This window comes from Sinohyriopsis cumingii, chromosome 1, assembly GCF_028554795.1.
Source record: "Sinohyriopsis cumingii isolate HCF-2022 chromosome 1, ASM2855479v2, whole genome shotgun sequence".
NCBI lineage: Eukaryota > Metazoa > Mollusca > Bivalvia > Unionida > Unionidae > Sinohyriopsis > Sinohyriopsis cumingii.
The window spans coordinates 143748887-143873432 of NC_142961.1; the positions used below are offsets into that span (position 1 = coordinate 143748887).

Here is a 124546-nt window from a genome sequence, read left to right on the forward strand (position 1 = left end):
TAATCATAATGCTTGGGTACTAACTTAATCATAATAATTGAGTACAACCTTAATCATAACACTTAAGGAGTACTACCTTAGTCATAATACTTGAGTACTACCATAATCATAATGCTTGGGTACTAACTTAATCATAACACTTAAGGAGAACTACCTTAATAATAATATTGAAGGAGAACTACCTTAATCATAATACTTAAGGAGAACTACCTTAATCATAATACTTAAGGAGAACTACCTTAATCATAATACTTAAGGAGAACTACCTTAATCATAATAGTTAAGGAGAACTACCCTAATCATAATACTTAAGTAGAACTACCTTAATAATAATACTCAAGGAGAACTACCTTAATAATGATACTTAAGGAGTACTACCTTAATCATAATTCTTGAGTACTACCTTAATCATAATACTTGAGTACTACCTTAATCATAATAGTTAAGGAGAAATACCTTAATCACAATACTTTAGTACTACCGTAGTCATAATGCTTGGGTACTAACTTAATCATAATAGTTGAGTACTAACTTAATCATAATACTTACGGAGAACTACCTTAATAATAATACTTAAGGAGAACTACCTTAATCATAATACTTAAGGAGATCTACCTTAATCTTAATAATTAAGGAGAACTACTTTTAATCATAATACTTAAGGAGAACTACCTTAATCATAATAGTTAAGGAGAACTACCCTAATCATAATACTTAAGTAGAACTACCTTAATAATAATACTCAAGGAGAACTACCTTAATAATGATACTTAAGGAGTACTACCTTAATCATAATACTTGATTACAACCTTAATCATAATACTTAAGGAGAAATACCTTAATCATAATGCTTGAGTACTACCGTAATCATACTACTTGGGTACTAACTTAATCATAATAGTTGAGTACTAACTTAATCATAACACTTAAGGAGAACTTCCTTAATAATAATACTTAAGGAGACCTACCTTAATCATAATACTTAAGGAGAACTACCTTAATCATAATACTTAAGGAGAACTACTTTTAATCATAATACTTAAGGAGAACTACTTTTAATCATAATACTTAAGGAGAACTACCTTAATCATAATACTTAAGGAGAACTACCCTAATCATAATACTTAAGTAGAACTACCTTAATAATAATACTTAAGGAGTATTACCTTAATCATACCACTTAAGGAGTACTACCTTAATCATAATACTTAAGGAGATATACCACCTTGCAGATTATACTTACTTAATCATAATACTTAAGGAGAACTACCTTAATCATAATACTTGAGTACTACCTTAATCATAATAGTTGAGTACTACCTTAATCATAACACTTAAGGAGAACTACCTTAATCATAATACTTAAGGAGAACTACCTTAATCATAATACTTAAGGAGAACTACCTTTGATCATGATACTTGAGTACTACCTTAATAATAACACTTAAGGAGAACTACCTTAATCATAATAACTTTAGGAGAACTACCCTAATCATAATACTTCAGTAGAACTAATCATAATAGTTGAGTACTACCTTTATCATAACACTTAAGGAGAACTACCTTAATAATAATACTTAAGGAGAACTACCCTAATCATAACACTTAAGGAGAACTACCTTAATCATAATCCTTAAGGAGAACTACCCTAATCATAATACTTAAGTAGAACTAATCATAATAGTTGAGTACTACCTTAATCATAACACTTAAGGAGAATTACCTTAATAATAATACTTAAGGAGAACTACCTTAATCGTAATACTTGAGAACTACCTTAATCATAATACTTAAGGAGAACTACCTTTAATCATAATACTTGAGTACTACCTTAATCCTACCACTTAAGGAGTACTACCTTAATCATAATACTTAAGTAGAACTACTTTAATAATAATATTTGAGTACTACCTTAATCATAATACTTAAGGAGAACTACCACCTTGTAGATAATACTTACTTAATCATAATACTTAATGAGAACTACCTTAATCATAATACTTAATGATAACTACCACCGTGCAGATCCAAGCCCTCCCAGGCTAAAACTTATCAACTAAACGCTAAAAGTTATCTGCTCACCTTGATACAGGGATTGGCACCAAATCCAAATGGCTGGTAGCGCATTTTGTAGAGAGGTCTGACAATCCACAAACAAGAATTTAGGAAGTTTATGACCTTAAAGATAGTTGGAGGAGTGTTCTCATTAAAAGGAAGTATACTCCATCATTACATTTCCAACTATTCATTCTTTCTTTGACAACAAAGTTTCTGGCTTTTCATTATCATTATCATCACTTTGCTATCCTCACACACTTGGACATCCTTGGTATGTACCTGCACTGGTCACTAGTGTGTCCCCTCACATAGTCTGAGTCTCCTTTGACCATTCTGACCCAATTTTTGGCATCTGGACATAAATGGGGTGGGAAGGTCAGAGGAAGCTCAAGACTACCCATCATGCTAAGGAAATAGGTCTGAGTAGTTTGTGATATAAAAAACTGGTATAACATTTCTGTATAATTCCAGTGGTTTGTGGTATAACATTTCTGTATAATTCCAGTGGTTTGTGGTATAACATTTCTGTATAATTCCAGTGGTTTGTGGTATAACATTTCTGTATAATTCCAATGGTTTGTGGTATAACATTTCTGTATAATTCCAATGGTTTGTGGTATAACATTTCTGTACAATTCCAGTGGTTTGTGGTATAACATTTCTGTATAATTCCAATGGTTTGTGGTATAACATTTCTGTATAATTCCAATGGTTTGTGGTATAACATTTCTGTATAATTCCAATGGTTTGTGGTATAACATTTCTGTACAATTCCAGTGGTTTGTGGTATAACATTTCTGTATAATTCCAGTGGTTTGTGGTATAACATTTCTGCATAATTCCACAATGTTCAAATAGGCAACTCTATTAATCATCTTAGTATACACTTTGTATTACATGTGATGCTGTACTGAGTTTACCTGTATATGCTATCATTTGGCCTTACAGTCTTATAATTGATAATATAGCATCCACTTTGTAAGTATCTATAATGTCACTAAAGTACATATTTATGTCTATGCATTGCAAGTAGTTAGAACTCTTTTATATTACTGTATAGTTTCCACCCTGGTGGGATACATATAGATAGGTTTTCTGTACATTGTTTTGTCATAGTGTCCACTTCTTTACTATAAATGACACTTTGGTGATTTTGATTTTCCTTGCATAGGCAGTCAATTGGCCTTTTCTAAAGGTAATGGTTATTTTTTTTAGAAAGTTGTTGGGCTGCTTCATCGATACAACACCCCATATTCCATCATGATGCCAGTGCATTGGACCCTTAAGGCTCGGTCTTCCCACAATGCATCAGTTTGCTTCATAGCTAGTTGTGCCACAGTATCTGCTTAATATGGGTGCATACTAGGGTAAGCAGTCCTAAAGGTCCATTACACCTTAAAAGCCAAGGTTCACAAAAATCAATGTGGATAAAAGCACCGAGAAAGGAATCATTCCACTCCCATTTTTCTCCATGCCATGATATATTATAGATTCACTCAAGGTAAATACCAAACCCAATCTAGCTTTCAAATATGAGGACTGCTTACAATGATCTAATATGTGTTCAGTCCCCACATCTGTACACAGACCGTCACTTGGGAAATACATCCAGTTGGTGGAGACATACTGTATAGTACCATGACAGTTCCATGCCACTCCGGCCAGTTTTATGCGCCCAGTTCCTATTATGGACATGTGGCACGCAATAGCTTCAATTCTTACAAACAACTGCCTCTCAGCCCAAGAATTATTTACCATTGGGTACTCGATCAACAGTGGACATCACTGTCATGGGTCACCAACAGTTGCCTTGACGGTGACTGAAACTTTGCTCTTTGGAATGAACAATGCATATGAGATCCCATCTTAGGAATGGGAGAACTCACTTGGCTTATATCAGGTGCACGCATCTATGCTGATGCATGGTTGTCTTGATAGTGACTGAAACTTTGCTCTTTGCAACAAACAATACATATAAGGTCCCATCTTAGGAATGGAAGAACCTCACTTGACTTAATACACGTCACATCTATGGTAATAGTTTTTATGGACATGAACACAAAAGGCTGGGATGCACATTTTTCCACCATCTTAGGAAGCTTGTGAACTGTGGCTTACTCAAGATTGCCTATTGTAGATCAACATCTCAGAGATGAAAGCCATATGGAAATCATTCTACTGGTAGCAGGAGAACCTACACAGAAAGGGCATTTTTATTCCACCTGACAATGGTGAATTATCTCAGAAGGCAAGGGTGAACAAAGTCCTCAGACTTTGTGTTCTTCTTTGGGAATATCTAAGCTAGTGTCTTTAATGATAAATCCATGAACAAGTTTGTCTAGACTGGTTACATGTAGCGACTCACTGCCCCAAAACCACTACAAGCAGAATGGTAGCTTCAACACTCAGTTTTCACTCACATATGTGCCTGCTGGGATGAACCATAAGTGTATCTATTGGCAACAAGGGCACTGGAAAACTCTCAACCATTGCCTCACAGGTCCCAGATCTGAAGGCCTGGGCATTCAACATTCTTTCCATAGATTGGAACAGTTTAGACACATGTGAACCCTCCAACACACCTGTTTCAGATGTGATACAGAAAGCATTAACTGGAGTGTCACCTCATCCCATTTGCTCCCCTCATGTGGGAAAATTCTTGGATCAATGACACCATCAATATTGTTGGCTAAATTCCCTGGAAGGAGATATATCCTCATCTGCTCAAGCAACCACAGCAACAGGCATACCATCCCAATACCGAGTTGCTGAATCGGCATGTTGGGATCCTATTAAACAATCCCTCACAATAATAGTGGAGAACATTACTTGAGCAATACAGATCTCCACTTGAAGTGTGGATGGGAAAGGGGAATGTTTGCACAATGATGTGAGCACAAACATGTTGCACAGATGATTGCATTAGTATCTCAGTAGCTAACTTCATACCTTGGCTCTTTGACAAGGAACAGCACTGATCACAAAAGGTACTGACATAGTCATCATGGAAGATGGGATATCAAACAAGACCTATCTGATATGAAGTCTAATTTTGACTAAATATGTCCGAAGGTGTTGGCTTTGGGCCCAAAGTGATTGTATCATAGGTACTATCCTTGCTGTAAAAGACACCGTTTGAAACACTCTTGAGGGCTTCAGTGGTTTGCTTCTCATAAAGCTTGCTTCCTGCCTGCACTATAAACAGCAGGCAGAATTAGCAAGACATATGCTTTATCATTATTTGACCTGAACTACTTGCAGCTAGGGCAAGATGGGGCAGTACAACTTGTGATGGCCCCTACTTTTATTGCTAAGAACAGGTTCCCATTCATATTTAGTGAAATACGATACCTGTCTACACTGGATACTTCTTCCATGCATAGAGACCTGTAGATGATAGTGAGTCCCTTAGTAAAAGTGGATGGTCATTAATAAGTAATATAAATAGTAATGGACCAAGACATGTGGTACTCCATATCTAATTGTTCCAGGTTCATACAGAACATTATTTATATAAACATGTTGTGTTCTCTCACTTAAGTATAAAGTATGCCATCTCACTGTGCTTTCATCACATTGGTAAATTTTCAGTTTCTTCAAAAGGATTTTTTTCTTGATCCACCATGTCAAAGGCTTTCCTGAAATCTACAAATAAATATCCTATTATTCTACCTTGATGAAATGCTTAAAGCCATTTGTCGGTTAGTGAGATCACATGAATGTTTCTGTCTAAAGTGTGATTGATTAGGGTGTAACAGCAAGTGCTTGGTTAAATATGACATAAATGAGTCACGGATGCTTCTCAGTTAATTTTGACAAGTTTGGTAGTATTGAGATTAGCCGGTAGTTATCAGCATCCTTAGAACCAGATTTGTGAATAAGAATTACTTTTGCAGTTTTCCATATTTTGGGGACAGATGAGGTTGCAATACTTAAATTGGTTATGAATGGTATGCTATCTACAATAGCAGAGGCAGAAGATTTAATGAGTCGTGGACCAATCTGATCTAGTCATGTAGGTTTCTTGGTATCAAGTTCACTGAGACATTTTTTAACAAAGTTTTTTTTATACTTGTGGGATAGAGAAACATACCTCCTTAGAGATTTTGCTGCTGCAGAGCTTTTTCAGTTCATTAAAATTGATTTCTATCACTGGTTCTTTTAACTCTGTGGTAATGTTGGCGAAAAAATCATTGGAAACATTTGTAATGTCAGTGTCATTAGTGGCTATGGTGCCATTTACCAGAAGTGAGTGCATTTTATTTGCCTGATCTTTGCGTGTTCCTCCAATGGGGTCATTGAAGACTTTCCAAATGAAGTTTTATGTTGCTCTTTTTATTTTCAAGCAATGATTGATAATAAGGTTTTTTTTAGCTTTTTTAATCATACTTGTTATTTTATTTCTTCATACTTTATATTGTGCATGATTTCCCATAGCCTTGAATTGGCCTCATGTTTTCATAGCATCTAGGATTTCAGTAGTAAGCCAATTAGGCTGGATTTCATTATTTAGTTGTTGTATTTAGTCGATGTACTTTCAGTCGTGCATGCTTAGAGACTACATCCACAAATCAGTCCACACCATCAGAGCTTCATCTATGTCATCCACATTTTGGATTATATTCCATGGAACTTTATATAAGTCACCAAGAAATTGTTCTTCATTAAAGTTTTTAATGATCTGTAAGTGATAGTTTTGTGTGTATTTTTCTTATTTCTCTTGCATTTTTCTCTTGTAAAAAAGAGTCGGATAGTGGTCACTAAAACCAGCATCCGGTACATGAACACAAGCCACATTGTCTGGTAGGCTGGTATAAATGTGATCAATAAGAGTGCTTGATACCTGTTACCCTTGTGGGCTCATTTACCAGCTGGACTCGGCCTACTGATTCAATAAATTCCATCCAGTTGTTCCTTACTTGAGTATTGAGAAGGTCCTTATTTATATCAGTGAGTATATGTTTCTCCAGTGCAAGAACATTTTCCATTTGTTTTAAAGAGCTATCATTCCAAATTGCTTTGGAGGATGATGGCGTATAAATGAAACCAACTAGGAATGATTTTGCATTATTTTGAGAAATTTCCACCCAATACTCTCAATTTCATGTCACTCCAAGTCATGTCGCCTTTCTGCATTACATCTTCCCTAATGTATACAAGACCGGCTCATGGTTATTCCATACCCATGCCATTTTGTACCCAGTGGGAATTGGTCATTTTGTACCCAAGGTGCTGGTTGTTTCATACCCAAGGTGCTAGTCGTTTCGTACCCAAGGTGGTGGTCGTTTAGCAACCCATTAATTTACAAGTTCAAATATACAGTATTATCATGTTTACCGCTCCCTCTCTAGTCCTAATCCTTTTCCTAACTTAAAAATTGCATGAGCAAAGCATATCCGGGCAAAAAAATTAACCAAACACAAATAATTACAGTAATTGTGTTGTTTTCACTGTATAATAGCGTCTGTGTACTAAAAGGAACAAAAATTCACATTACCAGTAAAAAGAAAATGAAAATGTTGGCCAGGTTTAAATAACGGAACAAGTCCATTCTTTTTTCTATCATTCAAATTAACAAACATTGTCATATTTCTTGGTATTATTTAGTAATGACTAACGTGACTGAAAAAATTATAAATGTTTATCCTCTCAAAGCAACTAGAAATTCTGCGATTTTTTAATAATGGGGCTGAATGCAGATAAACAGTATTGCTTGATTAAGTTTCTCTTCTCAATTTTTGTTTCCTGCTTTTAAAGGTGTTGAACATGGTATACTATACGGGCTGCCAAGCCATTTTTTGGTAGAATGCCGGCCACATTAGCATACTTGTGCAAAGTTTTGGACGCTTTCACCGATCACAAGAAACTAACAAGTTAGTAGCATAATTGAAATTCTCTGTTCTCAACTAAATATAAATATTCATGGCAAGTGAAAATTTGTTTTCATTGTTTGGCATAATCTGTTTTATTTTGTTATCCTCGTATAATGCACATAAATAATCAGAGAGATTGAGAGAGAGAGGATGATTTAAATTGGCACCGCATTTTACATATATTTCTGTTTGAAAACTGATTTAATTATTTAAATAATCGAAGATATGTATGCATGCTTTGATTCTGCCAGTACTGAAATGTTTATAATACAGCACCCCATGTAATACGGCATATATTTTTTTCCAGGATAGAACAGTAAAAAGTACAATCCAATGAATGACTGAAGGAGACGTCTCAGTAAGATGAAAGATTAGCTCAAAGAACAAAAGAATAACATTATTCCGAATTGTACATTCCAGAGTTTTATTACATACATGAAGAAAACATAATTACTATATGCATTTCTGCTGTATAATAATGCAATTAATTTGCCTTGTCAGTCAGTTGTCAGGCTGTATATGCTGCTGCAATGTTTCAGGAATATTTTGAGTAGATAACGCCGTTCTGGTAGTCTTCACACCCCGAGAATATTCTCGCCTGCATTTTTTTAATGTTCTTTTCTGATATCTTCTCAGCTTTTTTCTGATACCAGTTGAATCTGTGTAACAACTGAAGTGGCTTCTTTGTATAAGAGGCTAACTAGCACATAGAAAGAAAGATTGGCTTTGCCGGCTTTTGTGTTGATCCTATGATGCCAACGCTCTACATCGTTGTTGGTTTGAACAGATCTTCCGAACAAAGACCATGTTTCAACCAGGAATGTGGTGTTTGTAATCCAGGTTGGTTCCACAGTCAACCCAACTGTATAACAGGAGAATCTTCGTGGACTATTCCTTAAGACGGGCAAAGACAAATATCTTTTTCTGATATTAGTGGTTACATTTGTACTTTAGGTATGAAACGACTATAGCATTGGGTACAAAACGACCATTGCTTTGGGAATGAAATGACTCATTTGGGTATGAAACGACTTGGGCACGGAATGACCAGGTACCTACAAGACTTCCCCTGCTGTCTCTCTGTCCCCGCATAATGGTTTATTGTAGCCTTGACAGTAAAATAGATTATCATTGTGGTTTGCTTTAAATTTGGTTTCAGTGAGTCCTAAAACACATATTTTTTTCCTTGGAAGACAACATTAACTTAATCTGGTCTATTTTTCCAACTATACTTTGTACATTTAAGTGACCTATGTTAAAACCTTTTGTATTTAGTTTCATTTCAATTATACGTCATCATGCAATGGGGTACTCACCGAGATTGTCTCCATTAAATTTTATCATTCTGACAGCCGATTTCCGTGTTTAAATGTTCACATATATAAGCATCTTCAAAGTCACATACAGACCCTGAAAATCCGTTAACTTTTACATTTACCATAGTGTCTACTGAATAATGACAAGAGTCTCAATAGGTACATTTAAATTTAAATGAAGCATTGGCATTCTCCTCTTTGCCAGCTTCCTAGTATAATATATTGATTGACAATGTCTTTATTTTTGTTCAGATGTATGACATCTGAAACACTCAATCTGTTTGCCATGATGGCATACCTGTGTCACATGTCCAGTTTCTCCATAGTAGAGACAATACTCTTCATTATAGTGCATACATGTTAATATTTCTCAGTAGTTGAGAGGTTCCTTTTCTACTTAAATGAATGTTGTCTCTGTGGTAGAGGCTTAGGTTGACATCCTGGTTCTGAAGAAAGATGCCTATTTTGGAATGTACTGTAGGTTGAAGTCTTCACATAGGTCATTTATCAGATTATTGATTTCTTTCACCCTGGTTTCCACACAAGGAGGTTGTTCTGATACCAAAATTTATTATGATTTTAGTGACCTTCCATTGCTGGCATCATTTCCACCTAATAAAATAATAATTTGGTTGTATTTGGTGAGGTCAGTATTCATTCTGTCCATGATGCTGTTGATTTTTGCACCTCTTAGAGTCCTATCTTTTCTGGCTTGTGATTTCATGTGTTAGACTCTGTATTTTGTATTTCCAACACATCTCTTGGAGGAATGGGTACTGAAATTGGTGTCTCAGTTGTGTGAGTCAATTGAGCTGATGCTGACACATTTGACTGAGCAATGGAAAATGCAGTTGTTGATGCAGGCAACAGACTTGTCTTAGCTGAGGACCATGGGTGTACACTTAATGCCGTTGAAGGTGTGATGTGACTGAGAGAGGGGATACTGTTGTTTGCAATGCAGGATTACTTTGTGTATAAGTTGTTACTTGCATGGTCATTTTACATTTTCTTTTGGCTGGTATTGGGATTGTCTGTGTCTGAGCATCTGACAGTGTTGCTATTTGGCTGTCTGTCAGAATTGCTGTTTCACATGAGGTTACTTTCTCATTAATCCTTCCCTGTGCTGACTTAATAGCATGTAACTTTAATTCTTCAATTTGGGCCTCCAAGTTCCTGATTGTTTTTTGATGTACACACATGGAGAAACCGTTATGGTTTAAGCCATCACTGTAATGGTCTTTATTGAGGGAGCGTGTAATTGCCTGACACTGGAGAAGTGTTGATTTTATTGCCTGACTCATCTAGGTCAAAGTCTTTAGAAGTGGTTTCATGTTTGGTACTACATCTAGTTACTGGTGTAGATGTTAGCATTTATTAAACTGCCTTTAGCATGGGTATTCTCATCCTGTCTACATTTACAGATAATATGATCTAACCATGTGAAACTGTTCAGCCCCTTTATGTGTAGGACCCATGTTGTTTTATACAATGTAGCTGTCACAGTGTTTTTCTCTGTGTTCTGTAGATAGTACTATTCTGAACACTTGAACTGCATGAAGTCATGCAAGGTTCTGAATCCAATATATGTTTTACAAACTCAAACTTGTGTGGATCTGTATGCACAGTGACACTGTATTTATTATGTTTGACCCTCAGAAATTCTGGATAAATGTCAGCCGTATTAGATAACTCCAAATCATCATCTGTACCATTGTTTTCATCTTCACTCTGAATGTGACTTTCTGCATGGGATTATCTGTGTGGCTCTGATGTTCAGGTATATCAGACATACTAAAGCCAGAGAATGATGCAGAAAAGGTTGAGCTGAGTGTGTTGAGTAAGGAACTTACAATGCTGGTATTTAAATCTTTCCATTATTCTGATATTTTCAGCTTGTTCATAACAGTCATAGAAAGTATACTATGAAATCATTATATATGACTAACATGTATCCATAGACTTTTGAAAAAGAAACTTGCATAATGTGTTTGAGCTGGTATCATATGAAGTTCAGATACGGTAGATGTAGTTCAATTTCAAATTAATTCACTTCAGTAGCCATCTTAGATAACCTAAAATCCTGTTTTTAAAAAAATTTCCAAATTCACTTGAATAAATGAGAGTGTGCACATTAAATTTCACTTACACTAACTTAATATAGTCATAAATCAACAGTGTTAATTATGGCAATAGGTATTAGCATATTAACACCAGTTTTTACACTAAATTCATTGAATTATGAGTGGAGCTGTGTTAGAATCACCCATACATGGCAACCATCACTCTAAACTACCACTGCAGACGTCATAGCAATGACTAAACTGCTACATTAAAAATCCCTAAAACATTCAAAATCACCAGACATGTACATGAAACCCACGAAGGTTAAGAAGCTTCAACTTCTTCACTTGGGAATGATAAATCCATACAAGCATGCATTACTGTTGGGCTGGAGTCTGTGAATGACATCAGCATCAATAACTCGTGACAACATCACTGTAAACTGATACAGCAAAAGATGAGTATAAATTGTTGTGAAATTTTTTTAATGATCATTTCAATGAACATCAAAATCTGCATCAAGGATGCAATACATCTAGACAACTAATCACTTATAAATGAATGATAATTATTCCACTTACTGGAAGTAAATTAGGAAGTGATGTAAATAATTTTCAACAAGGCAGCACATATGAAAATAAAAAAAATTCAAATCTATGACCTTGACAACATTTATAAATATAGTGTGTCAAAAATATTGAACTTGACAAAAGTTACAACATTTGGTAAACTTCAAATTTAAAAAAAAATCTTGCACTCGTGATGAACTTGCAGGTTTTAACTGAATAAACCTTTTTTCTTTATGAACTGTCAAACAAATTTAAATGCAGTTTCATATAAATTTTATTCAGTTTATACAATGACATAATAAATGTCAAATATCAGCAAATCTAATGCATTACAACTAGAATATTGTACAATTACAAAAGCTGTACATGTTTCATTTGTTTTCTTCTTTTTCTTTGATCAATCCTTTCAAAATATCTTTTAAATGACATTTCAATACCACAGTACACACATATAAAGGAATATCATATGAATGTTTACCAAGGTAATGTCACACAAAATATAGGACAATAACCGAAAAAACAATCCTCTGAAACCAGTGATAACTGGGCTCATAACCTGGCATGGAAATATGATTTCTGGACCAGAAATAAAGCAAGCATTTTACAGAATGCTATGTCTCACCTGCATATTTCAAATACTCAGGCAAAGATGGTGATGTGTGAAAAGAAGGCAACTGTGACCATCTGCCTGTAATGAGTAGTACCCTCCCCAATGAATATATCCCTCAATTTTCATGACTCTGAGTAGCAGTACCCTCCCCAATGAATACATCCCCAATTTTCATGACAGGAGAAGTACCCTCCACATTGAATATTCCATGACTGTACAGGCAAGAATGTCTGAGACACTGAGCCAAATTCTAGCCTACACTTTGCAGACAGGACAAGAACAGCTATAGTAAAAAGCACATTATTACGATAAACAAGATACAATTCATTATAAACAAGGTCTCAAGTGTTACATGTAAAAATTCCTAATCGAAAAGAATAATCTGCACATAACGAGTTTTAGCAGAAATATAGGAAATAAACTGCATTTCGTTAACGTTCATACCTTAAAAATAAGTCAAATCTTTGCACTTGGAAACTGAACTTGTAAATATTCCTTTCAAGAAGCTATATTCAACTTACTGTAGTATTTATTCTGACACTGCCAATCATTTGCAAGCGCAAGGCTATAACAGATTAGATGATACTATTAACTGTCATCTTTTGGTACACATGTAGTCCAAATCTGAAATGTTGGCAATATGAAGATAATGTATTTCCCATTTTTATTCATCTGGGATAATCCTGCTCAAGGCAAGCACTATCTGAAGTTTTGTGATTCGGGGCAAGAGTTCTGTGTTTTGATTGTGTTTGTTAGGCCAAGTTGACTCCGGCCGATTGCATATATCCCTGCAGGTATGTCTGAGCTTCCTGTTGCATGCCAGCATTAATCAAGGGCAGCAACTGCAAAAAAAAGATCATAACAAATTTTAATTGATCAAAAGTAAGAACTGTGACAAAAATGGAAAAATAAAATGAAGCCATGGAAATGTGTAAAAATAAAACCACATCACTGGCAACCTTGACCTTTAAACTAGAACCTGGGTCTACACTAGGGTTTCTGACATTTTTCATTGCTCTTGCCCGATATTTTCCCACCAGATTATTATGGCTGCTGGATACTGATGAAATTTATTACATGCACATTAAAGGAAGGTATTGATAATTACAGATAGATTCCATTACCTGATTAAAGGAAGGTATTGATAATTACAGATAGATTCCATTACCTGATTAAAGGAAGGTATTGATAATTACAGACAGATTCCATTACCTGATTAAAGGAAGGTATTGATAATTACAGATAGATTCCATTACCCAATTAATGAATGCACTGTTCCTTTAGTTTTTGTTTTAATCTTTTAGTTTTCACAATTTTCATCTGTAACACTTTATTTTCAAAATTACACATTCTTTCTGCAAATCTGCAGTATAACCCAAGAACATGATTCTATGTTATTTATCAAAAATTATATAAAACTTATTTTAAGCAACCACCTCTGAGATTTAAAATTTTAGGTCAGAAAATTCTTAAGTACTTTAACTGTTATGGGAAAATCACTGACCCATGGAAGAGGTTTACTGATAGCAAGATTTTCAAGATGACAGTATTGGTTTCTACAATGGATGTAAGATCAGTGTCATTTTCATTTACCAAAGAAATGGGGCAGTGGGGATAGTGAGATTTCAAAGATGACAGCCATGGAGGCCATACTGGACTAAATATCAAAGAAGCGGGGCAGTAGAGATAGTGAGATTTCTAAGATGACAGCCATGGTGGCCATATTTGACCACAGGTCAGTATAATTTTCATATAGTATCAAATAATCACCAAAAGAAGTCTTCTGGTTAAAGCCCATGTCAATAATACTTTCCATTTAGTTGGAGGGGCAATAAGATGTTTAAGATGACCACTGTTGTAGCCATATCGACTGTCCAAGCAAACCAATTTCATTTAGGACCAACAAGGCCTTGGGATGAATGTGTGTGGAAAGTTCATTGGCAATCATCCAAGTAGTTGAGGAGGAGTGTTAACAAACCGACGAGTTGGTCTATATAAAGGAGACTGAAATCTTTTAATCATACAAGAGTTGCTGTATTGGGAGGCAATGAAAGCTGAAAATATAGAAGGAAATCCAAAAACTGTCCATATACAAGGGGTACTATGTATTCAAGGTACTACTTTTAACTACATGTACTACAAACCTTGCCAGGGTGTTGTGAGGCCAGTTTCTCTAGGTGTATACAAGAGGTACTACCATTATACATCAATGAAGGCTTGTGACCTTTAACTACGTGTACTACAAACCTTGCCAGGGTGTTGTGAGGCCAGTTTCTCTAGGTGTATACAAGAGGTACTATTATTATACAACAATGAAAGCTTGTGACCTTTAACTACATGTTCTAGAAATCTTGCCAGGGTGTTGTGAGGCCAGTTTCTCTAGGTGTATACAAGAGGTACTACCATTATACATCAATGAAGGCTTGTGACCTTTAACTACATGTTCTAGAAATCTTGCCAGGGTGTTGTGAGGCCAGTTTCTCTAGGTGTATACAAGAGGTACTACCATTATACATCAATGAAGGCTTGTGACCTTTAACTACATGTTCTAGAAATCTTGCCAGGGTGTTGTGAGGCCAGTTTCTCTAGGTGTATACAAGAGGTACTATCATTATACATCAATGAAAGCTTGTGACCTTTAACTACATGTTCTAGATATCTTGCCAGGGTGTTGTGAGGCCAGTTTCTCTAGGTGTATACAAGAGGTACTATCATTATACATCAATGAAGGCTTGTGACCTTTAACTACATGTTCTAGAAATCTTGCCAGGGTGTTGTGAGGCCAGTTTCTCTAGGTGTATACAAGAGGTACTATCATTATACATCAATGAAAGCTTGTGACCTTTAACTACATGTTCTAGAAATCTTGCCAGGGTGTTGTGAGGCCAGTTTCTCTAGGTGTATACAAGAGGTACTACCATTATACATCAATGAAGGCTTGTGACCTTTAACTACATGTTCTAGAAATCTTGCCAGGGTGTTGTGAGGCCAGTTTCTCTAGGTGTATACAAGAGGTACTAGCATTATACATCAATGAAAGCTTGTGACCTTTAACTACATGTTCTAGAAATCTTGCCAGGGTGTTGTGAGGCCAGTTTCTCTAGGTGTATACAAGAGGTACTATCATTATACATCAATGAAGGCTTGTGACCTTTAACTACATGTTCTAGAAATCTTGCCAGGGTGTTGTGAGGCCAGTTTCTCTAGGTGTATACAAGAGGTACTACCATTATACATCAATGAAGGCTTGTGACTTTTAACTACATGAACTACAAACCTTGCCAGGGTGTTGCGAGGCCAGTTTCTCTAGGTGTATACAAGAGGTACTACCATTATACATCAATGAAGGCTTGTGACTTTTAACTACATGTACTACAAACCTTGCCAGGGTGTTGTGAGGCCAGTTTCTCTAGGTGTATACAAGAGGTACTATCATTATACATCAATGAAGGCTTGTGACCTTTAACTATGTGTACTACAAACCTTGCCAGGGTGTTGTGAGGCCAGTTTCTCTAGGTGTATACAAGAGGTACTAGCATTATACATCAATGAAGGCTTGTGACCTTTAACTACATGTTCTAGAAACCTTGCCAGGGTGTTGTGAGGCCAGTTTCTCTAGGTGTATACAAGAGGTACTACCATTATACATCAATGAAGGCTTGTGACTTTTAACTACATGAACTACAAACCTTGCCAGGGTGTTGTGAGGCTAGTTTCTCTAGGTGTATACAAGAGGTACTACCATTATACATCAATGAAGGCGTGTGACTTTTAACTACATGAACTACAAACCTTGCCAGGGTGTTGCGAGGCCAGTTTCTCTAGGTGTATACAAGAGGTACTACCATTATACATCAATGAAGGCTTGTGACCTTTAACTACGTGTACTACAAACCTTGCCAGGGTGTTGCGAGGCCAGTTTCTCTAGGTGTATACAAGAGGTACTAGCATTATACATCAATGAAGGCTTGTGACCTTTAACTACGTGTACTACAAACCTTGCCAGGGTGTTGTGAGGCCAGTTTCTCTAGGTGCTTAACCAGTCTCATCTTAAGCTGGGGAACACTGTCTCCAACTGGGTCATGCTCCTTCTTGCCAGCAAATGCCAGCTGAGAATAAGCTGTCTGGTAACCTGGAAGGCAGATACCGGGGTTTTTATACAAGTACTCATTTCACAACAATCTGATGAAATTAAATAACCTGGAAGGCAGATACCGAGGTTTTTATACAAGTACTCATTTCACAACAATTTGATGAAATTAAATAACCTGGAAGGCAGATACCGGGGTTTTTATACAAGTACTCATTTCACAACAATTTGATGAAATTAAATCATTTCAATGTTTTGTGAGCCCTGGCAAGAAACACATTACAGTTTCATTAATTCTTATGCCAATGGCATCATCAAAGAAAAAACAATACCAACATGACTGGCACATTATATGACTGCTCCTTGTTTAATGGTCATCTTTGTAGACATAGCTGAGTATGAATGGCAGATTACTGACCAATAAATATCTATGATCTTGGCCTTTGGACAAATGTATGCAGTGCTGAGCTAAACTTTATGTGCAGAAACCATTATTTTTGTATCATTAATATTATCATGATCTTGACTTTTGATTTTATAATGCCATAATCTATAGGTTACTATACAACATTAAAACCATTCACAAAATTTGGTCATGGAACCGGCTCAAGTATAAATGTTATTCAGCAGAACCCATTTTTCAATGAGCCGCAGTTAATATAAACTTTGTTCTGTTGGCCCCCAATATTAATGTACCACTTCCATACCTTAAAAACAAGCCCTACACTTGCACTGTACAAGGCACAGGGTCTAATACTATTGTTATTGTGCAAAACAAAACTACTTTCAGTGACAGTGACTTTTGGACCCAAAAAAATTGATCAATTGTTTTCTTATGCAATGCAAGAGTTATCCACAAACTTGGGTGAAGGTATTTTGGTCAATAACTGAAATGTGTCTGCAGAAATAATTTTTCAGAGTTCCTTCAAAAATCTTATACTTTCCCCCCCGAATTAAATTCTGATTTTCTATGACTATTTCTATAATGTTTATGATGAAAAGACCAAGTGGTATTACAGTGCACCAATGTTTTAAGGCCACAAAAAAGTTCTTCATTATCAACAAGTTATGAAAGGACGAAATAAAAAGATGAGATGGTGAGGATGACATATGACGGTTCCTGATCAACGGGGGATGTTAATGGTGTGTATAAAGGGTAATTAGATACTAAAAGATAATTCAGTCAATCAGAGTGACTGACAGTATTTGTGTTGGTTACAAATACTTGAAGGATATTGGTCACATTCAAGCTACATTAAATAAATGTCAACTTCCTTCAAGAAATACAAGTCACGTTTACTGTATCTGAACAGTGTAGTAACAATTGTGTGTAGGCTGAAGATGGAAACAATCTATCAGAAAGTGCTTCCTGTTAAAGGGTTCATTGCATAAAACACATTTGAGTGGATCTTCACCCTTTAATATGTAGGAGTTGGCTATATGACTATCTGATTTATGCAATGACTATCTCATCCTTACAGATGGATCTATAAGAAGGCCTCTCACCTAAGGAGGGTTTGACCACATGTAGCTTGTTAGTGACTACACCATTCTATAATGCCTGCCATTTACTATATACGGAATTTTTAATGCCTGGTTTAAAAACGGTGTATGGTATTTTACAATCAGATGGTTGTAAAGATATGGCTATTTTGTCAGAGTGGTCTGCTCTTTCACCCTGCTAATACCGACATGACTGAGTAACCAATAGTATATTATACTGTGAGAGGTACAGACAGCTCTTTATGTTTAATAAGAATATAGGTAAATATTAGATTTTCCAGCCTGATATTGTGGGGAAGTTGGATTTGTAAACAGGAAATAATAACACTGATCAATAAGATAGGCAAGATAACTACATATTCTGCACTTTTCATCACGATTATCTCCTTTTACTGCCAGCTGATCCCCAACTTACTACCGACTGACAAAACAGGGACTTCTCAATTGTTAGATATTTCCATGACTCTTTCATTACTCCCCATGACAGTTCCTCACCCCTAATGATTTTTTATGACCAGGGGAACCCTGATGTTTCTTATTTTTGGCAAATGATCTTGCACTTCGATCTCTGGACCCCAAATTAATGGGCCTTTTTCATACCTTGCAAGCTGTCACAAAATTTGGTCAATGTACATAGCCTAGAACTAGTGTTATTATTCACAATATACGTTTCTTCTTTCAGCCAAAGTGACCTTAACCCTCAAATGTTTGATTCCAAAATCAATAGGCTTCAAATGGGGCCTTAAAGATGCCCTTAGTCTTAACAGATCTGCTACAGTATATATGTTCATGTTGAACTCGATGACTGTTATACTTATCAGATTTACTCCACTACAGATATTTATTTTAACTGTAAGGAACTGTTGTGTAATATATTTTAGGATATGAAAAAAAAAACCGCCTAAGACTAAAATATTATTCATCACATGCAAAGTGACCTACCTGGTGTCTCATCCACCTCTATGAAGTGTTCATCATCAGGGATACTGTCATCTTCTGGCAACTCAAACAGACCAATCAGTGCCTGTAGTAACTTCGGCCTAAAAGAAATTTAGAGTATGGTGGTGATCATAGAAGACAGATTAGTACCATTTTCACTTAGTACCAACTATATACCAGTGAAACCCTTTGAAAATTCAAACAGCTGTTAAGTTGGTGATGTGATAAAAAGATTTTAAAGATGGCCAACATGGCAGATATCAGATTGGCAACATTTTTAAGAACTAGACATGTTAGAGGTCATAGTGTAAAAATTCCATGTTACTACAACCATCCATTCTGGAAGAGAAGACAGATGATTATCAAGCCATGGTGAGCATTCTAGCTTCTAGATCTGAACTATTTTCATTTCTCACAAACTAGACAGCAAAAAGTCTTTTGTGAAAACCCACTTCAGTATGATCATTAATATTAAATGTCAAAGGTGCACCATCTTCATTAAACATAAGATTCATACAAAATTCTGAATGACAAATTTTTCCCAAACTTTCAAAGACCACAAACATGGATTTCCAAGACCTATTCTAACATTTTATACACAAGTTTTGTTTTATGAAAAAATGATAAATGTAAAATAATACTACCATATTGTTGGCATGTTTTCTGATGCAAACAATAATTACTTTTTCTGCTGTTCAAAAAAATTAAATTCCTTAATCTGAAGTCGAAAAACAAACTGGGGAAGATAACTTTGCAACACCCCATCCCCACTGTAACAATGTTACCATTAACTCATATGATGTGCTGCCAAAACAAGCATTTTTTTCCTAAACACTATGGGAAACTATGATTAAATAAAGACAAAGCTTTAAAACTAGTCTGATATGCACTTAAACATTGACAACTCACATGTGTAGTATTATCCATAATGCATTAAGTACTGTACATGTATCCATGAATTTAATTTTAATTTAATTATAGCCCACGTGTTAAAAAATTCATGTATCAGTCACATCCTGTTCGAAAAAACAACACATAAAAAATGGTAGATCTCATTTGATCTAGATTCAATTGTCAACAAACACGTGTCAGTAAATAATAATTCACTATGACATTTTTTGTCACCAATAACACGAGGATGTATATTTGTTGTTTACATGTTACATGTGCTTAAATTGGCCTAGATTTTGGTCTGCATGGGAAAACTATCATCATCTTGCTGTGGCTACCAAGGGGATGAGCCTATTCATATGGAAGTATTGTTAATTAAATTTGCATTTTACGCTGCCGTTGGTAGCCATTGTAAGCAAAAAATTACCTTTTTCCTGCAAAAAGAACACTATCATGGCACAATAAATGTGCTCCAATCACTTTAGAAAATGCAACAATCTATCCGATTCCATTGCTTTTATTCAAGTTTGGCATGGACTTCCTTTGATGAAGGGTGAGCTGTTTTTATTGAAAATTGCAGTGGGCTTGCTTTGATGATGAGTGCATGTGTTATTGAAGAAGCTGTGAAAGGCCAACTTTGAAGGACCAAACAAATGCCCATTTATTATTGCAATGGCAATGAAACTGTGCAGTTCATTGTAAGAAAGAAACCAGGAAACCTCAACTAAATCCCAATCAAACGACCTTGGACAATTTTATCTGTGATTATGGAAAGAAATTTAAATTTTGGGATTTACTTAAATTTTCAATGACTTTCAAACAGGAAATAACTCAACGATTTTCAACAAATTGACAACAGCACTTATAATGAACATAAATGAAAAATTCAACTAGTATCAGCAGTACACAAAGACAGCCAGAACGTGCTACATGTGACTTACCAGTTCAGAAAACAATGAAAATATGTAAAACAATCAACAAAAATTAACAAGATGTTACCCAACCTTTGCTTCAACCGTAATTCATACCGTTTCACTGCACTTTTGAAGGATGAGTAGATAAGATGTTGCAAAATTCTGAGAGGATATATGGAACAATGTTTACCATACTGAAGTGAAAGCTTAAACTAATAAATAACTGGTGGATGACAAGCCACCGAGCGAGTTGAATAGGGAGGTAACGAGAAAGAGTTTCTTCCCTTGGTCTATCTGGGAATGATATTTTTTTGCAAGGGGGCTAGATTCAAGGGGCAGTGGAGTGTTTTTCCTAATGTTTATGTTATCAAGGAACATATTAGATGGAGAAATTTGATTGTCTACATTACAAGAAAGTTTACATCAAGTTACATCTTGCTCAATGAAGACATGCAATAAACATTCTTCCTTGTCAAGAACAGCCCTTACCATAGTGCCTTGTAGTCAGTCAACATTACAGGTGCTTCAGTTAGGATTTTCAAAACCCCTGCAGCGCAGATCTTTTTTTCTGTTGTTCCTGATACTTTCTGTAGATCTTGCAGATAAAGCTTTTCCACCACCATTGCAAACATCCTAAAAGCAACATAAAAATCATATCAAATCATAATTTTATAAACTAATGTATTATGTAAAATTGCTGGAGATTTAAAGTTGTGTGGACAGTCATAATCACAACACAAACGTAACTTCCACAATTTCTGTTGCATATGGCTAACAAATAAGGGTTCCAAATACAGGAACCTACCTTGTTGTGTATGGTTAACAAATAAGGGTTCCAAATATAGGAACCTACCTTGTTGTGTATGGCTAAAAATAAGGGTTTCAAATATAGGAACCTGGAACCCCTCTCTATGTATGCACTGCATTATATCTGGTTTACTGACTGAGACAGTGCTGCAGTTGTTACACCCTTACATTAGGACATTGCATTACATGGTTGCATGTCTGGACCTAGTACATGGAAGGGCTACTTGGCACCCTTTTAAGGTTAGTCATCTCCTCTTGGTTGTCCAGTTCTGTCCTTCCCAATGACCACCTTTATGCATGTAGGTACTTAGTGTTAAGTTAAAAGAAACTGGACAACTTAATGTTGATTCTAGGATCTTTCAAAATATAGGCAAACTCCCCTTTTCCAAAGATGGGTCAGTTCTAAATTCAATGTGACAATTGTGACCATCTTCCTTAAGAAATATAGGTCACACAGAACAACCTATTTCAACTGATTGCAGCATCCTCAAAACAGACAAACAACAGGTTACTGTGTGACTCATTTTAAGAAAGCAATCTTTTGGCTTGCAGACCTGATCCATGATGACAAAAATATTTAATTATTGCAAATGTGCTCCTTTTTCATGTTCAAGTCAAACATGGGTTAATAGTGTGTGAAGGTAAGATAGAAGGGTAGAAAAGATTTAAAAAGGAAAAATGATTGAATTTTTTAAATAATTAAAACAACACTGGAAAACGAGAAAAAGAAAACAAACTCTTCTGAAGGAACTTTATACCAGCAATACAAATACAGAATAACAGTGCAATGACAAGCAAGGACAGTAATTACCTGCTCAAAATCCTTTTTTGTGGCTTTTGCCCATACAACAGATGCCAAACAAATGGCTGAAGTTATGTGCCTGTCTAATGTACTTGTCTTATAATATGTGTATCCTACAGTAAAAGTGGTTGTATTTCTGTGTTTCACACACATTTTGCACAGCATTCCCATTTCTAACCACAGCCATTTTCTGAACCAGATTTTTATTAGAAGATACGCTCAAACTTAATGCCGACACTTGCTGCACCAGGTTCTATGTTTGAATGATTTTATTCCATTGCAACAAGATGTTTTCTTTCACTGTCTTTTCATTAAAAATAATCCAGCAAAGTTCTTCTCTATATTCCGCGTGAGCTGGCTTGTTCCTCCTGTTGGAGCACACGTCAAAGTAGTCACTAGGTGGCTACCCATATATTTAACTGTGCAAATATAAAATCTTTCCCAATTTTATTTCCATCTAGGTAATGAGCTTCTAAGCACACAAAACACAAAACCAGAATCCGAATCTTTTAATATCAGGCTTAAAAATAAAGTGGAGAATGTAAGAATGGAACTTTGTTTCAGATTATGGTCTCTAAAGGTCAAGCTCTTCATAGACACAAAGTATACTGGAATAAAATCTTTTCACGCTGTCTCAATCATACCATGAATCCGACTGCAAGAAAAACATCTAGTTTCTGTACATAAAATATTAATGTATCTAAAAGCTTTTCATAGATAAAAAATATCGGAATGAATTCTCTTTCACTCGGTTCCAATCATACCCTTCATATGAACAGAATTTATGTACAAAAGATCATGATTGTTCTAGTACATGATTATTACCAGAAAGGAAGGTGGGGTGCAACACTTCACTATGTGATATGAAAACAGAAATATCCCAAGGCAAAAAGATTGCCTCTTATGACTTGCAGAAAGACACAAAAACCTCATTCTAAATCCCCAAGCTTACTGGGTGGCTGGATAGTGAGACTGGCCACTTTATTCTGTTGTAGCCAATTGTCTTTATTAAAACATTTATGCATGTATTCTGCAGACTATGATGTCCACCTTCATCCAAGCAAAGACTGCAGTGTTCCACATGCATCCTGATATTTAACTTGCACAAGCTTTAACATGAGATCTGAATATGATTTAAATGTTGAGGATAACAACTACATTGCAGCCAAAACTGGAAAAGCAATACCCATGCTTTACCATGCTGATACATGTGATACAAGAGACAGGCTATTAAAGGCTCAATGTATTTTCCAAGCTTACCCTAACAATTTCTGGGTATAAAGGTTTTATCTCTTTTAACATTAAGAGGATGAATTGGCAAAATGTATTAACATTATTATTATGTAATAATAGTTTACAGAATACACTTACTTGGCCTGAATTCCATCTATAATCTCAATAAGGGAGGTTGCACTGTACTGCATGCAGTACAAGCAGAAAAACACCAGCAGGCCTATAAAGAAAAGATTATCAATTGTCAATCCTTAATTGAAATGAAAAAGAAAACTGTAAATTTTAAAATAACTTGCAGCATTTTTTTAAAAAAAATCAAAGTAAGAAGAATGAATTCAATAAACCTAGAATGATGGTTGGTTAATTTTATCACAATATTATTTACAATGATATGCAAAAATGGAAATGGGAGAAAAGTGTCTTCCCCAACTTAGGCTGGGCCTGGGCATGTATCAAACCCAAGACCCTTGGATTATGTGTCAGATGCTCAACCAGCTGAAGTACCATGGCTCCCAAACCAGGAATCATAACGGTAAAAACATATACTACATTTTCATTTCCCATTCAGTAACTCAGATGAATTTTATTTCACCAAAGTCTGAAGAAAGAAAATGCATAATACATTTTTCATGAACTAAAATCAGATTATATTTCTGAAAAATCTGTAGTTATATAAGATAGTATTTGTATCTATGCCTGTATATTATAAGTGTAACATATAACTGTGTGTGTGTGCATACGCTTGTGTATAGAGGTTTAACAGCCCATCAGCTCAATACATTCTATATGGTGTCGATTTAAGGGTAAGTTCTAACAATGCAAAGATAGAGAACTGTAAAAAAAAAACAACCTGAAAGATAATCTCCTCTAAATAAATGCAATTATTTAGCATAATAATATAAAGTTAAAAGGTAAAAGATGTTAAAACTCTCTAAAAGGAAAACAAAATAAAAGATAAAGGTATATTTAAAAAAATCTCAAAATTTTATTAACTAAAGAAAAAGCATTTAAAATATTTAATGTAACAATAAATGTTTAAATTGAAATAAACTAACCTTAGTTTATTAGGTCACACAGATCTACACGATGTCTTAACAAATATAACAAAAATCGACTTACTTTTGATATATTTTGTAGTTTTTGAGCTTTGCAACCTCTGGAAAAGCAAAATGAAGATCTGCTTTACGTACTGACTCACAATCTCACTGAAAAGAAAGAAAATATGTATTGCATTATATGCACTGCGTTATTGTATATTATATGTATTATATTATATGTAGATACACCCAATTTATCTAAATATCTGTCTGAAAAAGCTATTTGCAACATAACATGCTGAAATGTAGTAAACAAATTAAACACAAGTTAAATGGATTGGGACTATGGGGCCATTTTAAATGGAAAACAAGTTTAAATGGATTGGGGACAAGGCACTATTAGAATGGATTGGGACATTGGGGCAATTTTAAATGGAAAACAAGTTTAAATGGATTGGGGACAAGGTACTATTAGAATAGATTGGGGCAATTTTAAATGGAAAACAAGTTTAAATGAACAGCCTCTATAAATGTAGTGTTGCTTCTAGAATATACAAATAGGGGCCAACTCCCCCAATGAAACTTTAAAAAAGGGCAGAACCCAAATATAAACTGACCAAATAGTTTCCCCGACTTGCTGTCAAAAAAGCAGAATAAAATCCATCATTACTCAGTGCCCATCTCTCCGATATTAAACTTTGTCACTCAATTAGTTATCACCAAGGTATTATCAATGTTACTTGCTCATATTTCAACAGTATAAGTCTGGTAATTTGTACATCTTGTCTTAAATTCTCTTTTATTCTTGATACATACATTACATGTTACAGCCTTTTTTTCAACAGGAATGGCCACTTCTCAGCCCATTTTGCTTGAAACACATGAATGTATTTCACTTTTTGGCGATTTTGCAAAGAATGACTGCCATCCTCATATCCAGATGCCTTATTAGGCAAAGAGTAACTGACATCCTCATATCCAGATGTCTGATTTGGCAAAGAATGACTGCTATCCTCATATCCAGATGCCTTATTAGGCAAAGAGTAACTGACATCCTCAGACCTATATGCCTTATTAGGCAAAGAATGACTGCCATCCTCATATGAGGATGCCTTATTAGGCAAAGAGTAACTGACATCCTCAGACCTATATGCCTTATTTGGCAAAGAATGACTGCCATCCTCATATCCAGATGCCTTATTAGGCAAAGAATAACTGCCATCCTCAGACCCAGATGTCTGATTTGGCAAAGAATGACTGCCATCCTCATATCCAGATGCCTTATTAGGCAAAGAATGACTTACATCCTCAGACCCAGATGTCTGATTTGGCAAAGAATGACTGCCATCCTCATATCCAGATGCCTTATTAGGCAAAGAATAACTGCCATCCTCAGATCTAGATGTCTGATTTGGCAAAGAATGACTGCCATCCTCATATCCAGATGCCTTATTTGGCAAAGAATAAGTGCCATCCTCATACCTATATGCCTTATTTGGCAAAGAATGACTGCCATCCTCATATCCAGATGCCTTATTTGGCAGAGTAACTGCCATCCTCATATCCAGATGCCTTATTTGGCAAAGAATAACTGCCATCCTCAGACCTAGATGCCTTATTAGGCAAAGAATAACTGCCATCCTCAGACCTAAATGCCTTATTTGGCAAAGAGTAACTGCCATCCTCAGACCTAGATGTCTGACTTGGCAAAGAATGACTGCCATCCTCATATCCAGATGCCTTATTTGGCAAAGAATAACTGCCATCCTTAGACTTATATGCCTAATTTGGACTGCCATCATCAGATCCATATGCCTGATTTGGCAATGAAGTGCCATCCTCAGTTCCAGATACCTGATCTGGCAAAAAGTAACTGACATCCTCAGACCTAGATGTCTGATTTGGCAATAAATAGTGTCATTCTCAGACCCAAATGCCTGATTTGGCAAAGAATAACTTCCATCCTCAAAGGCTGGAATTTCTGAACTTTATATGATTCTTTGTGGTGTTGTACAGAAAAAAATGCAAAATTATTGAGCATCTTTCTGCTTCGAGACTACAAAAACCATTAAACCCTACACATTATAAATCACATTTCTGATGACCCCAGGATGCCATTGACAATATGTACTGAGATGCTGCTAGGAATTTTCATAAGAGGGGAAGGTTCCCCATCCCCAGATCCTTAATCCAGAAAGGGGGGGGGGACAATGCCAAATGGGAGCTGATGGGTGACAACATTATTATAAGGTATATGCATACCTAATTTAAGACGAGCATCTAATTACTTTTTTATCACTTCTTTAGCAACAAATATACAAGTATCTGCATACCCAATTTAGTTGGTGAACTGGTAAAAATATAATTCTCTGCTTATCACTACACTTCTTCAAAACCTCTGAAAAGGGGAAATGATCTATATGATCCCCTTGTATCTGAATAGTCATCAGACTATTCACTGTTTCTGATGATAAGAATTCCGTTTTGTTAAGTAAATCTCCTCTCACAATCTGCTATTTGTAATGGGAGAACCACTGCAATTTTGGCCAATTTAAACTAATTAGGGAACTGGTCTACATGATATCTGAACAATTTTCCACAAATGACTCATGTTATCCCAAGGATATTTCTGTTGTAGGATCACATTTGTTCCAAGGCTGCAGCTTTTAAAGAACACAGGTTAACCTTGAAAACATATTAGTTACTAAGTCAATCATCTTTCTTATATTCTCGACAGAGAACACATAAAACCCTTATTTTTGTTTCTTTCTTTAACCAAAAGTAGGTAATCAACTGCATGTCTTGGAGTTTTGGTTCCTTTTCTTCTCTTTTATACAGCCTCCAGTTCCACACGTGGACAAGGTGTTCACTATTTCTGTATAAGTTTGTGCAACATGCTCAGTTTGTATTGGAACATGATAGCTTTTTTGCTCAATAATATCAATTGTAGCAGTCGATCTTACCATAAAAAAATCAGTTACCTTCCGTTTCAACTAAGTTTGTACAACATGCTCAGTTTGTATTGGAACATGATAGCTTTTTTTGCTATATAATATCAACTGTAGCAGTCAATCTTACCATAAAAAAATCCGTTATCTTCTGTTTCAACTATAAAAAAAACTCGCTGCTTGTTATGCACTATACAATTCTGTTATGGCTGATCAGTGGATCAATTTGCTACACCCCTCTACAAAACAATTAAATATGACAGTTTCTACAAAGACTGCAACAGATCTCAATCATCAAGATGTTTGCATTCAAACACTAAATCAACTTTGGCATAGTTTGACTGAGATCATCAGAAAATAGGCAAACAAGACTAAATTTTGACCAACCATTCAATTTTTATCTTTTAAAAAAAAGCTTCATAAATTAAAAAAAGGTGCACACTGGGTACAACAAATTGCAGGAAGCGCAAATAATTTGTGTGACCTTTTCCTCATTAGTTTTGAGTAGTTGCAAGACTAATGGTTTTCTAAAGTTTCTGAACGATAATATACCTTACGTACGAGTCAAATTATGTACTGGATCAAAGGAAATGTGGCAAATCTGAACTTTAGGATATGACCAGCAGTTTAACTTGTGCCAAAATTATGAAAAACATAGAAATACCACATTCCAGTGCCCTCAAAGCAACACAGGAGTACAAATATTTGTTGTAATTATGCAAAGCAAACAAATTCACTTTTCATGATCCTGCAAAAATGCATATAGTGAATGTGAAATCTTAGTTGTACATCAAATTTGTATGCCACGTTAACTGGCAGACTTTTGAAAAAGACTACGAATTCTTTATCATCAAATTAGATTAAGTTACATCAGAATTACATATGTCATGTATATTTAATTTAATTGTCTTTTAGTTTTAAATTTCTGTTCTGTTTGACCTGATTGACTTTTTAACAAAAAAATTATTTCACTAATGAAAACAACTAATAATAGCTTCATGAAACCTTGTAACTGGTTGCTGACCTTGTTTCAAAATCAAATACAGTTTTGGTAAACAACTTTTACAAAAATATTTTAAAATCATTATGTTGAATCAAGGTCATAACTGGTCTATGTGATATTTTATCATGAGCCAACCGGTAACAAACTTGTATTTTTTCCAGAAGAATGAACTTCTGACCCTCATCAGGGAATCTGTTTTGTGTATAACTGATGCTTCGATAGAAGCTAGCCAGTGGGGCTTAAAACACTTGACACGTTAAGTTGTATTATGTTGTGACCAGTTTTGGCTGAATTTTATTTTTCTTCAAATTATTGGATTTAAGTGATTGTTTTCCCTGGAAAAACAAAAGTGCTCTGATAATTCTTGGACAAAGACATTTATACTGAATTCAAAACTGAAATAATATTTTCTGTGATTCAACAAGAGACTGTTGATACATCTGTACTTTGTATGTTGGTAGAGACATCATCGCCTTCCATCTTGAATTTCAATGGGATTTGAACTGAGATTCACTTAGAACTTTTCACTGATAGAACTTGTAGGGAAATTAATTATTTGTTAAATTTTACAAAGCTTGTTGTCTTCACTCTTTTCTGTTTTATTTATTTTAAGAGCATAGACTCATAACACATATGATAAAAGAACGTATACTTACTGTGGCATGTGTTCTATGATACTGTTAAGGAGATAAAATCCTTCATGGTCATTAACTTTGGAGGCCACAAGTTTCTGAAAGATTCCTAGTAAACCACTCTGTAAATATAGGAGAATATTACATGTCAGTTTTGCTATTACTTTTTCACTACATGATAAGATTTTTATGAGGGAATCACATATATAAACAAACAAATTAAAAAAAATGAACATCTTTTACACTATGTACAGTTCAACCTCTCTTAAACAACTACTGATAGAATAGATAAATTTGAATGGGGAAAAATTAACAGTTTGAATGTAGATGAAATGAAGAGATTAGATTCTGCATGCACATGAGGTATTTGTTTATAAAAGGTAACTTACGGGATGCTGCGATGTATACCACAATACCACTAATGTGAAAGAGTAGATATATTCTGAGCTCTAAATAATCCTTAACTCATTCGGCTCCGATCCTGTCTGTAGGCGTGATCCTGTTTCTGCATTCAATGGCTGATGCCGCCTGTAGTCATGGTTTGTTTACTGAATTCAATGGCCAATCCCGTCTCCAGTTTGATGAATGTGTGTTAGATACGTCTCTGATTGGTTACAAATGGCATTTTTTTCCAAGAACTAAACAACTATTAAACCAATCAGAAATGATTTTACTTTCATTTATGGAAATTTGAATTGTTTAGAAGCCAAGGGAACAGTTTCACTACATGTGTTCTGTTCATGAAAAATTGTAAATGATGGCGGACTTAAAGTGATTTTTGATGAGAGAAAAAATTAGGAGTTTCTCAGGTTTTATCTCAAAAATATTGAGCAAGCTGAGGAAAGATATGTTTGGCAGTTGGACATTTTGTGAGATTTAGATTCGGACCTAGAAGTTTCTGAGACTGAATCATCAGAAGATGATGATGCTGACAGGGATGATGATAGAGATCTTGTGGATAAACATTGCACATAATTTTGTATATAGTGTATAAATAAGTTGTGAAAGACTTGGACGAACAGGGGAAAAAATCTATCACTGTGTAGACAAATTCATTTGGAATAATTGGTGAAATTTTGTGGATTTTAATTGGATATAAGAAGAGAAATTAAGGTAAGAGTGAATGCATGTGCACGATGTTTTCAAAATTTTTCAAACAGGTAAATACTCTGGGGCATAAGCAGCTAGACACAGCTTAGTGCTTCTGGGGCATAGCAGCAGTGATACTGATAACAGTGCTGGGGCTGAATGAGTTAAGATTAATTTCCTGCCTGGAAATGGCACATTTTTTTGTCTGACATGTTAAAGGTTGACAAATTCAAAATGATTTTGGTTCAAATTTGCTGCTCTTGCAGGAAATGACCTGTAAAGCAGAATTAATGAAGACAAGAGGCTCAAGTGGCATGATAGTACTCACACGAGTTACACAATTCAACAGTTACCCATTTCACCAAAACAGGTTTACACAATACTGTAAGAACTCAACCTGTATAGAGACCTGTATATTGACTATCTCCAAAACTTTGTATCATGTTGATTTTACCTATTACTACCATCTAATACAATTCCTTCAGTGAAAATCTCAATTAATACAGCCATCCATTCATGAAGATTAGCAATAAAAAAGATTTTGAAAGCAAATTTTAAAGTAAATTATGTCACAATACATTAGGAATATGAGCCTGCTACCTCTGGAATTCAACCCTACTAAAAGACGAAAATCTTTTCCTGTCTATTTGCAATAAAAAGGGGCAGAACTCTTAACCATTACCTCCCCATCTGCCAGGTGTTGCTAGTTTTTAACTGAGCGATCAGGAAACATGACGTGTATGATAGTTACTTTAGTGAAATGTGGGCTATAGGTTTGAACAGATTCAAACTGAGACATGCTAAAACTCAGGATTGGTTCCGTTTGGTTAACAGAGTGGGACATTGGTAGGTTGAGACCAAGCAGGGCTAAAAGATCCAAAAGACCAATATCATCCCAAAATCATGTCTGCCATGATGCCGGAATGTATCCAATATCATGAGGCAACCTTTGAAAGGGATTAGGGTCAACTGTTTCACCTTAAAGAGCCAGTGAAAACAGTTGGCCAGTTGAGGGATTGAGGCAGGCAGAGGGACGATATTGTTGGCACGGGACCAGTTTCCCTAATAGCCTTAAAAATAGAAAGGCCTTCTTGCTCGAGATATGGATGTTTAATGTATCTTTAACAAATTTTTAGTCATATCGCAATGAAGTCTACAGTGTGGCAGTTTACATTAATGTCTAGCACTAGGGCATTATGCTGAGGAGATGTAGCATCACATTCCAATCAGACACATTATCCTGACACCAGGCCGACCTGTCCTAATACTAACCTCTTAATTTATGAGCGCTTAGCGAGACAGCTGTTAGTACCATTTTTTTAAGTTTTGGTCTCTAACTGTTTAGGCCACCAGAGTGGTCTAACAGCATAGATTAGCAAATCAGTATGTGACAAACCAGCTAATACAGTAGCCCAGACTTCCTCTGACCATGTATTACAGATGCTACATATCATAAACCATGTATACTTAGTAAAAACAAGAGTCATGGAAGATTTCCATGCTCTGAGTTTGCATAAATAACATTTAAATGACATTCTGCTGAAACGACACAAGAACAGAAAGCAAAACATAAATCAGTAATTCATCAAGTTACTAACTTGCAAATATAAACATATTTCCCATTACTAACGAAGGAATAACTAAATGACAGTGTTAAATTCAAAACTTATAGACTATGCTTTAAACTTATGCATTTCAAGTATTTAATTGACCGTTTTACTGAAACTACACAAGGGAAAAACAAAGTATCAATTAGGTATTCAGCTTGTTAATAACTTGCTTAAACAAACTCTGTTACAAATGGAGCAAGCAAAAACGGTCAGTCACACTAGCTTGTAATGACCTTGCAGAAGTTAGTGATAGTGTGCTGTGATCTTAAAAGAACAAAGTCCATAATGGTGAGAAAATCACTCAAATTTGGTGGAAATTTAAAAACGAAAGTATACAACCTGCAGTAGAATGATTAATCCACATAACAGATCCAAATGGAACAGTCGATGTTTCAATTAGAACACAAAACTGGCTTGGCTTGTCAGACGATAATGTGATCAGTACATTAGCGAAGCTAAAAACTAGCATCACCAAGCAGTACCAAGGGGAGGTAATGGGCAAGAGTTATTGCCCATTGTTTATTGAAAATCAGAAAAGATAATTTTCATCTCTTAGTAGGGCTGGATTCACAAGGTAGCAGGCTGATATTCTTAACATAACATGATTGGGGAAGGTGTTCAAAGGAGAAATGGTTACATTGAACATCAGATCAGCACCATTTCATTTATGATCTTGTAGTGAAAATATGATGCCAATATAACCATCCGATAATAATGATTACAAGATTTTAAAATTGGCAGTCATGTTGGATGTCTGATGGGCACCATTTTCAATTAAATTACAACCAACTAGACCTTTGGGATGAATGTGGCAATCCTTCCAGTAGTTTAGGAGTAGCATACGCATACTTGTGCAAACATATGTGGGTGACACCATCACATAAGCTTTTCTTACCATTTCTTCTTTGTATCTGCTGAGTGTTGAAACTACCCTCAATATTCTTATACAATAAAAAAAATTAATGTTAGCCATTGTGATGCCCATTATGGATGCAAGACTGGTATAATTTTAATTTAGGACCAACCAGACATCATATGAAGTCCATTACTGAAAATCGATGTCAATGTAGCCAGCCATTCAAAAAGACTAGTTAATAAAAAAAGGTTTTAAGAGGCCATGATGGAATCATTTTCAAACAGCCAGACACAATAAGAACACACTGTTCTGATATAACATTCCATTGAGGAAAAGTAGTGATCTGATTTTCCAGATGGCTGCCAAGGTGGCCATATTGGAGGTCAAAAGTCATTTCATTTCAGACCAACAAGGTATCATGAAATGTCTTTTGGTGAAAATCCGGTGTCATTATCATTATTCATCTATAAGAAGCAGTGCTAAAAACAAACTCAGGATGACTGCCATATTTGGAAGTCAGTTCAGCATCATTTTCATTCAGTATCAACTAGACATCAGTATTTTTTTTGGTTAACAATCCTAAGATGATATCAACATCCTTCTAGAAAGAGTAGTGATAAGATTTTTAATATGGCTGCCATGGCCACCACATTCAATATCAGATTGGCACCATTTTCACTTACAATCAACAAAACATCATATTAAGTCTTCTGGTTGAAACTCCATACACGACTTTCTGTTCTGATGTGATAAAACAAGTTAAATGATGGCTAGATTGGTACTATTTTTATCTAGGAATAACCAGATGTCGTTAGAAGCATATCTGTGAAGGAGCAGCAATACCGAGATTTCACCATTGTCACTGGCAGCAATACTGATCATCATTTTCATTGAGCACCAAATACACCATGGAATGAATGTGTGTTTAAACTCTCACGGCAATCCTCCCTGTAGTTAGGAAGAGTAGCAATAACTTGAGCTAACAGATGGACGGACAATGGCTGGATCATGGACATCAGACAAAGAAGAATAGTCCATCCCATTACCTCTTCTAGCCCATACCCAGCAAAGCAAAAAAATCATACACACTTAACATAATTAGCCTATTTACCAAACATAATACAAGTCAGAAATACAGTCTCTTGAGTGATAAGAAGCTCAACCTATCATATGCAAGAGTCACAAATGTCACTCATAATAAAACATTATCTTGACGATATTTACCAAGACTAATAATAATCTTAAGAGTCATCGCATCATCATTGAAAAGCTCATCCAATCAGATTAAGACTGCCTCCTTAATATGCACGGATCCCACTCAAAACTGTACTCATTCAACATGACTTGAACCTATTTACCAAGTTTGATAAATATCAGAAATACAGCAGTCCCCCTCTTATAAGGCCACCCCTAATGCAGCAGGGAAGTGGCCTTATAATGTGGGTGGCGTTTCTAGAGGGGGATGACAAATGCGAATAGTAAATACATATGAAAAAAGTCACAAGTACATTTAATTTTAAATATTTAATATTTTAATTAAAAAATCACATGCATGATGTGAAATAAATGTAAAACAAACTTTGTCATCATTTTCAAAAGAATGCTATGAATAACCATTGATATAGTTTTAAAACTGTCTTTATAATTATGTTACAGTTCACATCATCTGTCACTTTGTTGGTAACAGTCTAAAAAAACAAACCAGTCTCGTCACATTAAAAATATCCTTGTTGTCATATCCCCTGCATATATCGTTTAGTCTTTTGTTCCAATCTTTGACAACTTCATTATTAACATCAGCTGATTCGCCGCTAATGACAGAACACTTGATATTGTGTCGCACTTGAAATCTGTGCAACCATCTGTTACTTGCGGTAAAGTCGTCATATCCCAATTCAACTGACAAACTTTTTGCTTTTACTTGTCTTTCAAATCAGGATACAAACATCTCCTGGCTCAAACAATCTTCCTTTCTCCGTCCATTTCACCTTTCCACTTCTGCAGAATTGTTTCATTATCTTTCACGATATTGTTTATCTTAGTCTTCCCGACGTTAGTTTTCTGCAAGGATCCTCGACGACCCCCACCCCGGTCAGTTGAATTACTTTCACATTCTCCTCTAAACTGAGAATTTTTATTTTCCTTGATGACATGTTGATTCTTTTGCAGTAAGTTATTCATGTCGCCAACTACAATACTGATAAAACAATTTTGTATGCATTTAAACAAATTGCCGTGTGTTTTTAAAGGAAGTGATCTTGTCATGTGATTCGTTAGTCGCAGTCTGGTACCCTATTGTTTTTATACATTTCTTGAAACTGAGAGAAGCCAAAACGGCTTCGATATGTACCATTAACATCATGCAGATTTGACCTCGCGGCCGCTAGATTCGTAATTGTGACAATTATTGTCAGTAGTAATATCCACTGATTACCAAAGTGAACAAGCCCAACATCTTACTAAGGGAAGCCATAATGGCTATTAAACCATTTTCCTGCTGACTTGGGTATTGTACATCGATACTGCCACTTCTCAGCTGTTACTACTGTTCGATAATTGTAATCTTAACAATTATCAGAGTGACTAAACCGGACATCTTATGATAACACAGCAGTAAGGCTAACTGGATTACGTGTACGTACCCTTTTGTATGGATTAAAATTTGAGTCTTTCTCGGTTTTTATGGAATAAATGGCTTCTCGTGAGGCGTAAATGATATAATATTAACCTTAGTGGTAAATGTACTTTACTCAACACTTCTTTCAGTAACGAAAACACGACATCGGGAAACAGAAATCAGACTACTTAACACACATTATGAATAAAATACTGGTTCTGGACACATATTCATATAAAATGCGGCCACTTGTGAGGGGCAAATTTTATAATTTTGCACTAATATGCTGGCCGTTGGTCGCGTTAGCCGGGTAGCCTTTCGCGAGGGGTACTATTGAACACAAACTCGTCGGTGCCAACGGATTCTGGCCGTAAGGAGCGGGTGGCCGCTGTTCAGGGGGCTGTTCAAGAGGGGGACTACTGTAATGGTAACAAGTTCAGCCAACCATGTGCAAATCATTATATAAATATTCCATTCTTTATCCAACTCATGCAAAATCATTATTACGTCAACTTATATTGTAAGTTTGATCAAAATCAGATAAAATAATATGGATTCAAGAGTGGTAACAAACTCGGTCAATCAGATACAAAATCAACTCATTATTATCCTTGGATATTGCTCTTTCCATTCAAGATCTTGATGGCATATGCCCATATCCCAAGTTTGATCAAAATCAAATGGCATAAGCCCATATCCTAAGTTTGATCAAAATCAAATGGCATAAATCCATATCCCAAGTATGATCAAAATCAAATGGCATAAGCCCATATACCAATTTTGATCAAAATCAAATGGCATAAGCCCATATCCCAATTTTGATCAAAATCAAATTGCATAAGCCCATATCCCAAGTTTGATCAAAATCAAATCAGTTAGTTATATGACCTCCAGAATAGTAACAAACAATCAAAACTGTTGATGGACAATGGACACAAGGTTAAACCATAAGCTCACCTGAACTAACAAACTGCCCACACTGTCATAAAACTTTACTCCAAATCTTGCTTGAAAATATTCTGACAATCAAAAGGCTGCATTTGTACATTTTGTAGTAAGATTTAACAATTATTAGTAAAGTTCTAAGATGGAGAGCAAAGTGACATAATAAAATGTTTATTCAGTTTATTAACACCAAGCCTAACCCAGAAGACTGTCACATCAGCAAACTGCACTATGATGTAATCTTCCCATTTATATCTTTTAGAAATTTTGTCTTGAGAAACGTGCATTTTTGTGACATAACTAGGTCCCTTCCTTGGGTTCAATATTTGTCTCAATGATGGTATATAAATATTTTGTTTACATGTACATGTCAGATCATCAATATTACAGTCTGAAATGTTCATCAAATATGTAACCAAGAACATCTTAAAATCTGTATGAATGAATGAATACAAAGCTATTTCCTCTACAATTATGCTCTTGATGTACAGATTCGGTAAGAAATTCCTACCAGTTTCTCTGGCTCTATTTGCTTGGCTCCCTTCTCAATGTATGCCTGCAGAAGACGGACAAGTGGAGGAATGTTACCTGGCCTCTCCCACAGGACTGGGGTCAACAAGTGTGGAAACAGTGCCATGTATGTCTCTGGTACAGTTTTATTGTGTAGTTCAATCAGCAGAGAGAGAATTTGGAACACATAGGGTATAAACTCTGAAAATAATTTTTTTAAATAAAAAACTTGGATATTGTGAAATGATTATTCCAAACTCAAGTCTGGATTTTAAGAAAACAGAGTAACTGGGATGTAGAAATTGCCATTTTATGGCATGACCATTACATATGATTGAACAATAACAGATAAATAACTGTTTAATATATATTAAACTCAGGAAGACTTAAAAAATCAGTTTGATAGAGACAGCAAAGAAAATACTTGCACTGCGTTACACTCATTTGCAAAGATCAAGTATCAAAGAACCAATTGTAACTTTAGCGAAAAAGATTATTTTATTTTGTATTCACTTCTGATCAAAGATTCATGTTGGTTCTGTAGTTACAGCACTAGACTACACCAATTTTGCAAGTTCGAAGTTTACAATCTATGAATTTACAAAGACAAAAATCACAACACAAACCAAAACTTCACAGTAAATACAAATATACTGTCAAATCTAGAAAATAAGTACCCATTTCAAAATGAAATTTTTCAGCAGTATTACAAGTCTTCCAGTATCCTATTCAATTCTTAATTATTCTGAAATATCAGTAGTGGCAAACTATAGGAATATAGCAAAGAAAATGTCTTGAAAGATAATCCCTTCTGTTAAAAAACGTGTTCTCTCACGACACATCATCTCTCATTATAGATTACACTAATACATAATCAAAGAATCTATGACTTAAGAACCTGATCTGTCTGTAGCAACAGTATTTCAGGACAGGCTTTTAAAGTATTACAATTATATTACAATTACTTTACAATTATATTACAATGACATTAATGCAGAGTAAATATAACCACTTTGCCTGCATTAAGCAACAGTTTATTTCTTCTTCTCTTCCCTCCAGTGAAAAGACAACTTTCTTAAATAGCACCAAGACAAAGTGTTTTGAAATTGGAGATATGTCTGATAAATACAGAGTTGCAAAGATAAAAGTATTTCCTTATTCTGTTTTACTTCCTGCAGATAATATTGATTTTGCTTCAGATGGACACACTGAATAGGACTACCTCACTTTCATTTGTTATAACACCCTTCATTATAACATGAATCCTGACGAAACTAGTTTGTGCCACATGCTTCATTCAAAATTTCAAAGAAACAAATTTAATCCAAAATTTATTAGATTCAAGCTTCAAGAAACTATTTTATTCAAAGCTGCAATCATCAAAACTTGCTGCCACAAAATGCCTTTATCTCCGATCAATTACTACTACATTTGACCAGTGTCCTGTATTCCTATATCAGCCCAAAATTATCATCTGCACATATCAAAGGCGCCAAATTGACTGGTAGAGTAATAGAGTTGTCCATTTTTATAACATGGAAATGAAATCAGGATTCCTGAGCATATGTGATTTGATGCTGCTGATGTAGCAATAAATTCTCCATAGAGTCAAGCATTTAAAACAATCCAATATATCCTGCATACATCATTCAATCACCAAACAGAAAGTGACAGTAACCTTGAGGCTGTTCACTTGCATCATGCGCCCTTATGTACCTACATGCAGACTGCCAGTATATGTGGTTGATACACTACAAAAGCTATCAGTAATGTCGGCCTGCTAGTGTGTTGCTAGTAGCAACATTGGTAGTTTGTACTTCATAGCAAGACTGGAATCAAACACAAGTAACAAGATCAACTCAGTACAGCACCTCTGTGATACAAAAATATTGCCCCAGTGCAACATGAATGGAATATAACAATAATGAAATCCTAGAGAGATTCCAAGGTCATTATAGCTTGCTGAGATGTAAATGGGATCAATGTACTGCTCAAGCACTGTTTCTCGCAGCAAAAAACAGCTGGAAAAAGTGACGTCTTATAAGTGATTATTGACCCTAAATATTTTTCACCGACCAAAGTCAGGACTGAGGAACAACCCCAGAGGTATTTATGAAAATAAGGTACCCCCAGTTTTTAATAATAATTTTAAGATGTAAACATACCTAACATATAAAAGTCAAAATTTGAGGAACAGCAGTTTCAGTCATCTTTATTTTCATACACATGATTACTTTATCAATTTACATTTGCAATTTCTAAAATGCATAGCTGCCAACCCCAGAGTGCAAAAGTACTAACTGCATATGACAAAAATACTCATTTTCAGGAACAAAAACTTATTTTGAAAACTTTAATGCAGATATATTTACAGCATCTACAACCATCAGTAATGTAGGATAGTAAATTAGTTAATTATTTAATGTCAATGATGCATGTATTGCACTCTTGCACCTTCGAAATGGGCACCCTGTTCCTTTTGGGTCCCCTATCAGAAGATGCAAAAGTGCAACACACACTCAGACACATACTGTTTATAGGAGCCTTTTTCACGCCTTGTTTTATTTTTAATCAATATCATTTCCAATGTACCATCTTTCATAGATGATTTGAATTCTGTGCCATTTTATTTACTTAACTGTTTTTCCTCTAGTAATCCTTTGATACAATACATGAGTTTTGAAATCTGTATACCTCAAGCTTTACAAGAAAGCAATGATAATAAACTGTACCTTGAATATCTAGCTACAATACATGAGTTTTGATATCTGCATACCTTGAGCTTTACATGAAAGCAATGATTATAAACTGTACCTTGAATGTCTAGCTACAATACATGAGTTTTGATATCTGTATACCTCAAGCTTTACATGAAAGCAATGATAATAAACTGTACCTTGAATATCTAACTGCAGAATCTCTGTGAAAGGTTGGAAAAGGTTGGTTTCAAATTCTGTTACTAACTCTGGGTCCTTCTTGCATGTTGTTCTTATCAAAATACAAAGAGATTCAAACAGATAATGATTGAAGTGGGGCTTGCTTGGATTCTGAAACAAAGAAATATTCTGTTAGTAAATCCATTTCTTCTGAGCATGAGAGAGAAATGAGGATGAAAGAAAATCTTATAGTAAATTATGTTTCTCTGAGAAAGCTTACTTGATCACATCAATGTTAGGAAACAAACTACCTCTCAAATCCATAAGGACAAAAGTTTTTTTCTTCCCACCAATAAACATAGACAAAGGGAAAAAACTCTTACCTGTTACCTCCCATTACAACTTAACGTTGGCTACCATCAACCAAATGTTTACCAGTTTAAGGTCAGTGATACATTAAAAAGGATGCTGAAATGTTTCTAAATTAATACTTGTTAACACAAAAAAGCTAGTTGGATATCCAAGTGCTGACAATTTTGGAATATCTTGGTCAATAAAAGGATTTTATAAATGAAAGGAATGTTCCCAATAGCAGCCTACAATATAAAGAGCTTATATGGTCATAGGGAATCATGTATTTTCCCATACAGAACCATTATTACCTACCTGATTGATTGATTGATTGATTTGACTTACGTATTACCTACCTTGCTAACAATAATCAACTTCTCTGTGAGTGACTTGAGCAGCTGAGGAATCATAGGAATAAGGTGCTCCTGCATCATAGACATGGTTCTCATAATTGCTACAAATTGAAAATACAATTTCTTAGGGACACGGTTAGACATGTTGGCATGCAGGGCAAGGCAATTACATTTTACAATTAAACAAGCCGATTTTTAATTTAAACAATTACTCAATGACATAAAGTATGCAGCAGTAATAGCTTTTGTTAATGTAATGGCTGCTGAAAGGTAAGCATAAAACAGACTTCCTGCCCATCATTAACTTCTCCTCCCCTCACCCTCCGACAATTTCCTTGTGCCAAAACGAAGAAAAATAAGTCACAATAAAAGTTAAAAGATATCTTTTGTTCAAAATATTCATCAGCATTTTTCATATTGATTCAAGTCAACTGTAAGGTGTATGGGTTGGGGTTAGTGATTTCTTTTCAAAAGCTTCTTCAAGAAAAACACACCATGTTAAATTGGATGCTACCTTCAAAAGAACCGCCAAAAAAAAGAGTCCAAAATGTGTACAATTGTCAAAAAGTTAATTTAAAATCTCAATATTACCATTGCAGTTGTGACCAGAGAAGTGATCCTACAATCTTAATATACTTTAGAGGCAATGCAGAAATGGGTACAATAAAACATGGATATATAAATACCTTTCATTACATATTCATTTTCTGCTGACCTTGGCAATTGCAGGGCTCCAAACAGGTTATTAACAAGATCATTTGCACAACCCTGTACATCCACAAAAGTAATTCTGAAAACAAATATTTCTGCAGTACTGAAACATTTAACTCTATCTGGTTTATACGAAACATTTATACACAAGTGATTTTTTTTATAAAAACAAAAACAAAAAATACACAAATATACTTGAATCAAACCGTTTTATATGTTGTTCCTTATCATAAATACTGAGTTTCTTTTGAAAGAGTAACAACCCTTTTTTAAAACAAATCAATGGCTGACAACTAATTCTGAATCATGGGTTTCACAGAATAATCTGTCAGGCAAATTGCATTAATACTGTATATGAAAACTTCAAAACAAAAATTAAGATACAAAATCGCAATGATGACAACACTGGCATCATTTCCACTAAAGATGGAAAGGCAATAAGTGCAAGTACAAGTTGAATAGGTATTAAGTTACTGTGCAAGTGATAAACATATAACTAAAATACATCTAAGTCTCAAAATTGGGTCAAAGTGACCTGCTTCTGAAATGTATCCATATACCACTTTTCATCAGTTTCAGTGAAATATGATCAACAATATTCAGGTTAAATTGGATAGCCAAAGATATAAAACTTACTCCAGCCAGAAAATTATTGCATCAACAAATTGTTAAGTATACTTTAAGTATACTCAGATACTCATGCTGTAATGAACGGATAGCCGACAATAGAAAAATCACTAACCATGACATTTTAGTCACACTAACCTACTTCTGGTATGAACAAGTTACTCTCTTTAGAATATATCCACATTCCAATTTTCATCCAAGCAGGTGAAATTGGATCCAAAATATCGGCAATGTAATTAATGAACTAACAAACACATGAATGTAAGAATTCACATATTAACAGGCAAAATGCTACTACCAACATTGTTCTTGAGGAAGAACTGGACCTATTTAAATAAGAATATAGATAAGCTGGAAATATTATACATTATTACTTAATAATAAAATGACATACGCTGGTGTGCCTTGTGATGTTTTGACCATGAAGTGTCTCTCTATGCAGTGAGCAGCATACGTGTGAACAACAAGGCTAGATGCCTGCAGATAGTGGATCAGGTGAGGAAAAGCATCTAACAATGCTTCACGTGGCAGCTGAAAAATGATAGATCAAGATGTTTTTTGTTGTTGTGAATGGAAAATTAATTAACTTTATGGAAGAATCACGATCATTTCTGTACGATGCAAAGCTGATAACAAGGAATATGGCTCAGGCTTGTTTAGCAGAAAGAGGATGGTGTTAAAAAGTAACCTACTATCACTTACTTAAAATAGAGAAAGAAATAAATCCATAATTATCAAAACAACTAAAACTAAAACTAAAAAATGGTGAGCAATTATCTATCTATCTCTATCGATCTATCTATCTATACACATATCTGCCTCTACCACTCTCCACCACAAATGCTCGGGGATGTAAAATAGGTAAAATATGCCCTTACAAGTTATAAGAGGCAACTAATGGTAGCTTTGTTGTTGTTATTGTTGTTATACGGTTTAATGCACAAGATAGGCTATACATGGTGGCCAGTATAAATGGTCGAGGAAGAACCCAGGAAAACCCTGGAAAGAACCACGAACACACAAGAAGCTACTGGCAAGCCTTCTCACATACCCACATTGGCTGAATCCAAAACTCAAACCCATGCAGACAGAGGTAAGATGGCAGTGATCCATAAAGGTGAGTGCTTTAGACCACTTGGTCACTCAGGGCCCACTAATGGTGGCAATTTTATTGCCCTGTGAAGGGTCCCATAATAATAGTCCAGTCGAAAAAGTCTTAGACATTTTGAAAGTGCTGTTTATATTTAAAAAACTATTATTTGAAGGACTTGACCCTTTTTGCCTTGATCTTAATATGTATGCCTTTTTTGGCCATCATCTTTTCTATATATGCCATTTTGCCATCTTTTTCTGTTTATACTTTATTTGCCTTCTTCTTTCTATATGCCTTTCTGGCCTTCATCTTTCTATTTACACCTTCTATGCTTTCATCTTTCTATTCATGCCTTCTATGCCATCATCTTTCTATTTACAACTTCTATGACTTCATCTTTCTATTTACACCTTCTATGCTTTCATCTTTCTATTCATGCCTTCTATACCATCATCTTTCTATTTACACCTTCTATGACTTCATCTTTCTATTTACACCTTCTATGCTTTCATCTTTCTATTCATGCCTTCTATGCCATCATCTTTCTATTTACACCTTCTTAGTTTTCATCTTTCTATTCATGCCTTCTATGCCATCATCTTTCTATTTGCACCTTCTATGCCTTCATCTTTCTATTTACAGCTTCTATGCTTTCATCTTTCTATTCATGCCTTCTATGCCATGATCTTTCTATTTACACCTTCTATGCCTTCATCTTTCTTTTTACACCTTCTATGCTTTCATCTTTCTATTCATGCCTTCTATGCCTTCATCTTTCTATTTACAATTTCTATGCCTTCATCTTTCTATTTACACCTTCTATGCCTTCATCTTTCTATTTACACCTTCTATGCTTTCATCTTTCTTTTCATGCCTTCTATGCCATCATCTTTCTATTTACAATTTCTATGCCTTCATCTTTCTATTTACACCTTCTATGCTTTCATCTTTCTATTCATGCCTTCTATGCCATCATCTTTATATCTACAACTTCTATGTCTTCATCTTTCTATTTACACCTATGCTTTCATCTTTCTATTTACACCTTCTATGCTTTCATCTTTCTATTCATGCCTTCTATGCCATCATCTTTCTATTTACACCTTCTATGCCTTCATCTTTCTATTTACAGCTTCTATGCTTTCATCTTTCTATTCATGCCTTCTATGCCATCATCTTTCTATTTACACCTTCTATACCTTCACCTTTCTATTTACACCTTCTATGCTTTCATCTTTCTATTCATGCCTTCTATGCCATCATCTTTCTATTTACAATTTCTATGCCTTCATCTTTCTATTTACACCTTCTATGCTTTCATCTTTCTATTCATGCCTTCTACGCCTTCATCTTTCTATTTACACCTTCTATGCCTTCATCTTTCTTTTTACAACTTCTATGCCTTCATCTTTCTTTTTACAACTTCTGTGCCTTTATCCTTCTTTGCCTTCACCTTTCTATTTACACCTTCTATGCTTTCATCTTTCTATTCATGCCTTCTATGCCATCATCTTTCTATTTACACCTATGCCTTCATCTATTTATGCCTTATTTGCCTTCATCTTTCTATATATGCCTTCTATGCCTTCATCTTTCTATTTATGCCTTCTACACCTTCATCTTTCAATTTAAGCCTTCTATGCCTTCATCTTTCTATATATGCCTTCTTTGTCTTCATCTTTCTATTTATGCCTTCTTTGGGTTACCATAAATGACTCATTACTATATAGCCAGGATTGTGTTATACACGGTTAAACAATACATATACATACACACATATATATTATGCATCCAATCTCTTCCCTCATTAATGTAGATGAGTGGAAAGCCAAAGAAGTTCATAGTTCTTGAAAACAGTTTGAGTACAAAAACTGGTCAATCTTTTGATGATAACCATAACTTGTACTAAGTTTCATAGAAATCCAATGAAAACTCAGACAGCAACTGCATCATAAAAATTCACTCATATATGGCATCCAGCTGCAAGAAAAAACTGGTAATAATTTTGAGAAAAATTGTGTTAGCTCAAAGATTTATCAACATGTTCATCTTTACATGTACTGTTACATCAAGCAAATTTATCCCTCCTAATTTGATATTATACAAAAACAAATTCTCTAAAAACATAATATATCAGAAAGTGCATTTCTCCCCACTTGGTGAGCATGAAGTGCAAAAAGTATTGCCAGTATGGCAAGTCTGATTTTGCACCCACTCACCCCAAATTAATTTTTGCATGTCATTTTTGGTTAACTTACCTGATTTCTGAATACCATAAGGTACTTGATTGCATCTGCTTTCAGAACAGGCATTGCATTCACTGAAATATAAAACCATGACAATTAAATTTTTTGAATGCGGTAAATCCAGCCATTGTATGACATAAAATGATTAAACATTTATGTACATTACTCTTCCAACCATGTCTTTACAAGGAACAAAATTTGCATAGGAAATTCAGCCAATCTAACGCAAGACACCTTCATTCATATGCATTGATCCCAATTACTTTCAACACTGTGCATGATCCAGAGGACACAAGCCCATATTGAGATTTGGTTCCTAAGTGGATCCAAATTATGGCCTCCAGAGTGGTAATAAGCTTGACCAATCATGTGCAAGATCACCTCATAAATATGCAGAAGTCCCATGCATTAATGAAAGTCCAATATCAAGACAGAATCATTTATTCCATATCTGATCAAAACGGGATCACAGATACAGCTTTAACAATTTCGGCCAATCACAGGATTAGTAACATATTTCTTTCAAAATTAACAAGATTTTGTCAAGGTATTTCAAAGTTCAAAATCATGTTTTTCAAAGTGCATTATTACATTAATTTTAAAGGATACATAAATGAAGCTGCATGTAAACACAAGTTAATACTTACTATTACTCCATATGAGAAACATTTCTTGCAAACTTATTTTTATAAAAAAACAAAAAATAAAACATAAAGTCAATAGTATGATCATTGATATCTTTCCCATTAATATTAAACATTCTACATATGGGCATTAGAATAATGCAGTCACTGAACAAAGCTCACTTTACTGTCTACACTACACTATTTACAAAGTCCAAAATATTTTATAACGAATTTTTCAGTTCTTGTAGCTTGTCATCAATCTGTTTTTCAAGAGCTCAAAGTTTAGTGATTCTGACCTTAACACTTTTCCTCAAACTATTTGATGTTGTGATAAAGGAAATTTTCTTATGGGTCTCTGCTTTCAACGCATAGTCAGCAGCAGCAGCTATCATTGACTGAATGTCTTTTTGTACCTTCCTTTCTTCTTCACTCATCCCCATAAACAAAAAATGTAAAGATATTTGTTTTTTATATTATCGATTATTTAAAACAGCATATGGATATTTTAAACTATGTCATATTAATATTTCTCTCAGCTAAGCTGTATTCTACATCTTCAGACTTATCGTGTTCACTGCAATTATCGTCTGTCCTATTTCCACTCATTCCAAAATTAAGACTATACAGCTTCTATTTTAAACTTGAATCTATATTCATGGACATACCAATTTCATCAAAAAATTATTTCATGCTGAAGGCTTCTTGTCTTGCCTGTATTATGCGCCATTACAAGAGCTTGTTTGTTTTGTTTTTTAGCTGCATGTGACCGAGGAGCACTCTCTCCCATTGAATGCAAATTAATATCCTTCTGGCATAATTTGCATTTTGCAAAGCTCTCTGAGAAAGATCTCATAATCCAAACTTTATATTTTTCTTCATCTAGCCACCAAAGTTGGAATTGGCAGCCATCCATGTCAAAGCGAATGATTCAAATTTAAATCACTGCTACATCCAGGCAAGTTCAAAATGTACAACTGTGCAGTGGCCAGTTGTGGAAAAATTTCCATTCCGGCACAAACATAGTGAGAGATTGTTTTTTTCTCCCCCTTTTCTTTTTATTTAATTCTGTAAAACGAAAACTATTTATTAATTCCTTTTGGTTTCACGAAAATCAAGGCTTTTCAAGGTACCAAGACAATATTTTGAATTTTCAAGGTGTTTTCAAGGCCCTGAGGGAACAAGTCATTTTTCAAGGCTTTTCAAGGTCCCCTATGGACCCTGCAAACAGATCTTTAATATATGTGGCTCTTCTTGAAAGAGCCTGATGATGCAAGCCCAAATTTCAAGTCTGATCACAACTGGATCAGAAATATGACTTTCACAATGGTAAAATGCTCAGCCAACCAGTTGTAAGTTCAACTCATTCATATGCATGGTTCTTGCTTGTTACATTCGAAATTCTCAATGATGTAAGGATATAATCCAAATCTGAGTAAAATCACATTTGAAATCTAGTCTGCGGAGTCATAACTAGGTCAGCCAATCAAATACAAGATTATATCATTAATGCAAGTGGATCTCATTTATTATCAAACCAATCCAAGTCCCCCTTTTAAATGGAATCCCTCAAAAGCACACACATACCAGTGGCTACCTATTTTATTTTGACCGGAATTTCTTGTCACGAATGAGACCGTGTTCAAAAGTACCAGTGTAGGATGGCCACCCATCTAATACATCCAGCAGCAAGCATAACAGTGCAAAAAAATATCCAATTTACCCCTTACAAGGGGAATAATATTGGGGGTTTACATAATGGAAATATCCAATTTACCCCTTACAAGGGGACTAATATTGGGGGTTTACACATGGAAACCTCGTGAACATTTTCGGATTTCTAAATTCAACACATTGACATTTGTCCCAACATGACAATAAAGTACCTGATGTTAACTGACACAAACAGGCAAGTATTATGATCATTCTCTGTGTTCCTTTGATGTCATATTTTGTCACTTTACCACAAATAATTGACATTTATCAAATTAATACCACCAATAAATATCCTTAATGAAGTTATTACCACCAATAATTGACATTTATCAAATTAATACCACCAATGAATATCCTTAATGAAGTTATTACCACCAATAATTATCAAGATGACAAAAGCACACAGCTGAAAAGCTCAGCATTGTTCAGCTCAAGTCGGCATAACTGGTCGCCATAGAAACAGCATGAAAGTCATATTTTATATATATAATTATTACTCATATCAGTGTTTTTCCCCTCTCAAAATGCCATCCCTATTACAAGGCAACTTTCCTGTTGCAGAAGGGATGGCCTTTTAAGCAACCACTGTATCGCCTCCAGAGGGTAACAAGTTCAGATGAAAAGGTCACTGCATTAGTACGAGTGGGTGTCACTCATTACTCTCATTACTAAACTCATCCGACATCTTAATGAATATTCCAAGTTTTATCAAAATTGGATCAAACAGACACACTCCATAGAGGCAAGAAGCTCAATCAATCTCTACTGCAAAATTACCTCATCAATATACATAAAAACCATGGAGATCTAGATGGTATAATTACATATTCACAGTTTGATCAAAATCAAATCAGAAATATGACCTTGAGAGTGGTAACAAACTCATCCATTCAAATTCAGGATCACCTTGCAAGTAAGCACTGGTCTTATCTACCTCAGTAGTAAGCATCGGTCTTATCTTAATGATATTAGCAAATATTCTGAGTCTGATCAAAACCTGATCCCCCCAAAAATGGCCTCCAAAGTGGTAAAATTGTTAACTAATTAGATCATTAAATTATCCCATTAATGTGAATGGATCTCACTCACTAATGAACTTGTCTAAAATTTTAACGATAAAAACCTCGATTCCATATCTGATTGAAATTGGATTAGAAATATGGACTTCACAATGCTGGATGCACAACATAAGATGAATAATGCATAATGGACACAGGGCTATACCATAAACTCACTCTGCCTTATCACTAGGTGAGATATATGCTAACCTCAAGCAAATGCCCAATTATTACATCTTTAACACTTTTTCATGTACATTCCTATGTATCTATTTCAACTCACCATCTGCACTCCGTATATCTGGAAGAATGTGACCGCTGAAAAAATCTGATATATTCACTAGCCCACTGGTCTGCGTTATACCATACTGAAAATTATTTAACATGGTGTTATACTATGTTGAAATTTATTTAACAATGAGATTATAATCAAGTACAATTTCAATAACTTAAATACCAATTAGTCAAATGCCTTGCATCACTAATCATTTAATTAGTACCAGCATAAGAAGCATTTTACAGCATCAACAACTTGAAAAAGAGTACTCGAACAAAACTTCTGATCCACTGGCACTCTGAAATATTATCGCTCTCATAAAACTGAATCATACTAAGAAAATCATTCATTTTCTTGAGCAACATTAGTACTTTTCAAAAACTGAATGATAAACCACAACAAGCAAAGTAAGAAGTGAAATAAATTTTAAAATTTTCGGATCTTTTCAAAGTTTTAAAAAGGTTTTCAATTTTTTTTAGGTTCAAGATTTGCTCCATGATAAGCATAACATTTCTTAAAAATCTGAGAAAGTATGCATTGAGTATGTTTCTAAATAAAATGAAAATAAAGTGAAAATTCAATAAATAGTTAAAACATAAATAACTACAATTACTAAGAATTTGCATGCTTTCACGACTGCTAGGGTAGCCTAACAAAAAATGAACTTTTAGGTTTTTCTAAGTTTTTGGGGTCTACTTCTAACCTTGAAAGAGATCCCCTTTTTGCTCAGCCTGTATTTTAATTAGTTTAAAAAATGTGCTTAAAACACTTTAACACTGAAACTAACCTAGGGTGTGGATGGATGTGCATACTGACATATAAACACAAAGATGCCAAAGTGATCGCAATGTTGAGTTTCCATGGTGATCTTGACCATAAACTGTCTTCTACCAAGATCAGTATCAAGTTGTACATTAAAACTGTGTGAGTAATAATCAAAACAAATTCTACCGACTTTACCCTTTGTGCTTTCAAATGGAGACCTGTATCTCTGGCAGATCCTAGGTTTGTTTTATTTTGGGGGTTTTGTAGGGGGTGTTGTTAACAATCTCATTCAAGACTGTCTACCAGAACAAAACTGAACGGCCAAGAAAATGTTAAGGAACTCAAAATGCAGTAAAAACTATCAATAACAAATGACCTTTTCTCGAATGAATTCTTCTATGACTGTGAAATCCAATAAAACAACAACAAAGAAACTTGTCACGAATTATCTTGGAGCTAATTAGTAAATTAATTACAAAATATGAACATCAATGTAACATACAGTAAGTGTAAAGAAAAATTCCTTTTCTAAGTTTTTAGTCTCACTGTTTATAATCATTATGTTTGTTTATTACAGAAAATACAATGAAGCTTGTATTCAATAGTTGGTGGAAGCAAAGAAAGATAGGGAAATTAAGTACCAATATAATAATGAAAAGACCAGATTGTGAAGATTGTGCCGACATCATAGAAGATTACATATTTAATGAAACAAAAAAGTTATTTAAAGTTAAATCAATTTCACAAATATTGCCAGCATTACTGTTCATGACAAATTACAGATAGGTATGACTTTCGGCACAAAACTTAAGCAAACAAATATTTCATATTAGTTTGTAATTGTTTAGGAACATCTGCAATAATTCTGTCTTTGAAATTAAAACAAAAATCTTGATTCTACCCAGGGGACGGGACTATTGCACACTAAAATATGAATGAATCCAGAATAATAGCTTAATAGTTACAGAATTCCCATGTACAACCTTTTGTGTTTGAGCTTTGGCTGCAAGGGAGGTAATTAGATAGATTGCGGAGTCTTTACTCTTCCACTTGCCTACTGGATCTCCTGCGTATTCCTGTAAAAAAATACAAAGTTCATGAGACATGATTAGCATCATCACTTTAAAAAAAAAAAAAATAAAGCAGTGTATCAACCATTTCAGTTTCAACTGTACAAATACTCAAAATTGCAGACAAAATGAAGATCTACTTTACACTACCAACTTTGGCATTATGTATTTATTTGTCATATATACTTGGTTATGTAAGCAAAATATCCTGTACTTCAAGTTTCATAAAAAAAAACTTAGGAATTGATATTTACTGCTGCTAGATGAAAGTCTTGTTTTTTGGTCCTCTTAACACCGACACTTAACTAATGGTGAATGAAAAGTTGGCCACCATGATACACTTTTACCTTGGTTAAAAGCACCCTCCAAGATACATACACCAATCAAGTTTCATGACTGTACAAAAAAATGTTGTCAGAGTAAATACAAAAAGTCAACATTATTTCTAGTGTTAGAAGTAGGTTTCCTTACCCTAGTTTCGAGAGAGATTAGTAGTAAGTGCCCACCAATATGAATATACTATCAACATTCACAACTTTACAAATGAGCTAAAAGCACAAAATTATTGTAATCACCATAGCTTAAAAAGGTATTACACCCATCAAATGTCATGAATGTATGCTCAATGGCATCAGAGAATATGAACTAACTGCACAAACATAATTGCTGAAGCTTAAAAATGTAGGACACCCATCCAATTTCATGACTCAATATAAAATGGTGTCTAGAGTAACTGAGCTAAATGCACAAACTTATTTGCTCAAGCTTAAAAAATGTAGGAATATAATCTTCTTACCTGTAGTAATGCCTGAACATACTGGGAGAAATTTTGTATGACAGGACCTTCAAAAGACTTACAAAGTGCCTGAACCAGATCACAGGCTGCCCTTCTTCTGGTATCAACATCTGAAATTAAATAAACCCAATCAATAATGAACCTTCAATGTAAACATTACCCTTCTCTGATCTATGTAACAATAAAACAATGAAACAGATACCCATAAAAGTAAATGAATTCACTTCATTATATGCAATCATTTTTTGGTGTTTCTTTTTTCTTCTACAACTTAAAGAACAAAGGTTGGCAAAAACAAGTATGCTACCTCCCATTAAAAGGCTTGATAACTGGTAAACTTTTTTATATCAACTAAAAGTGAAAATAGTCCAGCTATCCACTTTGTGTTTTTCTTTTTCCTTCAGGAATATTTAAGTACTCTGGTGGGCATCGGGCAAAGATGAATATGATCTCTTTCATTTACATAATTTTACACATGCAAACCAATGCCATTCTTTTCACTTCTGTGACATCGCATTTAAATATAGATACATACCAGACCCTTCGATATCTCTTCTTATATATTCCTCTGGGTTATCTTCAAATAGCTCTTCATCCGCAGCTGTCAAAACAAATATACAAATCAATCTGTTGATACAAAAATACATATCAAGATTTAACTTGAAGCATGACTTGCCATCAGCCCATTCCAAACAAACGTACCAAACCTAAGGTATAAATACAAAAAGAAAAAGAACTGATAAGTACAGATGTACTAAAACTACAGTTAAATAATCATTGAAGGCAATAATGCAATAGTCCTGAAATTTGATTTCTTCTTGCTGAATGCATGAATTGTATTCTGTTTCTTTATTCATTATACACCAACACAACCTGAGGTGACAACACAAATTCAAGCTTAAAAGGACATCAAGTTTTCAAAATCAAAGGCAGCTTATGTTCAATGGATACCATGCTCGTTAAAACTATACTGCATTTTCGTATTACATACCTGCACATAGTCATTATCAACTAAGGTCCAATGAGAATAAAAGGTATATCCATTCATCCAAGTCCATTACCTTGAATTCCTCCATCATATTTTTAACCCAAACTATAAACATTTGTCTTCCTCACAAATTATCAGCATTTTCTTTTTCTCTTCACCTCTGCAATGCTTTTTAAGCTATTTAATCTATTTGACTGGTCTCTGATTATCTACATTCTGTTTTTTCACACAGAGAAACTATATTATGTGTAGCAAACAACCTTATTGGTGCTGAACACTGTTCTTCCAACCTGTATCCACAGAGAAAACTTTTGTTCAAAACTTTTATCCCACAGATTTGGATTTTGCAGAAATCTGTTTGGTTTGATTCGGTGTGGTGCTTTATGGTACAGCAACACAAGTAGGTTATTTAGTACCAAGGTGTAATGTGCACTGCCCAAAGACACACCATGAAGCAAATATTTCTACTAAATGGATTTGACAGAAAGAAAAGATTTCTGCTGAATGGATTTGAGAGGAAGCAAAGATTTCTAAGGAATGGATTTGACAGAAAGCAAAGATTTCTAAGGAATGGATTTGACAGAAAGCAAAGATTTCTAAGGAATGGATTTGACAGAAAGCAAAGATTTCTAAGGAATGGATTTGACAGAAAGCAAAGATTTCTAAGGAATGGATTTGACAGAAAGCAAAGATTTCTAAGGAATGGATTTGACCGAAAGCAAAGATTTCTAAGGAATGGATTTGACAGAAAGCAAAAATGCTAAATGGCTTTGACCAAGTCAAGCTTTATACTGAAGGGATTTGACACCAAAATACCTAATTGTAAAATATGTTTCTTCGAGAATACTTACCCATATATAATACCTTAGGAGAACTACTAGTACCTTACAAATTCAGCCCTCCCAGATTCTAATTTTAGCCAAAGGGAGATACTTATGTTTTAGCTAAAAGTTGTCTGTCAACAATTGGGCAGAGTGGTCTCTCCTTAGGTATAAGAATTGGCAGCAAAGTCTAAGAATCTCTCACTTACTACTGGTCCAGGAGTGGAAGGCACTCTCTTTTTTTACATCCGTAACTGCTTGGTGGTTGAGAGGGTGTATATTATGATTGGGTAAGTATTCTTAAAAAAACATACTTTACCCGGAAAAAATTTGTTTCTTCTTTAAATATGTTCCCCAATCAAAACACCTTAGGAGAATAGGTAAGAGGTGGAGGGAGGTACTGACCCTGGATGATACCATTGCCAGTCCCCTAAGGTATGTGAGATAGCTCTAGATAACTCAACTGTATGAGACTCCATCTGTTGGGGCACGGTTTTGAATAGAGAAAAGTCCCATCCACCCATCCCCGCAAATCCAGGTGAAGTCGTGAAGCCACATCATAAGAAACTCTCAATCGACCTGGAAGGGTGACCTGTTGAGCTGCGGATATAGGTCTTGCCAGATCAGTTTTGGCCCTTTGGGAAGACAGATCTCAGAGATAAAAGCAAAAGAATTTGGACTCCAATCTCCATCCCACAACCTGAATGATGTTGGTTAGCCAACACTTCCAGACTAATGCTATGCTCATAAGCCAAAATGCATAACAAGTTCATGTGAGCTGGGGTTATTTCTCTATATGCCGAGTGAATAAATATCCTTCTTTCCCTCAACGAACCGGCTATGTTTTATTAAGGTACCACTTAAACCCCAAACTGGATCTTGTAGGTGGCCTTCAGCTGACGTGTCCAGACTAGACAGAAGTCTCATGACAAAAGTCTGGTTACCTATAGAAGAAAGCAAGTTCTTGGCAATGAATGAGGGTGCTGTCATAAGTAAGACTGACCCACCTTGTCAGAACTGCATGTAATTTGGGTCTGCTGAAAAGGGCATGTATTTCGCTAATTCTGCCTGCACTGAAAAATCCATGAGGAAGCAAGTCTTGTATAAAAAGTGTGCCAGAGATGCCCCTGAAATTGATTCAAAAGGTGTCTTGTTCAGCCAGGTTAATACCCAATATAGGTTCCACTTGGGTATAGGATTAATGTTTTGGCTGTGTACAATCAAAGTTGTCTGATATCCTCTCTTCCATGATGACAAAAGGTGTCTGTGACTGTGACTGTGGAGTGGTAACCTTTTATCGTACTTGGTGCTAGTTTTCTCTTCTAAAAGCCAGAGGAGGAAATTAGCTATCTGCAATTTAGATGCCTGGAGAGGCTGGTTATGTTCATTTGCACACCATTGTGGAAAAATGTGCCATTTGCCTTCGTATGCTTCAGAGTTGAGGGCCTTTTGTGCCTGAGCAATTCTCTCCATGACTGGTTGTGAGAACTGTTTAATTCTGAGGGCCTATTTAATATGATCCAGACATGCAGGTTCAGTAGCTCTGAGCAGAGTTGAAACAACTGCTTGTTTGAGTAGATGCATGAATATCTGAATTTTCCAAGGAGTTCCGATGCAAGATTAATGAGGTCATTGATCCATGACTTCTTCCATCTGAGTGATATAATGACGCCGAGGCCACATGCTGGTTCTCTTGCTTTATGTAGCACAATTGGAATCAGATGTGTTTGAGGGTAGGCATATACATCCAGGTTGTTCCCATTTAGTGATAGAGAATCAACTAACCGAGCTGGGGAGAAAATGATTGGGAGTTTGGTAATCAATCTTTTCACAAACAGTTCCACCAATGGTCGGTTTCATCCAGTACATATCTGAGTAAAGACCAAGGGAATGGAGAGAGCATTCCATCTGTATTAATTGCTTGTTCTGAGACAAAGAAACAGCCAGTACGTTTAGGCATCCTGGGATATGGCGAATGTGTATGTGAATTTGTTGTTGACAATACTATCATAGAAAGTTCATACCATTAAGCAAAGGTCTGGGAACGTGATTGCTTCTTGTCATTTGAGGAAAATTACTACTGTAGAGTTGTCGGACAGAATGAGAACCCCATTGCTATTTAAACATTCCTTCCACCAGTGAAATGCTTTCACAACAGACTTCATCTTCAGAAGATTGATATCCACATGGCATTACTCAAGAGACCAAGGATGCCTCGGTACAGACTGTAAGCTCGGGAAGGTGTACTTGCATAGTTATACCTGCCATGAGCCAAGCTGGATGCTCCAATTCCACGCATGGTGCCTCAGATGTGTGCAGATGGGGAGAGGTTGGTCCAGTGGGCAAACTTTTGGACTCCACTGGGACAGAGGAATTATTTGCAATGTGCACATAAAAAGGCGACCTAGACGAATGAGGTCCACTGCTGCATTCAGCAAGCCAAGCATTCACAGGAATTCCCCTGCAGACAGAATTTTCCACGAAAGTAAAGAAGTCAACATGGTTTGGATTTTCAAAACCCCATTCTGAAGTAGATGAACAATTATGCCAGTATTAAACTCCATGCCTAGGTAAATAAATTGTTGAGATGGTACTAGGTCAGATTTTTCCTTGTTAACAAGAAGCCCAGGTTGGTAAGCAGTGTAACAAGGGTAATCATGTCATGTTTAGATATAACAAACCTGATGTTTCTGCAGAATTTTGTCCAGGTAAATTGATGTTGCCGCTGCAGAAATGGTCCAGACATGCAACATTACTTGATTCATCATATGAGTGAAGACCCAGGTGATGATGCTAAGTCCCAAAAAAGTGCACGGAAGTGGTATACAATGTTGTAGGTGAATCACAAGAACTTCCTGGAAGCCTTGTGAATAGGGACATAAAGATATATCTTTCAAGTCCACACTAATGGTGAAGTCGCCCTCTTGGACAGCATTCCAAAATGCACCATGGTGTTTCCATTGAGAACCAAGGGGCATGAATGAATTGAGTGCGCTTAGGTCAATGATCAGAGGGAGAGTGCTGTTGCCTTGGGTACCAAGACAAGTCTGGAATAAAACCCAGAAGAAATGTTGGGACAAACGATAGGACCCTCTTCATGCTTTATCCGCTTTGGCTTGCAAGAACTGTGGGCATTGCTGGGTGGAGTTTCAATAGAACAGTTTTCAGAGGTTTGTGTTCTATATTTAGTCCATGAGCCCTTTTGTTGATTTCCCGTACTATCCCTCTATCGACAATGTCGTTGCAGGGGAGGGAAAATGATCTCCTTGGCGGCTTGCTTACAGACTTCTTCAATCTAACCATCAAAAGGACGGTTAGAATAAAGGCTATGCTTTTAGCTTGGCTTTATGGTGGTCCTTCAGGAAGTGCAGGCAGAAAGAACAGTTGCGTTCTGCCAATTATAAATTTGTAATTGTGGATACAGCATTGGCCAAAATGTGTTCAGTGGCTCTGTTCAATATTCTGGCCATTCTTGAGACCAATTCCCATGCATGCCCTGTTGTATTTGTTGTAGGAGGCGAGAAGCTATGTTGCACGTGTTGGAAGACAGCCATAGAGACAAAGTTCAAGACTGAAGCCACAGCAACAATATAGTGCAACTGACTGGGGAGTGTCATCAAAGGCCATCCAATCCATACATGTGGAGTGTGGCTTTGTCATTCCCAAAGCAGCGATATCACTGCTGACTGCTCGAGTTTCCAAATGAAATACTGATGTATGTAGAACCACCGATGAACTGATCATGAAGGCAGGTCAGAAAGTCTGAACATCTCTCCGAGACTGCAGAAGTAACTGAAGTTGGGCTCTTCCGTTTGGTCATAAAATCCAGAGATGCTGGAGCTCTGGTCCTGATTGCTTAAGGAGAAGGAGGAGGCCAGACTCTGGGGATCAAAAGCAGAAAACATCATCAAGGGAGATTTGGAAGGCTGAATCTTCCTATGACATCAGAGAGTCTAGACATGATGACATCACTTGAGAACAAACAACAACTTCTGGTTGCATGAGGTGAGGCTAAGTTCTGTTATGCATGAGACTTAGCTGGCAAAGAAATTACAAAAATTGCTGCTCACTAAACTCATAGAATGCCCTGAATTAGAAACTGTGGCTTTGAGACGATCACTGAATAAAGAATCACTTTTAGTGGAAGAGTAGAAATTGAGAAGCAACATCTGTGAGGAACTATTCTTGGCATCATGCTGAATGAGTGTCTCAATGTGGTATGCGGGTTAGACTGGTCCCTGCATGTCTGTAAAAGTCAGGTTCAATGTACTGAAAGCCAGGCTATTAGTGATTGAGCCTGTAATATTGATGTTTTTGCCCTTCATGATCCCAAGTATATGGCCTAAGTTGGTCGCAATGGAAATAGGCCATCCATATGAGGATATCATTGGGATCATTAGTTTTAGAAGGGTTATGGCATGTCTGATCATGAGCATGACAGTATCAGGCACTTTGTGGCCGAAGGGTAAGAATTGATTTACCTCCCTTGTGACATTCTCACACTGTGGAGAGGTCAGCAGACTGAAGATGTCTTCATCCTGAGCGGTGCATTTTTGCACTTTGCCCCTAGTTCTAATCTGTAAGACAAATAGAGCAAAACATATCAAACTGTTTCTGTGGGTCTGCACATGATGTTCGAATACAGCATGGACAAAAAGCTATACTAAATGATGGTTACCTGGAAAAAAGTGATAGCAGAATATCTCAATTACAATGCTACCTGTTGAGAAGGTCCACGACAGCATTTACAGGAAAATCATTGAAGCATGACGTTCTTAGCAATACAGAAATGTACACTAGTGTCTACATTAAACACAAAATATGTGCAATTAAAAGCTAACTGAGGCACCATTATAGATACATACAAAGTAGGTGCAACAATATCCACTTTGAGGCGATTACCTGCAGGGAAAAAGGCCCAAAGACCACATGTACAAGTAAAAACACTGAAGTTGGCACCTGGATGCTATGAATGCCTTGGAATTGAAACTCACCAATATGTACCAGTTCAAAAGGACTTACACATATATTAGGAGTTTATGTAAGCACTAGACTTGCATACACAAAATAATTATAGCCCGAACTGAGTGTGAAGTCTCTTAGACTCTCTGTGTAGGTAAACATGTTTACATGGTGAGTTGTAACCTTAATTCTGACTTTAGACGATTCCAGAAATGAATTTTATTTACAGTTTGATGGAAATTTCCATTAAGACGACCCTCATCCTGGTCCTCTTATTGTGAATTAGATTGGTATGACAGAGTTGTTTATATTAGAAATATTCGTTTCTATCTTAACATCTGAAGTGGAATCAGTCTTTCTGTTCTCTCCAGTTTTTAATCTGAGATGAGTTATTTAAAGTATTCACTGAAATTACAAAGTACCATTTGACTTTCAGACTAAATCACAATTGTAAATTCATTTAGCGACATTTTGGTTTATATCACTGTCATATATCAAGATTGTTAGCACATCACACTATTCCAGGCTATTAGTACTGCAGTACATTCAAAATTGGAATTCATTCTGAACACCACTGGAATTAATTCAGAACACTCTAAAATTTGGATTTGTGAAAGACCAGTTAGGACTATTTGGGATTTAGTTCACAGTAAGTTCTTTTTAAATTTTCACTTTGTATTCAACAGAAATAAATTATTTGTTGAATTTTACTCATCCTGCAGGTTTTCGCTCTTTTCTGTTCTAAAGCTTAAGACCACAGATTTATAACAATAGATTAATATGAGTAAAATGAATTGTGCTTCAGATATGAATACATGCCTAATTAACTGCTGCTTTTAGCAACAAAGAAGACTAAACCAACTCCACAATCCTGCTGTAGTTGTTAAATTTTACAATAAAACTTATTGGCTGAAAAATCCTTATATTTTCACATGTGAAAAATACAGCCTTATATTTTCACATGAAAATATAAAAATTCCCATCATGCCATGCAATGCTTGATTGTGTGTGGCTACAAAATTTGTACCTGCTCAAACAATAAAAAAAGATTACTTTGTGAGCTAGAACAAGCATATAAAAACTACATTATATTACAGACATGGAAATTAATCATTGACGAAGAAATCTGACTAGATGCCGTTTGCAGCTTTCTGAAGTTATTTCCCCTTACTTTGACAACAATGATAAACTCACTTTGATGCATTGCTGAACTGGACGTGCATTATTTTCAGATAGGATCAAATAGTTTACAAAATGACAAAAACGTATTTGCTGCAACAGATTAGGAAAACCCAAACCCACCACTTTCATTAGTCACACACACATAGACACACATATATATGATCAGCCTGATACCTTTTATACTCGTGGCTTTGTGACTCATTAAAATATCACATTTTTGGTACCAATGAAATATATCCGGTATTAACATAGGAAAAAAAAAATATCATCTATCTCCATTTCAAAACAAGAGCTTACATCGGAACTGCATGTTTGGTATGATGACTTTTTCACAGATGCTGGCCAGGGTGGATGGATCTTCAAATAGACCCTTGTATCCTGGTCTCTCTGCCACAGAAGCCAGAAACTGAATGGCATTGCTCACAAGCTGAGGAAGATGAAAATGAAATGTCATGTTTCTTCAGATTATTCCTGCCACTTTAACATGTACTGGACAAAAAACATCAACCAACTGCCACAAGCAAAAATAAAAATGAGAAAAATTTCAAAAAGCTCATTCAAATATCAAACAAGTAATATTTAAATAGGGAATTAACATATATGACACACACCTGTACTTTCATCTGAAAATGTGGGCTACTGACGTGATCATATCAGGTCAATCTCATTATAAAATGAGACGCAATTTACACAGCCTACTTAAAGTTATTTGCATGAAAAGCCAAATAACCTTCTTTACTTCATGGTTCTCCTCTTTGATGCCTCTGACTATACTGTAACAGCAAGTCAAAGTCTACAATTGTATACCCCGCCATTATAGCCATCAGTCTTTGCAAAGTTTCAGTTTTCAAGCAATTTCCTCTGGGTGTGATGTTGTTTTTCATCAGAAGGTTCACTTTCTGTTTTATTTATCTAATCTTTGTTCACAAGATTCATCATATCTGCAGTCTTTTGTAATGCTTTCATTATACAAGCGTGATACCTGGTTAACATCAGTCATCCATCGTTACTTATCTACCTCTATAAGTAAAACTTCACCACATTTACAGATGATAAAATAGATATATCATGTGACTGAAATCACCTGCTTACAAAAATCAAAGACACTTCACGTTTTTCTTGTTATCAAAAATGTTCATAAAACAAACATGGAAATTACCTCAATACATTACTTGTATTTGTTTTGCATTTGCTTCATTGAGACTATCCACAGCCTCTCAGGCAACAAATATTATGGGATACACCAGGTATGTCAAGACAACCTCAAGTTTTGCCATATATAAATTTAGGAGGGGGGGTCTGTACAAGAACATGCAAATAGCAAGTTAAAAAAATCATTAAAAATTAAATATATAAACTAAAATTGTGTTGCTAGAATGTAATTGTCCCAGTTACCTCACATAATGGAAACCAGGATAACCTCACTCTATGAGCCACAAGTATGCTTATGAAACTTTAACCTAACACTGAGTAATTTGACACTATTATATGATTACTTTTAGTCTAACAGATAAAATTAGACAGCTACCTACCATATCATATTTTACTTCCTGGCCAGTGGTAACTAAGAGATTCCAAATAGCAGTGACAAAGGCAGGCAGATGAGGTGAAAACTCCTCATCATATTTCTGTGCATACAGAGTTACATTATCACTGATCTGAGATTTGACCTGCTCCAGCAAGCCAGCTTCTTCCTCATCCTATCAGACAATAATAATAATAATAATAATAATAATAACCACAAAAATCATCACTTGAAAATTCAGTAATATGAGAAAACTCTTGCAAAATATATGCATACTTCCTCGTACATCAATAATATATAAACAAGGTATTTACTCATAAACAAAGGGATAATTTTTGCGTAGATGAATTCTATTTAGAGGAAGTGGATGAACTCCTAATGCATTATGATTGGGTAACATGCCTAAATAAAGAACCCAATGTCTAACCTGCATTCATACGCATGAACCACTCTGATATATGACTTGCATAAATTTGAACATTACTGATGCCATCACATTCACTGTTGTTGGCGGTGTTGGAAAAGTGTCACTTACATATCACCATATTAACACACAAACAAAAATCAGTAATTTTTCATCATGTGACAAATACCACTCTTTTCAAATGAAATTTATAAACCCATTTAATAATATCAGTCAAAGCTCGATTTTTTAAAAAAATAAGCACATGTATAAGGTTTTTATATGACCATGTAGCTCAGGGAGATACAGGAATTTAGTGACAGACAACGATAAACACCAACCTTACATGCAAGCTTTTGCAAGAGTCAATTATGGCTAAATCTGCATTGTTTTTGTGTGGGCTTTTAACCATGAAGGCATAGTAGTAATTTTTCAGCAACAACAAAAAAACACAATAAGAATGTTAACTTTGGCGCTTTAGGTTGAGTCATTATCTATAGTTATCTAATCAACTGATCTGTTCTGAAAGAGATGCACATAAAAGTGGCATGTAATATCTAAGCATGGATCCAGAATTTCCTATTACGTACCTCTGTTTGCAGGAGTTTATTATCCACATTTAGTAGTGTCAGAAAATTAGTCATCCAGGTTCCCATGTTGTCTTCAAAATGCTCAGGTAGATCCTGTAAAAAGATACTTTGAGATTTGAGGTTTTTTTGGATTGCATACTATCCTATTTATGTTATCCCAAGAATGAAGGCCAGCAAGCATTTTTAGAAGAGCACCATAAACTGTCAGCCATGTCATAAATTGTACTTATATACTTCTTTATGTAAAACCCTCACTGATTGGTCAAATACTCAGGTACTAAAGGATGTAATACCTGTTTAAATTATAGACTGTATTTACCATATAAGTTGGAACACCATAAATTAATTTTAAAAGTAATTTTTTTTGCACCGTATGTTCTCGGACACATCGTTTGTTTTGAGTCATAAGTTGTGGGACACTTTTTAAATAACTGAAAAATATAAAACTGTACTTGCAATAAAACTTTAATCCACTGCAGTAGCATCTCTTCAACACAACCCTTCTTCTGTACACATACGATACATTCTTTTGGTGCATGACTATATTTTTTTTAGCTTTCTCATACCGTGAAAAATTGTTAGAGGCAACACATCATCTGAAGCAGAAACTGCAAGGACTAAAGTCTGATTTTTTCAAATCTGCACCAGTCTAATTCTCACACTTCTGACCCCCCCATCTTGTCATCAGTCTGTCCAGCAATGTGATCAAAGTACACTAGAATCTCATCCAAAGTTAATGATCATATTGTCGGCAAAATCATCTGCTTCTCTTCTGGCCTTCATGAATTCATCAAATGATTTTATTTTCTCCAAATTTTCTGGGTGACGCTGGGTTATCGACGTCCATGCAAGAAGCACTATGTTGTGTCACGTTAAAAATCATTACATTGTTTCAATTTAATTTCAAAATTACCATAAATACAGGTGAAAAGGAACCACAATTAGCTTACATAATTCGTCCGTCTTTGTATATTCAGCAAAAAAAATCAACACTTAAAAGAATCCATAGTCGGCTTCCTAGGTCAGCTTGCTTTGCAATAAAATAACTTTGTACTGATATCCTTTAAAAAGAAAAAACTGGCTTCAGAGCATCCAAAGTCGGATTCCAAGGTCGGTTTGCTAATAAAAATATCCTTTGTCTTTGATGTCCTGTTGGTAAGTTAAAAGGAGTTTACCAGTTGCTGCCAGTTGTGTTTATTCACCACACAGTAATAATACTTTTGTAACCTGTGCTGGCAAAAAGATTGTCACTTATACGCAAATGAATGCGTTTTCAAATAATGATGGTAATCAATGCTTATAGATATATATGGTACAGTAATGCCAGGTCAAGTTGACTTGTGTAAGTTTCATTGGTGGGAATGGAGATCATAATTTGCTTGTCGAGAAAAAATCTACAGCATTCAGTGATCATTCCTGGGATTTAGGAAGCACTTCACTAACAAACAAAGCATGTAAAACGCGGCAAAAATACATTTCTGAACTCCTGGTTGACAGAGATGTACTTTGTGAAGCTAGCCATAAAAGGGGAGGGGGGCATTTAATTCCTGAATGCGTGAAATTGACGGCCGCATTATATGTCACTTATCTTACATTGCAAAGTACAATCATAGGGTTTTAGTAATAAAATGTCATTATCTAAATAAAGTTTCTTACAAAACCATTATTTGGAAAATAATATACATAATATAGATTTGCTTAATACCTGATGTTTCTGTTAAAAAAAGAGAGACTGTAGGAAAGTAGATTTTACATGTTGTTGTTGTTATAGGGTATAACACCATTTTTCAGCACACGATAGGCTATACATGGCGGCCAGTATTAATGGTGAAGGAAGAACCCGGAATAACCCTGGAAAGAACCACCGACCCACGAGAAGCTACTGGCAAGCTTTCTCACATACCCACATTAGCCAAATCCGAGACTCGAACTCATGCAGACAGAGGTGAGATGGCAGTGATCCGTAACGGAGAGCGCTTTAGACCACTCGGCCACTCGAGGCCCCAGGAAAGTAGATATTTAACATTTGATAATGCGTTTATTTCAGGTGACAACAGTTAGACCTATGCACTAACGGTGATGCGCAATGCAAAGACCATGAAAGTAGTGCAAAACAGTCATGTAATGATTTATTTTGTAATATTATGGTTGTATTGCTTGTTGTCAATAAAGTAATAACTATCCTATCTTTTTCAATTTTCAGTGCCTATTACATTAATAGTCTTGGAAAAATATTCACTACTTATTCTGGTGACATTTTTTTGAAAAGTGGCAACAAAATATTGAGATTGGTGTTTTTTTGGCGACAACTTTTTAAAAGCCAGGACCATCCCTGTAATGTGTATGCTGGAAGTTCAACAGCAACACGAGGCCTCACTGGCTGGTTGGCTGCTGTGATTGGGATGAGTGCATGCATGGTATTGATAATTTGTTGTGAGCAGACAATCAGTGTTAGTTCACAGCAAGCGAGTTAAAAAGTATTTACTTTCAGTTAACCCCCCAAATCAAATGTTTATTCCTTAATTTCCACTATTTAGTTCTGATTTAAAATTCAAGCCATGTCAAGATGAATGTTATGAGTAAATTTATATTTTGGAAATTTGTTGACATCGGCACCGATTATTTCTGCTGATACTGATTATACCGACTATTCAAATAATCAGCCCGATTATGAGTATGGCCGATTAATCGGTACAGCTTTAACCAAAAGACATCTTTAGCGGGCTTTGGATAGAAGTAAAAATCTGCTTACCTCCCCCAAACTTTATTAAAATAGTATTATTATATTATCTCCTGTATTGAGGCTGATGGCTTCAACAAAAACTTGTAAAACACCTACAAATAATTGTCAGTGTGTTGACTTCAGACCTGTTTATCCATACATTTTCTTGGCAGAATTTTAAGCAATGTCTGTCAGTATTTTTAGAAGGCAGTCAGTATTTTCATTCAGTGTTTCTAATGTCTTAACACAGCACACATCACCTTTGAAACAGCACACAAGGCATCATTGGCTGGTTGGCTGCTGTGATTAGGATGAGTGCATACGTGATATTGATAATTTGTTGTGAGCAGACAATCAGTGTTAGATGATGCCATCCAAAGCTTCTAAGCATGATCCAGTCCTTCCACGATGACATGAAAGGCACAGTACAGTATGATGGCTCAACATCCGACCCCTTTGACATCCGCAGTGGAGTGAAACAGGGCTGAGTCCTTGCCCCCACGCTCCAGTCCTGCTCAAGCACGCCTTTGGGACGTCCATAGAAGGGATCTACCTGCACACGCGATCACATGGCAGACTGTTCAACCTGGCACGACTGAAGGCAAAGAGCAAAGTGCACGAAGTCACCATCAGTGACATGCTCTTCGCAGACGATGCTGCTCTAGCCACCCCCACAGAAGCTGAGCTACAGCGCCTGATGGCCCACTTTACTAAAGCATGCGATGAGTTTGCGTTGACCATAAGCCTAAAGAAAACAAATGTGATGGTTCAGGATGCAGACCCCCTAAGCATCATCATCAACAACTACGAACCTGAGGTAGTCAGTCAGTTCATGTACCTCAGCTCTACCATCAACAACAACCTCTCGCTCGATGCTGAGCTCAACAAACGGATCAGAAAGGCATCAACAACTCTCTCCAGGATGTCGCAGAGAGTGTGGAACAACAGCATGCTGACCCTGAACACTAAGATCACTGTGTGCTAAGCACTCTCATGTACACAAGTGAAACCTGGACTCTGTACACCTCACAAGAGAAAAGACTAAGTGCCTTTCACAAGTGATGCCTCTGACGCATTCTCGGGATCACCTGGAGCGATCGAGTAACAAACAACGAGATTCCCAGCATGGTCACACTCCTCCACCAATGTCGCATCAGATGGCTGGGCCATGTACGTCGGATGGATGACGGACAGATCCCCAAAGACATTCTTTATTTGAAACTTGCCTCTGGCAAAAGGTCGATTGGACGGCCACATCTCCGCTTCAAGGATGTCTGCAAGCATGACATGAAAGCCCTTGACATCGATGTCAACACCTGGGAAGAGCTCGCTCTAGACAGATCAAGCTGGCGACATGCTCTGATCACTGGTCTCAAAGCCGGCGAGGACAAGCTATGCTTGCTAGCTGATGGAAAAAGATCACAGAGAAAGAAGAAGCAGCTCCAACCAACACCATATGCAACCTTCAAGTGCAGCAAGTACTGCCACTCCTGTGTTGGACTACATAGCCACAGCAGATGCTGCACAACCACCAACCAGGACATCTCTCATGAGCACACTTCCATCGTCTCTCTCGAGACTAATGGATGGCAACAAAGTATTGCACGACATACTGACAATGCCAAATTCTGTAAATAACTCAGTTTTTAAAGACACTGGTATTCAGGATACTCACTGTTTCAAGGCAAAATCTGCAGAAATTGAAAACCACTGACTTAAACATCCTGTTTATATTGTGGTGATAAAAACCACAAAAGAATAACTCCACACACCCAAATTCATTCCGTTATTTACCTCCGTTACTTTATCAGCTTCACACATATCCATAACATTTTAAATAAAGCCAATTCTCTACATTATACATGGTTAAGAAAGACTTGATACAAAACATTACAACATGCCTTGCCAATTCTGATCCACTCAGAAAATAATAACTTCATCTAGATAGGTGAATTCAACCTTTATTGTTTCATAAAATCTAGTATCAGCTTTGTCAACATAAACTAGAATGGAAATGAGATTCATCCATTATTTTGTACCAAGTTTGTCAACAATATCAAACTGATCCACTTAGAATTAATGTCTTAATGAAGGCTTAGTCTATGGGTTTTTAATGGTGATATAATAGGCACTCTTTATCCCATCCAGCTGGTCATCTGTCCACTATCTGGTAAAAGAGAGATTGATTTTTTTAAACATACTTTGATGTCTGCAGTGTGGCAGTTTATAGTGATGTCTAGCATTGAGGCATCATGCTGTAGACATGTCCCACCCAGCCACCTTATCCTGGCACAAGGCTGACCAATCCCAACACTAACCTCTTAATGCTGAGTGTCAAGTGAGGCTGCTGTTAGTACCATTTTTATAAATCTTTGGTAAGACTTGATCGGGGGTTTGAACATGCAACCTCCCGCATCTGAGGCAGATGCTTTAACCACTCTTAGGCCACTGGAACGGTCAAGTCTTCCAATTAATCACAATATAGTCCAAGATGTTCTTGTCTGAATTCACTATACAGTGGAACCCCGCTATAACGCAATAAATAGGGTCCTCAAAATTGGATCGCGTTAATATCGGGGTTGCGTTAATGCGGGGTTTTAAAGTATTCACTGCATTCATGCCAAATGTATATGATGAATAGGGTATCAACACCATTTGCTATCGTACCGTCGTGGCATTCAGTTCATCTATAATGCATGTAATTCCACTGAAAAATGGCACACAGACTTACAATATTCAATACTTTTTCCCAGATCATTGTGTCTGAATTCAACGTTTAATACACAGCATGAACAGAGTATCAACACCATTTACTTCTGATATTGTACCGTTGGGGCTTGAAATTAATCCATAAAATATGTAATTCCATTGTAAAAATTGTATACATATGTAAACTATTCAATAAATTTTTCACACATCATTATGTGTCTGAATTCAATGGGAAAAATTAACAGCAAAATTAGGTTAAGAAAGACAAAGCATGTGTATGGTTCATTACGTTCCAGGGTCTATGAATGGTGTCAGTACAAATTTCATACTAGTAAAGTTTTCTCATATGTGTTTCCGTGTACATTTATCCTCTGCAAATTTCCAAAAATTAACGCTTGTAGGCCTATTCGTTTGAATGAGTACAAGAATAATTACCAATCAACACATGCTTTCAGCATGCATATAACTTTTACTTCAGATTTTGTGAATATAGAAAGAAACGTGTGAAAACTACTATACTAATCATTGCACAAAGTGCAGAGAATGACTTGCGCTTGTGAACTAGCTTTCCCATAACGGTAAAATATTTTTTTTTTAAAATATAGGAAATTAATAACGAGTGCATAAACAAACATCATACCCATGTAAAACCTGAGAACTAAGTGCAGTAGGCCTGCAATGATCACAAGTCACTTTTATATAAAAAAAATTAAAGCTGAACGCATGTACAATTTCATACCCTTTAAATTTCCAGCTAATAAAGCAGACATTATTTACTAGTCAACTGATTGCGTCTAATAACACAGCCAAGCCCAGCAAACATGTTGGTGGCTTTTTGATGTTTGTTATATTGTGATAATATTTTATCAACCACTGCATTGGCTGTTGCTTGTTTGTGTACACAGTTAAAGAAGAAACACATGTCGGCTATTGTTTGAGGAACGACTGTATACAGAATTAATTGAAGACAGTCACAAAGACGACTTACTGGCTCTACTCATGATTAGTAACAAGCAACATTTCCAATGTTTATTTTGGCATAACACTTCAAGAACCTGGTGAAATTGTTAAATTTCAGAAACCAAGCCACAATCATATTATATTCAAATTCATACTCGAACTCTTCCCAAAATGCTAATAAATGTTTTACACACTATTTCTCGTACCTTTAAAAAAAGTATTTTCCTGGGTACAAGAAAAATACACGTACATTATTTAAAATTTCAGGAACCATGATAATAAACGTTTTACACACTATTTCCCGTACCTAAAAAAAAAATAAAAAATTCACATGTATTTAAAATTTCAGGAACCACGCCACGATCATATTAAATTCAAATTCATATGCTATCTCTTCCCCATAATGATAATACATTTTTTTAATACACTGTTTCATGTACTTTGTAAAGAAATTTCAGAAGCCAGGCCACAACCGCGTTATATCCAAATTCGCATTATAGCGGGGTTGCACTGTAATTCCAAATTAATGTTTCTGTCCATGAATATTGCTGAGCACTTTGTACTTCCAGAGAACGAAATATGAATAAATAATTCCATGCAAATCAAAATCATAACACAACAGTACAAACTATTCTGCTTCTGATGTCATTGCAAGAATGAATAATTTTTAAGTAAACAAAATTATTATAAAAAAATAACACACAGAAAATTGAGTTGTAAACAGATAAAATCTGTTACTAAAATTGTAAATTGTAAAGAATAGTATGTGAAACGTCAGGCATAACAGGTTTCGCCATGGGGGAATTCCAATATCCTAGACCCAGTCCCAAATAAAGATGTTTATCTTTATTTTGATAATATTTAACCCACACTATTAGAGGCATATCAACTATGTATTATCTGTTTACAAAATCGAAACAACATCAACCTGCCTAGTCAAGTACACAGTGAACTTGATTTTGGAAATTGTCAAATCCAAAATACAATTATACAAAACATGGGAGGGGGTGACTAACAAATAAAAATCAAATATACATAATGGCAGGAGTAGATGGGGAGGGGGGTTACCAAGATCAGCTGAGACATGGAGATTACTGACTTGCCAGATGTATTAATGAGCCTCCTTTTGACTGAAAGTGTTTACCCAGGCTCTCTGATCTGGCACTCACATATAAGTAGCTTGCTGATCAATCTCATAGCGTACAAATCGACCAATTCCACACCCTTACCATTCTGAAAAAGTGCTTCTATGACTGCATGATGCAGGGATCATTCCTTGAGGATCACATAGCCATTTCTGGAGAGACCTCTCCAAAACTACACACTGAAAAATCTTCTAGACTTCCAAGCAATGACAAAGAGCATGTGTACCTCCTTGATGCATAAGGAAGCTGCTACTAATGTGTTCTCAAAGGCAACCATAACGCAATCACACCTTGTGTGGTTCAAGTACCCCTGGATGGCTAGAAACACTGCCCACAATTCTGAGTAGTTTATATGAAGAGCTGTCGCTTCTCTGAATGACTAACCCTTCAAGCTCTAGCTACACAACTCAATCCTGAAACTCGTGCATATCTACACAGAAAGGACTACAGTTTAGGATGTGAATCAGGATTCCAGTAACAAACTGGTACCAATCTTCCTAGCCAATCTGGTGGTAGCGATCTGGTGGGGTGGGGAGATTTCCAGTTTGACAGGAGCAAGAGCTGAAAAGGACACAAGTAAAGGCTCTCTTACCTTCATCACGACTACCTCATCTAGCAAAAGATGGGTCTTATGAACTGGGTCTGCTCATAAGTCTGATAGACAAATTTGGGAGGAGGTCCCATTGATCAAACAAGATGGCTGCACTTCTCAGCAGGTTTGATGGGCCTGAAGTCAATGCTAGGGACCAGTGTTGCTGGTCCCTCAAATTCTAAAACAATATATGACACATTTGTGATGAGACCAATGAAGAGCCTTTCTGCACACTTGGAGACAATGATTCCTCCTTAAAAAGACTGAAGGCAAAAAGAAATTGGCATTAAAGACTATCATCACTAGAGTGAAGGCCTTAAGCCTGAAGTCCCTGAATATTCTGACCAGGATACCAGCCCAGTCGCAGCTAACATCCCCACTTGGGATGTACCAGATTCCAAAAGGGGGAAGCCTGAGGGTCTTATTTTGCAGGTTTCAAACATTTTTCAGCACATGGCAGTCTGTACATTGCAGCCAGTATATGTGGTGGAGGAATATGCACTCATTCTCCTTCAGTGGGCACTGCTTATCCCTGTCAGAAAAGCATACCTACTCTCAAATCTTTACACTACTTTGGGAAGGGCCAAGGATCTATCCCTCACCAGCACTAACAGGGATCCATGGTCTTTTGGCAATCTCCAAACCATAGAAATGGCTCTTGCTCCATCATGTGCGGGGGGGGGGATAATCATCATGAGATGACGAGAAACAGGGGCCTTCCTTCTTTTTCCAATAAGTGAGATAACTTGATGCAAACATCACCTGACCAAAAGCATTTAATCTGACACCAATTCTGTGTGCAGAACCCATACACCAGATACGTCCTGTTTGGAACATCCTACAGCCTCAGGCACTGACCAAATAAGCAATTTTTGAAGTCTCACCCTGTGATAAAAATAAGCAGATATAACCAGGTTGCTGGCCATAGTTTGCACATGCCTGCCAAACACAAACGAAGGTGGGACGCATATCCCAAAGGGCTTTCTTATGCCTCATATTCATGTCATGGAAAGAGAAAATACAAAAGTCAACCAAAACTAGAAACAAAACAAGAGTCCTAGCCTTTACACTGGTACTATGATTAGGAACAATAAACAGAAGCAACATCACACTGAGGAAGATGCAAAAACTTCAAATTTACAATAAAAATGTAAGAAAATAATTATGCAAGGAGAGAAGCAAAATATCAGGACCAAATGGGCAATACTGACTAAAAATATGTTTAACAATAACAACAACAAAAAAGGTTAAATTTATTACAGCATCCTGACACATGAACTCACAGGATCAGTCCAAGGAAAAACAGGAAATGTGTTCAATATGCCAAGAGGTCAGATTGGAATTATGTTCTTTTCAATTCTTAGGCCTCCAAACACAAATTACTAAATGAACACTGGCTTTAACGGGAGACTTAACGTCCTCAAAAATGGAAGTAATGCAATAGCAGCATTGTATTACTGTTAAAATACACATAACATGCAGTGAAAAGAAAACTTTTTGAGGAGATCTTTGGGTCTCCATTTAAGGAAATCTACCATGACATCCTTTGTTTCTATGTACAATTTCACCATAATTTTTAACGGCCTTAATTAATTTTAATGCACAAATGTTGCAAGAGTTGCCCAAATTGATCACTGCATCATGAAAAAAATATTTCTTCTCAAAACATTTTCAGCCAAAATTACTTCCATAATTATAAGAACTATCACACAATTACCCTGAACAGCAGATGTCTGTCTGATTTTGTCACATAGATTGCAAGAAGAAAAAAAAGACACATACTAAAGGGTCAGTTTATCCACTTACCTGGAAGTTAAGACTGTAGAAAATTTTGCACTCCAGCAAGATGGAGCTGAAAATCACCTTAAGAGCTGAAGGCTCATTGGCATGAGTCTTGGCTAACTCCATTGTGGCCTGCCAAAGCAAAACAAAATAAATTTAAATTATCTGATACTCATTTTTACCATGAAGATTATTCACTAAACTTGACATGGGATAAATGGGTTTATATTTAAATGAACTATTAGAAATCATTCCATATACTGCATTTTGTCAAAGTGATAGATAATCGAGTTTTGAATTAACAAGCAAATTCAGTGAAATTTGTCCTTGGACACGTGTGCAATTTGAAATTGGAATGTGGTACTTGTGACAGTGCTGTAGAGCAAATCAACATCCCTCTATACTACAATGCTTAAATGGTCTCAAGATGAACACATGGACATATGGATGGGATGTGTGTGTGTGTGATTTGGACTTTTAACATAGCTTTAATAATTTTTCAGTCATATCGCTATGATGTCTGCAGTATGACTCTTTATACTGATGTTCTAACACTGGGGCATCATGCCACAAACATGTAGCATCATGTCCCACCCAATCACATTATCCTCACACCAGGCCAACCAGACCTAGTACTAACCTCTTAATGCTGAGTGCCAAGCAAGGAAGATGCAAGTACCATTTTTATAAATCTTTGGTATGACTCAGCTGGTGCTCAAACCCGCAACCTACCACATCTGAGGCAGATGCCCTAACCACCAGGCCACCAGAGCGGTCTATGGATGGGATGACAGATATGGAAAATAACCAACTGTTATGGCTGTATTTAAAAAGGCATTTGACTGTAATACAAGAGATGCCATTAAATTGAGAAACAGAATTGTACCATGGTTAATTACTGCAACACAAACAGCTTTTAAGATAAAGAGCAGTTTTATGAAAATTAAAACCATAAAACTTACCTTGACCGGTAAGATATAATCCCTAAGGCCATACAAAAAGTGTTTATGGTTAATTACTGCAACACAAACAGCTTTTAAGATAAAGAGCAGTTTTATGAAAATTAAAACCATAAAACTTACCTTGACCAGTAAGATATAATCCCTAAGGCCATACAAAAAGTGTTTATGGTCAGCAGACTGTCCCTGTATTTGGTTGCGGACCATAGCACTTTTTCTCCCAAGGGTAAAAAAGAAAACTTACCTACCTACTCTAATTTAAAAAACAGTGCAATAGGAAACACATTTCTGGGGCATAACTTGTTATGTGACACACCTTCATAAGTACTGCATAAACATACCAACTTTCATCCAATAATCTGACAGAGAGGAGACAGTGTGACAGATGGAGGCATGAATATATGAATGGAAATGAAAGTATTAAGTCCATTTCTTTTTGCCAAAAGAAAAAAGATGGGTACGAGCCACAAAACTACTCTGTATATTGTCATTTATATCTATATTGTGTGTATTAATATTTATGATTATAAATTGTTAGGGTCAATTTTACACCCCCCACAGCTTCAAGATAGTGGGTTGCACTTTTAATTGGAGTAAACATATGTTGGTGACCTTTTAACCTTGGAAAGTGTATTTAAAAAAATCAATTTGATGAATTTGATGGGATCTGAGTTCAGTTCATGGGTCCCCCCCATTGGAAAACTAGGTGACCTAATTCCTGATGGTTAAAAAATCTGATCTTGTTAACATGATAGAATGATCTAGACAGGATTATCTGACCCTCAGTCTGGTTCTAAGTTTTTTTATATCAGGTATGTTTACCTGAGATAGTTATTCCTTTCTCAAACATCAGCTGTTGTGGAGTCATTTAGTTGTGTTCAATTATTCAGTTGAGAGCATTTATTTATGTCTGTTATTCACTGCAATTACAAGGTGCTCATAAATAACTACATTACTGGAATCACTGTGAACTCAATTAAAGACAATTTGGATTAAATCACTGTGATACGTCAAGACTGTTAGCACATCAAACTATTCCAGACTACTGGCACAGCAGCACAATATAGTGGACTTCATTCACTCTGAAAACATCACTAACTCATTCTGAACGATACTTTTGGACTTCTGATAGAACCTTTAGGATTATTTATTACTTCATTCACTATACTCTAAGTTATTTTCAATTTTTCACTTTGTATACATGGGGAAAAAATTATTTGTTGAATGTTACAAACCTGCTAGGTTTTTCACTCATTTCTGTTACTTAGTTTAATTTGTTGTTGTTGTTATGGGGTTCAACGCCATTTTTCAGCACAAGATAGGCTATACATGGCGGCCAGTATTAATGGTGGAGGAAGAACCCGGGAAAACCCCGGAAACAACCACCGAAGAACGAGAAGCTACCAGCAAGCTTTCTCACATATCTACACTGACCAAGCCCAAGACTCGAACCCACATAGACAGAGGTGAGATGGCAGTGATTAGTGACGGAGAGCACTTTAGACCACTCGGCCACTCGAGGCCCCACTTAGTTTAATAACTTAAGAGTTGTAACAATATTTACATTACATTCATTTAACTGAACATAATGATATGGTGTTCCATTATGTTAGTTATATATTTCTATATTGAATACCAAAATTTCAGTATCAAACATCCCAGCAAGAATCTTTACCATACACACAAAACTGATAAAAAGCTAAAAAACTTTGTTTGTTTCAAAGCTAATTTGTGCTTTCTGCATTCAAAACCATGTACATTTCTATGACCTGACAAAACTGCAGCGGGTGAAGTGGGTATCTTTTGTCTGCAGGTCCCTTGGCTATTCAACGCAATTAAGTGAACCTCTAAACCTCATTATGTTGAAAATTCTATTTGAAGAGTACATTTTAAAATTGCTGGACTAGATGTCTGTAATAAATACAAACCCAGCCTTGGGAAAGAACTTGTTTGATATAAGTCTGTCATGTGTACATCTGTAAACATCATCTGTTTGTGTCTATCAAGTAAGCATGTAGAATGCCAGAATTCGTTTTAAACAGAAAAAAGTTTGGAAAACAAGTGTCTCATAAAAAGAAGCAATATCAAGTTTTATTTCACACAAGCAGAAAATTGTGGAAAATGGTAAAATGTAATATTTACAACAAACTTGTTTCACCTTTGTACATTCACATATTGTCAGAATGTGTATTGCATAACAACAATAAACTTGCATCAATCAATGTCCAATCAGAGTAAATCTATCAGCTGTTCACAAATGAACATGCTAATTATGGCTTTGTACTAATGCACAGCAAAAAATGAGTAGCAAGTATGACTGTAACAGCAAACTCCTCAACCCCTACAACTTAAATGGTTTTATTCTGAAGTCAATGTCCATGTACAACAATGCAGCCTACTTTCAAGGACAATGTTAACTGTCCCATATATACATATATACAATTGATATGCACTGATATCTGCATTAATGAATAATCTTAATTGACCATGTACATACTGACATAATCATTAAACTACAATGTTGACTAGTCAGTGTACAAATGAATGATATGTACCAATATCTTCATCAAAGAACAATGTTAACTGGCCAGTGTACAAATGAATGATATGTGCCGATATCTTCATCAAAGAACAATGTTAACTGGCCAGTGTACAAATGAGTGATATGTACTGATATCTTCATTAAAGAACAATGTTACCTGGCCAGTGTACATACTGACATAATCATTAAATAATAATGTTAACTGACCAATGTACATACTGACATAATCATTAAAGAATAATGTTAACTGGCCAATGTACAAATGAGTGATATGTACTGATATCTTCATTAAAAAACAATGTTAACTGGACAGTTAACCATTTGGTCATAATCTAAAGACCTTATGGATATTACAGGCACAAAACGGCCTTATGGACAACACTTTGGAAAAGGGCAGGCAAAATGGGGCTTTATGGATATCACAGGCACACAAAAATTTAAAATCTCATTCATTTGCTTGTACGTTAATATGCTTTTCATGATAGCATCTAAACAGAGAGTACTGTGTTAAGTTGTGACCTGTAAGATAAGATAAAATAAATGTTGTGATCTTGTAACCATAACATTTAAAATACATGCCTGCAGAATCAAACTAGACATCATACCAATAAGTTACTCCAGGAACATCACAGGATAAGGAAGAAAATATAATTTAAATTTGTGTTTCCACTCAAACTTCAAAGTAGAAAATAAACCACAAATATTACTTACACAAAAGAGTTCTGTAAATGGTGCAGCAAAGTTATCTAAAACAAATTTAATTTCAGCCCAAAGTTCTTGCGATTTGAATTCATGCCGATATCTGAAACAAACAATTAAATTTATAGTGAAAGTTTGTAAGAAAAATGTTACCTTATGCTTTTCGTCTCTTACATGGCTAGAACTGCTAGGACATTACAAAACATAAACTATTGCTTGAAGCCAATAGACCTATCTGCCTGTTCATTTTTCATCTTTTTGTAAACATTTGTTCCAACCCCTCATGGTCCTAGATGATAAATATGTGTTATCGTCTACTATCCAAATTAAATAGACCAACAAACATGATTATTCCTTCTTTACTAGTGTACATGAAGATTCCAGTATGAACCAACTAATCAATACATGAGGACAAAGATGAAAGAACAAGACCAATCCAGTAAAGTGCTGATACAATTATTCATCTTTATTTAAAGAAGGCTAATGAAACAAATAAGGTATTAATAGAAAGTGCATTTCAGACCATCTTGTAAAAACTTAATTTATGGACTTCTCTTTTGGGACGCAACAAGGACCCACTAATATGATGCTCAGAAGGTATGGCATGCTGTCCTTGTGAAATTACTTCAAAAAGTGAAAGAAAACTGGACAAATTGTTTCGTTGGGTAATGCTAATAGTAGTAGCTAGTACTGATAATATACAAAGATGATCTGTTTTAACTACATCACTTACCTGTTAAGAAAAAATCTAAATTGTATATGGATCCAAAGAATGTGTCACTCTTTTATCAAAAACAAAAGCTCAACCCAACAACAGATGCACAACACCTCCATAGTAGATATTACTAAAACTTATACCATCAATATCTAGGAAGTTTCACCCCAAAATACTGTTGGCAAGTATCTCCAAAAATGATATCACTGTCTGATAATAATCCCACTTTCTGACAAGTTTATTAAGCTGGCCCCCTGGTCTTATATTGAAAAATATACTGTAAAACATGCCTGAGATTGCTCACCTGATCTGACAAGTGATTCAGTAACTTTTGCCATTACCATGCACTACTATAAACAGTTAATAGTATTTTGTCCATATCAGGCAATCACACACAATCTGCAGCAGACATGCCAATGTCTGATAACCAAATGCAAGGGTAGCTGTTAAGAAATCTGGGTCATATGGCTGTTTAATAAGGAAGTTTCTTCCAATGCTGCTGACTGTATATTACGAAAACAACCGTTTCAAGGTTTCTTCTGTTTTGTTATCCATATCTGATGACTCATCAGCATCATTTATCCAACACTGAAAAGCTTCAATACCAAAATGCATTTTGCTAGTGTTGGTCAAATTCTGATGTCTAGTTTTTGAGATCAAGTTGTTTAAATGTTTTCAATTTTAGTAACAGCAGCAATATTTGATAGCAGATTGGCACCATTTCAAGCTAGGTGAGTCCATTTCAAGCTATGTGAGTTTCAGTTAAATTTGGTCAAAGTTTAAAAATGTTGTCCAGGGTTTTTCTATTTATAGAAATAGCAGCCACTGGATTATGGATTAGCAACAGCTGTAACCAAGTTGAAAACACTTCATACCAGGTTACATCCTGAAGAATTTTTGGCCATATCCTATCTATTAGGTTTTTTGGGACATATCCTGTCTAGCAGTTTTGGAGAAGTCATTTTTAAAATGTTCTATTTTTAATAACAGCTGCCACATAAAACTGCAGAGCCATAATTTAAAACCAGCTTAAGCCCTTCATACCAAAATGCTTGCTGCCAAATTTGGTTCAATTCTGTTAAGCGGCTTTTTAGAATAAGTTTATTTTAAGGTTTTTCTATTTATAGTAACAGTGGCCATATTTGATGATGGTCTACATTATTAGGACAAATTTTAAAGTCCTTCATACCAGGTGCTTTCTATCAAAAAAAATTTCAAATTCTGTTTGGCAGTCAATCAAAGGAATTTGCTTTTGAAGCTAAAGTTTTTAATTTTCAGTAATGGAATATCATTTAATGGCAGTTCAGCATCTTCAAGACAGGATCGCGACCTAACAAATTTGTCAAAACGTAAGTGGTGGATTTATTATCAGACAAGTATATCATTAATAGATATTTGCAAATAACTTATAAACCTGAGTAGGCTTTTCATCAATCATGTGCTTACCATCAGATAAATACACTAAAAAAACACAAATTATGCTGTCTTTTTTGTTACACATTATTTCAGTTTCAAGGTGATTTCAATTTACAGGTTTTTGGTCTTGAGGTTTCACTGCATAAAACCTTACCTCATGAACATTTCTTGATTTCAAGTATCTAGTCTTGTTTGCATATTTAGTCTATATATACAGTTTGATTCCAAGGATAGTCCTTACATCAAATACCAATATTACTGTTCCACGCTGTAAAGCATTAATAGGGACATTAAATAAATATTTTCAAAATGTTTTCCTTCAATGCAACAACAGGCTTTAGTTAAAAAAAAACAGAAGCACGATACTAACCTTTTGAACAGTGAGTGTGCTGTTCTCAGGACACCATTAATGATGTGAAAGTCTCCTGTTTGGAATTTGCTGACCATTTCCGATATCAAATCTGGCCAGTCTTTGGGAAAGTCTTCTCTTCCTATTATGCTTATTGCATCGCTTAGCTGAAATACGGGACAAAAATCAGCAACAGACGCCATTTTAATAGAATTATTTTTACAAACTTGTACGCCTCCACTTCAGACCCAAAAATTCCAAGTCCCCAGAAATACTAGAATTATTTGATAAAACTGCTACAACGGATTGAAAATATACCCAGGAAATTCATGTACACTATGCTGATCTAGCTGATGTGGGGGTTTTTTGTTGCAAAAATTGTGTTAAACAAACTTTCTTGTAAAGTTTCAAAACTTCATAAATCTGTAAAAAAAAATTTTTAAAAATTGAGGATATAACCTAAAAATCAAATCAGATCGACACATTAATACAAATATGCCTAGCAAACCTCAAAAACGTTTCAATATATATAAATTGTAAAACTGGTGTAACTACCTGAAAATTTAAGTAAAATTTTGTTGTTATTTAACTCTTATTCTTAAATAAGGACAAATGGATGGATAGCAGCAAATCAAAATCTCCCTTTCTGGTAATGCAGCAGGTGCTTGAAGATCAATGTTTTTGTTCAAGGAAGGAAATAATTTCGCCCATCTTCTATCCAGCTTGAGTATGATCCTGGTGGCCCCATAATCGATGGGTCACACATTGTTCTTTTCTACTTATGTGAAGAGTAGAACTGCAAAAAAGCACATGATCCACCAGTTTCATGACTTTCTCCCAGCTAATGACAATGACCTTGGAGACTTGACTTGTATGATGAAGTGTGCACCTGGCTCAAAAGTTTCACTGAAATATTTTATGGGGTTAAAAGTGAAAGTCTGGATATAAGTTAATGACTAAGACTTACGTCATCCAATATCTTCACTAGTCCAAAAGTTATGCCTGTACATAGAAAGTGATCACTGATTTGTATTTTCCCTTGCAATGACCCTTGACCTTGAGACAGGGGACATGGCTATGGTATGTGACATACCATTTAGTTGTAATATATAACTGGTTAAAACTTCATTAAAACATCTTCCATTGTTTAAAAGTTATTCACAAGTCAGTGTCGCACTTTCTTGCTGTAACCATCACCAAAAGGCAGGAAGGCATACACTGTCATGTGACACAACGTTGATACATGATCTATAATTTACAAGTTTCATTAAATTAAGTAAGGTGGTTCAAATGGTATACTATAAACAAGGATGCAAGACAAAGAATTGTTTTCCACTGCATTGATCTTGTGAGTGACTATGGTATATATCATGCCATTTTGTCCAGATATAAAACTGCAAAGTTTCACAAAAATCTCTTCAACCATTTCAAAATCATGGACAGGAGAATCAAATGTTAACAATGGCCAATTGACAACTCTACAACATAATGTACCTATGGTTCCCAATATACATGTATATATGACAAATACGGTACTTTTGCATGTACAGGTTCAATGGCGCTTAAGCAGAATCATGGCTTTATTATAATATAGTACAGATTGAAAGTTTTAAAAAATACCAAAATATTAGCAATACTCAAACAAGATCATGGGCTCTCCATCTTGCATTCTGCAGCATTGTCATAGACATCAGAGTAAAAAGATCAACAGGAGCATCCATAAAAATGGCTAAATATCTCTTAACATCTGCCATTGTTACAAATACCGTAGCCTTTGATTATTTGCCTATCTAAATGATCATGGTTTAGCATCTTCCTAAAGAGAAGCCCATCTAAGAAAGTTTGATGAAAAATTACTGTAGGAAACTTAACTAATTATGCAGAAACAAATATTACAATTTTAGCTATAATGACCTTGATCTCTGCCCTTCTGACCCAAAATCACCAGGGTGCTAACTTTACAAACAAACATTTTAGCTAGAGTGACCTTGACTCTTGCACCGTCAAATCAGCTGCAAACTGACTATATCCAAGTGAAGTGAATTTATTATGTCTGATGACAGTTATATAATGAAAACTCAATATAAATCAAAATCTAAACCCCAGTGAGCTTTATGTTTGACATTTTGATTCCCAAATGGACTAGGCGTTTGGTTCACCTACATAAGTGCAGATAGTTACCAATTAACAGCTACAGGAAACCTGACACCAGAATCCTTGACCATCAAATCAAAAGGCACCTGCCTTTGCCCAAGTCTAATCCAAAATCAAGGGAGTTCTTCCTCATTTCCAAGGGATATCAACATACTTGTTTGAGTACATTTCCATATATACCCTGCAACTCAAACTGCTAGCTGTGCAGACCCAGATCTGCCACCGCATAATGCACCAGCAGGTCTGGGTCTGATGCTGTTTGTTTGGACAAATCATTTGAACAAACAAGATACACCTTGACCTGCAGGCACATGCTGCTGTTAACAAAAATTAAAGCTTGGCTGCTGATGGTCCCTGAGCTGCTCTAACTTCAGCTATTATGTTACTAGCTCTACCATTCCACTGCCAAAACCCGTTTTATTAAAAAATATTTTTTGACCACAGCAGTGAGTTATTATAAAATTTTTTGGCAACCTCTACCAAAGTAAACCGTATATTTTAAATCTAGAGTGCATATCCTGCTTTTGAAGTTTAAGGAAAAAACATCAACAATTGAAACAAATACCAAATTTTCCTGTTAAAATATTTATCAGTGTTAATAAAGATATCGTATCCATCCTTTCTTTCTTCAGCATTAGTTTTTAATGACACACCGACAGCTCGACCCCATCGAGGCCAGACTGAAAACAACCTGGTCATGTCAGTCTAGTTATATTTAAATAACATTGAAAACATTGGCGGCGGAGGAAAGGAAAATGAGGCTAAAAATATAATGTATGTAGCTGTTATTTTCTCTATTATCTTCAAACTCAGTGTTAACAAAAACATTCCTTTAGTGCTTAAGATGGAGTTAAGTTAAAGAAGAGCAGCAATTCTCAACTCATCCGTTAAAAGTAGGGTCTATCTAAAAACAGCTGTTAAGTGATTTGCTTATAATGATAATCAAAGACGTGACCAATTTAATTATATTCTAATGCATTGACTGAGTTTAATATGACCTCCGTTCTGTACCATGTTCTTTATCAACTTTCTCTAAAATGTTCTCCTTTCAATGACAACCACAATGAGAAGAGACTATTTTGTGTGCAATGTGACTTTTCAGAATTTTGACATTATAATTACAGGTGAAAGGGAGTCTGAATTTCTCATGATTTAGCAGGTTTGATATTGCTCCATTATTGGTTAATTCATAATTGCATAGTTTACATTTCCCTTTGTTTCTTTTACAAAATACTGCCTATGTCACTAGGTAAACAAATGTTCAAATGCAGTTTGTCTATGAAAATATCATATATATTCACTTATAAGACATGTCCAACAGCAAACAACACAGACCCAGATCTGTGGTCACAAAATGCACTGGCAGATCTGGGTCTGTTTATTTTGTAAGGAGTAATCAGCTGAACAAACAATATGAACCCTGATCTGCAGGCACATTATACTGCAGCAGATAAGGATCTTTATTGCTTGCAGTTTGACTCAACTCATATGTGAGTATATATGGAATTCACAAAAAAGTATTCTTGTTTGAATACATGGTTATTCATTTCAGTTCTGAAAACATCAAGACAATATTTATCTTCCATGGACAATCTCTACCCAAACAAAAAGGGTGTTAATTATGAAATAAATGCCTCTGAATCTAAACAAATTGTTCTTTATATGATTACATTCAATCAAAGCTAATTATACAAAACTAGCATTACTGATATTAAATGACTTTATAAACACTTCAAATACTAAATGGCTGGTACCTGTTTTTGAATCTGTTCTGGACTTTTCAACATGAGTCCAACAATCAGATGCTTGACCGTGTTTCTGTCATTTATATGAATCTTGTCTTCAACTTCATCCACCTGAAACAGCACAGTCACTCCTTAATTTGGACAATAGGTCATTAAGGGAATGTATTTGTTTTATATTTGTTATAGTTTCTGTGGTGGATTTTTTTTGTGGGATGTCAGATGTTTGGCAAAAAAGTAATTTTCTTCCACCAATTGGATTGATTCTTTTTAAGCATAAGTTGCAATTTAAGCCCATCTTAAATTACATAAATTCTTTTCTTTTTAGCTTATGACTTGAACATGTTTGCCATCATTGCCATTCTCAGGTTAATCCAGTCAGCACCAGACAGGCAAAGAGCAACTAGTCATTAATACATGTAGTCTGTCTACCCTCCTAAGGTGGCTCCCTCTCCTCTCTAGGGTTTTCTCTGCATTCTTTGGGGATTGCCCTCTTTTAACTATGCAAAGATTCCACATATGCATTTTGGGCATCATTTATCCCATTTTGCACTTGCTGTGCAAATATTATCTGGAATGCACCAGTGTAGTTCATAAAAAAATGTTGTGTCTTCTGAAGAGGGTGCCCTCTGATCGGACTTTACCACCCTAAAAATGCCCCTGACCCTGCATTGTAACTAAGACAGTATACAGATTTTAAACTTCTTTGATACAAGTTTGTACCATTTTTAAAAAATATATCGTTGGTTGTGACTATGCCTAAAATACCAGGAAAGTACCAGGGAATCTTTGGGAACTGAAGCATCATAACAGACATTCTTTATTTTACTGAGAGTTTGAGTAAATAGCATGATTATAAAGTGTTAACTAATGTCTGTCTATATCTATAACGATGCTTTACATCTGCGAGATTCCCAGATACATGCTGGGTAATCGGGATATAGTCTTCATTGAAAATTGTCACAGTGTTACAACTTTTCAAAACTTGCATTTAAGTCAAAAAAATTGTGTGTGCTACCTGGTCATGACACAGGCTACTGGTACTGAGTACTTACAAATGCGCTAACATGCATCTAAGCAGGTAAAACTTTATGTACATACTATGTATCATATGTATATCACTCCGTTTTCAAACTGTTTAGCTAATTTTCAGGTAAACCATATATCATATTTCACATTATTTATAAAAAGGATCCATAACCACATAGCTCTAGAAAACAATTTAATGAATCAGGTAAAATGCTATCTACTTTGTGGTGGGGGGCGGTATTTGATGGGTATTGTGTGAATACCTTTCTTCAGTGACCTCTGCTATGAGCAACCAACTGTCATTTACAACCACAATCATTAAGCATAGGAATTTTTATTACATAAACAATGTTATGAGACCACCTGCTGAACATAACCAGCAACCACAATATACATGCATTCTGACACAGTTATAAACATCCACATGCAAAAACAGATCAACACCACTAACATTTTTTTTTTAAACCATGAATGGTAATGAATGCAAAGTGCAGATTATTCTAAATAGTACTGCTGTGAATGACCATATCAAAAACAGAGACAAACGCTGTTGACTTTCATTTAATACTTTATAACCATGCTGAAGGAGTAAAGACTGTTCTATTTAATTAAAAATATTTGACTGGCTGCTGGGTTATCCAACTTTACAGGTCATGAATGTAGTGTCATTTCCTACAAACTGAAAACCTGAAAGTACAAGTCACTCACTATTATAGTAGTGCCAAAGTCACGTGAATACCATTATATTTAACCATTCTTCAAAAGGAATACTCATGGATGCTAGTCAGTTCAACAGTTTGTATTGCTTCCTTATTTTCTGTGCAAATCTACACAATACCAATAATGTCATACTGAGAAATCTTTTAAAGGGATTCAAGGAATCGGTCAAATACACTGTTTGTCTTTGGAGATATTCCACCTAGCCTGGCTTGAAGGAAGTCTTTGTCTTTCATATTAGTAAGTCAGAATCATTTTCCAGATTTGACTGTCACTATATAAAGGCTGCATCATTTCTTTTTTAATATTACAGTGATTAAAACTCACTATTCATCTTGATGCAGATGGTTACAACCTTTGTTTATGACATTAATCCTTTTATGTCATAAGTGAATTAAGCCTGACATTTAAGTTTATTTTGTTTTTGGAAGAGTTATTATATATACCAAAGCCTGATCAAAACTACACAGTCATTATTTACAACACTGACACAACCTCCAATGAAAAAAAGAGAAAAATTCTAACAATATTACCTTAGTTCATTTTTGCACTTCATATACTAATACAAGTTATTACAACTCCATGGTCTTAAACTAAGTAATAGAAAAGAGCGAAAACCAAAATGTTTTGTAAAATTCAACAAATAATTAATAATAATTAATATCCCTAGAATACAAAGTGGACAATGTAAAAAGAACTCATATTGTTGCAAATTATATTCCAAATAATCCTAGAATTTTTCTCACAAATTCTAATGATTAAAGTTCTGAATCAACTTTAGTGGTATTCCACAATAAATCCAACACTGGAAGTGTTGATGTGCCTGTGATGGCCTGTGTTGTAGTGAGGACTCTCTTGCTGAATCACAATAATACAATTCAAGAATATATCCTTATTTGAATTTCACTATAAAATCCATGTCTCTATTTCCACGAATGTCATTTTTGAATACTTTGCATTTCCTGAGAAGAATACCTTGAATTAAATAATCTGAATAAATAAATTCCAGTCCAAATGAAACACTGGACACACAATAAAACAACTGATTCTGCTCAGATCTTACATTACAAATGAATAATTTCTAGAAAAGCAAGAATATACAGTCCTCTACTTGACCTCAGATCATAATTAATATTCTCTATAAAAAAAACACATTACAAATGGAAAAATTAATTCTGTAAGGCTCTTAATGTTTAAAAGATAAAATCTTAGCTATAATTATAAAGTCTGTTATTCAAACTACAATATAAAATGTAGTAAACAGGAAGACCCAGCATTTCATTGGGAATTTCCAATGTTCTACACCCAACTGAGATAAAGAGGTTGTTTACAAAATCAAAATCAAAATCAATGATTCTGGTCAGGTAAAAGATGAACTTGATTTTGGACAAAAGATAACAATGTGATCTTCAAATATGTGATTCGTGTTTTATGACAGCTGTAATCTTTAAATTGAATTATTCTCAGATGAACGCCAACATATTTTAACAACAATCATGTGTAAAGAATACAGTATATGTACAGTGATTGTGCTTGTTTTTCCTTCTTAGAAAGTGCTGAATTTCTTGGAAACTGATCCTTTTGCACCAACCCAGGAGAGACTTTCTGCCTTGAAAGACAACTTGGGGCGGGGGGGAGAAGGGGAAGTCCCAAGGTAGATTTTACACAAAACAAACTTACACTCTTAAACTGATTCTTAGTCATCAAAACAATAATCACGCTATTTTTAATGTGTCAAATGGTTTAGCGAAAAAGACTAACTTCAGGTGTGTTTTATTTTATAGCTGTTTGCGTGAGTATTCTTCCAGTTAGCAAGTACTACCATTTTAAATGTGTATAAAACTTGACCTAACATCATATTTTAGATTGATCAACTGCATCATAACAACAACAAAAATGGGGACTACTTGTGGCAGACACTGATAGTTTTGGACCAAACACTTAATATTAAATTATTTTTCATCATCAGAATACAATTAAAAAACGTGTTTAAAAATATGCAGTTTTAGTCAAATTATTAGCATAAACTACAGACGCTGCTTGAGCTATGAATCAGTCATATACTGAAGGACAATTTGACTAATCTGCTGAGAAATCCCAATCCTTGCAACAAAAGTGATATTATGTGTACCTTTCTCCAGTTCCTTTTGACATAGTTCTTGAACGTAATAGCTGATGATACTCTGATATGAAGTCCAACATCAGTTTTGTCCAACAGGTTCAGAAGTAAAAGAGGGTAGTTTTGATTCCCTTCAACTGATTCCAGAAATGCTTCAGCTAAAAATAATAAAAGCTGTATATAAATTCCATATTAATAATGCCGAAAGTAAAAAGTGTCACACTGTTTGCAGTCTGATTTTGCTCTTGTTCATTTTAATGATAAGATGCAATAATTTATTGAAAAAGCTAAAACAAAATAAAAACAAGCAAGATTTTGTTGAACTATAATTACTTCACATTATAAATTCAGTTATTGACAAAAAATCTGGGTATACCTGGTTTCCTCACTGCTGGGTCAGAAGACAAAGTTTGGGTCAAAAACTGAGACAAGGTTTGTAAGTTACTATCAGATATCTCCATTATTCCTCAGTCAATGATGTCACTGGAAAACACAAAGAGAATCTGCATAAAAAACAAAACTACATCAAAAGCTCAAGTCTTGGACTGTCAATCATTTTTAAACTGAAGAGACAAAAAATTAAGCATTGTCAGCACGATCAACTCCCATTAGGCTAAAAAAGAATACTTGTGTTTCCATTTGGCTGGCCATTCCCATTTTTCATTGCTGACCCTAGCACTCATACATGCCAGGGTTTAAAAAAATAATCCTGAAACTGATTTGTGCTTACAATTCAACTGATTTCTTACAGTACCTGAAGTGCTTAGTACACTCCATATACTAATAAATACAATATATCGTAATGTTAAAAAAAATGTACATATCTACCCTAATTTCAATACCACTGCAATTGGAAACACAATGGGGGTGGGGGCTAAATTGATTTAAACTGATTTGTGCATCTCACTGAGCTGCTTTAGCCAAGTATTTGAAGTACTTAGTACAATTTATACAATCTTTTTTCTTAATACCTACCTACCCTAATTTTAAAAACAGTCTAGTAGGAAAGACATATTTGGCAGGAGGGCCTTTGAGTACTTAAACAAGCTGGACAGGGCTGCCCTATATCTCTTAACAGAAGAAACCAAAGATTATCTCTCTTCAAACAGGAAGATGAGCCAGTCTGATACTGTACTCAGAGTGGGCAGCATGGATAACACATTTCCTACTCTACCAACCATTAAAGATTCTCCACTCTGAATCCTTTACCATCTCATGACCTGGACGATGCAGCTGACAACCGTGCTTGAAAACTTGTCCTGGTAGATAGATTATTTGAGATAAGCCAAGTGTCAAGGTGGAGAATCTGTTTTTCATAAAGTTTTGTGCAATTTCCAACTTTACCTTTAGTTGGCACAATTTAGTACTATTGTGCTGAGGTACCATAAATGCCACAACATACATGCTGATTATAGACCTTTTTTAGGAAGTCGAATTTGGGCTTTTCCACTCCAATATTTAACGCATGTGCAATCAACATAGGGCAACGTTTCAGCGATTGTCATTAACATAGTGTATGTTTGTGAAGAAAGTTTCAAACAAATTTGTAAAGGTTTGACATCTGCACACCTTTCACAAAAACAGTGTGTTTAAAAATCATGAGTGAATAGTTCAGTAATCTGCCTAAAACAGAAAAGTAGATACGAATACAAAAAGCATCAGAGATGACCAGAACAGTGGACAGGATTTGTGGGCCATAGGAAAAATTATCCAGTAGGCCCCAGTGAATCACAAATTGAAACAACAGTAGACCCCCTGACCGTTGTGGTGCTCTGGAATTTGTCCTACCCTGTCCACGGTTCTGGATAGGACTAACAAAGTTGGATTATCCATTTCTGAAAGGAAAGAGGTGGGTGGACGATTTTGCTATGTGACCAGAATTACAAATTGTACAAATCTACGTGTATTTAGATGACTCTTCAAGACTATATACTCATGAAAACATGAGGACTTACAAATCTCTTTGTTGCATATAATTAATTTCATAGTGGATGGATACATACAGGTGAACACAGCATTATCAATGCCAACGTAATCAGATCCCGACTCCAATCCGAGAAGCCACACAAGTTACACACAGCTGATAGTACTGAAGCAACTGGCCATTGCAAATGTATCGCAGGATAGCTCATCATTATTATCCATATTTGTTCAAGGAGTTAGCAAACTGAGGAGAGAGAGAGTGAGAGAGAGACAGAGTAAATTCCTTAGCCAGTCCAATGTATCATAAGCAGTTTTCGGATTCACATTCATTTCCATTTAATTTATTAACTAAATGGCAAATCTTTGAGGAATCTGCTTAATATGTGACATGCTGCCTTTGGTGTTCATTGTTTGCTGATAATTCGACAAGTTTATTTTCGGATTATTCATTACCATACAGTCTTGGGGGGGGGGGAGTGGAGGCAGAGTTAACATGAGTCACGATGCAGTAACATAAAGCAATAGATAATCATTTATTGTTAAAAATACTTGATGAAAACGTAGTTAAATTCTTATACTTGTGGGCTGGCATAGTATTGTTTACTACTATCTGCGGCGATCTAATGTTCTATTCATGTAAGAAGTGTAGGTCACTTGAGTTGCCGTATGTCAAATGCGTATGACCATACCGGATGCGGCTCTGGGATAGGTTTGGCCAACTAAAAATAGTATCTGAAAATGATCTACATTGCATGGTGTACAGTGTTGATAACAGAACAGCACATGGTTTGGAAATCTATATGCACTGGCTGAAATGGGGTTTCTTCCTTTGAAAGGATCTATACAAAATACATAATTAGATTTAGGTGGGTCTTATTTAAACTAATATCCTATAATACAATTATGAACAAGGCATTCTTCAGGTTTGCACTCTCAAATACATAATGCTGAAGTTGATGCAGGCTTAACTGTCATCTTAGAACTTAAACTCATAAACTTTTTAAGAAAAAAATCATCAAATTTGCCGACCTCTATATTTTATCATAGTTTATATTTTGCTTAACGTACCTGGGAAATAATATCATATTTTAAGCAATTATAAAGGTGACATCTTAATAACATTTCGCATGTTCCAAATCAACCTAACCTTTGTTCCTATCAAGCCTGCGCGACACGACATTAGGCTACCGTCGAAAATAGGTGACGCCAATGGATTTGCGCGAAGCAAATATTATTATTATTATTATTTAGTCTGCGCGAGGTAAATATCGACGCTTAATAAAATATGAACGACCTTTTACTACAGCAAGTGTCCTATGAGAAAAGAAGGTGTTCTTTTCATGCTTCTCTTTCGAAGTATATTTAAATTATCTGCGTAATACGACGAACCATCTTCGGGTAAAGGAGTATAAAGCAAGATGCCTTCTCAGGCTCACAGACAACACAGGGTTCAATGACTAAAGTTAGATAACTTATGTATAAAGTCAAATTGGTGTCAAGTATTAGATCAACAAAAATTTTGTACGGGTCGTCAAAATATATTAAGTTTTTTTATCGCTCTTTTAACCTACCACGTTGTTTGAAATGATTATGCCGCCATCCACCGGTGCAGTTTGAAATTTCTACCTCATTGTGCTCAATGTTACAAACTTGGACATTCGTAAATTGCTCGAGGTATTTGCGTAATCTATAAATTTAATAGTTCGGTTATATATTCACCAAATGTAACTAGAAAATGAGTTGACATTCAATCAAAGCTAATTGATAACTGCAATAACAATGCTGACATGTCGGTAGACATGACTCCGCTTGAAACAAACGATAAATAAAACATGAAAATATGGATCATTCTCTGAGGTTATTTGACATCCGATACATTTAATTTCGGACTCGTAACTTAAACTCGGTAACATGGTTAGAATATCAAAATGTAATAGTTTTGGGATGTTTATTTAAGGGATACCTTTATAACTTTAATAACTTTTTGAATAAACTCTGGAAAGTAATTAGCTTGACCTAGCCATTTACAAGCTTGTAAACTAGTAGAAAGAGTGTGAATTAATTAACAACTGCCAGATAACAACATATAATAGAGTTCATGCGGGTGCCCTCTCATATCGGACTAGCAGGTAACGATAAAGCAGACCAAGTAGCTAAACAATATCTCCATGAAACTGACTCCATAGCATTATGCTACAGAGTCCAAGAATTGTATAGCATCATCAGAATTAAAATCGACAATAAGTGGGAACAACAATAGGAGAACAGCAAAAAGGGACGCAAGCTATACTCCATAATAAATAAAGTCGCAAGACATACCAACCCACCACAACTCCTTATTAGTCTGGATCAAAAACGTATCAATAGGATACTAATAGGCAAAATTAAATTAGCCAGCAGCTTTGGTAAATATTTGACAATTAACATAAACTCAAATGGCAAATACCCACAATGTCCACTCCAAGAAGATTTAGAACATGTTTTTAACACCTACCATAAGTATGGAACCCAAAGAACTAGGTTTAGGACTAAACAACATAATAAGATAGGGTCCCCACCGACCTATCCAACAAAATAACTAATAAACACCATTCAATTAATTACAACTAGGGGACAGGCTAACAAACTAAATGTAAGGAACAACAAGACCAGGTGTCTTTGACATGTCTTAGCGACCCGAGTATTCAGCAAAGATATCTGTCTTATCAAATTAGATTTAGCCTGAAAATAACATCACATAAATAACTCTATTCACAAGCTAGGATAATAATCAAAACAAAATAAGTCTAGACCTACCATAACTAGTAGACAGGCTAACAAACTTAAAATTAGGGAATAAATAAGAACAGATGTCTTTGACAAGTCTTAGCAACCCGAGTATTCGGCAAAGATATTTGTCTTATCAAAATAGATTTAGCCTGAAAAAAAAATAAGATCACATAAATAAAACAAAATAGGAACAATTCTCATAACTAGTAGACAGGCTAATAAACTTAAAATTAGGGAATAAATAAGATCAGATGTCTTTGACATGTTCTAGCGACCCGAGTATTCGGCAAAGATATCTGTCTTAATCAAACAGACTTAGCCTGAAAATCAAACAACAACATACTAATAGCTTCATCAAAAAAACTAGGAAAATAAATCAAACATATAGATTAGCAAGTATTTAGTCCAACCCTAAACCCACACATATGGAAATAAATAAACTGCAATAACTCTTAATTTAAATTAATTTTTTTAAAATAAATTTGTTTCTTCTTTCTTTAAAAAAAATTAATTATTTTTCTAGGGCACCACAATCCTACAACATGAAATTAAGGACACTAACATATTTTCCTACCGCAAGGTGACCGCAGATTATATGTAGTACAACAAACGCAACTGCACTAAGGCACGGCCTCTCCTCGAGGTACTAAAACCAATTAGAAAACCTACATAAGACCAAAAAACTAGAATTTATAAGTATGTCTAAAAAGCCCAAGACCATCAGACCCCACTGTACAAGTCAGCAAAGTCTATCAAGATAGGATAACTTACTATAACCCCAAAATTAATACCAATAAGGTGGTCCAAACCCTAAGGACCATCAGGCCCAGCTGCACAAAGCGACACGACATTAAGACTAGGAAAGTTTAAATAACCATACACAAAAGGGTGAACCCAAACCAAGAACCACCCCACCCAAATCAGACTCAATAGATAAAGTTTAAATAATCATACAGACTATCACTAAGCGGTCACTGGTACGGTACTATCTTTAATGAAAACAGCACAGAATATATCTCCAAAAATCCGTCAAGACGACAATTAATTAACCTTTTGGAAAGGGTGTCAAAAATGTATACCCTGGATAAACCAAGGTGCCTTCCTAGTGAGCAGGCTTACCGTCAGAACAGATCACTTTGACAACGTTTGTTCATACAAGTGTGAAGACCACGTACGGACGTTTTTGAATAAATTTTTGAAGACCACTCAGTCGGCAGTTTTTCCATTCATATTTGAAGATCATGGATTTAAAACAAAATTGAGAACCTGGACCAAAATTACTAATATTCTGCCTTAAAGTATAGAACCATTTTTTATACCGACTTCTTAATATTTTTTGGCGTACATTCCATACTCAAAATTTATTAATAAGAATCACAAGTGCCATAGAGATGCGCAGTCATCGCAAGGTGCTGTCTTAGACGTGTCTGGTTACAGCAAAATAAGTATGAATCATTGCAGCCCATATGCACATACAATGATAAATAGGACTCCTCGTATTCCATGTAGCAGTTATACGTAAATATTTGTTACAGCACATAAAAAAGACCAGATGTTTTCGATAAAAAGTTAGGCCTCATAGTCTATATAAATCAATTATAGGTTTCTTTATATAAAAAAAACAAGTGGTGCATTTTATTCTTGTTCAGTGACTACATTTAATGCACCAGTTGACAAGGGAATAGCAACTTTATTTAAAAATATAGAAATTAATTACACATAAAACGACAAAGTTTCATTCAAGCAATTAGATCCCTTTGACTTCACAGTTATATATTAAAAGGGTTCGGTTCTCTTTGACGATAGTCGGACGTATCTCAGATTTTAATACTTTGCCAACTGTAAATGCTAAATGGATACTTCACAGAACAATCTTTTTATAGGTATTAATCTTCGCTGTGTTTTAATGCAAAATAAGGATAACGTCACATACTGCATAAAACATAAAATGCCCTCATCAATGTTCCAAATGTATGAGTAACGTGTTCTGTTTTGTTTACTGTTATAACTCTATGGCCATAAACTAAGTGACAGAAAGAAACAAAAGCAGCAAGTTTTGTAAAACTTAAGAAATAATTTGATTATGAAAGTTCTATTTAAGAGGAACTTACAGTATTATGAATTAAATCCACAATAATTCCAAAGTTCTATTAAAAGTACCAAATAAACGAATGTTCTAAATGAATTCCATATCATCGAATATACTGGTCTGCCAAGAGTCCTGATATAGCACAATAGCATTGTCCAGAACACTTCTGAATGCTTTCACATTAGCCCAAGAATAATAATTTAATCCAATGAGCACTTTGTAATTCCAGTGAATAATCTAACGAACTGTCTCTTCTCAAATTATATCAATTTATAATATTAAATACACCTGCAGACTGATATTAACACTTGAACATATGAAATAAAAATCTAAAAAATAAGAACCCTATATAGGAAGGAAAGTAACTGCTTAGCTCTCTCCATCTATACAATTACACGGCGCAAAAAAAAAAAAAAAAAAAAAAAAAAAAAAAAAAAAAAACATTTTTTTTTTCTCCTACTCACTACCGGTACGTGACATTTTGCAAATACTTCACATCGTAAAAGAACCAGTCTGACAAACCTACCCAATAGGAAAAAAAAATTCTTCTAAGAACCCACCTGACAGACCCATCCAATGAGAAATAATGCCAAACAAGTAAACAGGTCTATTATCAATATTATTATTATTGACCGTAAACACTAATTTTAGATCCTACGCAATTTACAGTCTTAATACCTTAAAAATAGAATGTATACCCTTGTAAAATATTATTATAATATTTTCAGTGTGGATGAGCATTACAATTTACTGTCATGAACAAAAATTACACATAATGTTGATACAGCCATGTACCAAGAGTTACAAAATTATAGATATGCATAATAATAAGAAGAGAATAGTAGTAGTATGGTAATAGTAGGTTTGCATTTTGTTTTTACTGATATGAGTTAAAGTCTTCTGCCCACTCCCATGACTTTGTCACCATATCATGCCCACGCATGAGCAACAGCCGCCACTCAAGAGGAAAGTCATGTGGGGTAGAAGACTTCAACCTAGAACAGTAATCTACAAAATTGGTATTATCATATTGTTCGGTAAATGGTCCACACCAAACATAAGGACCATGACCATAACGACCGCGATCCACAAGGTCCAAGACCTCAAAGTCCACGAACACAACAACCACGGTCTACCAAGTCCACGAACACGGACATTGTCCACGCCCCCAGTTCTTATACACGTATATCTATGTGACAAGTACGTAGTGGGTGCGGCGCGAGTACATTCACTAACAATTACCTTGATATGAATCAAAGTGACCATTATTACAGACACAATATTTGGACATAAAAATACAAGCAAATATACAAAGACGTACGTGAATACATGCACAAGTACGTACGCGAAAACACATGTAAGGACATGCACAAGTACATAAGCGAAGACATACTCGAATATACAGGATTTGCATCAACGAATGCATGGCCACTATTATTGGAAATTTATTAGAGCGCCGCCCTATGCACATGAGGATAGTTTCAAGTGCAAACATGCTCGCAGACCGATCGATATTTTCAGAATGATTTAGAGTAGGCTGACATTTGTTTCTTTGTAGAGTAGGGTTGACTCTTCTATAAGGATGTAGTATATTCTGTTTCCAGCGTGCCGTTCAAATCTCAAAGGGAAAATATGCTTAATCATGAAAAGATTTATTCTGGCGAGTCGATTACCTCAAAGAGAAATGGTACATTTATTGTCCTTATACAAGAGTCATTCAAATTGATACTGATCAGTGTAAACACTACCGAAATTGTTATTGTTTGGTTGAAGCACCATAAGTAGTGAAAGCGGATACCCTAGCGTCAATGGGAATTAGCATTACAGAACCCCTTGGGACAATCTAGCGTCAATGGAAAATTAACATGGAGAAAAATCGTGGGACAATCTAGCGTCAAGGGAATTTAACATGGGAATAAATCGTGGGACAATCTAGCGTCAAGGGGAATTTAACATGGGAATAAATCGTGGGACTGTCTAGCGTCAAGGGGAATGGAATATGGGATTTTTTTTTTTTTTTTTTTTAAATTTTTAAATTTAAATTTAAATTTAAAAAAAGGGGTAGGCAATGGAAAGGCTATCTCTTTTCGAGAAATATGGGGGCCCTGAAAAGGGCCTTTGGGTTTATGTTAATGTATTCATTAACATAAAGGACACCGCATTGGTCTTCTTCTTGTCCTTAGGCTGCGTCTCACTGTTGGCCCGTAAACCAGCACTCTTTTCAGGCATCCTTGTCTTTCAACGTAGATCCTACGTATCCACAGGCTGGTGTTTGTCCTGTGGACAACGGTCCACTTGGATCGGACATACATGAGCAAGTCTGTCCGAAACATCATGGAAGACACAAGGGTGGATGACTCAACTGTGGTCCACATCTTGAAGCGACGAGAACAGGTGAATCAATGCACTGAACTGCGCTTATTTATAGGTACAGGTAGGATTGAAACGGATTGAGTTCATTCACCAATCCGAACACGCGTTACGAAATTCAGTCAGCCCGCATCCAATCCGAAGAGAGCAGTCTGTGACGTCACGTAGTCTATATAGGTTCGCTAGCGCTTGTGTGCAGTCAATCTATGCGACAGTGATTCAACATGACGGAAACTCAGAAAACGATCCAATGGGGTGCACCAGCAGGGGAGACCGCCCAAGGGAACCCGGACTTACTTTCAGAAGAGGTGAATTGGGATTTTGTGGATTTTCTCTCCTCGCAAGAATTTGTTCCGGAACCTTCGTTACCTTCTTCATTACCGCAAGTGGAGAATTTTAGACAGAGACAGAAAGAAGAATTGGAGAAATTTATACAACGACAAAAGGAAGCGGAACAGGCTTTTCTCCTACAGCAACAGCAACAAGAAGAAGAGGTAAGAAAAAAAACAACAGCAAGAAGAAGTAGCAGCAAAGAAACAAGAGGGTGAAAATCAAACGGTCACGGTACTGTTGGACATTTTAGCGGAGTTAAGAAGTCTGAAACAAATGTATCAGACTTCTTTATCACGACCGAAGAGAATACGACCTTCCCGAGCTAAACACGTCAACCCTGTGACTAAGCCTACCGTACCACCCTTAGTGATTTCAACCCAATCATTATCATCATCATCAACATTACGCAGTCCAGAAGTAGGCCTTGGCCGTGGCAAAGGCATAAGGCAGTTAAAGTTGATTGCTTAAACTCACCCCTACACCATAAAGAGAAAAAAGGCCCTTTTCAGGGCCACCCACATTTCTCGAAAAGAAATACAATTTCAATTTGCCAATAACTCAAAAAAAAAACCCACCCATTTTACCCTTATAGTACTTGTCTGTGTATGATTGCGTGAGTGTACGTTCTTATTTTAAAATCAAAACTAAAAGACTCTTACCTTATATCATTAATTTATTCTTTTATCCATTTTTTTACAATCCAATTCACAATTCACAACACAACACTTTAATAAAAAGTTCATTGACTTCTTCTTTCTCCTTGTTTAGTCTCTCTGTTTTTTGAATTTCTTCACCGTCTTTTCTTCATTTTCTTCCCTTCTTCTTTTCTTCTTCTCCTGTTTCTTTGCCTCTTGTAAATAGAATTGTCTTTTTTCTTCCTCTTCTTCCTCTGAAGAATCCCTCTCTTCTTCCGAAGAATCCCTCTCTTCTTCTGAAGAATCCCTCTTTTCTTCTGACTCCTCTTGTTTCTTTTTTGGGCAATCTGGAGACCAATGTCCTTTTTCTTTACAATAATAACAGGTATCTTGACTTTTGTCTTTTTTAGTCCCTGTTTTTGTTCTTTTTTGACGGTCTGGACACTCTGAAGACCAATGCCCTTTCTTCTGACAGATATAGCAAGTATCTTGACTTTTATCTCTAAAGGAAGGAGAGTAGTCCGTAGGCTGGTCTGAAGAGAATTTTCTAATGACCCCTCGCAAAGCTCTGACGAAACGTTCCATCTGGTTAGTCTCTTCCATCGTTGTGCTCGGCTTGAGAGTGAAATGAATAGTAAAAGGACAAGACACACACCCTTTTATATACGCTGGTCTGCTATGACTATAAAGTAGCTCATGGTGTTTGAACTTGAGTCATTTGACTTTTTGCTTTCAAGATGAAACGATCTAATTCATTCGAGAAGAAAGAAGAAGAAGAAAGTAAGAGGCAGAAACGTGATCTATCGCCTCGTACCAGGGCTGAAATCTTGGCACAAATTCATGCCAGTGATTTTGAAGAGGACATGAGTGAACCAGAATCCGAACCCTCTAAACCAAGTTCACCACCCTTAGTCAACCGTGAAAAGTACTATTCCATTCGAGAGACGGAAAAGCGCTCCTCTAGAAAATTTAGAACCACGGCTTACAAATACACAGTGAAGTTTAAAGATTTCAAGGCTGAAGTGCCGTTAGAGAAAGCATAAGTGTTCATCACCGAGGTGTGGGATTCTTTGCTCACTGCACTCAAGCAACAATGTCAACCCAAAGAAGACGATCGCTTGAGACTTTCCATACAACACGACGGTTTGAAATCCCCTGTTTGGATCGAGTTTAGCACCCCTGCAGAATTGACTGCTTCCAAAGTCATGGACAAGATTCAACACGTACAACAATCTAATGACCAGTTTGGCATCACCGATGGAAAAGCCACACTAGACATGACCCACGTATCTCCTCCTCAAGGGACAGGACGCAAAAAGATGTTGTTGGTGGACGATCTTCGCAACACCAAAACAAGTCTCGTCCGAATTAACAACCCTCATGACCAGATGTGTTTAGCCCGTGCCATCGTGGTGGGACGAACCTATGCCAACAAGAACGACACGGTAGAATGGAAAAGAACCTGGAAAACTATTCAACAATCCGACCGAGCCAAACAACGAAACGAAGCAGAACTCCTGTTACAACAAGCTGGCCTGTCCAAAGACACACCCTGTGGCATTCCTGAGATGCAAAAATTGCAAGATGCCCTAGCTCCACGCTACACATTGAAAGTGCACCCTCAAGAAATGCGCGGGCCTCTGTTGTTTCGAGGCCAAGAATTTAAGGACGGAAAATACATTCATGTCTATTATCACGATGAACATTTCGATACCATTACCAGTATCACTGGATTCCTAGGATACGGTTATTATTGTGAGAAATGTGATTATGGTTATAACAATCGAGAGCAATACAAGCATTGTGGATCGAAATGCCCAGGATGTTTGGCCTCTTCACCCTGTCTGAGCGAAGAACCAGTGTCTTGTTCAACTTGTCTGCGCACGTTTGTCAGCCCTACCTGTTACCAACAACATCTGAAGACGCAAGGTTCACAGAAGAAATGCGCTTGTCAACTCCTGAGATTGTGCTCTACGTGTGAACAAGTCATACGTACCAATAATACCAAGACACACGTATGTTCAGGAAAGAAAAAATGTCACATTTGTCACCACATCGTGGACTTGGAACACCAATGTTACGTGCAAAAATACCAACCCCCACCAGAGAAAGAGGACGGTCACAAGAAGAAAGGCAATTTCATCTTTTTCGATTTCGAATGCATGCAAGAGACTGGCATTCACATTCCTAATTTCTGCGTGGCTCATCGAGCGTGCGAGAAGTGCATTCAAGAACCTATCTTCAGCCATTGCCCTCACTGCAGCAAGATTCCTGGAGGACGTGAAAAAATCTTTCGGGGACCAAACACGTTAGCCGATTTTGCCCAATGGGTCTTAGACCCCATCGACAAAACGTGGAGCCAAGAGGACATCGAACGTTACGGAGATTGTCATCGTCATGCCACAGTGATGGCTCACAATTTCTCCGGATACGATGGACAGTTTCTTCTCAGATACTATACGGAACAAGGCACCGAGCGTCCTAAAGTGACTTTGAACGGAGCCAAAATCATTTTCATGCAAGTGGGACAAGTGCAGTTTAAAGATTCGATGAGTTACTTGGCCATGCCTTTGAGTCGAATGCCTAAAACGTTTGGAATGACAGAAATGGCTAAAGGGTACTTTCCACACTATTTCAATACGGAAGCCAATCAACACGCCGTTCTACCCCATTTGCCTGAGGCTCACTATTACGACCCCGACAACATGCGTACCGAACAACGAGAAGCTTTCTACGCTTGGTACCAGATTCAGGCCTCGGACCCTTTCGACTTTTAGGAAGAAATGCTAAAGTATTGTCGTTCCGACGTGGACATTTTACGGCGTTGCTGTGGAAAATTTCGAGAACTGTTCATGGAACACGGAGGGGTCGATCCTTTGAAAGAAGCTTGCACCATTGCCAAAGATTGTTCCCTAGTGTATCGACAACGATTCATGCCTGAAAACACCGTGGCTGTCATCAACCCTCAAACGACCCACTTTGTCAAACGTCAATACTCGGTCAAAGCCCTACGTTGGTTACATTACTTGTGCGACAAGGAAGACAAGTGGATTCAGCATGCCCGCAACGGAGGGGGCGAAAAGACCATCGGAACGTATTCGGTCGATGGCTGGGACTTAGAAAACCCCAAGATCGTGTACGAGTTTAACGGTTGCTTATTTCACGGATGTCCTGTTTGTTACCCTGATCGTGGCACTAAAAATCAGTTTTTGCAACGAACCATGGAAGACTTGTACCAGGACACTTGTCAACGACGCCTAAAGTTAGAACAGCAAGGATACCAAGTGGTGGAAATGTGGGAACACGAGTACGATCACCGTTTGAAAACCGATCCCGAGTTTAAACGCCTCGTGGAAAGTTACAAGCTGATGGACCCCCTGAACCCGAGGGATAGTTTGTACGGAGGAAGGACCAATGCCACCTGTTTGCTGTACCAAGCCGACGAAGAGAAAGGAGAAGAAATCAAATACTTGGACGTGTGTTCGCTGTATCCCTACGTGTGCAAATATTGTCGCTTTCCTACAGGGCACCCGCAATTGTTAACGGAACACATCGACCTGAAAAACATTCGACAATACGAAGGCTTGATCAAGTGTAAAGTTTTGCCTCCCACGAACCTATACCATCCCGTCTTACCTCACCATTGTCAAGGCAAACTGATGTTTCCCTTGTGCCGTACTTGTGCCGAAACGTGCAACCAAGACCAGCCTTGTCATCACAGCCAGGAAGAACGGGCCTTGACGGGAACCTGGGTCAGCGTAGAATTGTTCAAAGCTTTGGACATGGGATACCAACTGTTAGAAGTGTACGAAATTTGTCACTTTCCCAAGACACAACAATACCACAAGGGTGATCCCAGTCAGAAAGGCATTTTCGCCGACTACGTGGATGCCTTTTTGAAACTGAAGCAAGAAGCCAGCGGCTATCCTTCCTGGTGTCACACTCCCGAAGACCAAATAAAATTCAAAGAGAAATACTACGAACAAGAAGGCATCACTTTAGACCACATCGAGAAAAACGAAGGCAGGCGATCGTTTGCCAAAGTGATGTTAAATTGCTTGTGGGGTAAAATGGCACAACGACCGTGTTTACCCAAGACGGAATATTTGACAGAACCTTCCCGCTACTTCCAGATGATTCACGACAAAACCAAATACATGAAACACGTGGACGTCGTTCGAGAGAATTTGATCTTGGTCAATTACGAAGAAGATCTGGACTTTGTACAAGACGACCCTTTTGGAAATGTCATCATTGCGGCTTACGTGACAGCTCATGCTCGCTTAAAATTGTACGAAGCTTTAGAACTGTTAGGGGAACGCGTCCTGTACTTTGACACGGACAGTTGCATTTACATCCATCACCCGATTCAACATCACCCTGACATCGAAGGAGACCGTTTAGGAGCCTGGACAGACGAGCATCCCGACGACAAGATTCTAAGTTTCGTCAGTGGCGGTCCCAAAAATTACGGCTGCGAATACCGTGACAAACAAGGAGAAGTGCACACGACGTGCAAAGTGAAAGGACTGACTCTGAATTATCGTACCAGTCGAGTGGTCAACTTTGGGGTATTGAAAGAAGCCTTGCAATCGGGAGAGGATGGAAACTTTAAAGTGACCACCTACCAACCGAACAAAATTGTACGTTTACCCACTCACCACATCGTCAGTCGACCCTTGGAAAAAGTCTATCAAATTGTATACCAGAAGCGAGTTCGACTTCCCAATCATTTCACCTTACCGTACGGTCACGTCGGTATTGGTCTGTATATAAAAAAGGAACCCTAGGCAAGATCGATAGTTCATTGTGACTACCAAGACCGAGCGAACAAGATGAATACTTTGAAAGAGACATCGTTCCAGTTTGGGGATTGTAAAAAAGTTGTATCTTCCTCTAGTGTGACTAATATTGGATGGATAAGACCCAGACATTGCGACGGAAAATGTCCGGAAGGAAACTGCGATTGTCCATGTGGTTACCATTGTAATTGCGTAACGGAGTTTGCAGACGAGTGCGATTGTGAGCCTTGCGATGGATACGATGCTGTACCTTGTGACCTGAGCGATGGCGTAAAGCATCATTGGAACTTTAGTTCCACTACCCGTATCATGGAAAGTGATGCTGTGCGTGTCAAACCTGTGGGATGCGAAAGCGATGCTGCTCGTCCTCTTGGACATTTTACTGGGTTTCGTTTTAAAGGGGAATGTTCACCTTCACGTCAACCCCCCTACGGATGTCATCCAGCCCTGAGCAAACTCCTACCCATGTCACTCAACCCTCATCGAAACGAACCTGTGAAAAACGAATATTCGTTTCCTGTGCGTTTGTCGGAATACTGCGACTTTGAAAATCGTCTTCAATCGTTCAAAGGAAAATGGCCAAAGTATCTGGGAGGACCGACCCCCGAAGAATTAGCCAGAGCCGGATTTTTCTACTTGGGCGAAGGAGATAAAGTCAAGTGCTTCAGTTGCGGTGTGTCACTTCACCACTGGGAACCGCAAGATTCGGCCTACGTAGAACATGCTCGATGGTCACCGAATTGTCATTACTTACCTTTAGTGGGACCGAGACATTGAAGTAACTTCTTACCATAATAATTTGTTCATGGATACTTTACAAGAGAACATTCGTGCTTTGCCTGTGGAGTTGAGAGAATGCATTTATCGAGAGCTGGTCAAAATACAAGTGAAACGTAAAGAACAATTGCATCCGTTACGTCACCGGTGTTTGAACCACTGGTACCTGAAGGCTATACAAGGATTGATTCAACTGAAAGTGTTCCATCGGACAGACATTGATCAACGATCCTCTAGTTTTAAAAAGGATTGGTTTGGTATGGACGATTCTACCTACATCATTGTAAACGTACTGCATCGAATTCCAGAGGAAGAATTAACGAATTACCAACATCTTGAACACAATGTCAACTTGGTGAAAGAGGAAACTTCTGAACGAATTGTAATGTGTAGATTAGTGACTCAACGATTTAAATTCGACACTGAAGTAAAACCATGTTTGTGCAAACAGTACATTTCTTGTGTCAGACCAAAGAGGATTTAGTATGACCTATTCATGGATACTTTGCTAGAGAACATTCGTGCTTTGCCTGTGGAGTTGAGAGAAAGGATTTACCGAGAGCTGGTGAAAATACAAGTGAAACGTAAAGAACAATTGCATCCGTTACGTCACCAGATCTTTAACCACTGGTACCTGAATGGTATAAGAGAACTGATTCGTCAGAAATTCTTTCAATGGTCAGACATTGTTCAACACTTTGAGGTCGCTAATGATCGACATGTTCATAATTATGGTTACTTCGAGATTCACCTATAGCAATACATTGAGGAAGACAAGGTAAAGGATTACCAACATTTGTTACGTGGAATCTACTTAGCGGAAGAGGAAACTTCTAAACGAACTCTGACGTTTCGGTTACAGTATGCAAGATTTAGATTCCCTACTGGAGAACGAAGATCTCTGGCTAGAAAGTACGTGTATTGCATCCAAAAAAAGAGAATATAAAAACAGGCTGCCATGCCACGGTTTATGTCACATGTCATCCAACAGATTCCGTGGAAGGAACTCAATGACCATATTCAAACCGTGGATCATTAACATCAATTATTACAAGAACTGTATCCATTCAATTTGGGACGACAAGTGGTGTGTGTCTTAGTGACTTGTTTTTTGGGATTTCGTTTACCAGCCGATTCTTTGTGGACTCTTTACGATCAGTACTTACCACCTCCATGGCCTTAAATGGTCACGAAAAACTCCTTTTGCTCAAAGCCTTGCGTTTTCATCTGGATACTTCTCGACCTCAACAACAAAAAAAGATTCGTCAACTTTTAGCTACCCAAGACGTGTATGACGATGTGTGTGTAGCTTGTGACTTACATTCCCATTGGACAGATGTCCGTGCCTGGAAAGAATGGGGTTTTGAGGCTTGGACCCAAGAAGTGGCCCAGTATGCACGAGTGTTGTTCAAGGAAAAAAGTTACTTTTCAACCCGTGTTAGTGACGGTGCCAGAAGAACCCGTCACCCAGGACAGGACTGTCGTGGACAGACCTGAAAGACCCTTTCGGGAGGACACTTGTGTGACCTTACCCCCTACTATAGAACTGGTTAGAACATTACCCAAAACATGTTGTTGTAAAGACACTTGTGTTTATTCCACGTTCATCGTTATCATGTGCCTTTTATCCTTGTACTTAAGCCTTTGGCTTTTATGTATTTTTGTCTTTCGTATTCATGTTTGAAAAAAAAACATTCAATAAACGTGTTCTGAAAAAGTATATAAACTCTTGTCTTGTTTGTTTTCGTGTCACAAGTGACATTTCTCACACCATGGCTACCTCTACTGTCTCTGCTCCCTCTTCCTCTACTGTCAAAGTCATCGACGAACACTTAGATCGTGCCAGTTGGGAGGCTTTGTATCTTCGCCATCCCTTTAACATGCTCATTGCTGGACCTAGCGCTTCTGGCAAAACCGAATTCGTCAAACGTTTGATCGAACATAAACATCATTTGATCGATCGGCCACCTCAACGGATCGTGTGGTGTTACAAAGAGTGGCAATCGGCGTACAGCCTCTTGCGAGAAAGTCAAGGCGATTCCATCGTGTTTGTGGAAGGCATTCCTAAAGAAGACGACGGCATCGTCTCTGACTCCCGTCAAACCCATTTGGTCATTTTCGACGACATGTTAGGAGAAGACGAAGAAGAAATTAAATTGTGGTTTACGCGCAAAGGGCATCACCGTAATGCCAGTGTCGTTTACATCACTCAAAATTTGTTTCAACAAAGTAAAGCCCATCGCACCATCAGTCTCAATGCGCATTACGTGGTCTTGTTTAAAAGCCCTCGAGATAAATCGCAAGTGCAAGTCTTAGCCAAACAGTTAGGAACGCCTTGGCTGACTCAGGCGTACGACGATGCCACTCAAACGCCACACGCCTATTTACTCGTCGATTTGAAACCTACGACTCCCGAGGATTTGCGATTTCGTACCCACTTGTTTCACCACTGGTGCCAAGACGGAGGGCCTGTCCTGTACACGTCTCCGTCCTCGACTTCATTTCACTCCCCATAAAAAAATCTATAAAAACCTCAGACCCTTTTTCGTCTGTCTCACACAGTGTGAACATGACGTCCCTTCAGTCGCATCTTCCCGTCAAATTGATTCGTGCCTTGTATGGCATCAGTCGAGAAAAAAATCCACAAACACGAGCTCGTGTCTTAGAAGCTAGTCTCAAAGAAGTCTTACGATGGTTCACGGTGACAGCACGTCAAATACTCCAAGGAATCATTCAGATTCCTCATCAAACCCAACGCTTTTTCGATCGAAACAAAGTTGCTTTGGTCCAACTGGCCGATCCCAGCATCGACACTCAAACCAAAAAACAAATCATTTTGAAACCTGGAGGGAGCGGTACTCTAGGAGGGGTCATCATTCGCTCACTCTTAAGATGGGATCCTAATGCCCCCAAAGTTATCCCCAAGACAAAAGTCCAACGAAGCCCCAAGAAGAAAAAGAAAAAGACCAGGTCCCCAAGAAGAATAACTTCTCCAGTGGCAGGACCCTCCTCTTACCAGACACCACCACCCCGGAAAAAGAAAAGAAGCCCCCAGAAAAAGAAACAGAGAAAAAGTCCTCAGAAAAAGAAAAGTCCACAGAAGAAAACTAGTCGCAAGAGAGGCACTTCGGCCAGGACGCAACCTTACACTCGTAAACCACGACCTGCCACAGCGGTGACTGCGTCTCCGGCAGCCTCACGTTTGTCCACTTCTCCGTTGATGTCACCAGGAACTGAAGAGTACTTGGAGACGTTGATCACACCAAGAACTTCTCCGTTGATGACCCCCAAAAGAACTTCCCCAGTGGCAGGACCCTCCAATTTAGCGGCAGTGGCTGCTGCTCACAAAGTACCTTCTCCCAAAATCAAAGTCCATGAAAGATCGGGCATGTTACAAAGTTTACTGGATTTGTCCAAACAAGAACTGGCTCGATTTAGTCCGTTGCGTACCCCTGCACGACGTGTAATGCCTGTCCTCAAACTGATACGACGTAAAGACAATCAGTGGCGACGCGTTCCAGTATAAAAAGACCTGTGACCAAGTCGGGGTATCAGTGAACTTGTAAAAGATGTCACCTCCAAGAAGCCACAAAAGAAAGAGACAAAGACAGACGCGTCATCCGACAAAGCGCTTAGCCAAGCATCGACGTTACCCTAAGAAAATACACAGTCGTTCCAAGAAAAAGAGGCGTCAACAAAGGGGAGGATTCCATGGCGATTTTGTGAAAAACATTGTCACCTTTATGACAAAGCGATAGTCCCAAAAAAAAGATAAAAGGGTGTGTGTTAAGTCATCGACGTTAGTGTCTGTTTGGTGAATGTCCCGGAACCCACAAGCAAAGATGTCACCCTCCAGAAAACCCCAAGGAAAGAAAAGAAAAGGACTACCACCACGTTTAGCCAAACATGGGGACATGTTATCTGTCCTGTCCAAAGCTTCTCCACCCCTACGAAAAAAACTCATTCAAACAGCCTCCAAAGAGGTCATCGATACCGTGTGCGAATGTTGTTTGAACGTTTTGAAAGGCACGATCCCTTTGTCCAAACACCAGAAACAATGCTTAGGCAAACATCGTCACGTTCTTCGGAAAATGGTTCAAAAGAAAATTCCCATTCGTCAAAAAAAGAAGATGTTGGTCCAACGTGGAGGCATTTTACCTCTCTTGTTAGGCCCCATACGGAAAGGAGTCTTGGGAACCATGTTGGGAGGACTGGTGGGAGCAAGATAAAAAGGCCCTCGGAAGTCCCAAGATCTCAGAATCGACCCCTGACAACCCCATGGAAGGACGAAAACTAGCTTTAGTGCCTTACAAACGATGGATGGAATACCATCGGTGGCAAGAACAACACACCCCGCATTTACCTCCCAATCCCAATTTGAGCGAAATGTCCCAGTTACAACACGAATTGCAGTCCTTGATGGATCGCCAAGATTTGTCCGAAACAGAAAAATCGCAAAAGTACGGTCAACTCTTGCAACGACTGCAACTCTTTCACCAGAAAGCTTTAGACGAAACAGCTCTACCCACTCTGAAAGATTTTAAGACCTTGATGAAAAGTCCAGCACCATCATCATCATTACCACCACCACTGCCATCCCCAAGGGTCACCAGAGATGCTACCCCACAAAGACCTGAGGAAGAAGAGATGCGCGAAGTGTTTCAAACAACGTCAGCAGCTCCCATTTCGAGTAAGATTGCAGCATCCTTGTTGACCCCGTCCCCCACACCCCAACGAGAAGAAATTAAAGCTTGGGTTAAAAAGATGATGTGCACGCCTCCTTCGACAGAAGTGAAAAAGAAAGAAGGGAAACCAGAAGTGAAAAAAGAAAAGAAAACCAAAGCCATTCCATTGCCACCTCCACCACCACCACTACCACTACCTTCGACTTCTACTCCCGCAGCCCATCGGACACGTAAATCCGTTTCCAAACCACCCTTTCGACCCACCCAAAGTAGCATCACCGAAGAGTGGGTGACTTATTAACACACCAACACAAAATAAAAAAATGGAAAAAGTCTTAGCCAGCATTTACTACGATCCCTCGCATCCTGCAGGTTACGCAGGAGTTCAAAAATTGTATCGTGCTGCCAAAACGCGACTGAAAAGTCTCCGTTTACCTCAAGTGCAACGATGGTTACAAGAACAAGCTACCTACACTTTACACAAACCCATTCGACGCAAGTTTGCCAGAAGTCGCACCCGAGTGGAAGGCATCGATCATCAATGGCAAGCCGATTTAGCCGATGTCTCTCATTGGCCAGCTACAATCGTGGCTACAAATATTTGTTTTGTGTCATCGACGTCTTTTCCAAATTTGCCTGGGTCGTGCCCTTGAGTTCCAAATCGAGCAACGAGTTAGTGCGAGCCCTGCAACGGGTGTTGAAACAAAGCGGTCGTCACCCTCTTCGATGGCAAACGGACAAAGGCACCGAATTTCTGAACCAAGCTTTCCAAAAAGAATTAAAGAAACGTGACATTCATTTTTTTACCACCGAGAATCCCGAAACCAAAGCCAGCATCGTGGAGCGTTTTCAACGCACTTTGAAAGAACGCATGTGGAAATATTTTACGCATCACCACACTCTGAAGTACATCGACATCTTACCGCACCTGGTGCAAGCGTACAACCAATCTTACCATCGAAGCATCGGACGTGCCCCGCAGACGTGACTCCCGACAACGAAGTGGTGGTGTTTGAGCGCCTGTTCGGTACGTCCCCGACGAGGGCTGTCCCCAAGAAAAGTGGAGAGTTGACCGTAGGAGATTGGGTGCGCATTGGCAAAACCAAACGCACTTTCGACAAAGGTTACTTACCTAACTGGACGACCGAATTGTTTCGCGTCACTGGACGAGTGCATGGCCGTCATCCTGCCGTCTATAAATTGGAAGACATGAACGGAGAAGTACTCAAAGGATCGTTTTATTTGCCCGAGTTACAACGTGTCACCAAAAAAGAAGACGACGTGTACGACATCGAAAGTATTCTCGAACGCAGAACCCGTAAAGTGGGCAAACGACGTGTCAAAGAAGTCAAAGTACGTTGGAAAGGATATCCACCCAGTTTCGATTCTTGGATCGACGCTTCGCAAGTCATCGACTATAAAAAGAAGAAGTGACCATCATGCCCTTTCACTCAGCAGACGCAGCTACGTCGACCACTCCTTCTTCACCTAGTTCTTCTGTGCAAGATTTACAAAAACAACCCTTGTGGGTGTGGTGTGGAGAACGTGTGCCTAAAACGCAAATCGTCTTTTTCTGCCAAATCTTCGTGGTGTATTGTGTCATCGGGGCAGCCATCGCCAATTTGAGTTTGCAACAAGGAGACAAACAATTGTGGACCATTTTATTGAGCAGTTGCATCGGTTACCTGCTTCCCAATCCCTCCCTGAAATTCTCCTCGACCGGGAACGTTGTGTCCAGTGCCAGTGCCCGTCACCACTCCAACAACAACAACAACAACAACCACAACCAGAACCCCATTTTGGGCGGAGACACGCCTCTGACGTCCAGTAATATCCCCTCGGACAGCCACAGAACTCTGGAATTATGAGTCACCAAAACCAATTTTACTTAACCTTACCCAGTGACAGTTCCATGGAGGTGTTTCCCAACAACACGTTGTGCTGTTACACGGCCAAATTACCTCAGGCCATCCCCTTAGATCACGAAGCCCATTGGGAAGTGGCTTTAGTAGAAATGATTCACCCGACCCAAGTCCTCAATGTCCTTCCCAATCAAAATAAATTTTATGTGGATGTTCTTGACGATCAATTGCAACAGGAGTTGGATAAGAGAACCATATCTGACATTAAAACCTATAATGAGAAAACTAAAACGACCACCTACCACTTGTCCATTCTCCCAGGCTATTATTTCAGTTGTCAACATTTGGTCAACACCATAGCTGCCAAGTTTAATGGCGTGTTTGGGAAAGCTTTTGACATTGTCAAGAACAAAACTGTCACCATGGAGTACCACAAAGTAGCTCGTCGCTTCTTGATAAAATTTGAACGGACTAAAATCATGTCCATTTTATTTTGTCCTGAATTGTTTGACATGTTGGGCGGAACATGAGAATGACCATACTCAAGAACAGCGAATCACCCAGCGTTTACGACAACGAGTCTTTTAGCAAGTTATTTCGTACCCCAGTAGAACTGAACCAAGGACTGAATTTGATGTTCGTGTACTCCGATGTGGTGGAGTACAACGTGGTGGGACACACCTCCGTACCGTTACTGCGTGTCATTCCTTTCAAAGTGGATTCTGCCGCGAACGCTGACGAGGAAGGTGGAAACACTTACCACGTCCACCGCGAATTTGTCCATCCTCACTATTTGCCGGTCAGCAAGTCGTATTTGGACACGGTCAACATTACTATAAAAGGAGATTTGGGACAAAATATTTCATTCACCAAAGGAAAAGTCACGGTGAAACTCCATTTTCGAAAACGGTTCTCTCACGACTCGTAAGTAAGTCATGTATCCAGTGTACCGAGGGGTTGCTCGACAGCGAGGACACGGTTTAGGAGACATGTTAAAATCGGCCTTTCGTTCGGTGGCCCCAATCTTGAAACCGATGGTGACACGCGGATTGCACGCCTTGAAAGATGCGGCACTGACGCAAGGCAAAGAATTTCTCCAAAATGTCATCATCGACAAACAAAACCCTAAAGAAGCCTTCATGAGGGCAGGTAAAAATACCTTGCTGCAAACGGGCAAAGACATTTTGGGTCGACGAGACACACCTATAAATGCCCTGCACGCTACCGAGTCAGGCATTCAGCAAGGACAAGGCAGAAAGAGACGACGAAGAAAACACCCTTTCACCAGACTTCAAGCGAGAAAGGCCAAGAAAAGAAAAACCGTTCGAGACTTAGACGTTTTCGATTATTGAGAAAGAACAGAACAAAATGATGCACCGAGAGTCTTGCGCTTGTTCCAAGACGGAACTGGATCTGTTTGCCATGCCCCCCACTATGATGACCATGCAAGAATCCCAGTGGGTGGAATTTCATCCCGTCTCCTCATTGACAGCCTCAGCTCCCATCGAGTTTGAAATCAAAGGACAGCCCGAAGATTACATCGATCTGAATAGCAGTTACTTGTACTTGAAAGTCAAAGTTCAAGATAAGACTGGAGGTGATATAGACACTGAGCCAGTAGCTCCCGTCAACAATTTCATGCATTCCTTGTTTAGCGGAGTGGACTTGTACTTGAACAACAAACTGGTCAGCAGCAGCATGGATACTTACCCTTATCGAGCGTACCTGGAAAATCTCTTGACGTACGGAATAGACGCCAAGAACACTCATCTCGATGCCTGTGTGGTATGGGAAGCTGACGATGCTAACGAGTTTGAAACATTCGAAATTGATACAAAGGATAAAACTAAATCATACAATGAGGGATTTACAGAACGAAGAGACAGAACCATAGAAAACAAAAGTTTAGAACTGATGGATCGTTTGCATTTGGACATGTGGTTACAAGAAAAGTATTTGCTGAACGGGGTGGATGTCCGCCTGAGACTGAATCGTAGCAGTGCCGCTTTCCATTTGATAGGTAGTGACGCTTGCAAAACTGTCATCGAGGAAGCCAGGCTCTACGTACGACGCGTAGAAGTTTTACCTAAAGTGGGAAACGACATCAGTCAAACATTGAGCAGAACGACCGCCAAGTATCCCATACGACGCGTGGAAGTGAAAACCTTCACCATTCCCAAGGGACAGCGATCCATGATCCAAGATCATCTGTTCCAAGGACAGCTACCCAAACGTTTGATCGTTGGTATGGTCGAGAATACAGCCTTCAACGGAGATTTGGGTAAAAATCCTTTCAACTTTCGACACTTTGACGTGTCCAAGATCGAAGTCAGTCGCGATGGCAAGACCTTGTGTACCCGTCCTTTCGAACCTGACTTTGCCCAGAAGAATTACTTGAGATCGTACTTGTCCCTGTACGAAGCCACCGGACAGTTAGGAACCAACACCAGTCACGGTATTACGTACAAAGATTACGCAGGAGGCTATGCTTTGTTGGCTTTCGATTTCACTCCAGACCAAGGCAGCGACGAGGGACATTTCCACCCTATAAAATCAGGCCAGATTCGAGTGGAAATTCAGTTTGCAAACCCACCCCCTGATGTAACGGTGAACGTCATCCTGTATGCAGAATTCGACAATACCATAGAAATCAACAGTTTGAGAGAAGTCATTCTAGATTATTAGAAACCATGGAAGACTGTTATCCCTCTTTACCTAGTGGAGAAACTTTGGAGATGAAATGTGAGGAGACTGTGGAAGAAGAAGAATTGATCATGATGAAGTCGAGATGGCCAGAACAAGAAGCCCATTTAGTCTCCTGTTTTGCCAAACACTTGGTCGACAAAATGACGGAATTGATCAAGAAAAATTGCTATGGATGTCAAAACGATCATCCCAGTCAAATTCAACACGATAAATGCCTGATGTTAAGTCAAGAAGAAAAATTGGACGAGTATCTGGACGAAGCTTGGAGTCTCATCTCAAACAAAGACGTGTTGCACCAGTGGTATAAAGACTTGCGTGAACATTCTTGTCCACCATTAACCACTCAAGAGATCCATCGTATCGAAGCTCTCCTGAATCAGAGTGAGGAAACAGAACGAATAACCGTTTATTCGTCAGACATTTTCAAGCAAAAAGTCAGGATCGAATTGACGACTTATTATTACCTGTGAAGAAAAAACACAAAACAATGGATACCTGGGAACTTTATTACCTTTTGAACCACAGTTCGTATACGGCTTCTTGGAATCCTGTCGTCTGTGCTAAAGATGAACTCCCTCATCGCAAACCTAAAGACCATCAAGCTTACGTGATCAACACGGACGACAGTCATCTCCCAGGAACCCACTGGGTAGCCGTCTACTTTCCTCAAGAAGGATGTGTGGAATATTTCGATTCGTACGGATTGCCCCCTTTGGAAGACGATATCATCGACTTTATGAGAAGAAATGCTCAAACCACCCGATTCAATAACGTGAAATTACAAGGCACAGATTCCTTGGTGTGTGGACAATACTGTGTGTATTTTCTGCATCATCGCAGCCTGGGCTATTCCTTAGAACATTTAGTGACTCATTTCGATCCTCGTTCTTCTGCTAGGAACGATGTGAAAGTAGATCGATGGTTTTGTGACCATTATGCTTATCTTTTGTCTCAAGCTAGGAAACGTAGTGTCCATCAATGGCCTAATGATTTCCAACAGTGGAAATCACAATTTCATTCACAACGTTGTCAACCCTGTTTAAAGTAGATTGTCCATTGAGAAAAAAATGTTTGTGATTTGAAAAAAATTGTTTGATGTTATAGTGTTGAATTATTGTTAAAAAATGTTAGAGTTGTTGTTGTTTAGTGTTAAGTGATTTTTGAATAAAAAATGTTGTGTTTTGAAAAAAATGCCTTTGTGGTTTGTTTAGCTATAAGAATGTTGGATTGATGCTCTTTCATTTTCTTACTATCCCTCTCATGACACTCACTGAACGTTGCGACTAAAAAACCGTGTGGGGATGTTTTCCTTCACGTCCGCGCTTTGACTTTAAGAACCGGGGTTGTTTCCAGTCTAACCATCCATTGTCGACTCATCCTCCTACGAAGATGTACTCCAAACTAGCTAAGCTCAACGAAGCCTACGTGAATTTGCATAGGGTCAGACACAATCTGATACCGAAGCCAGAAGAAATAGAGAATATGAGAATGTTAAAAATCACTGAAGACCTGATAGAAGAGCTCTTCAGAGAAGAAATGAACAGGGAAAAAGAAGAATGGACAGAGAAGTACAGACTTCAGAGACAGCAGCAACAGCAGCAACAGCAGCAGCAACAGCAGCAGCAGCAACAACCTGAAGCTGACAGAGGCTTTGTCGATTGCCGTATCGACACCAAAGAGTTCTTCTTCTCTTTCCGAAAAAGCAGACCTATCGCCAGAAAGTCTATCCTCAGAGGACATCGCATTCTTAGAAACTAAAAAAAGAATGCCATAGCAAAACAAAAAAAACAGCCCTTTTCAGGGCTACCCAATACTCTAGAAAAGAAATAACCATCAATTTGCCAATGTGTGTAAGTAGAGTAGTGTAAAAATAAACACTAACTCTTTATTAAAAAATGTGAGGGTATGTGTTTGTGTGTTTGTAAGTGATAATGTAAGTTGGTGAGGATAGTAGATTAAAATCATGTTTTTTTGGGTGTTTGAGGTGTATATTTGGAGTTAGATTGGATTGCTTTGCGTATGTGGATAGTCTATTGAAGTGATTTATAAAAAAATTTAAAATAATGATGGGTAGCATAAAAAGTGAGTGAGTGTTTCTTTTAGATCCGCGCGTTGTTGTTGTTTTTGGTTATGATCTAGGTAAGATCAATTTTATGTTTTTAGGGGATGTTTTCCATCACGTCCGCGCTTTCAGTATAAATTGAAACTCGCTCGGCAGTCTAGCTACCCTTGTTGATTGATCAACACAAGAATGAATAGCAGAATTGTGAAACTGTTAGAACTCCAGATGCACCTGGAATATTCCAGGCGCATAGTAAATGAACTATCAGCGGAGGCTATCGTAGAAGAAGCAAGAATAAAGAAGGAAGAGGAGGAGAGAAGAGAGAGGGAAGAAGAGGAAAAGAAAATAGAAGAGAGGATGTCTTACAATATTCCCGAGACAGAGGATTGGGGTGCTGAAGCGAATCATCCCGCCTCTGCACTCTCAAGACAAAAAGTAAAAAGAGACTGGAGTCAAAGATGCGTGTGTGGAGCCAGGCCAGGAAGGTGCAACCATTAGATAGGTGCATCTGGAGTTAAAAAACAGCCCTTTTCAGGGCTACCCAATACTCTAGAAAAAAAATAACGATCAATTTGCCAATGTGTGTAGGTAGAGTAGTGTGAATATAAACACTAACTCTTTATTAATAGTGGAAGTGTATGTGTTTGTGTGTTTGTGTTTGTAAATGCTGAAGTAAGTTTGTGTGTTTGTGTTTGTAAATGCTGAAGTAAGTTTGTGTGAATAGTAGATTATGGGTTTATTTATTGGTTCTTAGCGTATGTAGAGAGTATAGTTAGGGTTATATTATATGAAATGAGAAAGTAGGGGGATGTTTTCCTTCACGTACGCGCGATGTTAGGTCATGATCTAGGTAAGATCAATTTTATGTTATTAGGGGGATGTTTTCCTTCACGTCCGCGCTTTCACTATAAGAACCCACAGTGTTCGTTGTTCAAACCATTCTGCAAAGAATAAAAAGAAGATGGCGTCAAACCAAATGGACAAAATACAAACCTTGCAAGACGTTTTAGATAACTTAGGAATAATGGAACAGATGCTAATAAGACTCGTTGAAGACCATTATTCCTATAGTCCCCATCGTGTACAGATGGAAATTAATAACTTAAGAAAAGCAAAGGACAAGATTAGTGGTGTCATGAAAGAGATAAAGGAGGAGAAGGAGGATGAAGAGGAAAGAATAAGAATACGCAAATGGAACGAAAAAATTGAAAAAGAAGAAGAAAATGAAAAGAGAAAGAAAGAAGAGGAGGAAGAGAAGAAGAAAGAAGAGGAGGAGAAGAAAAAAAAGAAAGGGAAGAAGAGTGTAGGAGATAAAATAAGAACTTGGTGGAGAAAAAGAAGAAATTAGAAGAAGAAGAAAACCCAAAGGCCCTTTTCAGGGCCCCCATATTTCTCGAAAAGAGATAGCCTTTCCATTGCCTACCCCTTTTTTTTTTTAAATTTAAATTTAAATTTTTAAATTTAAAAAAATTTTTTTTAAAAAAAAAAAAAATCCCATATTCCATTCCCCTTGACGCTAGACAGTCCCACGATTTATTCCCATGTTAAATTCCCCTTGACGCTAGATTGTCCCACGATTTATTCCCATGTTAAATTCCCTTGACGCTAGATTGTCCCACGATTTTTCTCCATGTTAATTTTCCATTGACGCTAGATTGTCCCAAGGGGTTCTGTAATGCTAATTCCCACTGACGCTAGGGTATCCCCTTTCACTACTACCATAAATATTTGCGGGACCTAACTTTATTATTCTAAGGGTATATATGCACGAGACAATATATGGATTTGTATATAATAAGCAGTGTAAAGTAGTAATTCAAAAAAGCATTCTTTTTACATTGATTTAATATTGGGAAGGTGAGCGCGTATGCTTTCTCCACCAGACTCTTGCCTTCAAGTCCGAGTTCCTTCATTTTCTTGCTACCAGTTTTTCTTGGTGGGGGACTCAAATACTGTGTTTAAGTACTTATCAGAATCTTGTAGGTTAGACTCACACTCACGATAATAATATTTTTTTAATTATTGAGGAAACATAGAAGCTTGAGTTGGTTGTACATGGTAAATGAATGTCAATCTGACGATGTGAGATCGATCTCATTTACAAGACCGAGACATGCATTTTTTTTAAGGCGTAGTTTAGCAAGGAACAACCTCTGAGCCTTTATGTATGTCGCTTGGCACACTAGGAGTTCATGTGGGGCTAGGGGCTTATATATATGTCCGTGATAGGGAACAAGATAAGCTTTGAAAGTTTGTTGCTGATCCGACATTTGAGTCCCGGAAGATACTTGATGGTGGACTCAATGCCGTACACAGTAAAAACTCGACAATGACGATGACAACGATGTTTATTCGGACATAAGTGATGCATCGCACGTAAACGAAATTGATGCCAGCGAGTATCCGAAAGAGCATCCACTGTATAGTAGAGAACATGGAAAGGATGTTGGTAAGTTCAAAGATGAGTACTCAGGCAAACATATCGGGGAAGACATGGGACTACGCCCCAAAATTTGCTTCGATTGTGGTTGGTTTCTGCAAAAACACCAAGAAGGAAAAAGGTGTCCTACGCGTGATTGTACAAATTATCTCAAATACAGAACATATACGGAATGCTTTCAGCTACGACGTGACCTCGCACACATAACATATCTGATCCTGTAAAAGAAACAGCGGATGGGTATGCATCGTTGCACTAAAGTAAGTTTATCTCTGCTTTACACCAAAAGGTAGAGTCTCCTTTATGAAATTACTACTTACGCACCATCCAATTGCGAATAGTTCTGTGTAGGTTGCCTCGCTTCCTAACTTTTCAACAACAGATTCACCTTTCCAATAATCGCGTAGACCGTAGTTAACATCATACAAATATATTATATTAATGTGCTTTACCTTATTTTAGTCTTCATACCTCCTTGGATGACCTAGCACTTCTTTCTTAGAATATATGTTTTTATCGCATTCAAGTCATGGATGAGATCGGTATTAATTGATGCGTTGTGCTCGAGATAATGTTGGCAACATGCAAAATAGACACGATTTATAGGCGATTTTCCACGTTCAGGATGGTTGCAGCCGTGTACCAAACTCACAGTAATTATATCCAGGAACGTTCTTTTCACCATGGTCTTTGCTCCGCGGTATCCCGGGTATCTGCGGGAACGCAGCAGCGACATCACCGTCGCTAAGTTTGTTTAATCCTGCGTTTGCGTTTCCATGTGCACCTGGGCCGTCGTCTCGCAGACGTGAGCTTCTTTGGTCCATATCGAATACAATTTGCAGCGATCTCAGCTCCACAATCACGTGTTTAAACTCGCGTTGGATTTGCACGAAGACATAATTGTATTTGACAACAATTGATATATAACCTGGCATCACAAAAACGGAAAAGCTCCGATGCTTTACCGTCATCGACTTTTCTGCCCAGGTAAAACCCTTACTACCCAACTATGGTTACATGTTTCCAAACTCAGTTCGTGCATCGATGATAGGCGCAGCTGGATAAGGGACAACCCAACTGTTGCTGAATATGATTTTGATATGTTTAATGTGGGATCGATTGTGCATAATTGCGCCGTCAGCGAACGAGCACCCGTGTTATGATTTACTCAAAGATTTTACGCTAGCGCTTTAGTCGTCGACAAGAAGCAAACCTTCCACCGTGGATTTCTTTTCCACAGTCTGTGAGGTTCCTACCATTGATGACCTTGATCCAAATGCGAATAATCATGTTGTGTGCAATTACATGACGCTTGAACACCAAGACAACCCCACGAGATTATTTTCCCGTGGCTGACACAAGAACAAGACGTGATCTATATCACACAACGATATGCACACGTGCACCAAGTAATATGGGACAACTCTACCATGCTATTTCGCAGCACTGAGGTGCATGGTCTCGCAAACATTAATTTTACCTAGTGTGCCTTGTAATACTCTTGGGATGAGTTTCGGAAAATGTTTGCGAAAGGTCACTCAGCCGTATAGATTCCTCACTATTGACTTGAATCTTGGATCAATCACGTATTGAGCCGGTTTAGACAAAGAAATGTTGAAGCTGCAGCAACCTGTACCGGACGATCTCAAAGAAGGCTTCGAAAAATCGTTTCCATCGCTGATAAAATCAACCAAAGAGATGGTAGCATACATTATCAATGTTTCGACTGGGATGAAAACATTATGGTAAGATTTCAATAAGACGTAATAAATACAAACGTGAAATTAGACTATAGTGTTGGTGGTCATGATGTCTTTTTGTTGCCTTGTGACATGGTCTTGACAATAAGCAATATCTTTGGATAGTATAACTTAAATAAATCCGTTGCCACTTTAAAATTTATATAAAAACTAAAGGCTGATAAATAATAAATTCAATTACAACACAACTTTACAGAGGACAAACAAAGAACAGAAAATAAAAGGAAGAATAAGGACGAATTCTGTAGAATAGAAGGATTTGATGATGATGTGCTTCAGACAAGCTCTGCCGTTCTTACTGTCCAGTAAACTGATATGATTCGCCTTGTGGATCTTCCAGTTGCGCCTCCGATGCACATCGTCACAGACATGAACTCACATGGCGATTTTTTAAACATCAGGACGCAATATTGACAACGAAGTAAATAAACAACTACTTATGTTGATAACACTTTTTACATGAACTGTTGTAGCTTACGTTTTGAAATAGTTTATAAACTTCTCTGCCATTTGCTTTTTCATACCTTTGATCACAAAGGCACTTGTCAAACTTTCTCCCCCTTCAACAAACGCAAAACCTTTAACAATTGTGCAATTGACATTTCAGTTGATTTTATAGTCATTGTTATCTTGTGGCTATAGCAGTTATTGTTACACCTTGTTGGAGTCATTCCCTTAATGATAATTTTCCCGTAACTTTTTTAAAATAATTTTCTCATGCTTCTCTCTGAAAACTCCTTCCAAATTTGCAAATGTCAAACTAATTGCGCTTTTCTCATCATTTTCATATTCAAAACAGTTCTTTGTTTGGGTGTTTCCCCCTCCCCCCCCCCCCCGATGTTCTGTTTAGCTCATTGTCATATTTTCTGCACGTTTCAATTTTAAAACTTATTGATAACTTCTACAGCATTTAGACAATTCCACCATTCTCCATCCACTTCTGTAGTGTATGCTGTTTTTGGATGGATGTTCTCTGCATTAAATTCTTCCACTGTATTGGTCCTTGATTGTCTCTGATTATTGTACACATAGATCAATGGCAAATTTCTTTATCTATGTTTTGCATATATATTTCCTCTGGGGTTTGTATTTGTTGGCGTCATACAATAATAGTTTCTAAGGGATAGTTACATTGAATCTCTTCCATGGCAGAGTCTTCATGCATAGCAGCAACATCTATCACTATCCAGCCTAATTCAACGAATATTTTAATGCCAGTTTTACGTGCCATAGTGCTGAATTCGAGCGATGATTTAATGTTATCTTTCTTCAAACTTGGAACTAAGTTGCCATCAAGTATTTCATAATAGTTGTTTTGCTCTGTGTTTCAATTTCTCCCCCGCCCCCCCCCCCCCCCCCCCCGAGTTATACCTTAACACGTCAAGACTTTTGTCTGACAATACTAGTACTTTCGCTTGGAGCAGCATCTTCGAAACGCCCAATAGCCAACTCTATGACAACATCAACTTGTCCTTGTTGTGTATATACAATCTACAACATCATTATGAAGAATTTAAAAGAAGTTGTATTTAATTAGTGAATTTAGGATCACTGGTACAGAATGTTCAAAATATCTTTTTATCGAGAAAATAATGTTGACTTGGGCAACAAGATCACTGCTAACACAACGGCACATACATATACACTCAGCAAAACTGAACCACCATATCAACCGGTGGTTGATACATATTTTCGTATCACCCACGGGCTTGATTATTGTGGGTGGGATTTTGCTGAGCGTATATGTTTGTGCCGTCCTTTATTCATTCATTGTATATATTTCATTTCATACTTAATGAACTTGCTAAAAAACTCGAATAGAAGTTCATTTCATAATATATGTTTGTGCCGTCCTTCATTCATAATCTGAGCTCGCTAAAGGCTCGATAGGGGCTCGTCATCCATAATCATCCATAATCTGAGCTCGCTAAAGACTCGATAGGGGCTCTTCATTGAAACATCCCGACGAACTCGCTTACACCACCAGTAAACTGTTTTGGTTAATTTCTTATCATCTGCTTCCAAAATAAATTCCTCTTCGGTTCCGCTATTTAATAGAACAGATACAACCCCGGAAAACTTATCAGTTGAATGGCGCCATGGAAACGTTGCAAATATTTCAAATTTTGTAGCACTGAACACAGACAGCCTGTACACGCCAGTGACTGTTGCGGTATATTTGATAGTTTTATTTTGCTGCGACCATGTTGAAAATCCAGATGATACTGTGTATACGATGCTGGTAATATCAGCGGGGGTAACCCCGCCGGGAATTTTAATCAGACTGGTTTTGTTACCGATATCAGGAATCCCCGCTACGACGTCTTCAATTGTTTTTTCAGTTGTGTCGATGTTCGTCTTGATATCAGAAAGTTTCATGTCAACGGAGTGCGGAGTGCCGAAGAATTCTTCTGCGGTTCTTTGATGGTTTCTGCGAAATCTTGCAAAAGCGCCCACGTGAACGTCATACTCAGCCCGCAGCGTGGATAATTTACCATCTACGGTGTCGACGTATTTTTTTGCTGCATCTTCGTCGGATGTTGGATCTCTTAAAACTACTATTTTGTTCCCGTTCATACTAAGTTCACCTGTCATTGTGTCACCGGTATTTTTCACGCGATTAGCAACGCTTCTTGCAATTTCGTCTCTGATGGTTGTAAATGATACACTTGAATCTCTGATTCTACCACCGTCAGTAAACACAGGAATATTATCCGTAACTGCACCGAGTACTCGTCGAACTATATCATACCATCTGATGTTGCTCGTTTTTAGTTTACCATATCGATCTTGAAAAATAACGACCTCATCTGGATCAACTCCAGCAAGATTCATGATATCAGCAAGTTCATCTTTAGTCGCATACTTCGACGGATCAACATCGCCGGATTTTCTCTTAACGCGGGAAGATCTTCTTCCGTAAATATCAACCATTATATTTTAAGATCCAAGATCTGTTTAAAACGCTTTACGCGCAACGAATCGGTTGCTTGTATAATCATGCACAACATTATGTGGCGGTTTGGATGATTTTGATATAGCGTTAAGTACATTAATTACCTCACGGCCACATATTGGCGGATCTGTCATTGTTTGTGTGGGTAGCGTTGAATACCAAACTCTGGAACCAGAGGTTCTTGCGTGAAGTGGTGCAACATACTTGATAAATTCAACAGGTGGGGCTAACCCGTACGAATCAAAATAAACAATTCCACGTGGATCAACCGCGTATGATACCCAATGAGTACCGGGTCCTGAATTCGAGTCGAGATTAATAATACCTGTTTCGAGTTTGTTTGGTTGTTTTGGTAATTGATCTCGCATAAAAACACCTCTAAAGGCTTTTATTTTTAATCGTTTAGCAGCATCAAGTAAATCAAAATTTGATGCTGGAACATCTAACGTGGAAGCCTCAGACCTTTTCCCCAGCGAGATCCCGGTAATCTTAGGCCGCGTCCCTTTTTTTTGTATCCATTTCCAGTTGCTTTCTTTAGAGCCATTTCAGCAGCTGTTCCAACAGCACCTAACGCGGCTGCTTTTGCTACGGCTGGAGCAGAAGCAGCTATTAACGCTGGAATAGCCGCGAGAAGTGGAAATATACCACCTATTTTAACCATGTCCTTGATGGCGCTCGGAGAAAGACGTAATTGAACTCCAGTTTTTGATTCTATGGCTTTATTGAAATGTTTAATCTGATTATTTGTCAACGATAATTTGTTTGGACCACCACCCATCTGATCTCGTTTTAGTGATATTTTAGTTCCGCATTTGCTGGTGGTTTTTGATTGAAGCTTTTTGACCTGACCGGGAGTCAGAGTAACATTAACATGACTATACGACATTTTTATATAAATAATATTTTTCTGAATAATTAAAGATTTTCCACTGGTGCATCAGCGACTCTCATTCGACCACTACCACCTTCAAGTAACATGGCTTTATCGCTGAGTATGACCGCAATTGCTCTGTAGAAGGCACCAGCACCTGGTGGGTTAGTAACACGAGCTCGAAAGTGTATATCAACGACAGACTGTTTGGACAAATCAAGATGTTCCAGTGAAAAATAATAAATAGGATATAGACCTGTAAAATCTAATTGTGATATTTGCAAACCAGTATCTATATTTTGATCACGTCCCATGAATGACATTAAACGATGATATGCACGCGCTACGTGATTTTGATCAAAATTTAACAATATATCTTCACTTGGTTCTTGATGTCCATTTATTCGCAAGGAAACTTCATTAACTCCAAGACTGTCAAATATCATATGTGAATGTTCTTGATTATTTGTCCGGTCATTATTTTGCAGCGCAATAAAAATATGTCGTGGTGAAGAAACACCCTGTTGTGATGCTATATGCCATGTAAATAAACCATTAACATTACTTTGAATAGCATCTGTGGTTACTGTTAACCATGATAGCAATGATTTACCGCCTGAATCCATAAAAGAAAGTAATTTTTGTTCCTCAGTAATTGATGGAGTCATTACTGGCATCCATAATGAAAGTTTTGATATATTTACTTTACCATCAACAGCACCAGCACCTCGCCAGATTGCATCATTATCATCACCTTTTCTTACGAGCACAGTTGTGTGTTTAGCTCCAAAGATGACCTTTCTAACATTTCTGCAAAATCCAAAGATGTGAGTTAATGGAATTGCACATGAAAAATTTCTATCATTTCCTGACAACGCTGCTCGGCGTGTTGTAAGTCGCATGAACACTTCCTATAATATCAAAAACAGCACCTGTCTGTCTGCGTGCTCAAAGTCAGCCGGTTGTGGATCAGATGCAGTATCTCGTGGTGTCCGTATTTTAATATACTGAACATGATCAGCGTGGTTAGTAATATCTTTAGCAAACATCATTGTTGGACCGGCTGATCTTGTAAAGTCGTCAGAATATCTCGCTAGACCAATTATTGTTGTAGCAACATCAACATCCTTCTGAATCGATTCGATATTTTTTCCATCAATCATGTATGTGGCGCTATCAAACAACGCCATAATCCCGTTGTTGACAAAACCAACACGCAAATTAGCAGCATATGGCGTATTAGCTATAACATTCGTTACAAGTCTACCTTCTACTTCAATAAACGCCTCAGCGGGCAAGAAATATCTACTTGTATCATGAACCTGTAATTCGATTCTCCCCCGCTGATTTGGTTGTCTTGCGTCATAGGAATAAAATTGATAATCACGTACAGATTCATACTTAAGGACAGGTGCCTCCATATCAAATGCTGGGTCTGATTCGCGCTTGAACATTTTATTATAATTACCATTTTTCCAAATGATGATCTAAATCATAGTCGATGAAGACCGCTTCCTGCTATTAAATTTGCTGTTATATTTTTTTCTGCTTCTTCAGATAATTCCGCTAGTTTTTTATTTGCAGCCTGATTGGGTCCTTGATCTGCTATCAAATTTGATGTTATATTTCTTTCTGCCTCTTTAGATAATTCCGCTAGTTTTTTTATTTGCAGCCTGATTTATTATTTTACTTACGTCTGCGGGCATCACCTCAGTACTTGGTAATTTTACCGGTTGTTGTTTTCGTCGCAATAATCGTGCTAGTCTATCTTTGATCGCCGAGAACCCTTACCAGCAACATTGACAATTGCTCCAGGAGCTTTATCACGAACAATATCGATAGCTTTCATCGATAATTGTTTTGCAACAGGTACTGCTTTTGGAGCTATCCTTGTAAATAATCCCTGAATAACATCACCAAGTCCATCTCCGTAAGTAGCTCTGTAGATTGGTAATCGTGAGTTCACCGCTTTGACCTGTACAGGTTTACGATGATTATTATGTATGATCATCTTTTTTAATTTACCATTTATTTAACAACTAGTCATCAACAAGTTCATCGATAAGTTCTCGGTAAACTCCGATATCCATGATACCACCTTGAAATAATCGCCGACAAATATCAGCTGCTTCATTAATTATTTCTGGTGAATTATTTCCGGCACGTTTTCCTCCTACGAGAACTTCTAACCGTGACACATCATTAATGATATTATCAGGACAAACAAAATCATCTCCCAGACCACTTCCCGTTGCTCCTTCTTCTGATTTCTTAGATGGTGTTGTTCTAAATAGCTTTTTAAATTTTGACAGCGGTGAAGAAGATTGTTGTTGTTCTATTTGTTGCAGAGGTGGAGGAAGTTGATACTGGGAGAGTTGATCTTGTTCTAGTTGTTTCAGTCTCTCTCTATGAAGTTTTTTTTAATTTCTTTATTAAGATTTTTATATTCTTGACCTTTAGCTTGTTTTTTGTTGTAATATACGCGATATATATATTTAATAAGATTATCATCATTTATTTTGTCATAACGGGATTTTAAAATACTAGATTTATTAAATATACTATTTAATATTACTTCGGGTAATTGTTCTTCTTTAGTATTTCTAATTTCTTCAACAACCCCTTCTTTGAATTTTGCAATCAATTCTACGTTTTTTTCTACTAGTTCGGGTTTAGGTGCATGTTCTTTTTGCACGTCGGCGACTTCAGTACAAAGTTTTCCAATAGTTTCAAGTATTTCCTCACCAACAGGTGGAGGTTGAGCCGCAGCTATATCAGCTGGAAGATCTCGTAAAATCTTCTTTGTCTGTTTAGTTCTTCTTGCTATTTTTTCAGTTTGTTCTGCTGTTTGTTTTGATACCGGAAGATCTTCTTTGATGACAGTTGCAACTTGTTCAGTAGCTGCAGTGACGGTTTTAAACAGTTTTTTAGTTTCTTCTTCGTACTCAACTTGTGCTTCTCGCTGCGCTTGTAGATTTTTTCTAAATGAATCTCGCACGGGAAGAAATTTTTTAATTGCTTCTAATCGTTCTCGTGCTATTCTTGCAGTATGAGATTCTGGATATACCATTATTTTTAATATAACAATTTCTTAATTAATAGCAACAGAGAGGGTCCTGTCTACAATTCTATTTGGGACAAACAATAATCGTAGACATGGTATTGACCTCTATGAAGGGTCACTATTTTTTTTTTTGTCTAAAAAAGCC

At 37.0% G+C, this 124546-nt stretch overlaps 1 protein-coding gene across 3 annotated transcripts; it reads right to left on the reverse strand.

Annotated features, from left to right (window-relative positions):
• Positions 1-11776: 11776 nt before the first annotated feature.
• On the reverse strand, positions 11777-89885 carry LOC149808066 (exportin-2-like). Of its 3 annotated transcripts, XM_089973257.1 has the most exons (28): positions 89792-89836; positions 88301-88464; positions 86674-86780; positions 86310-86455; positions 82445-82546; positions 78558-78703; positions 76069-76159; positions 71881-71988; positions 61947-62039; positions 60961-61128; positions 59726-59855; positions 52011-52076; positions 51476-51585; positions 50593-50685; positions 48851-48935; positions 45183-45244; positions 42226-42362; positions 41180-41283; positions 40497-40594; positions 39810-39960; positions 36915-37114; positions 29311-29408; positions 24786-24871; positions 23805-23886; positions 21314-21457; positions 19023-19120; positions 16486-16619; positions 11777-13329 (listed from the first exon to the last, which is right to left on the reverse strand). In XM_089973257.1, exons 3-28 carry the CDS (start codon positions 86756-86758, stop codon positions 13240-13242), a joined length of 2907 nt encoding a protein of 968 aa, XP_089829383.1. In that variant the 5' UTR covers positions 86759-86780; positions 88301-88464; positions 89792-89836; the 3' UTR covers positions 11777-13239. The 3 variants fall into 3 exon arrangements, with proteins under 3 accessions (XP_089829383.1, XP_089829374.1, XP_089829377.1); XM_089973248.1 differs by lacking the exon at positions 88301-88464 and having other exon boundaries at positions 89792-89885; XM_089973251.1 differs by lacking the exons at positions 88301-88464; positions 89792-89836 and adding an exon at positions 88253-88276.
• Positions 89886-124546: the final 34661 nt, after the last annotated feature.

Excerpts from the sequence above, each read along its gene's own strand:
- LOC149808066 (XM_089973248.1), bottom strand. The coding sequence starts at position 86,758 with ATGGAGATATCTGATAGTAACTTACAAACCTTGTCTCAGTTTTTGACC. Across the intron at positions 52,077-59,725 it reads ACCAAACATGCAGTTCCGAT|CTGCGGATGAAGAGCTATTT; the intron begins GTAAGCTCTTGT and ends TTGTTTTGACAG. Across the intron at positions 48,936-50,592 it reads CCAAAGCTCAAACACAAAAG|TATGGTATAACGCAGACCAG; the intron begins GTTGTACATGGG and ends AATAATTTTCAG.